The sequence below is a fragment of the Musca vetustissima genome, unplaced genomic scaffold (genome assembly GCF_032173495.1).
Source record: "Musca vetustissima isolate MV318-11 ecotype Yass unplaced genomic scaffold, APGP_CSIRO_Mvet_v1 utg13625, whole genome shotgun sequence".
Classification (NCBI taxonomy): domain Eukaryota; kingdom Metazoa; phylum Arthropoda; class Insecta; order Diptera; family Muscidae; genus Musca; species Musca vetustissima.
Window position 1 is genome coordinate 131,615 of NW_026879600.1, and position 144,179 is coordinate 275,793.

The window sequence follows — 144,179 nt, forward strand, 5'->3', positions numbered from 1 at the left end:
TTTTATTCAATGTTTTACCAGTTTTGTGGGTTGAGGAACGGTTTTCGAGTAAAAAGTTGCGAAACATGTAAAATGAGTAGATTATTTTAGGTTCTGGGTCCCATCTCCGAAACGGATTTGATCCAAAGAAACATGGGGTCTAGAACAAATATTTCGGCTAATGAGGAACCATCCTTATTGTTATTTCCACCAATGGACCGCACCGCAATTTGCTGAAATCTCTATAAAGGTCTACTTCCCTATATTTTCATTTCAAGTAGGGGGGTATCCATCGCATAATTATACAAGGTAGCCTCATGCAGTCATACGTTTCCGATTTTTTCATAAATTTGCCTTTGACAGTATTCACCTTTCAAAAATTAATTGAAAATGTCTTCTTCGAAATGTACGCATATTATTTGTTCAGTGCTAAATAATTAACAGGTTCGTTCCCGTACGTTTTGATAGTAAAGCTAGTAAAAGAGCGAACTATCCAAAATTACTCTCACATACAAGATTTGCGCAAAAAGTAAAGGAACGAAAAATAGTTAAAACATAAAGAAACGTCAAAATCAAAAATTTCATTTGTTAAGGACAAAAAAAGACTACAGAAACCTAATGCACAAAAAATTAAACGGCGTCCATTGCGTGATTTTGATAATATTAATATTTATTGTTTATTTTTTTATTTGTATAATTTAGAGGAAAACATTATCGAAAATTTGGAAGTGGAGTTTCCGACGACTCCGAGTCCGGAAAGGTTTACATGGCTGGACGCTCCCATAACGTTAATGCTATTGAAATTGGCAGATATTTTGATTGGAATGTTTTAGCAAACATGAACAACAAGATATGGAACAAGTCAAGTTTAAGGGCTCCACTCGGATCACAGATATATAAATTTCATGTGGGGAAATGCATACTTCCCGAGATATTGGCCTTGAAATTTCGGAACAACCTTTTCGAAACAACCCTTTTTCTATTGCCACCAAGGCAATATGGGTATCATTAAAAGGTTATATCGGGTACTTTTTAAGGCCCATATCGCGGGAAGTATGCATTTTTCCCTATAAAATTCACTGTAATCAGTTCACCGAGGACTACTTACTGTAAAAATGCCCCTAAAATTGACTTAAGCCCAAGATATTTTGGACCAATGTACACACATTCATCTTCACATCTTCATTCTATAGTATCTTCATCTGTATCTTCTGCCAGTCATTCATCTTCGCTATCCTTCAAAAGATAATAAAAAATCAGTTTGTCCATTTTTAAATTTCCTATTAGTTTTTTTTTTCAAGCAAATGTGTGTGTGTCTGTGCGTGTGTCATTTTTTTTTTTTTTGAAGCGCTAACTTTCATATGCTTTATTTCGGACTGTATATCTCTGGTAATCAAATGTCAAATTCACAATTTACTACATTTACTATTTCGTGCTAGGCCAAATTGGTCTTGCAGAAAATAGGAGAAGAGAACGCCATTTTGGTTTTAACTCTCTTAAATTTAACTTAAATTTTTCCTACTTTTCGACGTAAGGAAACGCTTTTCTAGCAAAAATTGCAAAACTAGTGCAATATAGTACTATATTGCAGGCTTGGGAACACAGCTAATATTTATAAATATTTTGAAGTTCCCTGCCTCTAAAAATATGTTATAAAATTGTAAATATAACAGTACGTTTACACTTAACCGGATTTCGTTAACCCAGTGGGTTTAAATTGTCATTTCCTTTGCATATATGTCAAATAAATCCTCATAAAGTAGGTTAACCCGGTAAAAAGTTCTAATGTACAAGGAGTTTAAGTTGTAACAAACATTGTTAAATCTTGAGAGCAATGTTCTGCTTTAGAAAATATGTTTAGTTTAATTTATTTCAAATTTTATGAAATTTACAGTACGTTTACATTTAACCGGATTTCGTTAACCCAGTGGGTTTCAATTGTCAATTCCTTTGCATATACGTCAAATAAATCCTCATTAAGTAGGTTAACCCGGTTAAAAGTTCTAATGTACAAGCAGTTTTATATTTTATTGCAATTGAAATAGGTATATGAATTCCCAATGAAAAAGAGTTGCCGTCATCAAATTCTCAAATGAGACTACCGTCTGTAATTATGTCATGTGACTATACCAAGAACTTTGATACATAAATTTAATATTTTTCAAAAGGTGGAGTTAAAGCGGATTTAAATATAACATTTAATCATGATTAAAGGCAGAATCAGGGTTTTTTTCCTAATCACGCCGAATTTACCATGATTTATCATACAAATTTAAATCATCGTGCGGCAGGATTTATTTTAAATCATGATGCTACAATAAGGTGATGTATCAAAACAAAAAAAACTTTGTTTTTGTCTCGACCTGTCAAAATTTTCCATATAATATTTCACATGGTTGGGTCACGTTGCACATTGAATCCATTAAGAAATTACACACTTTGACAGTTGAAATCATCGAAATCATGAAACTAATTAGAGTTGTACAGTTCATGAACGAACTAGTTCCAATGAACGATTCACTTAAAAGACCGATTGAACGTAAGTAAAATGACAGCTGAATAAAAGAGTTCCATTGCGAACGTTTGAACTACTGAACTAGATGACCGAACTAGTTCAGTCAAAAGAGTTGAACTAAAAAGAGCGATCAGCTAACTGAACTAGATAGAACAACTCTAATACTAATGAGATACAACGCGTTTTTGTTCGAAAAGATACAACTATCTCACAATGTACCAACATTTGCAACTATTTTCACGTATTGCTTGTATGTTGAAGATTTTTTCTATTTTTAATTCTTTCATCAAACAAGTATAAACCAATTTACTGTTGTACCACTTTGGCATTTGATAGATATCATACATGTTTTTCAATTTTATTTTGAGGATTCGAAAATATTACATTACAAAGTTTTTTTTTAACCTTTTACTTGAAAACCGTTCCTGAACCCACAAAACTTGAAACCAAATTTAAGAATTTGCTTGAATCTGTATTTGAGAAATTTGGGGGAGTAAAAAGTGGAAAAAGGAATGCCAACATCTGATTGGCTGTTGTGTAGCTTTCCGTCCCAGAACTTTTCGTATTATTATATACTTTGTGATCGATTTCGATATTTTCCCCTTTACATATTTATAACTCCTTTAGACAACTATATCCACACGATTTCAAACGTCAATTCCATAGCGTATACGCCACATTAAAGTGTGCTCGAAATCCACTCGACTTCCAATAAAACCCAGTACGTATAATAGTACGTTTACATTGTACCGGATTTCGTTAACCCAGTGGGTTTACATTGTTAATTCCATTGTATATATGTCAAATAAATCCTCATAAAGTAAGTTAACCCGGTAAAAAGTTCTAATGTAAATGCCGTGTAAGTCAAATATTAAGGTGGCGTATGCGCTATGGATTTACATTTGAGATCGAGTGGATTTACAATGTGCAGCAGTCTAAACGAGCTCTTCCTATTCACAAATCCACTGGATTATATTTGACGTATACGCATTACTAGTATGTTTACAGTGTACGGGATTCCGTAAACCCAGTGGGATTCCATTAAAAAATCCATTGTTTATATTCCAAATAAATCCTCATAAAGTGGATTATAATGTAAATGACGTTTAACATTTGAGATCGAGTGGATATCGTAAATCTAAACGCACTTTTACTATTAAAAAGTACGGAAACAGACAAATTGTACTATTGTAATATGGGCCAATCTATTGTTTGAAACTTCCAACCTCTTGCTATTAACTTTATTATAGCATGCTTAAAATCAGCTGTCCGACGTAGGGTGAAAAATGTCATAAACAAGCGTATTATTAACAACGTATTAGCATGTGTTGAATATAACTATTAAAATTTTTAACAGTTAAATTTCAACAAAATATATGAATAATTGTGATAGCCACCGATTACCCGAACTACATATGTATGTATAGTAGATATTATTATTAATTTATGTAAAATATGCCCATCAAATTCCATTTCGATATGGGTTAAATTTGATTTTATGATAGACAACTTAGCGTTTGCAAAATTTCTTGTTTTGATATTCGATTTCTATTTTGCTAAAATTTGTCAACTTTTAAGTATTTTTATTTAGTATCTTCGAAGAATTTACCGCTAAAAGCAACGAAAATTTGTAGAATTGTCTTTGTGAAATAAACATGGATTACATAAGCATTTTTATTTGTGTCGTTCTATCAACTACGCAATCGTACGCAAAAAATATGATTACAAAATATTACGAAGATATAAGTGGCAACGGTGCATTGGACGATGTCACTACTTATAAATCTACAAATTTGAATGCAAATAAAATACTACATACAAATTCGCTTGACGAAGCAAGTCAAGAAGCTCAAATGCTGGACAGTGTATTTCTAAATATAGAAGAAGCTCCCTATCACGTTGCCTTATTCGCTAACAATTACTTCATTTGCGCCGCATCAATAATCAGTTTAGATTGGATTGTAACAGCTGCACATTGTGTATATGGTATTGAAAATTTCGGAATCCGATATGGTACGACAGATTGCAGAAAAGGTGGCAAAATCCGTCAGATTACTACAATTGTGATAAATGGACGTTTCAATATTCGTTCCCTGGACAATGACATATCAATGTTGCGAGTCAATTACCCATTCCAATGGTCGTCTAATGTACTACCACTCAGTTTGCCCAACGAATATTCGAAATTTCCGCTGAAATTATTAATGAGTGGCTGGGGAAGTATTGAAGAAAATAATGTACCGGGATTCTTTTTGTATGGTGTTGATGTAACTGCCATACCACGAAGTGTATGCCGCAAAATCTACGGCAATGCCGTTGTTATTACAACAAACATGATTTGTGGTAATGCTACGGGAACAGGCGCATGTCAAGCCGATTCTGGAAGTCCACTTGTCCATAAAGGCATACTATATGGTATATATACCTTGGATATTGGTTGTAGGGAACCGAGGGCACCTGGTTTATATGTGGATGTTCGTAAACAATGCCAATGGATTCAAGATGTAGTGCAGCGACATGGTGGTCAAATGCCGAATATATTAGAGTAAGAAAAATGTGAATACTTTAAGACAGTTGTATTAATAAACAAAAAATTTTAAAATATATAAAGAATAGAAACCTGAGAAAAAAAAATAAAAATGAATTTGGACGCCGTTCTCCTTTATTCTTTTACAACAAAAGAAGACAATGTAACATGTCAATCCTGAAATCCTCTTATGTGTTTCCCTCATAAAAACGGATTTCAAAGTCGTGTAATGGAATCAATGTAGAAAAGTCACAATATGAGGGAGGATACAAATATTTTAAAAATATATAGAGTATAAAAACCTGAGAATATAATAATTAGTTTCTTCCCGTAACCAAAAATTTGTGAAACTTTTTAAATTTATAAGACGAAAAATAGAATTCTAGATTAAAAAACGTGCACAAAACCATGGTATAAGTCTGGGTTTACACATGCAACTTTTTTTAAGTAACCCTGCTGCTGCTTTCTTCGATTCTATTTGATTTTCTTCCCCTTGCCACTTTTTATGCCACTCTCTTCTAAGAACTCAGCAACTTTGCTTAGTCTAGGTTTATACATGCAATTTTTGTAATCAACTCTGTTGAGTTCTTAGAAGTGAGAGGTATAAAAAGTGACAAGGGGGAAGAAATTCAAAAAAAGAATCGTAGAGAGCAGCAGTATAATTGCTTAAAAAAGTTGCATGTATAAACACAGACTTACTAAAGTTGCCTGCATAAACCCCGAGTAAGGGGGGAAACACATACGAGTATGTCATACGAGGATTCAGGCCTGGCATGTTAAGTTGGCTTTGTGTGAAATGTCAATTTATAAAAGAAACCAACCAATCCATGCCAACCAATCAATCCAATACCATGCCAATCACATAAGAATGTTTCCCTCTTGATAAAAACAGATTTCAAAGTCTTGTAAAGGAATCAATGTGGAGAAGTCACAATAGATGTGTCTGGTTACTTTTCCATTAAATTTTACTAAGTAAGTAAGTAATCCTTTTTTACTCTCTTTTGCGATAAAAAGTAAACAGACAACATTTAGTAAGATTTAGCAAATAAACAGCTGATTCAAGAAAACATTTGATTTGCGCCAAAATAAACAACAAACAAAGGACGAACACAATTATTTGTATTGTATTTAATATTAAACATAAAATAAACTGGAACTTGCCTAAAAATATATCAGGAGTTAGTTTCTAATTTAATGAAACTTTGCATTACTTACGAATTTTCTTCCATTTTTTGTAATTTTTAAACAACTTAAACTCCTTGTACATTAGAACTTTTTACCGGGTTAACCTACTTTATGAAGATTTATTTGACGTATATGCAAAGGAATTGACAATTAAAACCCTCTGGGTTAACGAAATCCGGTTAAATGTAAACTTACTATTAACTTCAAATTGTACTTTGCAAATTAAAAAAATGTTTTGAATAATTTTTGTGTTTGGTCATAAAACAGCTGATCCAAAAATGGCTGCGTTTGCAAAATCTTACTGCATAAAATTCTTTCAGTAAACTCCAGTAAGTTTGTTGTTGTTGAACTGTCAAACTTGCTCTCTCACTTGACTCTCTTTTACTGGATTTTTGGGTAAACAGACAACATTTGGTAACAATTGTTACCAAATATCGAGTAAACAGACAGAGCTAATATGACAGAGGATACGGAAAAGGATAAAATTGCAGAACAAAGAAAAACTGTCGTTTAAAAATAATTATTATCAAATAAAAATGGATTCTAAACAAAGTCTTATTTATCACATACACAATTGTTTTGTTTGTTCCTTCTTCCTTACAGGTGAAATGTCCAATCTGTTACCATGAGAAACTTTTAAGAATGTTGTTTCTTATACGCGAACATACGCACATAAGACATCTTTCTTATATGAATATATAAATGAAAAGCAAAGCATGACATAATTACAGAAGGTAGTCTCATTTGAGAATTTGATGATGGCAACCTTTTTAATTTGGAATTCATCCATGGTATAATAATAAAAGGTAACAGCAAGTGTTGTTGTACAAAAAACGATACAACAACCACATGGAAATTTGTTGTTGTAAGTTATGCTAGTGTCAACTCATTTGACAGAAAAATGTAAACAAACAAACAAATTATCATCAAATTATTTTTATTTTGAAAATGGAATATTTTCGAATCCTCAAAATAAAAATTGAAAAACATGAATGAAAATCTATCAAATTTATATTTCTATCGCTTCCACATCTTTCCTTTAATTGAGCCATTGTCATATATATGTGTAACACATATGCCAATGCTGGGAATAGCGAGTAATTCCTTCAAGAAAGATTTGCTTCCTCAAACTTTCCCAGCAGGCAGATTGAGTAAATTGAATACGGGAGCACATTAATAAAGAACAATTTCAAATTGTATGCGTTCCCAATTTTCCTGTTGGGTGATTTTTAAAAGCATAATTTGTCAAATTCATATTGACACTAGTATTACGTTGGAATCAAATCAGCTGGGATTTGCTGTTACCTTTTATAATTCTACCATGGAATTCATCTATCAATTTTAAATGCATAATATGACAAATAAATACGATAAAATTTTATGTATTTGAATTGGCATATTTTAATAAATTAAACAAAATATATTTTCTAAAACTGAACATTGCTCTCAAGATTTATGTTCAATTGGTATGTTCCCGTACTGTAAGTATCTACTACTTTTTACTACGATAACAAATTTCCCTTTATAATATCGAAAAAATAGTAAAAACTATGACATTCTTGCAGTACGGGAACAGACCAAATTCGTCAAAAATATTTAAAAACATTTGTTGTTTTAAATTACAGCAATTTTCATTATTAATTAAAATTAGATTTTAATTTGGCAGCAACTAATTTGAATGTTAAAGTATTTTGAAGAATACGTTTATTAAATTTGATTTGTATCATGGTACAATAATTACAAGGTAGGGCAGCTTGAGGTGAATAACAAAAAAGCAACTATGCACGTGTGGCCTCTTCTGCCAAAAATAAAATAAATATACGCAACAAGTGTTTGTGTTTATTTGACATTTTTTCTACACAAAACTAAAAACGCGAAAAATGAATGAAAGGTTATGATTTCTTTCTAAAATCCATAAAGTGTTTGTTTCATCCATAACAAAGTAATTACTTCCAGACGAACGTGTTAAAAGCTTTATTTTAATTTCAATTAAAATTGAATATATTTCCATTTATTTTGAATTTATTGACATTGTATTCAAAACAATACACACACATACACAATGTATGTATTTTGATTTGATGGAACAAGCCACCTTGAAAAAATTGTAATCAGTTGGTAGCTGTGCCCTACCTTGTAATTATTATACCATGATTTGTATTTGAAATTATATCGGTTTACGACGCGTTTAGACTATGCATTCTAAATGTTAATTGTTTACGTTTGCCGTGTTCTTTGTTATGGATGAAACAAATATTTCATGGTATTCCCTACACCAAATAGGCATTATCAATTGATTAAAAAAAATCGAAGAATAAAAACAACAGTTTTCTGAAAGAAAGCTAAAATAAATTCACTTTTTTGATTGAATGATTGATGAATCAACTTAATAATAGATACCAAATTAACTGACATGTCTGACCCAATGAATTTCCTACCAACAACCACACTGACCTAATGAACTTCATACCAACAACAACACAGTAGAAAATTAATCAATTCTTAGAATATTTAAATTTCTTTTTTATGTTAACATTTCATAATTAAGACGAAATATTAATTAAGACCAGGAGCTGTTATGATCCGGTGTCATCTGTTTACATGATGGAAAATAAAATTATCTATACACATGAGTGTTCGCATGTATATGGGGGTTAACATTAATCATATTTAATTATTTAGTATTCGGAATGAATGGAAATACCGAAAATGTGCAAAAAAAAAACAAAAGTTTCGGATTAGAATTCTTCAAGTTACTGACCGTGGTTATAGATGTTACACACACCAACAAGATGTGGAGACGTACGTACGTGTTAACCTGTACGCTGTTTGTTCTACACCGATTTGCAGATGGACAAGTGCAAAATAATACCATTTTCGAAGACGAAGATGCCAGTGAAATGTTTTACAATCTTGAATCGAAACTGTACAATAAAGGAAATAACACACGGATAGTTGGAGGCATACCGATTAATATACATCAGACGCCGTGGCAAGTTGCTCTCTACAATAATGGATATTTTATATGTGGTGGATCTATAATAAGCGCTGATTGGGTAATGACCGCGGCACATTGCACCGAGGATGGTGGCAAATTCGCTGTTCGGGCTGGATCACCGTTTCTTGATCGTGGCGGACAAATTCGATTAGCCCGCATTATTCTGGTACATGGCAGATATAATAGTTATACAGCTAATCGGGATATTGCTCTCATTCGGGTACACAAAAAATTTCATATTACCAAATACGTGAGCCCCGTACATATTGCACGATATGGAAGACGTTTGCCCCAGCAATTGTTTGTCAGTGGATGGGGTACAACGAAGGAGAATGGAATGGTGCCCAATCGTTTAAGAGGTGTGCTATTGCGAAAAATGTCCCGCCGAACATGTCGACAAAAATATGCAAAAGACCAAATACCCATAACGAAGTTTATGATATGTGCCAAAAGACCGCAAAAGGATGCATGTCAAGGTGATTCTGGCGGACCATTGGTTCGAGGGCGTATACAATATGGCATTGTGTCCTTTGGTATTGGTTGTGCGCGTCCAAAATATCCTGGTGTTTATACGAATCTTCGGCGTTTGAATAAATGGATCAGAAGGGTGGTGAAACGCTGGGGTGGTAAAATGCCAAAATTTAGATGATGTTGATAATAACTTAAACAAATCATGTTTATAAAGAATTGCAAGTGGAATAAAAAGTTTAAGACTTATTAAAACAGTTTTATGAATAAAACAAATGTTTGATGAAATTTATTTATTAAAAAACACTTGGTGTTATGCATTTTTACTTAATGGAAAGCAATTCCTATCAAAATTATAGAAATATGTATTTCAATTATGAATGGAAATTATGCCATGAAAATTATGAAAATGGTAAGGATTTGGTAACTCCCATGGTACAATTATACAAGGTTGGGTATCTTTTTTCTACAACAGTGTTGAACAGAACTAAATTGAGAGAAAGTGTGCGAGAGCGTAAAGCGGTGTACACACTATCATTTTTGACTGTCAACTATTTTATGGATTACTGACTGTCCAACAACCATAAATATTTTTGTGGTTGCCTGATGAATGACAAACATGTGAGGCCACACTATCAAACAAGCAAAATTTGGGCAAGAGTGCCATTCAAAAATGCTAGTGTGTACACCGCATAAGTGAGAAATAATCATCAAAAAAGGCTGACTAAAAGAGAAAAAAGAGAATATGAGTTTAGCCATCACCGCTATCGTACTAATTTGTGCATTATTGGTCTTACAAAGAAAAAATACACCTCTAACTTGTGGTCAAAATAAATAAAAAGAAATTCAACAAGTTGTTCTGTTCATTTGATATATTATAATATTTTACCGAAAACGTGAAAAATTAATGGAATGTCAAGATTTCTTTTCAAAATCTAATTGAGAATATAGTTTAGATTCATTCATAAATCATAAATTTCTTCTTACCAATATTGTAAAATTCATTTTTAAACAAATGGATTTAGAATACATTTTAATTTATGAATTCACATGGTCTACCTTGAATAATTGTACCATGGCATAGGTATAGTCTTAACCACTAAAAGCTCATTTACATACAACAGAAAATTTAGGATTAAAAGGTCGTTTACATTTAACCGGATTTGGTTAACCCAGTGGGTTTAAATTTTCAATTCCTTTGAATATATGCCAAATAAACCCTCATAAAGTAGGTCAACCCAGTAAAAAGTTATAATGTAAATGCCGTATTAGGGTTGTTGCGTCATTTATTTCCTAAAATCGGCACTATTTTCCGTCATTTACAACACAACACACGAACACACCATACTTATGCTATAAATTCTCCTTTTATTCCAAAAAAATTGCATCTGTTCTCATCCGTCGCTCGGTGCACATAGATTAAAAGTACTTTTACATATACGATTTTAAATCAACTCTATTAACGAAATCCAGAAATACACCCTAATTGTTTACACATACCTTTAATCATGATCTATAACCCGATCAGCTGATGTTTGTTAATATATACAAAATTATTAATTTGCGCCAAAAATATTTGTTTGCAATTGGAAAATGAAATTATTTCCAATGCTGTGATCATTTGGAATGTAAAAAAATCAACTAAAATCAAAAAAAATTCTATAAATAATTTTTGTTTTCCTTTAATTTTGTTTTGTCTCGACCATCTGTCAAATTTTTCCATATAATATTTCTCATTGTTGGTAACATTGGATATCGAGCACGTGTTGTACGTATATCATACAAGGTAGTTCCATGCAGTCATATGTTTCCAATTTTTTCATAAATTTGCCTTTGACAGTATTCAGCTTTCAAAATTTAAATAAAAATATCCTCCTTCGAAATGTACGCATATTATGTGTTCAGTTGCAAATATGTATATTTGGTCTGTTCGTGTACTTTTTTAATAGTAAATCTAGTAAAAGGAAACATTTCAAAATTGCTTTCAGAGTACAAAATAATTTGAAAAGTTCGGGAACGCAAATCTAGTAAATATGCCAAAATTAGATGGCAATACTTCAAAATTAACATAACAGCCAATCAGAAGTAGGCATTCCTGTTTACCATTTTTACTCGACCATATTTCTTGAGTAAAAAGTTTTCAAAGAGATGTTGCGTGGGTGGGATGAATGACTCCTTTTTTCTAGGGCGGCGCTATTCAAAATGTATCGCCTGCAACGGTTGAAACACAGCCACTCGTTTGGGCCAATAAAAGGGATTGGTGGACTCCGCCAAAAATATATATTTTTTTTAAATTAAAAATCACCAATAAATTATTTGACGCGCGCGCTCTGCATGTGAAACCCGGACTGAAGAGACTGAGGAAACGAACAGTGTAGCCACATCAATAAAAAAAATAAGGCTGTGTTCAGTGTACTTATTACTACGTTTTTATCAACCCTGAATTTTAGTGCAACATTCGCCATTAAATGTATTTTCCTAAAAATTATTGGAAAATTTATGAAAATGGAGGAAAATGTAGACTCTATAAATAAGGGTAGGAGCAAGATTATAGCTCCAGTCTAGGATTAACCGTCACAGGTCTGAGTGCACCACAAAACTGTTGAGAAAAATCCAAATAAATACCAAAAAAAGACAACGACAGTCAATATATGTGTAAACGTTTTTATTTAATGATATCTTTTGTTAACCGGTGGAATCAAAAAAGTTACCGTTCCCCAGAAAAACACCAATCTGCTACTGGCCTCCGGTATTCCCAAGAGGAGGTCAGTGATTATTTTTTTTGGATCTCCAACGAGCCTTTTGTGTTGTGTGTGTGGATGTGTGGCCTTTCAGCTGTTTTTGCCAGCAGCAACATAAACCAAATTTTGTGTGGCCGATGGTAATCTAAATCCTCCTTTATTTTTTGGCCGGAACAGAGGTAACGGTGCTACTCAGCTAAGATAGGCGGTTGTCTGGAAGCATATCAAAAGAAAAATAAGAAAGCGATAAATTTTAATACCTACAATGATTTGGGAATAAACCCATGCCTTTAGCCTTAAAGGGATTCCCAAAGAAATATTTTTAAAATTCGTTAATCTTGATAATTATTATAAGACAAATTATTTAAGTGTATCTTGTGTTGTCCTTGTGTATGTCAACTTTTTATTTGAATTTGTAAGGATTTGTGATTTGACTCCAGATTGTTTTTAAGTGTTTAAAGGTCATATAATTCTCTGAAGGAAGACTAGGGATTCGTCGTATATAGTTTTAACGCCGGATTGGCCTATTCAACCATTATAAACGAGCTCCTTTATAATAGGGACTTGATGAGTAGTTTTTAAAGTGTTATTTAAAAAAGAATCTCTAGCGTTTCAAAGAGGAAATTTTAATATCGAATTTGTTTTTGTTTCATTGATATATTGAGTGATCTGGGGGTTGAAGAATCCAAGACAGGTTTTTTAGTTTCAAGGCTTATATTATAAGAATAAATGTAATATGTGTTGATTTTGTTACCATAACTAATATGTTTTAATTGTTCTTTTAGAGAGGATTCTAAGAAGGTGATGAGGTGAGTGTGTGTGTGTTTGCGGGGTTTCCAATAAAATTGATACGTTGGAACGTTTGGAAACCATGGTTGGGAGGGCAACATGTGAGAGTAAAACATCTATACTCTCTTATCAAGGCAGGTGTTGTGTTTGAATGTAGTGTGTTTGTTTGTTTGAATAGTAAAGTTTCATTTTCGTGTTCGCCCTGATGGGCTAGAGATGTGGACGGGTTGAGGACCATAGCCCAGAGACCGCTAACTAGCCGGAAGGTCCCCTCTAGCGCCGCCTAACAGGGAGTCGTAACAGATGGCGCCCAATTCAAAGAAAATAAGTTCAAAACTTGAACAAGAATATTTAAAGTGCAATACCACCTAGTCACTAAATCCATAGAATAATAGGGACTTGATGAGTAGTTTTTAAAGTGTTATTTAAAAGAATCTCTAGCGTTTCAAAGAGGAAATTTTAATATCGAATTTGTTTTTGTTTCATTGATATATTGAGTGATCTGGGGTTGAAGAATCCAAGACAGGTTTTTTAGTTTTAAGGCTTATATTATAAGAATAAATGTAATATGGTTGATTTTGTTACCATAACTAATATGTTTTAATTGTTCTTTTAGAGAGGATTCTAAGAAGGTGATGAGGTGAGTGTGTGTGTGTTTGCGGGGTTTCCAATAATATTGATACGTTGGAACGTTTGGAAACCATGGTAGGGAGGGCAAAATGTGAGAGTAGAACATCTATACTCTCTTATCAAGGCAGGTGTTGTGTTTGAATGTAATGTGTTTGTTTGTTTGAATAGTAAAGTTTTATTTTCGTGTTCGCCCTGATGGGCTAGAGATGTGGACGGGTTGAGGACCATAGCCCAGAGATCGCTAACTAGCCGGAAGGTCCCCTCTAGCGCCGCCTAACAGGGAGTCGTAACAGAGAACGCCATTTTGTTTTGTGCTCTCTTAAATTTGAGTCAATGTTTTACCAGTTTTGTGTGTTGAGGAACGGTTTTCGAGTAAAAAGTTGTAAAATGAGTAGATTCTTTTTAGGTTCTGGAACGGTACTATTATATTATTAAATATAATTATAAATATATATGGTCTGTTCCCGTACTGCAAGAATCTACTATTTTTTACTACGATAACACTTCTTCCCTTTATGATATCGAAAAAATAGTAAAAACTCGTACATTCTTGCAGTACGGGAACAGACCAATAATTTATGAATATTTTAAAGTTCATTGCCTCTAAAATTTTTAAATATAAGATGTAACAACCATGGTTCAATCTTCAAATTTTTTATCGGGATAATCTACTTTATGCGGATTTATTTGACGTATATACAATGGAATTGGCAATTTATACCCACTGGTTTAAATAAAATCCGGTACAATGTAAACGTACTATAACATCAATATTATTTATTTACATAAATATATTTTTGGTTACACAAAAGAGTATCGTTGTATATTATTTATGTCTTAAAATCCCAAAAAAAGATTTGCAAATATAATTTTCTGTTACTTCATTAGAATAATACGGAATACATTAGATATTCATGAGTTCTATTCATTTTGAATAGAACTATTCTAGATGACCCCTGTTCTTTTGATTCATTTTTAATTGTATTATCAAAACGTCGAGATGTGGCTATACTGGTTTCATCTTCTGGTCAGTTTTATATTCGTTCTAAACATCGACAACAGTTCGGCACAATTACGGAATATAACTTTGTTCAAAGACGGAATTGATGATTTGGATTATTTTGATCCAAAAATTTACAACGTCAATGGAACTCGTATAGTGGGTGGCAAGCCCACTAATATTAGACAGGTGCCATGGCAAGTTGCCCTCTACGACAAGGGATATTTCATATGTGGCGGATCCATTATTAGCGCTGATTGGATTTTAACGGCAGCTCACTGTGTTGAAGGTGGTGGTAATTTTGCTGTCCGTGTCGGTTCTTCGTATAACAATAGGGGCGGACAAATTAGACGGGCCCGTGTGGTTATTATGAATGCTGGTTACAATACTCGTACAGCTAATCGTGATATTGCCATGATCCGTGTTAATAGACGTTTTACATTTAACCAATTCGTAAGACCCGTTATATTGGCACGACAAGGTAGGCGATTACCACGACGATTGTTTGTTAGTGGCTGGGGAACACGGAAAGAAGGTGGATCGGCGACAATGCGTTTACGAGGCGTTACAATTCAAAAACTCAATCGACGTCAGTGTCGTCGAAAATATGCTCGAGATAATATACCCATTACAAGCTATATGTTTTGTGCCACGACACCAGGGAAAGATGCGTGTCAAGGCGATTCTGGTGGCCCCTTGGTGCACAGACAAATTCAATATGGTGTTGTGTCCTTTGGTATTGGTTGCGCCCGTCCAAAATATCCCGGAGTCTATACCAACATACGGAAATTAAATAAATGGATTAAAAAAGTTATACGTCGTCGGGGTGGAAAAATGCCTAGATTTGGTTGATAATTGTCATTTAAATATTTCTGAGTGAACAAATAAAGGCTGTGATTGGTTAATTAGACGCACAGAAAACTGATTTTATTTTCAATTTAAGTTTTTGTAAATAAAAAAAAACTTCAGACACTTTGCTTTTACCTTATTATAACACGAGTAAGAGCAAACTAAAACAAAATTCACATACAACATTCTTAACCTGGCATTAATCTATCGATTAGCCAAAATGTGGTCCAGCACAAACGCATAATGAATTTTGAAAATAATTAATTTAAAATATAATTCAAATCAACAACTCTCTTTAAAATACAAAAAAAAAAGAAAATAATTAATTTAAAATATAATTTAAATCAACAGCTAAAAAACTATAAAGTTTAACATACATACAAAACAATGTGAAAAAAATCTGTATATGTTAAATATGCTGATCTTCTGCGAAACCGCAATTCTTAATTGGTTTCTTTTGTTAATATTATATTAGACATTAATTTATGTGTTCTTCTTAATTTATTTATATTCTGTGGGTCAATGGTTTATGGGTCACATCGTCGTAACAGAAATATCACATAACGTTGTTATGCTAACGTTTAAAAGAACATTAAGGTGAGTCGAATGAAAATGCTTGAAATATAACAATGCTGCCTTGATATATGATATTCCTAATAAGTGAAAACAAACATTTAACATGATTTTGAATACATAATTGCAATGTTGGAAATTTAGTTAAGCTCTTATAGAAATCTGTGATTCGAACATTTTTTAGCTCAAGAGTCAAACAATTCGCTTTTCTCAAATATAAAGAAGTTATCTGTTATATATAAAGTTATTCTATATTTTCCACAACAAAAATGTACGTTTGGTTGTAATTACAATCAGTGAGTTTCAATTTGTATTTATTATTTAAGCCGAAAATAATTTTTAAATAAAATAATTCAAAATCGGGTAAAGTGGACCACTATAAAAAACAGGACCTTTTCAGGGGAATAGTTCGTAATTTGGGCACATAATAAAAATATTTCTGCGAGGAGGTATACTACCTCGCCTAAAGAGTTTTCAGAACTCTGTAAGCGAAATTACAGCTGCTTCGGTTGAAAATGAAGCTAGCACCTTCAAAATACCGCAAATGGGGCGGTACTCTTAAATGGGAGCTATTCCTAAACAGGAACCCATATATTTTTGCATTCATTGTTACCCAAGATTGAAATGAATATAAATTTATTACAACCAATCCACAATCTACCTTTTAAATATAAAGTTTTTAAATATAATGCAATAACATTTTTATAGTCAAATATATATAATGTTTGACCTGTATTTAGACGGCAAATCTACTATGTCGTGAAAACAATTTGTTTCCATTTTTACCGTTGGAACGCCCACAATATCGAAAAAAGAAAGATGCACTAATTACTTACTTAGATGGCTTGTGACAGAACTTTCGTTCCATAAGCCGAGATTAAAAAAATTTCCGGGCGAGTCGGTCGTTTGCGCAGTTTTTTTTTTCAATTTAAAAGACCATGTTCGGCAATATTGTTTCCCACTTGATCTTTCCATTTTATTCGCGGCATTCCCCTTCTGCGTGAACTTTCAGTCGGTTCGCTTTTATAGCTAGGGCATCTTCATCCATTCTAACTTAGCCAACGTAGTCGCTGCGGCTCGATACGTTTGGCAATGTCGATGTCCGAGAACAGATGGTACAACTCATGGTTTATTCGACAACGATAATCACCATCAACATAGATCGGCCCATTTAATTCGGAGAATTTATTTTTATATTTTTAAAGGGGGTTATGGTCACATTGATTACTTTCGGGAATGGCAGAGAAGACTGCAGTTTTGGATTTCGCCACAAATCCTCATCAGTTATCTTAGGTTTTTGCTCGGGATATTGTCCCAGGGACTGTCTATATCACTCCACTAAACATCCGACTGCTTGCGCAAGTACCCATGTTTCCGATCCATATAACAGCACGGGTAGTATCAACGTCTTGTAAAGTGTGAGTTTGGTCTGGCGGGAGGTGGCCTTGGTTCTAAACTGCTTACATAGACCGTAGTAGCATCTGTTGGCCTTCGCCGAATTTCAAAACTGATGACTTTTGTTTTATTTAAGGCCTTAAACACCCCTTATGCCTTTAAACACCTCTGAACGGATAGGGCTGTCGGATGCAGCTTTATATTCGACGAATAGGTGGAATGTGTCGATATGTTTTTCGTGGGGATTTCCCAGGTCTGAAGCCGCATTGGTATGGTCCAATAATTGGCTTCAGTCGTTCACACAGACTTATTCTTCTATAATTGGCACATATCGCCTTGTCTCCTTCTTGTGCACGAGACACAGGATACCGTCATCTATTATTGGTTCTGGGGTATCCTCTTCACGCTAATACTTTTTGATACCAGATCCTCCTTCCTCCCAGATCCTTAGCACGCTGTCTGTATCTGTCACCAGGTTTCTTTCTTCATATCTACAGGAGGAGACGAAAAATTACATATATATTTTATATATGAAGAACAAGTAGCAAATTCTAATAATATTTTATGCTCTGACAAAAATGAGATGGGAAAATTACTGAGAAAATTCTCTAGAATTTTTTATTTGAAATCCCCAATAACATCCACTTTTGTTGGAAAATGTGGCTAAGATCTTCAAAATAACTAATATGGAAGGGGATCTGGAAGTCTTCTTAAAGATGAGTAGCAAGTTTTTTTTATAGAAAACCATCTATAAGAACGCATTTAAAGTACTAAATCCACTCGATTTCAAACTTCAATTCCATAGCGTATACGTCACGTTAATCCTGTTTACAAATCCAGTGGCATGGCACAATAAATAGGTAGTCCATTTAGCGCAGCTGATGTCTTGATTAACTGTCAAATTGCGTAATTTCTGCTTGAATTCGATATGCAATGTTGCCAACCATGTGAAATATGATAAGGAAACATTTGACAGATGACCGAGACAAAAACAAAGGTTTTTGTTTTGATACATCACCTTATTATTGCATCATGTCCAGTGATTATATTTGACGTATACGCTTTGAAATTGACATTTGAGATCGAGTTGATTTGATTTGCCAGCGGTTATTTGTTATAAATATATTCATAATTTTAATAGGAATTACCCGCCATTAGATCAAAAATGCATAAAAATATTTGTTGTTTCAATTTATAATAATATTCGCTATAAATTAAACAAACTTCTCAATTTTTCATCAGCTGTTATATTTTTGGTAGGCAACTATTTTGAATGGTAACGGATTTTGTAGCATACTTGAAGGATACGTCATTATTTCTTGAAGCAAAAACAGTAGTATTTGGAATTATCTTAATATAAACCGATTTACGTATAACATTTAATCATGATTAATGGGTGAATTAGGGTTTATTTTCTTAATCAAACCATTGTTACCAAATGCAAAAATGAAAAATCAAAGAAAAACAAAAAGTTATTTATTGAGTTTTTAGTGTTTTAGCTGGTTTTAATTTCTGCAAAAACATTTCTAGTTTTGCAATATTTTTTCATTTTCAAATTACAAACAAATATTTTCGGCGCAAATTAATACACATAAGTCTGTTTTTACACCGTCTTTTTGTACACGGTTGTGATATAACACGGTTTGAAAATTGAATATTTTTAATTTATTTTACACGATTTTATTCCATTTAGCACAATTTGAAATTTTTGGTCTGTTCCCGTACTGCAAGAATCTACTCGATTTTACTATTTTCTTCGATACCATAAAGGAAAATTTGTTATCGTAGAAAAAAGTAGTAGATTCTTGCGTACTTAAAATTTTTTTTGTCAAATTTAATTTTTGCGATGTATGTTCATATTACAAAAAAGTATTTATGAAAGAAAAAAGTCTGAAGCCATCGATAGTATCGATAGTTTGCGAACACTAGCTTAAAGATTTAAATAGAATAGTAAAGAAATTTTTTGCAGGCAAATTTTATTTTCCATTAAATTTAATTTTAACGCATTAAGATAAAAGGTAAGCCAAAAAATATTTTGTATTTATATTACTTTTATGATTAGAGTGTATATATTTTTTATCATTAATTACTATGCTTGTGAAAATAAGCATTATATATTTGATTTAAAAAAATAAACATGAATTCTTGTTCTTAAAAATTCTTGTTTTTCACTAATTTTAATACCTTTTAGAGATTAGGAACAAATCAACCATTTTTGTATAAGATCAATGTTTTTTTTTACACGGCTTCTTCTGGATCCAATCTACCGTGTAAAACAGACATAGGTGTAATTTTGTATGTATACTAACAAACATCAGCTGATTGGCACTTAAGGTACGTTTAGATTTACGAAATCCACTCGATCTCAAATGTTAATTCAATTGCGTATACGTCAAATAAAATCCATTGGAATTGACGTTTGAGATCGGGTGGATTTAGTAGTCTAAACGTAGCCTTACATCATGATTAAAGGTATGTGTAAACAATGAGGGTGTATTTCTGGATTAAGTTAATCAATACGATTTAAAATCGTATATGTAAATATACTTTAAGGTTACCATACGTCCTCTTTTTTAGAGGACAATCATTTATTTTAACTGAATGTCATTTATAAAATATATGCCCTCTATCTGTCACCTCGATCAATAATTATTTTTGTAAAATAAAACATTAATAAATAAATATTATAAAATTTCAGTGAAAAATTTAGAAACGGTGTGCCCACATTTACGGCATTTTCCCACTGAATTATCCTCCTAAAAAATTATTAATTATTATTTTTGTTTTTTGAATTTTCAGGGTTTTTTGACACTTTTTGAAACCAAATGGGCTGTAATTTGATATTTTGGGTTCTATGTTTTTAGGTGTGCCCAATATAAAGAAATCCACGGAAATATGCTTTAAAAAGTGGCTGTAATTTACTATTCCTTGTGACCTATTGGTTGCAAAATGTCCTTGGAGAACATTGTCGACATAGGTCTACTTCTTCTACAGAGATCCCAAGATTATTCGCTTGGAACCAAAAATATTCCCAGTCGTAATTAACTACTTTTTTAACTCATTTTATCAGGGTACTTCTTCTTGTTTTGTGCTCATTTTACGAATGAATTTATGGCGATAAATTTTTTACCAAACGAGCATTCGCCACTGAATGTTCACACACACATAACAAACGAGTGAGAGCACACAAAAAATATCGTTCGTTTCGTTTGGTGGTGGAAATTTTTCTCACATTTTCTCATGAATGAAAACAAACATTCCCGAATTGTCGCGAATGCTCAAAACAGCCACAAGAACAACAACAAACTTTCGTGAACTCAATAGTTGTTGGACATGTGTTTTGTTATTCCACACACTTTCTGCGTGTGTGTTTTTTTATGCTATTATTGTTTCTTGTTGTTTTTAACAGTGCTCGCAAGCATTCGCGAGCATTTGTCTTTTGAGTTTGCAGGGTTTTACACTTATTGGGATTGGTGTTGAGAGTTTTTCTCTCTCTCATTGGTAAATTGAGAGTAATTAGAGTTGCGTTATTTTTAATTTTGTAACAAGCGTACTTTTTGTTCACAAAAGGTACAAATTGACAAAAACTTACCAAAAAAAGTAGATTTTTTATTATTCGTGAATACATTTACGCTTAAATTATAACATATATTATTTATCCAAATAACGGGTATAAATATTGGCCAATATTTCTCGATAATTATGATTTATTATCATTTGAAGTAAAAATGTAGGTATCTTTTCGTACTTTTTTGTTCCTACCTGTGGCAATGTTTTTCAACTATATTAATGAGAGAGAGAAAACTCTCAACACCAATACCAATCCCAATAAGTGTAAAATCCCGCTTTTTCAAAAGAATGTTCATCAGCAACAAATGCTCGCGAATGAACGAACCGACGACGCTTGTAGCGAAATTTTATTGTTTAATTTTATTTTTCGCACAATGCGAATATTTGGGAGAGATTGCAAATGCTTGTTCATTCATTGTAACTTTATTATTCTCGATAAATTGAAAACATTCGAATTCTTGCCGTGAGCATTCGTGAGAAAGAGCTTATTTAAATCATTCTTCGCACCCTGAATTTTATATATTTATAAGTAAATCTAAATGTACGTTTTATGTTTATAAAAAAAATACATTTTTTCTTTTTGTCATCTATCTTCCTTTTTTAGAATCTGGTCGCCTTACTTTAACTAGTTTTGCTATTAGAACAATATTGGTCTGTTCCAAAACCTGCAAGAATGTACATTTTTTACTACGATAACAATTTTTCCTTCATGATATCGAATAAATTAGCAAAAATTAGTAGATTATTGCAGTACGGGAACAGACCATATGTTTTTTATTGAACTACGTGTAAGCATATCATTCAACAGAGTTGTAGTCATGTAGTAATAATACAACTGTGTAAAAACCACTATTGAAAACAGCTGATTTTAAATACCGGTATTGATACCAACAACAAAATACGGGCTAAACAAAAAAATGTTTTTTCTTCTGTAACATAAGTTTTTCGGTTTTATTACGTACTTGTTTAAATTGTTTCTAGACAAATCGCGAAACGATTTAAAAGAAGAAAACAAACAAAAAAAACTGAAACGCGACGTCTGAAAAAATTTTTTTGATGCACCCGGAAAGATAATACTATTCTAATTTATTGAAAATAGTTAACAAAGAAAAAATCTAAATATAAGTGGTGAAATTGACAACGAAGTTAAAGTTCTAATACAGGAAGTGATTGCGAAAGAAACCGATAAAAAAAAACAAAAAAACGGAATAAAACCGCACCGACAAGGCCTTGAAAATGTTTAATGGTTAGCAGTGAATTAATAAAATGCTACCGAATAAAAAAACTAATCATAAATTATAGATTTTTCCAATAATTTCTTTACATCGTTGTTATGCATTGTTGTTATTATCCATTTAATCGTTTGTCATACAATTTTTTTCTTTTTTTGCACATGCCAACACATACTACGCACACACGCACAAACTTTCTAGTCAGCCACAACAGACAGACAGATACGTTCATGCATTCCACAGAGATTGATTGGTTGGGGATTTTTTTATTTTATAAATGAAATTGCACGTAACGTCATTGATTCGTTTCGTGATCTCGTTGTTTCCCTTTAGCCTACGATACACTTAGAAAAACTTATAATTCGTGACTGTAATTGTTATTATTGGTAGATGTGATAACGGTAATGGTGGGAAATAATCCGAACAAACATTTGCGGTTTACGTTGAACAGGGCAAGCTGCAAATATACCGATATATTTTTGGGAATGCAAAATAATAAATTTTATATGTAAGACTTCAAAAATTTCGGAAAGAACTCTAGTTTAGTAAAAACGATCAGAAAATTTTTCCAGAGGTAGGTATTTTTACCTTTCCATTGAGTAGTGATATGATGGGGTTATCTCAAACCGTTTTGGAGATAAAACTCCCTAAAAGTCGAACATGGGTCCATTATAGTCCAAAAGATACAAAACGGCTACGCAACAGAATTTCATTGTTTTTGTAGGGTTCTAAGGTCCATAGCTTTTGATCCACAACAGATACAGCCACATATCGCACAATTTTGGAAATGCCAAATTGTCTATAATTTTTTAATACATGACCGTATCTCCAAAACGGTTTGAGATATAACCGGGTACCCGTACCCTAATTTCCGGTTCAAATAACCGGGTACGTCTCCCATGGAAAAAAATAAAAATGCCTATCTCTGAAAAAAAAATCTGATCGTTTTTACTTAACTAGAGTTAACTCAAATTTTCATATGAAACAAACACAGTTAAAAAAATCAAGAGTACTTAGTGTTTATAAAGACCTAATAAGGACCTAGCAAAAAGTAAATACGTTGTTAAGTTCGGCCATTCCGAATTTTGTTGGAACAACTCTTGTTTGTATACCCTTCTACACATTGTGAGCAGGGTATTATGTTTGTAACGGGCAAAAGGAATATGGATAGACCCATGGTTCCTTTTGAGAATATGCATAGAATCACTTTCTGAGTCGATTTATGCATGTCCGTTCGTCCGTACATGTATTTTTGTGAGCAAAGTACAGTTCACATTTATCATCCGATTTAGATGAAATTTGGCACAGGACACTTATTTGGCCCAATGACGAATCCTATTACAATTGGATTGGAAAATCGTTTCAGATTTAGGTATAGCTCTCATATATAGTTTCATCCGATTTTATGTTCATGGAGCACCATACTGCCAATATTTGTCCGATTGAGAAATAATTTTGTACAGCGTACTGAATTAGGTCCATATTGATGTATGCGAATGGATCGCCATACTGTCAACGTTTGTCTGATTGAGAAAACATTTTTCACAGCGTATAGAAATTACAACAGGTTGACTTTCGTAGAGTTTTGTTGAAATCGGTTCAGCTTTAGAAAATCTGAACCCATATATGGTTTCGCCCGATTAAATTAATACAAATGGAGCACCATAATGTCAATATTTCTCCGATTGAAACCAAATTTTGCATAGAGTACTAAAAGAGATCCTGATTGATGTATGCGAAGTTTTGTTGGAATCGTTTCCGATTTAGATATAGCTACCGTATATAGTTTCCGATTGAGACAACATTTATTTCAATACCTTAGAACAATGACTGCAAATTTCTACGAAGAAAATGTTTACCCGTCAATGTTTACGCGGGTTAGAAAATTCGATTCGATCAAGACTTTTTGGGACTTTCATATCCCCCAAATTATACAAATTTTCCTACAAACTTTTTACAATCCAAACAATTTTTTATATGTCTTAATATTGTTTGAAGCATTTTTGATTTGTCCAGATAATTGGCTACCCCTTAGCATTGTTCTATGGACTTTGCCTTGCTTGTACTCTATCTATGTATTAATGCGCTTAATCATCATTTGGTTATTTGTTGTGTCGTTGCTACCGAGTAATTAGAAAAATGAATATTAAATGGACACAGCAGCAGCATCATCACGCCATTGCTATTCTTAGTGAAGCATTAACAAGTTGGGTTTGCTATTGCTATGTAGACGTATTGTTGCTCTTTTTGATAAGAGCTGTGGCTTCCCTATTACTGTGGCTTCCCTATTATTTGTAGGCAGCAGCGGTAGTAGTGGTAAAACTTATCTCTATAATATATGGCTTATTTACCGTATAATTTGATCCATTTTCGATATCGTCTAGTGAAAAGTACTAAGTCCATTTTATGATAAACAATAATAACAATTTTGACATTTGAAATATTGCCATTTGAAACAAGACAATATGTTTTATTTATAAACAAACGATTTAGTTCCAAACAACATTATTTTTTTTTAATAACATTTAATTGTTATTGAGTTTCCGATTTAGATTTGCGTTTTTTTAGGCTTGTTTTTTAGCTATGTAATATGTTTATATGGGTTTAAAGGTATTTTTATTACAAAAATAAATAAATAAGTAATTATAGAAACATTTCCAATAAGTCAATATGTTGGACAATTAGTGTAAAAAATTAAGATTGTTTAAAAACAAAAAAAAAAAAAAAAAACAGTAATAGAGTATGAATTATGGGGGGACCGTATGGACAGTTTTTTTCTGAATTGTAAATTTGAAATTTAATCTTGTATATCTGAATTTATGTTACTTCATCAAGCAAAAAATCAAATTTTGTGCTAGTGTCGTTTGCGTAGTATGGCTTTTTATAATAACTTTAATGATTCATTTTGCATTTCATACATATAATTTTGTGTCAATTATTTGGATCATGAACTATAAATAACATTACCATCTATATTGTAAAAATATACAAATAAAAATCCTAAAAATCAATATTCATATGTATATGCATATATTTTTAAAAAATCCACATATTTTAAATATCATCATCTTTTCCATTTCATTACTAGATTTAATGATGACTTAAGAGCTAACATTCACCAAATTACTCATGAACTAACTCGTTACTTGCATACCATCTGGTTTTGTTCATATACATATATGTAAATTGGAATGAAAAAGTGCAGCAATTATCATTAATATAATCATCACAATTATTCACAATGTCCTGGATGAATTTCGGTGTGATCGCTAGTGGTTTTGGTATTTAAAATAATATTAATAATAATTTAAATAAGTAGTTTGAAAGCATATTATGTATATATATATATATATATATGTATATTCATTATATTTATGTATATTCATTTATAGAAACATACTACCTTCCATCATAGTATATAAAAATATGACAATAGATTATAATTTTTAAAATGCCCTGGGATTGCGAAAAATGATATCTTCTTTTGACAGAATATAAATGAATATGTTTACAAACAAAGAAGATTATGTCGAATTTAATATACATGTTTATACATTTATTTATTTTTATTCAACAATATGCTTAACAAATTGATTTTTAGACTACGATTTGTTTGGAATTTTTTCAAAATTTATGAAAAGTGATAAAAAAATACTTAGTTTATGGTTTCTGTAAATCACAATAGAAATACGTGTTAAAATACGTCAACATTTTTATGTACAACATTTTCACCTATGGTGGAGGGCTAGGACTCTTCTCTTTTTCTCTTTCTCCGTTTCACATAGAATGGCCAATTAATTTATGTTGCCTTTTGTTTTTTTTTTCTTATATTTAGCTTTACAGCGACTACTGGGTGCCGATTATCCGCCCAATAAAGTATTAGAAATAAAAAGTGAATCTCTGGGATTACTACAGATTTTGGCACGCGATGAAGCCATGGTACTGTATGCACCACCATTTAATTCAAACGATAAGAAGACATATGAAATAGTATTACAAAGACCGCATACCGATTCCAATACTACGTCATTTAGTTTATTTCGTTCGCCATCGCAACAAGAGGCTGAAGATAAATTTAATGCCTTTTTACATCGTTTACCACTCTTTGTGTCTATAGTTAAAGAGGTAAGTCTAAATTTCGCATTTGATTGAATTTAATGGTATGGATATAAGAACAACTTTACAATAAGCCGCATACCATTAGGTTCTTTACCTTTCATGCTCTTACAACCGTTTTGTACTACCTATGTACATACATATTTCTAATAATACATTTATCAAATTTTTCGCACAGTTTTATAATGTCAATGGGCTACAAAAATTATGTGACATTTTATCCGATAATCCATCATGGTCTATAACCCATTTGGTGGCATATTTCAATTTAGTCGACTATATTAGTCATCCCAAAGTATTGCAGTTTATTGACTATGCTGATCATACCAATTATATGTCACCATTTCAAGTAAGTATTATAACATTTTTCACTTCGAAAAATTCACTAATTGTTCTTTTTAGTTGGCAGTTAAAACCGGAAATATTGAAATGGTCAAAGCTCTATTGCCGCTATGTAAAATGGAGCATTTGGATAACAACAGCAATTCAGTGTTTCATTATGCCGCCAGTACAACAAAAGAAATTTTAAATGTAAATCAATTAAAATTCAATTAAAATAATAAGAAACAAAAATAATTCCTTACGCTTATTTTTCCAGATTCTTATTGAAAAGAGCACAGTAAATCTTAATCACATCAATTCGGATGGCTATACACCACTTCATTTGGCTTGCCTTTCGGACAAACCGGAATGTGTCAAAGCTCTATTGCTTGCGGGAGCCGATGTTAATATTGAAGCGAAAAATATTAGCAAGTTATATAAAACATCCACACCAACTTCCGTTGCAGAATTTCTTAAGCAAAATGCAAATAAACTATATACCCAGGATATGAAATTCGGAGGCAGTCCATTGCATTGGTGTTCATCAAGGGAGACATTACATGCTTTAATAATGCAAGGATGTAATGTCAATGCTACCAATTTCGATGGTCGAACAGCCTTACATGTAATGGTGGCCCGGAATCGTTTTGAATGTGTAGTTACGTTATTGGCTCATGATGCTGAAATCGACGTGGTCGACAAGGATGGAAAGACACCATTACACATTGCCATTGAGCAAAAACTGGTGAATATTGTCCAGTGTTTAGTGGTGTTTGGCTGTGATATAAATAAAAAGAATAAAGATGGAGTAACACCACGTCATATGGTGGGTAGTGATGCAACCGGAAGTAAAACTGATGAGATTCTATATATTTTACATTCGGTGGGAGCGAAAAGGTAATTTAACACAATATTCGTTAAAATAGCTAAATGTATATTAACAAATGAATATATTTTTAGATGTACTGATCCCAAAAGTAAATGTCCACCCGGCTGTCATCCCAATGGAACATTTAATGGCATACCGCCAGAAGCCCCTGAATCTGTAGAAAAACGTGAACACATTGAAAATATGTTGGCTTCCACTAGCCGACAGTCAGCTGTGGGAATGTTGGCAAATGCTGCAAATGGTTTCCTCAATGACATGAAAGAGTAATTAGGATCTCATTTGTTTATTGAGATATATAAATTATTTTCATATATGTTTTATTTTATAGGCCACCAGTTGTGGTTAATACTGAAAAAGTTGAAAAAGGACAAAGCATTATGGACGCTTTATTGGCAATGTTTAAAGTTAATGCCGATTCGAAAAAAGGTAAGCAATTTCACACTTCTTTTTGTAATATGATATATTTCAATCAAAACGTGTACTTGTTTCTAGGATCTCCAACGGGTAGTATGGATAATGTGAATTCTATTGAAGGCGATGCTACTTCCATGCGTGGTTCACCCGATGCTACTTCTTCAAATCTTTCCCTACATTCGGCTATTTCACATCAGAAAGGCGATAAACCATACGGTCGCGGACGTCTACTATGTTTGGATGGTGGTGGTATACGTGGCTTGGTACTTGTACAGATCCTATTGGAAATTGAGAAAATTTCCCAAACACCCATTGTCCATTTGTTCGATTGGATAGCTGGAACTAGTACGGGAGGTATATTGGCATTGGGTCTTGGTTGTGGCAAAACAATGCGCCAGTGTATGGGATTATATTTGCGAATGAAGGAACAGTGTTTTGTTGGATCCCGTCCCTATCCAAGTGAAAATTTCGAATCAATCTTAAAAGATAATTTAGGCGAATTTACCGTTATGACCGATATCAAACATCCTAAGGTTATGGTAACCGGTGTAATGGCCGATCGTAAACCAGTAGATCTTCATTTATTCCGCAGCTATCAATCTGCAAGTGATATTTTGGGTATAGTAACACCCATAAGTAAGTTTTAATTTTGTTATATTGTGTTTTCACCTTTGGGATATTTATAAATAATTGAATATTACAGCAAATCGTCGCATTCCACCACCTGATCCCAAAGATCAACTTGTATGGAGGGCAGCTCGTGCTACAGGTGCAGCTCCGTCATATTTTAGGTATGATTCTATAAAATCAATGTGCTAAGCAAATTCTAATCGAATTTCATAATTTATTTATTATAGGGCTTTCGGAAGATTTCTTGATGGCGGTTTAATAGCTAACAATCCCACCTTAGATGCCATGACTGAAATACATGAATATAATATGGCTTTACGTAGTGTTGGCCGTGAAAATGAAGCTGTACCGGTAAGATATGGCCTAATGTGTATATATAATAATATTCAAACGATATAGTTGGACGAGGTCAAACACATTTAGCATATGACTTTAACTCTCCATAGAACCAAATGACGATTAAAATTTTAAACTAGATTTGAACTTATATTGAAGTTCTAATTAGTCATAGAATAATGATCAGTTCCAGCAACTTTAATAATCTTCCATTAATTGAAATTTTCTTCGATTTTCCTTTTATAAATTTAAAAAGTTTTACCACTTTTTGAGAACTAGCGTCGTATATAGAGGAAGTGTGTAAAAATTTGCCTATTCGATGGTTTATATTTAAGTTTAATTTAATATTTTTTTGATATTATAAGTTCATCGACAAAAATAAACTATTATTTTTGTAGAAAGTAAAATATCCATCCAAACTGTTGAATATATGGGTTGAATCGCAATGAATCTTCAAATTCTCTTTTACAACAAATGAAACATCTCCCTAATTATTGTTCTTTGATACATCAACTATTTCTTTTTCTCCTAGGTTTCTGTTGTAGTTTCAATTGGAACAGGCTTAATACCTGTTACTGAATTGAAAGATATTGATGTTTTTCGTCCAGAAAGTATTTGGGATACAGCAAAATTGGCATATGGAATTTCAACAATCGGTAATGCTTTTTATTAAATAAATATTTGTAAGTTGTTGTTGTAATAAAGCATTTGTTTAAATAGGTAATTTGCTTGTCGATCAAGCAACAGCCTCGGATGGAAGAGTCGTCGATCGTGCTCGTGCTTGGTGTAGTACAATTGGTGTTCCATATTACAGGTATTTAATTTTTTAGTTATTTCAATCAAGTGTTTTTTACATTTCTTTGCTGTTTCAGATTTAATCCACAACTTTCGGAAGATATTGCCATGGATGAGAAAAATGATCAGAAATTAATAAATATGCTATGGTGTGCCAAAGCCTATGTACATGCGAATCGAAACAAAATTATTGAAATGATAAATTGTTTGAAATAGCATATACGACGAATTTAGACTGCACATATATCAAACTACGCTTTAATAGCTGTTTCGATATTACAGCGAATATATTTATTTTATTGAAGTAAGATCTATAATAACATAAACGGTAATTTTATCATCCAAAAAAATTCAAATTTATATTACACAAGAGTAATCTAAACTAAGCGTATTTAATGGCAGGATGATGTCGGTCTAAATTCGTATGATTTAAAAGAATGAAATATAACTGAAATCAAGGTATTCCAAAGTTTATTTATCACTTTTCTGTTTATTCTTCTGAGTTCAATAAAAATACATACCATTTTAATTATACACAAGTTCAGTGAAAAGAACATGATTAAACGTATTTAATCTTTATTTTTATTTAAACTTGAATTGTTTCCTTTCAATTTATTTTAAATTGATATTGTTTGGTTTATTATTTTCAGTCCATTGAAATATATACATTTTTGTTTTAATAGTATAGAAATCAAATATATTACTATAAAAACTTCATTGCTAGTATACAACCTCTCTGAAATTCAAAGAACTCATACACTTTCAATAAAGTAGTTTAAGAAGGAATTTGGCCAAAGAAAGTCATTAGTCAACACACGCGTTTCATTATTTTCAAGTAATTGTTTTTTTAATTCATTTTACCCATCATCCTTGCTATTAATAATCATTAGAATTGAATTTATGTGTGGACACCTCAAAAGTACTTTAAAGAATTCTCAATAACTTCATTTAACAGATATTCCATTTGTTACATGCACCCTAAATGTATTATTTTTTTATTTATGACACAAGTTCGTAATATTTCAAGCCATCCTTCGGTTATTGTAGATTAATGTAAAAATCTTAGTTCGTCTAAATTTCAATTTTATTTCTAGTATAGAAATAAATATTTATTTGGTTTTTAAATTAATTTGATTTTTACAAAAAATAAAAAATCATAGTTATTATAAAAAAATAAATTATTTCCACTATACAATGTAATAAAATTTCAGTAGATTTAATATTCATAAAACTACAATAAAATTTGTATGAATTCATAAAAACGTAATTTTGTTTTAATATGGGTTATAACACATTTGAAGAAGAAATTACTCTATTATGGATGAAACAAACATTTAGTAATATTCGCAACAACTCAATTTTGGGAAGAAAACATGACGTTTCATTAAATTTGCGCATTTTGTTACGTATATATATATATATATATATATATTTATATATTCCACGGTGTATACCTTTCGTTATTCCTATCCACAAATCCAGTGGATTATATTTGACGTATACGCTATGGAAATGACATTTTTAGATCAATATATCCAATTCGATTATGCGCACACTATAAATTTCGATTTGCTTATAATTTCCTTAACCCGAGCTGTGCTAGCGTGACCATATGGTCACACTCATGCTATTCCTAAGCCCGTGGGCGTATACTTTTTAAACTTTTTGGTCGCGTCCTTCTTGTCCGCCGTCCGAAGACGAACTGGGTTTATTTTCTTAATCATGCTTTTTCCATGATTTATCATACAAAATTAAATCATCGTAAATCATGATCGAAATTATGATACTACTGCGATGCAACGCAGGTTTTGAACGAAAAAATACAACTCTCGCTTAATGTACTGAAACTTGCAACTGTTTTCACATGTTGTTTGTCTTTAATTTTAACGGTTGCCAAATACAAACATGAAAGATCAAAGGAAAATAAAACCTATTTCTTAGAACTTTTGTGATTTTAGGTGTTTTATTTAAATTTTCAAACAATCAGCATTGCAAAAACATTTCCATTGGTGTAATTCTTCTTTTTATTTTCAAATTGCAAACAAATATTTTGCAGCAAATATCAGCTGATCGGCATTTAGATCATGATTAAAGGTATGTGAAAACAATTAGGGTGTATTTCTGAATTTCGTTAATCGAGTCGATTTAAAATCGTATATGTAAATGTACTTTTATACGCTGTTGAATTGTCATTTAAAATTGAATGGATTTCGTAAATCGAAGTACCCTTTTAGCATACCTAGTCTAAACAAGCTTTAACTTTTTAAATATGGTCTTATGTAAACGTACATATATTCCCACAACGTTACAGCAAAACAACCTTTACGTTTAACTACTTGTGGAGTATGCAATAATATTGCTATCTCTTTCTCTCGTTAACTTCGAAAATAACAAAAGGGCCGACACATTCTTTGTTTACAATACCTACCGCTTGTTTATAAATTAATTAATTTATATATATTGATACATACATATAGACAAAACAAAAAAGTAAAGTACTAACAAAAAAATCGGAGTCTGGGATTTAGTTATTAGTTATCAACGTTAAAGGAAAGGCATTGGCACAATGTCCGGCACAATATTGGAAAATCTAAGCGGCCGTAAACTTTCCATATTGGTGGGTCTGCTACTTGTCTGTCAAGTGATATGTTTCTTGTTGGGTGGTCTGTTTGCTCCGGTACCGGCAGGCCATCAAAATATTTTAGGAATGGTGTGCAAGGACAAACCTCAACGACAAAATGACACTACTTTTTGGCTGTACTCACGCGGCGCCGGACAATGTGCATCCATATCACAGGAAGAAATCGAACAGCACTATACTAAAATGGCCAATGAAATCGTGTATTTATTTCAAATGCCGCTACCAAGAGATGGCAAGCAGCTGGATTATTCGCGTTGGCAACAAAATCTTATTGGCGTCTTACAAGTGGATTTGGCCTATTCCTCTGAAGTGGGATTGGTGGAGCCACCTAAAGAACTTAAATTGACAATTGATGCCCGCTTGGCATATCGAAATAAGCAAGATGCTCCCAACGATTGGAAATTGTACGCACGTTCGATAGAAGAACGCTATCTGGATTGTCATCCTGTTCACACTAGTCAGCAGGAAACATTATATTCTTGTGAAATGATACCCCTCTTTGAATTGGGGGCCCTTCATTACGACTACTATTTGTTGAATTTGCGTTTCCCCATCGATACCGACATGCGTATGAATTTGAATATTGGACATATGCACGATCTTACACTGACGGCTATTTATCAAAACGGAGGCTTCACCAAAGTCTGGTTGTCCCTAAAAACGGTGCTGTTTCCCTTTATCGTTGGCATAATGATTTGGTTCTGGCGTCGTGTTCATATCTTGCAAAGATCCCCAGCTCTGCTGGAATATATGCTAATATATTTGGGCGGTGCTTTGACATTTTTAAATTTACCCTTGGAATATTTAACTCTTGGTATTGAAATGCCCTACATGTTGTTAGTAAGCGACATACGTCAGGGAATATTTTACGCAATGCTATTGTCGTTTTGGTTAGTTTTTGCCGGAGAGCATATGTTGATACAGGAATCGCCCCAGAAGAATTCTATACGCTCACGGTACTGGAAACACTTGTCTGCCGTGGTAAGCTGTTGTTTGTTCCTGTTCATTTTCGATATCTGCGAACGAGGTGTACAATTGCGCAATCCTTTCTATTCGATATGGACCACCCCGATTGGATCGAAAGTTGCACTCAGTTTTATTATACTGGCTGGCATATCTGCTGGTGTTTATTTTATATTTTTGTGCTATATGGTTGGAAAAGTATTTCGTAATATTGGTGCCAAAAGAACCTCATTGCCGTCAATGTCCCAGGCTCGCCGTTTGCATTATGAAGGTGAGTTAAAATCATTTGTAGTTACCACCAAGTTTTCGGTGAAATTGCCAATTTGCAAACTAAAAATTAATTTATTTTCTATTTCAGGACTCATTTACCGTTTCAAGTTTTTAATGCTGGCCACATTGCTATGTGCAGCATTGACAGTTATTGGCTTTATCATGGGACAGGTGGCCGAGGGACACTGGAAATGGGATGAAGACATTGAGATCCAATTGACATCGGCATTTTTGACCGGCGTTTATGGAATGTGGAATATCTACATATTCGCATTGCTTATTCTGTATGCCCCTAGTCACAAGCAATGGCCCTGCGCAAACTCTAATGAAACTTCACAATCGAATGAAAATATTGTAGCAGCTGCTGCTAATGAAGAAATAGAATTTAACAATTTGCCCTCCGATACAAATCCAAGCGAAATATCATCACTTACTTCCTTCACGCGTAAAGTAGCTTTTGATTAAAGAAAATGCTACATGATGCATTTATATGGATATTCATTAAGATATAAAATTGATATTGGGCTATCTTTCTTGAGCTCACACAACATATTTAATATTATAATAGAATTTGTAGTGTGTAACGAATTAAAAGCCGGTTAGCGATATAAATTATTTGTAGATGTTGTAGTTTTATAGGCTAATATCGCTCTAAAAATATAAGTGGATAAAAAGGAACTCATTTCGATATTATTGGGAAAATTTAATTGATTTAATATTTTTTATAGTTATGATCTATAAAATGCAACAACTAAGCTTCCACAAACACAGCTTTTATTTACATGTAATCAATTAAAATTTAAAACTATTTGGTTTTTGCAATGAAGTCCTTTATGAGAACGCAGTCTTTAAATTTCAATTTTTGTGCCAATTTAAATTCTTAAAAATTTTAACATGTATATTTTCATCAGTATTATCAACGAATGTAATTCTATATTACCTTTATTATATAAACACTAAATACTTAATTTTATTGTAGTTTTTCATCTGTGTATGACAACATTTTTGTAATAAATTAAGCATAGAAACTATTGGCTTGTTGTTTTTTAATTTAATATGCAAGAAAAAGGTGATATAAAAGTTTTATGAAATAAATTAAACCGAAGAATGAAGTAACAGAAGAGTGTCGTATTGGAATGCCGAGCCATGTGCAAGTTCAACTTTTTTCTAAAAAAAATGATTTGACCTTCTATGTTTTTAATCTCCTGTTGACGATTATATGTATATTTATTTATTAGAACATCAACATCTATATGAAGCCTTCAGTCCTGTTAAGAGGATAAATCTTCCTTATTAATATTTTTGCTCTTGAGTTAATTAGAAGTAGATATTCAAAACATATCCGACTAAATAAAAAAAGTATTCAAATAATTTTACGAAATGCTTTTAATTGTCTAGTAACTAAAACATATTCAAAACATAATCAACCATCATTAGATAATTTATATGGTCTTGGACAAGATATCACTGGCATTGGAATTAATATTGTTATGAAAAAATTACCATTTTTGGGTACGGGCTGTTCTGTTAGAAATTTGGCTCTATCTGGTAGTTTGGTTAACAGTTCCATAATATTCGATTGTACTTCATTTTCTGTTGTGCCATCTGTTTCAGATTTATCTTTAGGCTAAAAAGAAAATGTAAATGTTTAAAAACTAAACAAAAACCATATGTATATATTTTAATTACTAAAAGTTTTTGGAGTTTTGTTAGAGACACACTAAAATCTTCTGGCAGTATCTTAAATGGTTCCACATCAAAAATATGTATTCCATTTTCTTCGTTATTAAGAAAATATCTTGCAAAACGATTTCTTAATTTCTTTTCTTCAATATTAGTATATGATTTCTTTAATTTGACCAACCATCGAGTAAAAATGTATTTTTCTCGGGTATTATAATTATCCATAAAACTTTTTAATTTCTCGACAATATCATTGAATTCCATATCAAGATCTGAAATATTTTCTAAACTTTCTGACATAGTATATAACAATTTTGGCTTATTTTAAATATTAAACAATAAATTTATAATAATTTTTTAGGGAAGTACAGTTTCGAATTTATGACAGTTAAATTTTGGTAACTACAATTCCGATTAATAGAATATTTTTGTAGCAGAGCAGATAATGGTATATTCCAGTACTTCAAGAATCTACTATTTTCACTTGGATAAAAATTTGTTTCTTTATGATATCGAAAAAATAGTAAAGCTAGTAAAAGTATCAAACTCGCTCTCAGAGTGCAAAATAATTTGAAAAGATCTGGAACGGAAATCTAGTAAATATGTAAATATTATGTGGCAATACTTCAAAATCAATATAACAGTCAATCAGATATAACAGTCCTGTTTACCATTTTTACTCGGACAAATTTTTCGAGTAAAAAGTTTACAAGGAGAATGTCATTTTGTTTTATGTTCTCTTTAATTTGGTTCAAAGTTTTACTAGTTTTGCGAATTAAAGAACGTTTTTCGAGTAAAAAGTTGCAGAACTTGTAAATTTAGTAGATTATTGCTTGTTCAGGAACGGGACTATAGCTACCAACTGATTCAAATTTTTTCACTAGTTGGCTTGTTCCATGGCACAATGAATGGGTAGTCCATTTAGAGCAACTGATGTTTTGATTAATGTCAAAGTGAGTAATTTCTACTTGAATTCGATGTGGAATATTATAAGGAAAATTTTGAAAGAAGGTCGAGACAAAAACAAGGTTTTTTATTTTAATACATCACCTTATTATTGCATCATGGCTTGTTCGATCCAAGGCCTATAAATAAGGTCTTATAGGGAGACGAGCTGGATATCAGCTGCCTCATAATTTAAATTTTTTCAAATTGTGGCTTGTTGTTCCAAAGTGTTATACAAATGGTCTGTTCCCGTACTGTAAGAATCTGCTACTTTTTAAAAGTAGTAAATTCTTATAAAAATGTGTGACTGTGTGTGTAATGTTTTGAAATATATAAAAAATATATTCTAAAATCAATTGGATTACAAATGAATTTTACAACATTATAAGAAAAAATTTATGATTTGCAGATTAATCATATTCCCAACTCGATTTTGAAAAGAAAATTTGTGTTTATCGTAAAATGTTAAAAATGAGTCAAATGATTTTGACACTATAACCCACAATGTAGAGGCGTATTTTGCCTTTGTTTACAAAAGATAACATAGCTTGTATAATTGTACCATGGCACATAAAATACACAAAACTTTGTTCTGGTTATTTTATATTTCCAGCAAACTGAATTTAATTGCATTAATTAGAAATTTAATTTGATAACAAATCACAAAGTCTGCTTTTCCACAGGCAGATTTTTATTTGGCAAATTTTTTGTTTTCTCTTTTGAAATTTTCGCTTGCTTTTCCATTAGCAAATTTTTCTTTGCCAAATTTGCGAATCAAAATACAAAAGAAAGAAAATAAAAGTCAAAAGTGTTTTCATTTTAAAGATTTTTTTTAATATTTTATTTATTTTTTATATATTTTATTATATAAATTGCAAAAATTAAAAATTAAATTTCACTTGCACAAATTAAAGCAACAGGTTTGTAAACAAAAGCCGGCTGTGTGTCAGTAAAGCGAATAGGTTCAAAAGGAAAGCAGAATTTGCGTGTACGGCAAATTCTGAACAGGCAAATTTTTGTTTTTCTTCCTCGCACCGCTCTCGCCTACAAACTCAGTATTTGCCAAATAAAAATTTGCCTGTGGAAAAGCAGACAAATCAGAAATGACGTGTCCTTAGTGCAAAGTGTTTCATGTAAACATAGCCTAAAATATAAACTTGACGGCGTTCATAGCAAAACCCCAACGGCGAATATCAATCAATACGGCGACACGATACTGATGTCAAATAAATAAACGTCATCATCGCTTTATTTTTTATTTTTATTAAGATAATTACTTCAATTCTAAGCATAACTGAGCAAAAATGTTTACTTTGTGGACTTTAGTGGAGGCTTCCTTATTGTGTCTAAATGCCGTATGCGTTCTACACGAAGAACGGTTTTTGGCCAAATGTAAGTATGCTATGAATGAAAGTGAACCTTTATTGCAACTTGTATATTTACCTTTCAGTCGGATGGGGTGGTCAACAACAAAATACCGAGTTCGGACAACCAACTGCTAAAGCCCAAATTCTGAATTTAGTAAGATCTATCCGTACTGTGGCCAAAAGTAAGTATTAGGTGTCTTCTTTTATCAATGATGTATGTCATTAACATGTCTTGTTTTATTTCAGTTCCTTTAATATTTCTCAACATTATAGCAATAATATTTAAGTTATTACTAGGCTAATAATTTGCATTATAAATAGGTCAAATAAAATAATACATGGTTTTTATAATTTACATGTGTGTTTTTCTTTGTAAAACCGATTTAACGCGATTTTCTAAAGCTATTGAATAAGCATCCAGTTTGTAGGCAGCGGCTTCCAATTTGTCTACAGTATCGGAAATTTCGTCAATTTGCTGCATTAATGGGACCTGTATATAATAATAGTAACATTGTAATTATTTCAACAAGTATATTTGAATTGCTTACCAATGCCTGGAATTTTACACTCAAATCTGTTGTGGAAACGGCCAAGTTTTGTGCAATTTGTCGCATATCTGAATATTTCCCGATTGTGGCACGATTCATATTCTCCAACAGTTGGTAGTCTTCAATGGGGGCCTGCAGTTCATTAGTTATATATTCCTCCGTTTTACGGAACATTTTGGTTGCCAGTTTACTCAAATTCGGATCATGAGGGTCCAGAGCTTCGAAACTACTTGTGCTAGTTGATAATGTTGGTCCTCTAATGGGTGAATCCAATTGTGGATTATGTGATGTCTGTTGTTCGGAATGTTGGACTTGCTCTCTGCTATTAGTTCCAGAGTTCGTGGTGGAGGCTTCATTGGACATTTTGATAGGTTTACGGACGTTTACAAATCAACTTTTCAGTATTTTTTCCTTTTTGTTTTTATTTAGATACATTTATCGATGTGGAACTTATCGAAAGAATCTAAATACCGATAAAAAACTGATAGAATCTCTGCAGTCGTTTTTCCCAACGAATACTTTCGCTTATGCCACGTTTGCACGGGATTTTGAATGAGATATAATAATTATCGGAATAGCAAACAAAGTATTAAAAAAAATAAAATTTAAGATTTTGTCACCATTAAACCAAATACCTTGGGATCTTCTATTCATTTGCGATTTCGAAAATGTTTATTTTTGGGACTGGTCGCGAATGGTTTTAAATAGTCTTAATATCCCTGATTACAACGAGATGGTCTGCCAAAGTTTCGTAATCATCCTTATATTTTCCCTGCTTTTAAAAATTCTATAAAACGAAATGGGTAAGAATCATGGCAACTTGAAGTGTATAACAAAGGTAGTGGCTTCTTCTGTCAAAAATACATAACATACGCAACAAATGGTTGTGTTGATTTGTTATTTTTTTAGCACATATCTCAAGGCGTATTTAATAAGGTGTAAGTGACAATCATATGGTTTTAAACTTTTTTCTTTATTGTTTGTAAAGTAAATTGTCAAAAATATTTGCCAACGTTTCATTTCGATTCAAAATATTGTCTTTTGTTTTCGATTATTATTTTTTTTATTAATAAAAGTGCAATAATAATGAATTTATAGGGACGGAATATTTGTTAATGGGCCAAGTGACGACAAGGAAGCGTGAGCTTAAATCAGTTCTAAATCCGGCCGCTGATTTGTTCCACATATTTGCCGCAAGTACAACTTGGGTTCCAGATTGCAAATATACATATGTATATATGTGTTCTTATGATCGATTTAATACCAAAAGGAGATTGTTAAGGAAAAGGAAATCTGCCCCTAAATTCACTGTTTCCCTCAAAATAAAGGAAATTGTGTTATATAGCTTGTATTAGAATTTTTCCATTAGTTTTCTACAAACGCCTGGCTAAATACAATTTTTTTACAATTTAAAATGAGATTATGTTGCGTAGTCTATTGACAGATTGCATACGGGTTTGTGGTGTTTGACCGGGGATTTATGTCCTACAATTTTTCTACCAAGAAGCCACTTCTTCGAAAATTATATTGTAATTTAAAATATAAGCAAAATCCCAAGGAACCAAGGTTTACATGTGGGACACTTTTCAAAATTATTCGACCTGAAGAAATGTATAATTGTTTTTATTTACTTTTGTCAAAACCTATTTGTCAGCATGACAATTTCTATAACAACAATATTGTTTTTGTAAAATGTTTGTTTTGATTTTATAGAACAACCCAGCTAACAATCAGAGTTTTTTTCGAATTCGGAACGAAACTCTTCATAAGTTTCCGATTTTGATGTCCAATTCGTACTGAAATCGGAAAGAAATTGTATGAAGGTGTTCACAAATACGGAAAGTTTTGTCGAAAAAATCGGAAGAAACATTTGAATTTCTTTACTAATTCGTTTAGAATTCCCGGAGAAAAAATGAGAAATTTTGAGGAAATTTTCAATTTTTGGCGCAATTTCGGACAAAATAATAAGATTTTCTCGGGCATTTTTTCAGAAGTTCAAATACGTATGATCCGAAACTTGGAAAATACTACTAATTTGGAAAGTTTTATTCAAAAATCTTAAAAAAAATTCTGGTGATTTTTATGAAATTCTGGCATTTATCGCATGCTTGAATCGAAACTCTGAACAACTAAACAGAAGCCAAAAAGAGAAAAATCAAAACAATCTATATCCGTATACAAACTTTTTTAGATTTCTCCAAAAAAGGGTAGAGAATGTGGAAAATAAAGAGTTAACTCTCTGTTTAAATGTCATTTTTGTAAACAAAACCTAGAATTCTTCAAGATTGTAGTTACTATCATTCCGCTCTATGGATAATAAATCTTTCGCCCACATCTTAAATAAGTACACAACTCTAAAAATTGGATTTAGATATTTTACACACAATAATCACAAAAATTGTCATACTCTTGCAATCCAAAAGTACCTCAAAAAATCCCATTTGAATTTCAAATATCAGATCGTTGAAATTTCTTCTAAGATGTTTTATTGTCATATTCAAAAAATTTGCTGACAATTAAAAAAAAGACATTATTCATTATATTCTTCACAACTACTTTGCCTTGTGTGCAACTCACACAAAGTGAGATATTGCAAACATCACATAAAAATAATTTTATTTTATCTGTCATATAACTAGAACGCCAAACAAATATCATATGGGAAAATAAACCAAAGGCATTCTTTATGAATTGATTACATATGTATACATATGTATGTATGTACACATTTTAAATATGATTTTATATAAAAAAAAAACAAATAAAAAATAAGTATGACCACGATAAGATATGCGATTATGGTATACAATGAAAATAGAGCGTTTAATATTAAACTAATGCGGTATGGTTATAATTATTGCACATTCATTATAAACAGATATTCAACGAAAGCAAAAACACCACAGATAGTACAGTGTATTTCGCATTTCCCACAAAAGTCCCCAACCAATTCAGAGAAATCGTTATTCTTCGGCCTGTTGCATTCATTGGAGTTAGAAAATAGTTCGCTATCAGAAGGAAACCGTATTAACATGTCTTTGCTTAACGAGGAACGAAATTTAACAAATCTGTTCGATGGCACTGATTGGAATGTCTACCAATCGAAATTATTAAATTTGGGTGTTGGAGCCCCTGGTACGGATTTATTACAATATTGTGGAGATATTTTTTGCAAGGCTACGGAACATCGTATGGTTGGTATTGTATACGATTAAAATTAAATTATTCTATAGATAAATCGTTTGTAGAAAATCGACAAGGAAGAAAATTCGTCCATGTTATTTCAATATGGCCCGACTTCTGGTCCCTATGAGGCAAGATTTGAAATTGCGAAATATTTTACAGAAATGTATGGATCAGAAGTGAAGTGGTACGTATAATGCAATAAAATAATTATATATACCTACTGGACTCACACAATGTGCCTATACGGGTTTTCAGTGAAGATTTGATTATTACCAGTGGAGCTTCCCAAGGTCTTCAAGTTATACTATCGACGTTGGTCGATTTAAATGGTTACGTGTTTGTGGACGAATTCACATACATGCTAGCATTAGATACTATGAAACAGTTCCAAACGCTTAATATTGTGCCGTTAAAATTGAACGAAAATGGAGTTGATTTAGTGGAGCTTGAAACTCACGTGAAAGAGAAGCAATTTAAGAGTAACAAAAAAGAATTCTGGGCCATGTATTATACAATACCTACATATCACAATCCAACTGGCATACGTTTCTCCTCTGAAGTATGTCAAGGTTTAGTTCAATTGGCAAGGAAATATGATTTCCTAATAACGTGCGATGATGTCTACAACATTTTAAATTATAAAGGAGTGTGTGCGCCAAAAAGACTATTCGCTTATGACGTGAAAGATGATATCGATTATAAAGGTCATGTCATATCAAATGGTAGTTTTTCAAAAATTTTGGGTCCCGGCGTCCGTTTGGGTTGGATGGAGGTGCCAAGGAGAATGAAAACTTTATTGGATTCCTGGTAAATATGTAAATATGAATATAATTTATTATGTTTATTTACTATTTATTTTTCGTAGTGGAATTATCAATAGTGGCGGATGTTTGAATAATTACACATCTGGCATCGCGGCAAGTTTATTCCATCTTGGACTGGCACAACAACATATTGAGCGCATGTTTAACGCGTACAAGGAACGAATGTTAGCTACATGTGAAGTATTTGAGAAGGAATTGCCGTCAGGTTGTCAAATGATAACTCCTGAAGGTGGTTATTTCATATGGATTTCTATGGGGGAAAATTTCAATGCATCCGATTTTCTTAAAATGTGTATGGAAGAAGAAAAAATCTTTTTCATTGTTGGATCAAGATTTTCCCTGAATCCAGAAAAGGGACAAAATAGCTTCCGGATATCTATAGCATTTCATAGTAAAGAAAAACTTGTTGACGGTGCCAAAAGAATTTGTCGATGCCTTAAGAAATATATGAATAAAGAGAATAATTAATGTTCTATACAGTACAAATAATGTTCTATCCTGTACATAAAATAAGTATAGTAATAAATTAAAATTAGCCAATTATTGGAGTTTCTGGAACAAAGGATGTGTGTATAATGTAATATTTAAACAAAATAAACCTAAACTAATATATGATCTGTTCTCGTACTGCAAGAATAAACATTTAATATTTTCTTCGATATCATAAGGAAAATTCGCATCGTAGGAAAAGGAAGTAGATTCTTGCAGTACGGGAATAGACCAATGTTTTTTTTTACTTTTTGTATCATTTATTATCACAAAACAATGTTCGTAGGTGTTATCAATTTCAATGTCAAGCTCTATATGGGCCGAACACTGTGTTGCTTCTCTCTGTGTCGTCTCATATCTACATTACGCCAAAATTTCTCAGGACATTCCGTACATTTAACCGACTTTCCGGTTGTATGTATGGCCAAATGTTGTTTTAAATGACACAATTGTGTGAACCGCTTTGAACAGACGTGACATATATGCTTACGTTCATTCTGGTGCAGACTAAGCACATGCTTTTTCAAGTGGTCCACTGTTGCAAATTGTTTATCACACAATTGACAAGTGTGTTTTTTAAACGTGGCGTGAATATTACGAATATGTTGTTTTAGGTTCAGTGTCGAAAGGAATTCTTTTTTGCAGTAAGGACAACGTATTGGATTGGCTGCACTGCTTTGTTGGCATTTTATTTTTTTGTGTTCCTGATAATCGTTGAGAGTAGAGAATACTTTTTTGCAACCATGACATACTAATATAGGCAGCTTGTGTATTTCAATCAAATGCTTAAGTAACATGGGCATTTTGTGGAATCTTTCTAAACATTTTGGACAGGAAAACTCTTCTGTTGGATTTTCATTATTAGAGAAGTTACTGGAATTTCCTTGTAGCATATCAGGGAGATGCAGATCTAAAGCTTCCCAACATTCTGAGAATTGAAAAGAGTTTTCATTGGTATGAGCTAATAAAAATTCATCCAAAAACTCCTCGTGCATTTCTAAATCCATATCATCGTCAGGCAGTGTCTCATGGACATCAGTGCCAGCATCAGCGTTACATTTCAATGTGTGACATTCGTCAATATGCGATCTAATATCCTCCTCGGTTGGCAAAACTGTTAATTGTTCACATTCTCCACAATAGAAATGCAGATACTTATGGTTGTGAACGTCATGAATGTGCCTTGATAGGTATCCCTTGGACACAAATGTTTTGTCCTTGCAAATGCAACAAGCGAATTCCTGTCGAGTGTGCTGTAGACTTTTATGGCTACTCAATGATTTAGCTTCTTTATAACACAAATGACAAAATTTGCAAATAAAAATTCCATCAGAAATTTTTTCCTTACAGCATACTTCTTCATGGACACGAAGATATTTGTATGACTTGAATGTTTCCTGACATTTCAGGCACCGGTAAATACGAGAACTTTTACGATTTAGTGGCACATCGGTAATTTTATCTTTTGGTTTCAGCGTCTTTGGTAAAATTGGTTTGAACCTTGGCCTTTTTGGGGTAGTTAATTTTTCATCAGGGTTTTGAGCGGGGTATGATTGCTGTTGTTTCACTTCTTCGTCTGTACTGTTTCGCAATGATACCGTACACCTTTTTATTTGTTGTATAAATTCAAAACATACTTTTAATTGTGCTAAACATTTCCCACATATGGACCAATTGTCATCCGGTAGTATCTTTTAAAAGTGGTATATTTTATAATTGTATCATTCAAAAGTTAAAGGTTTTACTTACTGTTATAATTTCGTTACAGAAAATCTTGATCATATCTCCGATTAGAACCCTTTGACCATTGGAAACTTCAACACATTCACTTTTTTTCATTGTTGTGATACCTTTATTTGTATGGCCGCAAAACGAACAGCAGGACATATTTTGAGTCAAGGAATGTTCATACGGTGACCCAGTAAGCGGGTCCATGTTGGTTGTCTACCTTCGCTGTATATGTTTTGTTGTGAGGAATCTAGCAAAAAAGGATAAGGATAGCTAAATAAAAATAACAAATAAAAGTAGATTCCATAAGGTAAATGCAATTTCAATATCTGCAATTTCTTACAACAAAAGTGCTGTGGAGTTGGACACGTCAAAATGATTATGTAAAACGTATATATAATTTTCATTTAGAAAATTTGAGTTAAGTTTTTCATTCATAATCCTTTTTCGTACTGGCCCGTCTCCTTATTAATAATCTGTTTTTGTTTTGTTTTTTTTTTTTTTTTTTGTAATTTACAACAGCTGCGAACAGCTGACAAATCTGACTTAAGAAGCTTATAGACGATGTTCGAAATATCATCTCAAATTGTCCTACTTTTTGTACAATTTTTTTCAGAAAAAATTGAAATGACTAAAGAAAAGTATAACAATACAAGTAAAATAATACAAGGTAGAGCAGCTTGAGGGAAGCAACAAAAAAGCAACAATGTACGTGTGGCTTCTTCTGCCAAAAATAAAATGAATATTCGCAACAAGTGTTTGTGTTTATTTGACAAAAAAAATTCTAAAATTTACAAATTTTTTCAGAAAAAATGGAGATGACTAAAGAAAAGTATAATAATACAAGTACAATAATACAAGGTCATGCAGCTTAAGGGGAGCAACAAAAAAGCAACTATGTACGTGTGGCTTCTTCTGCCAAAAATAAAATGAATATTCGCAACAAGGGTTTGTGTTTATTTGACAAAAAAAAAAAATTCTAAAATTTACAATTTTTTTCAGAAAAAATGGAAATGACTAAAGAAAAGTATAATAATACAAGGTCGGGCAGCTTGAGGGAAGCAACAAAAAAGCAACTATGTACGTGTGGCTTCGTCTGCCAAAAATAAAATGAATATTCGCAACAAGTTTTGTGTTTATTTGACATTTTTTCAACACAAAACTAAAAACGCGAAAAATGAATGAAAGGTTATGATTTCTTCCAAAAATGCAGTAGGGAATACCTTAAAATGTTTGTTTTATCCCATGGTATAATAATAGAAGGTAACGGCAAGTGTTGTTGTACAACAAACGATACAACAACCACATGGAAATTTGTTTTTGTAAGTAATACTAGTGTTAACGTCATTTGACTGAAAAATGTTAACAAACATACAAATTATCAAAATAATTTTTTTATTTGAAAAATGTAATATTTTCGAATTTATATCAAATTTATATTTCTATCGCTTCCACATCTTTCCTCTAATTGAGCCATTGCCACTTATATGAGTAACACATATGAAAATGCTGGGAATTGCGAGTTATTCCATGAAGAAAGATTTGCTTTATCAAATTTTCCCAGCAGGCAGATTGAGTAAATTGAATATGGGAGGACATTAATAAAGAACAATTTCGAATTTTATGCTAAAAAATTTTCCTGTTGGGTCATTTTTAAAAACATAATTTGTCAAATTCATATTGACACTAGTATAACATTAGAATCAAATCAGCTGGGACTTGCTGTTACCTTTTATAATTGTACCATGGTTTCATCCATAACAAAGTAATTACTTCCAGACGAACGACAATTTATTTTGAATTTATTTGACATTGTATTCAAAACAATACACACATATACACAAAATATGTATTTTGATTTGATTGAACAAGCCACCTTCAGAAAAAAATGTAATCAGTTGGTAGCTGTGCCCCACCTTGAAATAATTATACCATGGTTTTTATACATGTAGGGTGAAGTAAATTTAGTTTCCTACTTATTTCGATATATAGCGTACAAAACAAGAAACAGATGCGGGATAAAAAAATTCTCATGTTTTTTGATATATGACATATGAGTTGAGAAAATATAAACATGTATTAAAAACAACAACATTTTTAGAAAAAAAGGAAAACATGAATGAAAAGTAAATAGCTATGGGTTCTTACTATATTCAAGAGAAAGAGAATAATTTTTTCTATAGATTTCGTTGTAAAAAAAGGAAACAACAAGTTTGATTTCGATGATATGAATTAAGAAAAGTGTTGTATGAACGGGTTAATTCATGTAGGTAATTCTGGAGCGAACTACGTTGTTCGAGTGCTCGTCAGAACATGGTATAATAACAAAAATCAATTATATAGGAAATGGCTTCCAAATCAAAATACATATTTTGTGTATACATATATTAAATTTAATTGAAATTTAAACCATATTCTTTAGCACTCGTCTGGAAAAAATGTCATCGTATTTATGAAACAACTCATGGTACAATTATACGAGGTAACAGCAATACTCAGCTAATTTGATTGTATCGTAATACTCATGTCAAGTTCGATATTTATGTAGAACGACCCAGCAGTAAATTTTTGTACGCACTATATTTTTGAAATAAAAAAGACAATAATACAAATCATGGTACAATTATTAAAAGGTAATAGCAAAACCCAGCTGATTTGATTCTAATGTAATACTATTGTCAATATGAATATGACAAATTATATAAATAAATACGACCCAGCAGGAAAATTTTGTAAGTATAAAATTGGAAATTTTTCTGTATTAAATGTCCTCCCAATTCAATTTACTCAATCTGCCTGCTAGGAAAGTTTAAGAAAGCAAATCTTTCTTCATGGAATAACTCGCAATTTCTAGCATTTTCCTATATGCTACACATATATGTAGCAATAGCTCAATTAGAGGTAAGATGGGGAAGCGATAGAAATATATATTTGATAGATTTTCATTCACGTTTTTCCATTTTACCTTTTATTGTTATACCATGAATATAAATTGAGCTTTACAATATATATAGTCGTAGCTAAACCGAACAATAATAATGAGCTATGGAGGGTAATTTAAGTAGCTTGACTAAAAAGTTCCATGAGAAAAATGTCGAATTAATGTAACGTCGATGTGAAGCAAAAGTTAAGCAACAAAGTATTAATATCCACGATATAATGTATTTTATCTCGTTACAGATGCTAAGTCCTGATTTATATTAGGCTAGTTTACTTGCGGCAATTATTATCGTTCCCTTTTGAACTTGCTCCATGCGTCTATACAAGGCAATTCGGCTTCGAAAATATTTCTTTTTTCATTTGATGTCAATAGTTTTTTTTCACATTTAAATAAATATAAAATGTCAACAAATACGAAATACACAAAACGAATTGCCAGAAAATTGTCGGTACGAGCAATTTTTTTCCACTTCTATTCCCCTTGCCCCTCTCTCCTACAGTCAAACCTAACCTAACCTAACCTTGATATAAGGACCTTAAATGAATTTATGTTATGTATTCATTGCAGCTGCTATTTTTTGACCGACCTCATTTTAAGAATAAATCTCTTTTATAAAATATTTTCAAAAAAATATTTTTTTTGTTCTTATTACATTATTTTGACCGCAGCTGTACAATAACAATTCTCTATGTTGTTGTTGTTGTTGAATTGTATTTTTTGTAGTTTTGCAGTTACCTCGATTTTGGAATCATAACCTTTCATAAATATTTCGCATTTTTAGTTATGTGTTAATAAAATGTCAATTAAATATTAATTTAATTTTTAAACAGAAATTTAATTAATTTAATTTTTGGCAGTGAAAACGATCAGCTATTGTTCCAATAAAGTATTCGTAAAATAGCGATTTAAGCAAAAAGTCTCTTCCAGAACATACAACTTTTTACTACGATAACAATTGGTCTGACCCCGTATTGCAAGAATTTACTATTTTTTGCTACGATAACGCTTTTTTCCTTTATGATATCGAGAAAAAATATTAATAAAAACACGTAGATTCTTGCAGTGCGGGAACATAGCAAATATTTTCTTCACTATATCGAAAAAAAAAATAGTAAAAAATATTCTGTACATTCGCAAGGGAATGATTTCACAAGCGAAACATTTTTCGCTTTAGCCCACTCCCCTTATTTCATAAATCCTAATCAGTTCCCTTAGCTGTTAGAAATATTCTTCCTAGAGTTTATTTGGACGTGACTATGTCAAAACAAAATGCATTGGTATCACAAATAAAAAACCGTCATATCATTTATAGATTAGTTTATTTGTGAATATTTATAAAAAAATGCTTAATATTATTTTAAGTTACTAATGAGAAATGGTGCTGATTCAAACAAAAAAGAACATTACTTTTATGATTAAATTTCATAAGTGATATAGTTATTTTAGGGTTTATCATGATATGCAATACTCAACTCTATTCAACAGTTTAACTTTTTATTGAGATTTTAATTCTTCTTTTTTACGTTGCAATTGACATTTTTGGTAAATCAAATCGCTGTGATCTGTCGACCAAGCAAAGTACATATAAGAAGTCAACATAACGGCCAACAGCAAACGATCTAATGTCATTAGATTTGTGGCCCATAAAATCACTGTCAACCCAACAAAGGACGGATGACGAACATGGGCAAACAGATGTCTCAGTTCGAATGATTTGTATGCCAAAGGCTGAGCATAAGACTTCATATCATAGTAGGCCTATGGAATAAAAAACGTGTGATAAATATTCAACTGAATTCCATTAGAATGAGAAAAACACACAAACCTGTTTAATTCCTATAATTTCTGGCAAATCCATGATCATACTTCCACCACAGATAATCATCCATGCAAATGCATGTAACAAAACGAATGACCACCAAATCCATTTATGAGTGTCAACATCTACTTGCCATAGAATAATTGATGACGCAGTTATCCAATTTTTTATTAAATACTACAACAACAAAAAATCAATATTCATAAATTCAATGAAACAAATAAATACTACCGCTAGTTATACGACCAACATACATGTAAACAAAGCGATGATGTCAAACTATAAATAGACCGCTCAGCCGATGCCAAACCAATCGATTGAAATACATTTTTTATCCAAGAGGATTTCATAAAACTGTGCTGAAATATGAATAGTATCAGATAGAGAGTGTTGAAAACCATGGGTCCATAGGCGGTTTCCAAACGTGATTTATTGTCCAACAAATTAAAGACCCAGGTATAGATTTTGGAAGTTTTTCGGGGCGCTGACAAAAACTGCACCAAATGCGTAACAACATACAAGGTGTACACAAATGATGTAATGGCGATCAACAGAACGATGTATTGTTTAATAGATGCCATTTTTAATCTGCAACTGTTCAGTTATTAATGTTTAAAATTTAATTTTATTTAAAAAACAAAACAATCCGAACAATCCGAGCTTCATTCCTAGAGTTGGGTAGTTCCGGAACGAACTAGTTCATTGGAACTATTCCGAGAAAGGAACGAACGGAACTAGTTCCAGTTCTTTAATTAATATAATTCTTTTCTCTGATCCAGTTCCTTTTTTGAACTATTTGAAGCAAAGGAACTGTATGGAGCAAAGGAACTATAAAGAGCAAAGGAACTATATGGAGCAAAGGAACTATTTGGAGCATAGGAACTATAAAGAGCAAAGGAACTATATGGAGCAAAGGAACTATATATGGAAAAACGAAAAAAAGAATGATGAAAGAGAGAGATTCAAAAGAACTATGTAGGAGTCGGAACTATATGGAGCAAAGAAATTGTATGAACTAAAGGAATTATATGGAGCAAAGGTACTATATGGATCAAAGGAACTATAGAGCAAAGGAACTATATATGGAAAAACGAAAAAAAATAATAAAAGAGAGAGAGATTCAAAAGAACAGTGGGAAGCCTCCAAGACTCCAGCCTTCATAAAATTCGCTTGTTAATCGTCGTTCTGCCAAGACTCAAGCGACGTCGTACGCAAACCTTCGCCAACAAATGGTCTGTTCCAGTACTTTTTATACCCTCCACCATAGTATGGAGGGTATATTAATTTTGTCATTCCGTTTGTAACTCATCGAAATATTCATTTCCGACCCTATAAAGTATATATATTCTTGATCAGGGTAAAATTCTAAGACGATCTAGCCATGTCCGTCCGTCTGTTGTAATCACGCTATCTTCTGAAGGAATTGAGATAGGGTGCTGAAATTTTGCATAGGGTTGTCTTTTGTCTGCAGGCAGGTCAAGTTCGAAGATGGGATATATCGGTCCACGTTTAGGCATAGCTCCCATATAAGGGTACCCCCCAATTTTCGGTATTTTGGGGTTCTTGAGCGCATTTTTCAAGCGAATTTGTAGTAAATGTATCCACAAAAAATTATAAATATAGGTCCACTTTTTCTTGTAGCCCCCATATAACGGTACCTCCTAATTTTCAGTATTTTTTGGGTTTTTATCGTATTTTTCACCGAATTGGCTGTAATTTAGTATTTTGAGTTCTTAGCAGGTACCAAATCTCTCCACAAAAAAATTTAAATATAGGTCAATTTTTTCGGATATCCCCCATATAAGGGTACCCCCCAATTTCGGTATTTTGGGGTTCTTGAGCGCGCTTTTCAACCGAATTCGCTGCAATTTTGTACATTGGGTTCATATTGCGTACCAAATATCTCTACTAAAAATTATAAATATCGGCCCACTTTTTCTGGTAGCCCCCATATAAGGGCACCCCAAATTTTCGGTATTTTGAGGTTCTTAAGCGCGATTTTCAACCGAATTCGCTGAAATTTGGTACAGTGGGTTCATATTGGGTACCAAATATCTCTATTTAAAATTATAAATATCGGTCCACTTTTTCATTTCAAATACCTGTCAGTATACCTGTGGTGGAGGGTATCCAAATTTAACGCTTTTTCACTTGTTTAATAGTAAAGCTAGTAAAATGGAAACATTTCAAGTCTCAGAGTACAAAATAATTTGAAAAGTTCGGGAACGCAAATCTAGTAAATATGCCAAAATTAGATGGCAATACTTCAAAATCAACATAACAAAAAGTTTACAAAGAGAAATCCATTTTGTTTTGTGCTCTCTTAAATTTGATTCAATGCTTTACCAGTTTTATGGGTTCAGGAACGGTTTTCGAGTAAAAAGTTGCAAAACTTGTAAAATTAGTAGATTCTTTTAGGTTCTGGAACGGAGCTAAAATAAAAACGACGACTGAAAAAATTGAAAAACGTTCCACCTGTTAACGAATGGGAGGAGAAGACAAAATGGCCGATAAAGATGAACTCAAAATGGTATAACCGAAAGTTTACGAATGAGGTGGGATGGAGACTAAATGGAAACCGTCTTGTTTACGAATGAGGTTTATGCCATGTACAGACGAGCGTTGTTCGCTCTCTCATTCGTTCGACCCTTAATTATGAAGTAATTACTTAGTTCCCCATACAAAATTGTCTGAGCGAACACCGACTTTTGTACGTTGTTCAATTCGAATCACTCTCTGAATCACCAAGAATTTTGTCCCATCTCTAACAATTGAGAGAATTTATCGAAAATAAATTAATTTTGACAGCAAGAAAAATTTTTTAAATTTTTCAAACTTTTTCAGTAATATTGAAAATGATGAATGAAAAGTAACCAAAATTCTAGTTTTTATATATGCAGAAGAATGTAAATTTTGTTGTCTACATAATGCAATATGCATTTCTTTCCCCTTGGTTCTAATTAGCGTACAAAACAAGAAACAAAAGTGGGGAAACCCAAACAAAAAAATCTCCAAATTTTAGGAGAAGCAAAAAACTGTTTTGAATGAAAACTATAAACATGTCAAAACAAAAAAGTATCCCCGGCAGGGTGATATTGCATATGACGAATAATAGACTATAATTTGTTAAACAAATTTAGTTATTTAGTTTAATGGCAGTCATAACAATTAAGTAAAAACGTGAATTTTTTGTTATTTACGCCTTTTTGCATTTATCAAATAAACCCACTTGTAGTTACGTATTTTTGTTTTTTGTGTAAAACTTTGTCAACACATGTAGTTTATTGACATTCACAATATTCATTCAAAAAGTCAATTTTCAATTTTTTCAAACAAAAAAATCTCCAAATTTTTATTAGTTACGCCTTTTTGCATTTTAGCTAACGATATGTGACATTTGAATTTAGAAAATATAAAAATGTATTGAAAACAACAATATTTTCAGAAAAAATGGAAAACATGAATTAAAAGTAAAGAGATAGGGGTTGATATTATAGTCAGGAGAAAGAGAATTATTTTTTCTATTTAGATCCATATGTGATTCACGCAAATATGTTACAATTTTGGAGTAAAACAAGAAACAAAATATTTGAAATAAAAAAACTCTGATGACATGAATTAAGAATAGTGTTGTATGAACGGGTTAATTCATGTACGTAATTCTGAGAGCGAACTACGTTGTTCGAATGCCCGTCAGAACATGGCATTAGGAAGTAATTACATAGTTCCCCATACAAAATTGTCTGAGCGAACACCGACTTTTGTACGTTGTTCAATTCGAATCACTCTCTGAATAACCAAGAAATTTGTCCCATCCCTAACAATTGAGAGTATTTATCGAAAATAAATTAATTTTGACAGCCTGAAAATATTTATAAAATTTTCAAACTTTGTAGGGTAGATTGGGTAGTTCCGGAACGAACTAGTTCATTGGAACTATTCCGAGAAAGGAACGAACGGAACTAGTTCCAGTTCTTTAATTATTATAATTTTTCTCTGATCCAGTTCCTTTTTTGAACTATTTGAAGCAAAGGAACTGTATGGAGCAAAGGAACTATAAAGAGCAAAGGAACTATATGGAGCAAAGGAACTATTTGGAGCATAGGAACTATAAAGAGCAAAGGAACTATATGGAGCAAAGGAACTATATATGGAAAAACGAAAAAAAGAATGATGAAAGAGAGAGATTCAAAAGAACTATGTAGGAGTCGGAACTATATGGAGCAAAGAAATTGTATGAACTAAAGGAATTATATGGAGCAAAGGTACTATATGGATCAAAGGAACTATATGGAGCAAAGGAACTATATATGGAAAAACGAAAAAAAATAATAAAAGAGAGAGAGAGATTCAAAAGAACAGTGGGAAGCCTCCAAGACTCCAGCCTTCATAAAATTCGCTTGTTAATCGTCGTTCTGCCAAGACTCAAGCGACGTCGTACGCAAACCTTCGCCAACAAATGGTCTGTTCCAGTACTTTTTATACCCTCCACCATAGTATGGAGGGTATATTAATTTTGTCATTCCGTTTGTAACTCATCGAAATATTCATTTCCGACCCTATAAAGTATATATATTCTTGATCAGGGTAAAATTCTAAGACGATCTAGCCATGTCCGTCCGTCTGTTGTAATCACGCTATCTTCTGAAGGAATTGAGATAGGGTGCTGAAATTTTGCATAGGGTTGTCTTTTGTCTGCAGGCAGGTCAAGTTCGAAGATGGGATATATCGGTCCACGTTTAGGCATAGCTCCCATATAAGGGTACCCCCCAATTTTCGGTATTTTCGGGTTCTTGAGCGCATTTTTCAAGCGAATTTGTAGTAAATGTATCCACAAAAAATTATAAATATAGGTCCACTTTTTCTTGTAGCCCCCATATAACGGTACCTCCTAATTTTCAGTATTTTTTGGGTTTTTTATCGTATTTTTCACCGAATTGGCTGTAATTTAGTATTTTGAGTTCTTAGCAGGTACCAAATCTCTCCACAAAAAAATTTAAATATAGGTCAATTTTTTCGGATATCCCCCATATAAGGGTACCCCCCAATTTCGGTATTTTGGGGTTCTTGAGCGCGCTTTTCAACCGAATTCGCTGCAATTTTGTACATTGGGTTCATATTGCGTACCAAATATCTCTACTAAAAATTATAAATATCGGCCCACTTTTTCTGGTAGCCCCCATATAAGGGCACCCCAAATTTTCGGTATTTTGAGGTTCTTAAGCGCGATTTTCAACCGAATTCGCTGAAATTTGGTACAGTGGGTTCATATTGGGTACCAAATATCTCTATTTAAAATTATAAATATCGGTCCACTTTTTCATTTCAAATACCTGTCAGTATACCTGTGGTGGAGGGTATCCAAATTTAACGCTTTTTCACTTGTTTAATAGTAAAGCTAGTAAAATGGAAACATTTCAAGTCTCAGAGTACAAAATAATTTGAAAAGTTCGGGAACGCAAATCTAGTAAATATGCCAAAATTAGATGGCAATACTTCAAAATCAACATAACAAAAAGTTTACAAAGAGAAATCCATTTTGTTTTGTGCTCTCTTAAATTTGATTCAATGCTTTACCAGTTTTATGGGTTCAGGAACGGTTTTCGAGTAAAAAGTTGCAAAACTTGTAAAATTAGTAGATTCTTTTAGGTTCTGGAACGGAGCTAAAATAAAAACGACGACTGAAAAAATTGAAAAACGTTCCACCTGTTAACGAATGGGAGGAGAAGACAAAATGGCCGATAAAGATGAACTCAAAATGGTATAACCGAAAGTTTACGAATGAGGTGGGATGGAGACTAAATGGAAACCGTCTTGTTTACGAATGAGGTTTATGCCATGTACAGACGAGCGTTGTTCGCTCTCTCATTCGTTCGACCCTTAATTATGAAGTAATTACTTAGTTCCCCATACAAAATTGTCTGAGCGAACACCGACTTTTGTACGTTGTTCAATTCGAATCACTCTCTGAATCACCAAGAATTTTGTCCCATCTCTAACAATTGAGAGAATTTATCGAAAATAAATTAATTTTGACAGCAAGAAAAATTTTTTAAATTTTTCAAACTTTTTCAGTAATATTGAAAATGATGAATGAAAAGTAACCAAAATTCTAGTTTTTATATATGCAGAAGAATGTAAATTTTGTTGTCTACATAATGCAATATGCATTTCTTTCCCCTTGGTTCTAATTAGCGTACAAAACAAGAAACAAAAGTGGGGAAACCCAAACAAAAAAATCTCCAAATTTTAGGAGAAGCAAAAAACTGTTTTGAATGAAAACTATAAACATGTCAAAACAAAAAAGTATCCCCGGCAGGGTGATATTGCATATGACGAATAATAGACTATAATTTGTTAAACAAATTTAGTTATTTAGTTTAATGGCAGTCATAACAATTAAGTAAAAACGTGAATTTTTTGTTATTTACGCCTTTTTGCATTTATCAAATAAACCCACTTGTAGTTACGTATTTTTGTTTTTTGTGTAAAACTTTGTCAACACATGTAGTTTATTGACATTCACAATATTCATTCAAAAAGTCAATTTTCAATTTTTTGTTAGTTACGCCTTTTTGCATTTTAGCTAACGATATGTGACATTTGAATTTAGAAAATATAAAAATGTATTGAAAACAACAATATTTTCAGAAAAAATGGAAAACATGAATTAAAAGTAAAGAGATAGGGGTTGATATTATAGTCAGGAGAAAGAGAATTATTTTTTCTATTTAGATCCATATGTGATTCACGCAAATATGTTACAATTTTGGAGTAAAACAAGAAACAAAATATTTGAAATAAAAAAACTCTGATGACATGAATTAAGAATAGTGTTGTATGAACGGGTTAATTCATGTACGTAATTCTGAGAGCGAACTACGTTGTTCGAATGCCCGTCAGAACATGGCATTAGGAAGTAATTACATAGTTCCCCATACAAAATTGTCTGAGCGAACACCGACTTTTGTACGTTGTTCAATTCGAATCACTCTCTGAATAACCAAGAAATTTGTCCCATCCCTAACAATTGAGAGTATTTATCGAAAATAAATTAATTTTGACAGCCTGAAAATATTTATAAAATTTTCAAACTTTGTAGGGTAGATTGGGTAGATCCGGAACGAAAACTAGATCATTGGAACTATTCCGAGAAAGGAACGATCAGAACTAGTTCCAGCTCTTTAATTAATTTAATTAATATAGTTCCTTTTTCTGATCCAGTTCTTTATTTGAAATATTTGAAGCCAAGGAACTATATGGAGCAAAGGAACTATAAAGAGCAAAGGAGCTGTATGGAGTAAAGGAACTATATGGATCAAAGGAACTATTGGAAGCAAAGGAACTATAAAGAGCAAAGGAACCATGGTATAATAATTACAAGGTAGGGCACAGCTACCAACTGATTACATTTTTTTTCTCAATGTGGCTTGTTCCATCAAATCAAAATACATATTTTGTGTATGTGTGTGTATTGTTTTGAATACAATGTCAAATAAATTCAAAATAAATTGAAATATATTCAAATTTAATAAAATGAAAATAAAGTTTTTAACACGTTCTTCTGGAAGTAATTACTTTGTTATGGATGAAACAACCATTTTATGGTTTTCCCTATTGGATTTTGGGAAGAAATCATAACCTTTCATTCATTTTTCGCGTTTTTAGTTTTGTGTTGAAAAAATGTCAAATAAACACAAACACTTGGTGTGTATATTTATTTTTGGCAGAAGAGGCCGCACGTGCATAGTTGCTTTTTTGTTATTCACCCCATGAAAGGAACTGTATAGAGTAAAGGAGCTATAAAGAGCAAAGGACTGTATGGAATAAAGGAACTATATGTGGAGCAAAGGAACTACATTAAGGAACTAGTTCATTTTTAATAAATTTAATAAAGGAACGAGAAAGATCGATCGGGAAACTTACGTCGACTTTTTGTTTCGAATGAAATAGGGATTGGTAAGTTCACTAATCGATAATCGATTTTTGATATTGAAAAGTCTAAAGCGGTGTACACACTATCATTTTTGAATGACACTTTGGCCCAAAATATATTAGGTTGAGGAAAAAGAAATCCATTATTTGAATATAAACTGTAGGACTTCAGTAGTGTTGGCGGTTTATTTTGGATAGCATTTGTATTTTGTTTTTGCAAAATAGTCAGGCTGAATTCCAGTTTGTCGTTTTAATAGAAAACAACTATTTATTAGTGGGAAATGTATGGCATTGTTAGCCGAGGGTAAGGCAGGGAAGACCCGTTTATACAACACTATTCTTTATTCATGTCATCATCATTTTATTTTTAATATTAAATGCAATATAAATAATTGTGTTTGTCCTTTGGTTTGTTTGGCTTACACACCTAATATCCAATAAAATCCAATAAGAAATCAGTTCCGTTCCAGAACCTAAAAGAATCTAAAAATTTTACAAGTTTTTAATTTTTTACTCGAAAACCGTTCCTGAACCCACAAAACTGGTAAAACATGTGTTCTGTTCCCGTACTGCAAGAATCTACTACTTTTTACTACGATAACACACTTTTCTTTATGATATCGGCAAAAATAGTAAAAATTAGTAGATTCTTGCAGTACATGAACAGAATAATGGAATCAAATTTAAGAGGACGCAAAACAAAATGGCGTTTTCTTTGTAAGCATTTTACTCGAAAAATTTGGCCGATTAAAAATGGTAAACAGGAATGCCTGGCGGTTATCATGTTATAATAATAGAAGGTAACAGCAAGTGTTGTTGTACAAAAAACGATACAGCAACCACAATTAAATTTGTTTTTGTAAGTTATACTAGTGTCAACATCAAATTATTTTTATTTTGAAAATGAAATATTTTCGAATCCTCAAAATAAAAATTGAAAAACATGAATGAAAATCTATCAAATTTATATTTCTATCGCCTCCACATCTTTCCTATAATTGAGCTATTGTCACTTATATGTGTAACATATATGAAAATGCAGGGAATTGCGAATTATTCAATGAAGAAAGATTTGCTTCCTCAATCTTGAGTAAAACGAATACGGTAGGACATTTAATAAAGAACAATTTCGAATTTTATGCGTTCCCAATTTTCCTGTTGGGTGATTTTTAAAAAAAATATTTTGTCAAATTCATATTGACACTAGTATTACATTGGAATCAAATCAGCTGGGACTTGCTGTTACCTTTTATAATTGTACCATGGGCTGTTATGTTGATTTTGAAGTATTGCCATCTAATTTTGGCATCATCTTACATCTTACAAGTTTTAGAGGCAGGAAACTTCAAAAAAACTGAATACTGTCAAAGGCAAATTTATGAGAAAATTGCATGAGACTATAGTTATGCCATGGATTTACTATTAAAAAAGTACTGGAACAGACCAATTATTTGTGTCACCATTTGAAGTAGTTAAGAAATCGGACACAAATGGTATGTTCCAGTACTTCATTAATAGTAAAGCTAATAAAAGGGAAAATTTTAAAAATAATTTTAAAAGTTCGGGAACGCAAATCTAGTAAATATGCAAAAATTCCTGGCATTCCTGTTTACCATTTTTACTCAGACAAATTTTTCGAGTAAAACGTTTACAAAGAGAACGCCATTTTGTTTTGTGTTATCTAAAATTTGGTTCAATGTTTTACAAGTTTTGTGGATTCAGGAACGGGTTTCGAGTTCTGGAACAGAGCATATAAATAACAATTCTTAATGAATGAATGCATTTTATATATTTCATGCGAATATACATTGCATATAGCTTAATATATCCAAAAAATGCATTGACGAAAAATATATATATATTTGACAACAAAACATAGATATGAAAATTCTTAGTAAATTTTACCAGTAAGATTTTTTCAATACTTAGTACACAACTGCCAATATTTCTCTCTCAGCTTACTCTCATTTACTGAACTTTTAAGTTATTAAACAGCATTCAGTAACAATTTGTAAAAAATTTTACGAATTATTGAGTATTATGTATCCCAACAAACATTTATGTTGAGAGAAATAAATCAAACACCAATATATCCGATATATAAATTGTATTTTTATTTACTTCAAAATGTTATTATTCACTTTTTGTTGTGTGTCCATATTGTTATTATATTTACTGTTTAATTATTTGTTGTTGTTTTTTATATATATAATCTTGTTTATCTTTGTGTTAATTATTTATATAAGTTATATGTTTCATTTATATAAATGTTTATAATTGTTGTTGTTGTTTGTGTTTTTGGATTTCTTAATGTTTGTGGGAGACTTATGAATTAAAATTCTTATGATTTCATTTCAATTATATATCAATCAGTTACAGATCATTTTTTAGTTTGCATTTTAAAAATTGATTGATCGAGTTTTTTTTTTTTTTGGAAAAGGTGAAAGATCTTTTAAAAAAACAAAAAAAAAAAATATATGAATAATTTATTTTTTTTTAAATAGCTATCACTTAAGTTTTTACAAATGGCGTTAATATTTAAAAAAAAACATTTTTAAGTTTGGTTAGTTAACAGAAACAAAAATTAAAAAAAAAAAGACAAAACATATTTAACTTACGTTTAAACAAGGAAAAATGTGGACAGATTTGGTGACACGTTAATGGAAGTTTAACATAAAACACAATACCAAAGTAGTAATAATAATAATTATAAAAAAATGGGGAGATGCTCGTAGAATAGAGAACTCTACAAATACTTTTAAGTTTTATACAGAAATTCATTTTGAAAGGTAAAGAAAAAAATATATATTTTTTAAAGTTCTTGAGAGTGTTTGATAATAATAACGTTAATAGGGTTAGTTAATAATTGTATAATAAAAAAAATAACTTAATGTTTTTAGCTAAATTTTATGATATATATTTATTAAAAAATATATTGTTTTTTTTTCTTTTTTTAATAATAACTAAAAAATTAAATGCTTTTAGTTTTCTGTTTTTCATTAAACACAATAATAAACATATGGATATAAAATAATTTTAAGAAGATTTTATTATATAAAAAAACCTAAATTTTTCAACTAAAGTTGAACTTTAAAAGAAAAAAACTTATGTTTCTTTAGATATTGTAATTTTTTTTTTTAAAAAAGGAAGTAAAAAACCTAAATAACATACTAGATTTTCTATATATACGATTATGTTTGTATATATAAAGAATAGAATACGGATTGTATTTTTTATTTGCAATGATTTTTTAGATATCTAAGCAGTGAGCGTGAATTTTTGTTACTTTTTTTCTTTGCATCGTAAATATTTATATGAACAAATGAGTGACTTTTTGTGTGTTTTGTATTTATGTATGATACATGGGTTGGGTTGTTTGATGTGAAAAAGTGATTGTAATATTTAAATTTATATATGTGGTGTTAATAATTTTGTTTTTTCTTATTTATTTTATAGGATCATTCTTTTTTCTTTACCTTTATTGACATTATCTGTTTAAGAAGTATTGATAGTTGGTTTGAATTTTGATCAATTCATCATGTGTGTAAAAAAAAATATTTGAAGAGGGGGATCCCAAATCGGTAAATCGATAGCGGCAGATTTTGTTAATAATATTTATTAGAATTCAAGAATATAATTTATGTTTTCGAATGTGTAAAAAAATATTGACTAGACTAGGGAATTTCCCGTTTTAAATAATTAGAATTTGTACCCTTGTTGACGAAATCATTTGGCAGAATTTTTTAAACTCTTCACAAAAATTTGTTTTTTAAAGATACCAATGACTGAACAAGAATTATAAACATTAAATATGTGATTAATTTTTTCAACATTTTTAAAATCTATTGAATTAGAGATACCGAACATAGGCAGGCATGTACATATTTTGTCCTCTTCAATTTAGAAACTGAAACCCTTTCAATAAAATAGCAATATGCGTCAAGAGCCCTTTTTCACATATTATCTTCAAAATGTTCCAATGTATATATACCTAACATTAGATAATATGCCGTAATATTGAATAATGACATTGAGTGGCACATCAACAAAATATGTCCCTAAAATTTTAAGAACGATTTACTATTTTACCATCGATTAAATTTTGTATTTCATTGGAATGATAATTTCAAACAGCCATCCTATATCGATATATGATTTTTATTATTATCAGAAATTAAATAAAAAAGAAACAATTATTTGTCCTCTTCAAATACACAAATGAATGTAGCAAATTTCCTTTATACATACATACCAAAGGTATTACCAACTATCAAGCCTTTTTAAATTATTGCTTTCTGTTTCTTAGTTTTTTTTTTGTTTTTTTTTTTTTTTTTGTTTAGGCTGCTGAATTGGCGAGAGATAGTACAATAAATATTTGCAAAATGAATTTAGTTTTCTAATTAAGAGATGAAGGGCGGGGCGTTTGATTTCTTATTATTTTTTGTTTAATTTATTTGTTAATTTGTTTTTATTTATATATATATTTATAGTTTTATAAACCTGGTTTAAATCTGGGATATATACTCTCTTTTTTTAAATATTATTATAAAAACGTGTTTTTTAATTAATGTATATATATATATATAGACTTCCACGAACCATTGAACCTTTGCACTTGTATTTAATGCTATTCAAATTGGTAATTCAAGTATGCTAGCGTACTTCAAAAATTGTGCATCGGCACTTTTGTTTCGTTTCGTTTCGTTTTTGTTTTGTTTCCTCCTGCTATCTTTCATTTCTTCATTATATATTTATGAATATAAATTGTTGATTTTCTTTTGTTTTTCTTTTTTTCAACTTAAGACTAAGTTTTAATTTCTTAATAAAATTAAAATGATATAAAATATTTAAATGATTTTCTTCATATATCAAAAACATTATTATCCACATTTTGTTATGGTTATAAGTTCTTTTTTCTTTTTTCTCATTGAAAAAATAGTAATAATAAAGGTGAAGAAGAAAATACACACAAAAAATACTTCTTTTTTTTCTACATCATGATCGTATCATTATCCTGTTACCGTTGGCTATTCAGTTCTATGAAAAGTTGTTCCATGTGTGGAAGAGTGTAGTAACGATTCAAAATAACAGTGATACTACAACTAAAAAAGAAACACAAATGACCGACAGACGTCAAATGGTTATAGGTAGTTGGTGTTTTACTGCCTAATTCAGCTATTGTTATTGTTGTTGTTTTTTCATAGTTTGATCTATGGACCATATTTGTTACCAATTCGCCATGCCCGGTTTATTGAGAGTCATGAAGTAGATTTGACACGATGAAGCACCTTTGGCACTGCTGAAGAATACTTTGTCATTGCGTTCGCACAAAAATTTCAAACGTTGTGCTTTTTTATGCATGAAGACACCGTCCAAGTGTCCTGTTTCAACCGAGCGTATCTATTTAATAAAACAATACGACATGGAATATTGATATTACAATCTTTTTTTTGCAAGTAAATTGTGAAGTTTTACCTCTATTGCTTTATTGCCCCAGCCCATAATTTGTCCAGTTCCAATATATGCCACTGATGTTGGCATTTCGCCCCACTGTTTATGAAAAGAAATTGAAAATATAATTTATTTTTATTTATATGAGGATTATGTTACTAACCTGTAGCACAATATTCTTGGACACACGTCCAACTGTATTCACGTAAACACCTTCATTATCGTAGCATAATAATAATTGCATACCATTTGAATTTGGAAGAGCCACAATACAGTGAGGAATGATTGCACCCTGAGTCTGAAAGTTATCAAAGAAATTACATTAATAACAACAAAAAGAACAGTTGAATGCTATAGGAGTTGTCCACAGTTTGCCGATAATAGGAAGCCTAATATATCTCATGAATAACTTCGTATCAAATAAGCAGTCGCATATAGGGTCACGGATGAAATGAGAGTCAATAATCCTTTGGATTGATAAGGCAAATATTAACTCCCCTAAATTGATCAATAGAAAACAGCTTGAGATTGGTAACGTGATTAAACTCGATTAACGACATCTGTATGGAACGAACCTAACAGGTCTTTAAAGAATTAAATTCAAGATACAATTTTTTGTTGTTGTTTTTATACCCTTCACCACATAGAATCACTTTTTGCGTCGATCTGCCCGACTGTTTATGTTAAATTGTAAAATAAATACAGGTCGCAATAATAATCCGAATTGGATGAAATTTGGTACAAGTCCTTTATTTGGACCAAGGACGAACCCTACTGAAATTGGAAAAAAGCGGCTCAGATTTAGATATAGCTCCCATATATATTTTCGTCCGATTTAATGTAAATGGTTCACCAAAGTCCCTATATATCTTTCGATTGTACGAAATTTGGTATAGCGTACTGAATTAAGCCCATAATGATGTGTGTTAAGTTTCGTGAAAATCGGTTGTGATTTAGATAATACTTCCATATATATTTTCATCCGATTTAATGTAAATGGTGCACCAAAGTCCCTATATATCTTTCGATTTGAACGAAATTTGGTATAGGGTACTGAATTAAGCCCAGAATGATGTGTGTTAAGTTTCGTGAAAATCGGTTCTAATTTAGATAATTCTTCCATATATATTTTCATCCGATTTAATGTAAATGGTGCACCAAAGTCCCTTTATATCTTTCGATTTGGACGAAATTTGGTATAGTGTACTGTGTGTTAAGTTTCGTGAAAATCGGTTGTGATTTAGATAATACTTCCATATATATTTTCATTCGATTTAATGTGCACCAAAATCCCTATATATATTTCGATTTGCACGAAATTTGACACATCGTCTTGAATGATGTGAGTTAAGTTTCGTGAAAATCGGTCCAGATTTAGATGTGCACTATAGACCCAAAGTTTGTCCGATTGGCACACAATTTTGTACAATGAAAATGAAATCGGTTCATCTACCGTTGTTTGTTAGGAAGCATATGTAGAATATATCCAAAGTGGTGAAGGGTATCATATAGTCGGCCCAGTTCGACTTTACTACTATCCTTATTGGTTTTTGTTAGGGATATTTTGCACAACACAATCCAAATCCATGTTTTGACATAGCCCCCAAAAAATTTCGGTGCGTTTTTGCTCGCTGTTTACTATTATAACTACAACAATTACAAATACTTACATGCTTAGGAAGATAAATATCGTATACTTCAGCTGAATCCAAATCAACTGCATGAAAGCCCTCAGCTGAGCCATAAATAACCTTCAGTCTAGATTGATCTTCAATTGTAAGATCAACTAACAAGGGACGATGTTCCAATTCACCGAAATTCTAAAAAAAAACACAAAAATGAAAAAAATTCTAAAATATTTCGTACAAATGGAAATGATATTAGCATGGGATATATACCTTAAATGCCATAAATTTATGATATGGTTTGGGAGCCCAGGCATAAATTTCTATTGAGTCTTTTAATGCAATCACTAGGAACTTAATCCTTTCGTATTTAACAATTTTAAAATGTACAGCACCTTGTAAATCGCCAACATTTATCCAACCATTGCGTCGTTCGACTTGCTGCAATGGAAAAAATAGAAGAGAAATATTAGTACATACATATGGTTTTATTCGAAATATTAATTACGAAAACAGGCACCGATATTTCACTTGATAACAAATTTAGTTTGGGGAAAAGTAAACAAATGGAGAGAAATTTCCTTCTTATTCAATGGCTATGGAATGCGATATGAGTTGTTTATTATGAAAGTGGTTTAATAAGTCTAGTTTTTCTTATACCGAAATATTTAAGTAATTGTGCTTGATTTGTTTCAAAAAAAAAAAAAAAATAAAATAAAATAAATAAATAAATGATAAATGGTATTACTATGGTTTGTGGCTATACGCCCTTAAACACGATAGAATATACAACGTAATAGGTTTGCTAGAAAACCAAGATATCAGTATTAGAAACTAAAATGCACCTAAACCACTTTCAAAATAAATCACTCAGACCATGGATTGGAGAAATGAAAAAAACTATTGCCTATATTTTCAATTTTATATGGGATTATACTTACATCAGATAAACCATCGGTTCTCAATATTTTCGATTTGAGCCAGGATAGGTAGTATACACGTACACGATTCTTTTTGCCCGATATGGTTACCAAGATATTTTGACCTTCTAATACTTCCATTTGTTGGAAACGACGACGTGATATCAGTTGATAGACCTAAACGAAATATACAAGGCATTGGATTAGAAACTTTAATTCATTTTTAAATGAATTTTATTTAAATTGTAAATACCTTGCCCTGACCCGAACGATCCAATAACATCAGACCATTTTCTGTGCCTATCAATAGATTAACACCCCATAGGGCAGCACACAGTATTTCCGAATTGAAACGTTTCTTGTATTTGCGTATTTCCGGTGTATCACTCGATGCCTCGTGTGACGTGGGTGTAACATTGACATTAACATGTGATTCGCGTCTCGATGGTCCCGAACCGCCAGCACCAAAACCGAACGTAAGAAAACTGCGCTGTTTCTGTTGTAGGGCATACGGTGGAACAGGCAATGCGGCCGCCGATGTATTAGAGGAAGAAGAAGCAGATTTATGCAACAAATTAGTAATGCTACTGGTGGAGCGAGTTTTGCTAATCGAATTTTTGGGACTGTTTTGTCGCGACGAAGACGAATGCAACGAAATCGTGGATTGGGGTGAGTTATTTGAGCCGCCAATAAACGATTTCGATGGTGTGGAATGCACTGATGAGTTGATGGCCGCTTGATACTACATTTAACAAATAAAGAAAAAGAAAAGAAACAATATAACACATAATTAGTTAGATTGTTATTTACGAGAATGTAAACAAATGTATTTACATATATAAAGGATATGTTTAAAGGATAACCTTTTTTAAATATTAAAAATATCACAATGGAAGGAAGAAGTTTTATTTTATTGAGCATGCCCATGACACCTTAGTACTAGAAACTACACTTAAAAATTAATTTCATTTTTAATACAGCACACTTCAGTAAGGAATATATAAGTTGGGAATACAATTCTGGTTAGTCTGATTTTTTGCTTAATGATTAAGAGAGCAACAACATACATAAATAAGTGTAGACATTAAAATGGATGGATAGTATGAGAAAATGTCAATCTCTCTTTTTTTCTTTTTCTTATTAAACGTTTTGGTGTAAATACAAAATTAATATTAATAATTAAAATAAATGTGATTAGTCTTTCCCAGACGCCATGAAAAACAACATAAAAAATAATAAATTGAAACTTTCTAATTTTACAAAACCAAAAAATAAGTGTAAAAATGAATTAAATATCTGATAATACATTTCATTTTGATGTATAAATATTATTATGCGTGATTTTAATTAATATGAATATGCTTGTCTGTATGAAAAAATGGGTGTGTGTGTATGGTGGTTTGTTGTTTTTTTTCTGTTGTTGATTTGTTGCTAAATTATGAACATAACTTATAACAGGACTTAGTTTTTACATATAACTGTCGATACCGATGATGAGAATAAATTAATTAATTTAAATAAAGCAAGAGATAAAGACGACCTATTAAGATTATACATATTTTTAATAAGGAAAATACATCGAAACTACTTAGTTTTCTAATATTATTTACAATTTAAAAGAAATCGTCTGTGACCCCAACAATATGTATATGTTCTGGAGATGGAGATATTTAAGAATTTCTGTTGGGCAATACTGCAATTTCAATAGAAAATCTTTAGGAGAATTAGAGGCATGGTGCAATGAACTGTATAAAACAGGTATGCGATTTTAATTTGGAACACCGTCCCAGTATTATTTATAAAAATAAAAAAATCGTCTAAGCCATCAACATATAGATATGTTCGCGAGATCGAGACAGTTAAGAATTTCAATTGGTTCATATTGCAATATTAATTTATGTCTTTGTGCATATGTTTGTAACAGGCAAAAGGAAACGAGGAACCACGTGTCTAGTTCCTTTTGAGAATATGCATATAATCACTTTCTAAGTTGATTTATGCATGTGCGTCTGCCCATGTAATCTTGTGAACAAAGTACAGGTCGCCTTTTTGATCCGATTTGGATGAAATTTCGCACAAGTCACTCATTTGCCCTAAGGATGCACTCTATTGTAATTGAAGAAAATCGTTTCAGCTTTAAATATAGCTGCCATATATATTTTCGTCCGATTTTAACTAAATGATGCACCAAACACCAAAAAATATTTCCGATCTAGGCAAAATTTTGCACAGCCTACTTAATTAATTCAAGTTTGATGTTTTTTTGAAGTTTTTTTTTAATCGGTAACTCCCGAATATTTATCCGATTGAGACAGCATTTTGCACAGTGTACTGAGTTCCGTCCAGATTGACGTATGCGAAGTTTTGTTGAAATCATTTCAGGTTTAGATAAAACTCCCAAATATATTTCCTTCTGATTTTATGTGAATGGCTCAACGATAAGCTCACGTCTGTTCCATGCACACCACATAAAATTGTGGACAGCGCACTGTGCTGCAGCATAGCAAATGGTATATGCCACGGTTGCTCAATTAGGTCAAAATTTACATACATACATAATATTGCTTTCATACAAATGGCAATGACATTGAATTTATCATAGATTTCTGAATGGTATGTGTATGGGATTTTTTAATAAGTTCAAATATCTATGAGAATCACACATTTAATTTCGCCCAGTTCCATTTCAAAGGCCCTCTAAAGATTATATGTATGTTCTATCTACAGGATAATGTATATATTAGCATCTCATGTATGTACCCGAAGTGATGAAGGGTATCATATAGTCGGCCCGTCCCACTTTTGCGCTTTTCTTACTGGTTAGTAACAAAATTACACAGCTAAAGTACACAAACTCATTCCCATAACTTTTGTACAAACAGTGGGAGTTTTTGATTTTATTATAAAAATATATATGTAGTATAATTTTACTCAATCTCATATACATTAATTAATTAATAGACTAACACACACTCACACAAACATAATCTATGAAAAATGGTATAAACACTTCAAGATGCCATTTCAAAGAATTTCAGAAGTAAACAACAACATCATGTCATCAAAGATTTATAATTTTTGATAGGGAGATTTTCTACCCAATGAAATTATAAAACATAAAATTACAGCCATTTTCGGAGGCACCATCAGTTATCCTAACAAGTGAACCAATATTGACAATTTTTGGTAGGAAGTTTAAACGCCCAATGAGAACCTAAAATATAAAATTAGAGCCAATTGAGTTGAGGGTTCCAAAAATACAGAAACGTTTTATGGGAGTATACAAACATTTCAATGTTCTATCTTGAATGTTACGAGCTCTATCGTGATTTCAGCAGACGGATGGACATGGCTAAATCGAAACAGATTTTTTTTTGTATTTTATGGTGTCTTTGGTGAACGGAAACACTGTACCCTATGGTGGTATACAAATTGAAAAGTTCACTCACAGTATAAACTTGTGGACTGATCGGTCTATCAGGCAACTATATTTTTATTATACTTTGTAGTATAAACATCTATAACTATTTACCGAACAAAAAAATTGAACTTTGAAATATTCTCAGATCAGATTAAAATAATTTGTAAGAGGAGTGACAATATTGATTTGTTTTATAATTGACAATAATATAAATTTACTTGTAAATTTCGTGTTGGTTAAATAAATAAGTCATACATTTTTTCGAATCATTGGAAATTTAACCAAAACGTTTGTTTCCTATAAAAAAGTTTGTTGCTATCGTTCATTGGAACAATTAACCCTTTCAGTGTCAAATAAAATTTTTGTCGGAATAAAAATCTAAAATTTTGTACTTAAAATCATATAAAGGCATAGAGTTTAGAAAAAAAGGCAATTTTCATTTTAACAAAAACATCAATGTTAACGGTACATTGGATAACCGAAAATTCGCAAAGAAAGAGAGAATTTTTAAATGTCGAATATATTCGACAAAAACACTGAAAAGGGTTAATGAAATTCTTTGAAAAACCTTTGGAAATGTTAAAATTTACAAATATCTGATACCAAATTCAATTCAATATTGTATGTTTCTAAATATAAACAAAATAAAACATACATATTAATAAACCAACAACTGTATATTAATCAATGTAAATAAATAATTATACATTTATAAATAAATAATTACATACTTATGCTTCAACAGATATACGCAAAGAAGTGATGACGAGAAGAGGTGCTCTATACACACACACATTAATTTTTATCATATATACACTGGTGGATTATAACTGTAAATTCAATACATATATGAATAGATTTGTTTATTGCGATTATTAATTAACACATTGAAAAATGCAAATTTCAATTCAATTGTAACAGTTTTCCATTTTCAATGTGTTCATGGTTGGTCTAATTGATCAAAACGAAATGCAATCGATATATGTAGTAGGTGGGTGGGTGAGTGATTGAAAGACAACAGAGAGAAATAAATAAATATGTATAGTACTATAAAGTATGGAATTTACAAGAGAAATGATTTGAGTCTTTATTTTATTTTTATCTGGACTATATATGTATAGTATATAGGAGGAGTCGTTCTTAAGTTAAGCTAATTAAAGTGGTTGTTTTTTTTTAATTTTTAAATTTTAGAATTTTAATTTTTTTTTTTATTTTTCTGGTTGTTTTGTTTAATACTTACAATTTCTTTGTGATTGTTAGGTAAATTTGCCTAATTGAATATTGAAAATTCATACAGTGGCCATCAGCTCACAGAGAAAACAAAACGTCGCGGAAAGACAAAGCACAATATGGATATGAAGAAAAATATTTGTTTTTGGTTTATATATGGTTTGGTAGGTAGTTTTTTGATTTTTTTTGAGTTATTATCATTATTAAGGAAAATACGATAAATACGAAATAATAATTGGTAACAATAAATGCATAATTACTAAGAAAAACTAAATAATTATTAAGATATAAATAAAAAAGAGTGTTTCTAATTTTAAATAAGAATAATAAAACTAATAATTTAATATTTGTGCTAATAGGAGCTCTAAACTACAAATTAGGAGCGAGATTGATACGATTTAAATGAAAAGAATTTAAAACAATAATGTACTACTTTCAAATAAATAAGTTCTCATAAGTTGGCAGGTACTCAGGATGACTACAACATATCAAGGAGCGATTGTGCATTAGGGCGGAGAAATAAGTATGGAAGGTAAAAATCTTTGGGCAAAATTTGGTACTTCGCCATTTTGATTCATGGGATTTAACGAAAAAATTGCACTTTTACAAGGCTAAAAAACTTATTGAAGGAGCGGTGCAATGCTATTGCGATGGACTAGATGGACTAAATAATTCCATTTGAAATTCTTAACATTTGATTTGAAATACATAACATATCATTTGTTTTTCATAACATTTAATTTTAAATTCGAAAAATATTATTGGTAACGCACAAGGAATCTGTATGAATTTGAAATTAATTGTTATGAATCACTACTGAAATTTTATGAATTACAATTGAAATGTTATGAATTTCAAATTGGATTCTTTGAATTTCAAATGAAACTCTACGAAATTCAAAGGAAAAATTCGAATTACAAATGATACGAAAAGTTTAAAATTACAAATGAAACGTTGTGAATTACAAATTACATACTCGAATTACAAGTGAAATGTTATGAATTGCAAATTGAGTTTTCGAATTACAAATGAAATTCTCGAATTACAATTGAAATGTTTTGAATAACATTTGAAAGAGGTGTAGTATCTTGGCTACAATTTTTGTTTTAGCATTGGATAGGAAATATCAAAGGTTTGGCTGTTATATGCCAAAATAAAAACAAAAAACGTGACAAAAGTTTGTGAAGAAGTCAAAATCAGAAGATCGTATGTTCTAGTGGTCTTTTTTTCTCAGTACAAACTCAAGAATAAAAACGCGAAGAACCCAATGCGAAGTGTTATTTTTGTATTCTAAGATTTTTTTTGTTAGCTCCCACATAACGACACCTTCAAAATGTCGATATATTGTGGAGTATTAGGGTAACCCGCCATACAACTAAAAGCAATTCGGTTATAGTATTATGGATTCTCATTGGATGGTAAATATTTCTACCAAATATTATCAATATTGGTACCCTCTTTGAGGTAGCCCCCATAAAAAATGGTTATTTCGTTATTTTGGGAATGGGCTTTAATTTGATATTTTGGGTTCTTATTGGGTAGCAAATTTTCATAACAAAAAATAATCAATAGTATACCCCCTTTTTGACATATCCCACATATGACGGAGTTTCTTCCAACTCCCAGAATTACTTTACATTCTTTGACTCATCGTATTGCCATCTATGATCCAGCCAAGAGACGGTTTTTACAAAACCCGATAACTCGTATTTGATTTGGCCTACACAAAGAAGTTCGAAGAAAACTTTAGCGCCAAGTAATAAATTAACTTTCTGAGTTTTAGTGAAATTAGGATCTCCCAGCCCAATACTTTTAGGAATATTCAAATTAACGGTTTGAGGACTTGTTGTAGAACTCAAAAATTGGTTTGAATTGAGTGTCGACAACACAGACAGTTGAACTTTATTTTTCGAAATGGAAAATTAAATTTAACCTGCCACTTTCTCGTTTTATCTTAAGCCTTTGTACCAAGTCCTCAGTTATCAAATTATGTTGGGAACCGAAATCTAATAAACCTCTAGCCAAAATATATTTTTCTGAGGTATTACGGATCACTTCACCAATGCTGTAGCCAACATCACGCCTTCATTTGACGATGAGAAGTAGAAGTCTGCTCTTGATCGGAAGCATGCGAACCACTGTATACTCTAAACTTCACTCCTGAATTGCATTTAGCAACCGTATGACCTTTTTTTAGGAATTTGCTACCAAAAACTAAATAACACCTCTTAGTAGAAGAACAGCTGTCGTATGTTTTTGTTTTGCAGCTTTTTGATTACAAATTCCTGCAGAATTAACAATCATTTACAAATTCAGGCCTGAAACTAGGTTTGGGACAGATTTTGAATTGAGTAGGATTCTAGGTTAGTGGAAATCCTTCTTGGTTTTACGTATTGATATAATTAAATTGCATTTTTGTTTTCTAATTATTTGATTTTTAAATATTTTCTTAAAGATTATCTGTTTTTATTATCTAAGTTTAATTCTTACGTACGTTGTATTAACTTGTAATTGTAGGTGTTCACAGATGGGTGTGTTTTGTATGTATGTTTGTTTCTATACATATATTAAATTGATACAACCACAACACCGCACAATATGTGTTTGAAGAAATTAGTCACAAAACTCATTTCTAAATCTAAAATTGCCTTAAGTTCCTAAACCATAAGCCAACAATTTCCTGATGTTTTTTGTCTAATTAGAATTTTAGAAAAAATAATGAATTGGTATGGTAGTATATTAAATGATAATTGAATTTGTAATTTGGACAATAATTTGATTTAATAACAAATAAAAAAACACACACAAATAAAGCAACAATAAATATAAGGGAAGTGAAAACATAAAACGTCAGGACACAATTAATTATGAACTAAATTTTACTTTTCTAAATTATGAAAATGATAGTTTCTTTTTTAAGACAGATAAACTGACGTTTGGACAATAGACTCAATGAAAACACTACAACTGGGAATTGTTGTAAAATTGGGGTTAATTTGGTTTTTAATGCAAAAAATAATTAAATGAAATTAAAACTCTCATCAAGAAGCAAGAAAACTTGCGTAAAACAAAAACAATTAAACAAAGTATATTTGTATGTAGCATGTTGTATAAGGCATTGTAACTGGTTGTGTATATATATAAAATAAATTATAAAAATATATATTTAAAAAAAACTAATTGAATATTACGTCAATTAATAAATACTAAAACAAAAAAACTAAAATTTTAGTAGATAATAAGAAGAAACAAAATTATATCATCAAAGGCAACGAATTTACTTACCTCTTCACTGGATGATTTATCGTGACGTGGCGGAGTTGCTGGTGAAGCTTGACTTAGCAAATCGGGTAAAACACTGCTCGTGCGGGTACCAGGTGTACCAAGATTTTCCGTATTGCGATTCTAAATTGTTGTGGGGAAAGTAGAAATATATAGACAATTTGTTACTTTTTTCATAGAAATACTTCAAGCTATCAGACAAAATAGTTTTAATAAAAAAAAAATATACGAGATAATAAGTGAAGATTTTAAAACGCTTTCAATTTATTTCCTATTTTATAAATGCTACATGTGATGGAGGGGATATACATTTGAAATATAATAATATGTTTAAATAGCTTCATAATTAGCTGAAATCTCTTAAATACAGAGTGGTAAAGCTTTGATCAATGCCACATTTTTCCTACTAGTAAATGTATTTAATTTAAAGAAAAAAAAACTGGAATTGAGATTTACAGTTTTGTTAAATAAGAAATTCGAAAGCATGGATTTATCCTGTCCTGGTAGTTAAGCCCATTATAATGAAAATTTGTGCCGTTTTCAGATGCTATGATTGCATAGCTTGTGGATTAAAACACAGTTTTCGGTTAGCTGTTATAATTTTCGAAAACTCAATTTGCAATCCATAACATATCAGTTGTAATCCGAAAATGTAATTGGTAATTTACAACATTTCATTTGTAATTTTTAAATTTTCATATGAAATTCAAAAAAATCAATTTGAAATTTAAATACATTAATTTGTAATTGGTATATTTCCATTTGAAATCCGTAGAGTTTCATTTGAACTTCAAATAAATTAATTTACAATTCAAAGAAATCAATTTGTAATTCATTCATATTTCAGTTGTAATTCGTAACAATTCATTTCAAATTCATATGTCTTCTTTGTGTGTTGCCAATAATATTTGTAAAATTTAAAATTAAATGTTTTGAATAACAAATGAAATGTTATGCAATTCAAATGGAATTCTGTGAATTTCAAATAAAATTTTATGAATTTCAAATGGAATTTTATGAATTTCAAATGCCTTCATTTGAATTTCAAATGGATTTCTATGAATTTCGAAAGGTATTCTATGAATTGCAAATTATATGTTGTGAATGTGGAATTTTCGAATTGCATTTGATATGTTTTGAATAACATGTGAGAAAGGTGTAGTTGGCATTTTTGCCAGGGTTCAACCCATAGGTATTCGGTATTTGCTTCAGTTATTGGCTGTCTTATTTCTAAACAAGTTTTCATTCGCCATTAAAAATATTTTATGATAATTTCTAATTCGTTTGCCTTATTCAGGATAATCGTGACATTTTTATTTTTTAATTAAATAATTATTAAAACAATATTTAGCATTTATAATTAAGATTTTTCATCTGTAGCATTTACGTTGAAATAATTTGAATAGCGTCGTTTATATTTATAAAAATGTTTGTAAATAATTCTTACATCTAAAATGAATGCCAATGAGTTTAACAAAGACCACATTTTTTATGAAAATGTAAATGATATGAAAATAAAAATAACAATAAAATTCACAATAAAAAACACAGACAAATTTCCCAAAAACCTCCCACCAAAATTGTTGTTTTAAAATAGAATTAAATTTGTCTTCAAAAAAATGAACAAAAATGATTTGTATGCAAACAACATTTGTTTATTTTCCTATACAGCAGCAGATATAAACAACAATCGTTTGCTTAGCAGAAGCAAAGGAAAAAAATAGAAAATATAGATGATATATGATGTTACAAAAGGAGAAGAATTTTATAAAATATTTTTTTATTATATAGTATTTACAAGTATATTAGTTGCATAATAATTTAACAAAAAAATATCCTTTTCGTTTTCCACTTTCTTGAATCTTTGTAAAAATTATGGAAATAAGTTTAAGATCAAAATACATATGTAACCAGGTATCTATATTGGATGTTAGAAAAGGCCATGTTTGAAATGAGTGTGTCCTGTGCTGCTCAATACATGACACTTGGGCACATTATGCAATACAGGGAGAATAATAATTCCACATCTAACATCCTCTTTTTCTAAAATAAGGTAAGGTATATTGCACTATTTTGATAGAAATCAATCCATTCCATTCTATAAAGGGCAAAAGTTAAAGCCCAACATAAGAGATTGAATTAAATTTAAATTTAATTTTTGTGATAAAAAGAATAAAAAAAGGCATGGCCGTAGACATAGATTATTAACAAATTTTATCTACATTGGATAAAAAATACGACCAAAGGACATTCATAAATAGAATCACAAAGTGATTTTTTATATACTGGAGGAAATATATAAGAAAATAAAGTTATAGATAAAGTTTTTTTTCAGAAATATATAAGTAATTTATAAATTAAAAAAAATATATATAAACTAAAAATGTATTTTGAAAAAAAAAAATATATTCTATGGAAAACTAAATTGACCCAATTTTTGCATGGTCAAAACTAAAGCAACTTTTTGATTTTTTGTTATAAATAAGCCAAATTTTCTAGTAGTCAAGAGCCTAAACATTTTTTTTTCATTACGGCAGCACACCTACGAGACATTGAATCATTAAAATGCTCAATTTGATCGTTGGGTATACTGTTCCTTGCATCCTGAATCCTTGGGAAGAGGTTATGCCTGTTTGTTTGTGAAACTCTTTTGATTTTGCTAAACATTTTTCTATAGGGTAAAGAACTGATGATTGTGTTGGCCATTATAAAACCGTGATTTTTGAATCCCACACCCAATCTTTGACATGTTTTGGTATATGTTTGGTGGTAATTGTCAAGCTGAAACACCCAAACAAGCGGTATATTTTCTTCAGCAAACATTTGTATAGACAATCCGATCCCTAACTTCATACATCTCGTAAATATATCGAACTCCATAAAAAGAAAAACAGTCTAATTCTGTGGCATGAGCCTTTCATTTTTGGACTTTCGCACGGTAATTTTTTCATGTCAGAGTCTTTAATATTTAACTTCAATTTATTCGAGAGCATAAGATTTCTGCACTGAGTCGAATTCCAATTTCCGATTCTTTTCAGAAGTAAAAGATCTTTCCGGGCATGTAACCTGCTACAATAGCTCGTTCACGCTCTCTTCTTGAGGTTATATCCAACGATATCCGCCTCACAAATTCCGTTGAACTCTTAAATGGGTATTTTTTTTTATCGCTATGACAATTTGTTGATCAGTACGAACTGATGTTCGATACGATATCTCTAGATTATAAAATGTTATGTGACATTTTATAATCTTGCAATTTTAGTTGCTTTAGTTTGGGCCACCAGAGCGTATATATCGAGTGCTACCATGATTTCAATAGCCGGACATTGGTAAATCGACGTAGAATTTAGAGGCTCGCAAAAGTGTTCACATTTTCCAAATATCTTCCAATGCGGTCATTTAATGTTAAAAAAATCGCAAAAGATTAAAAGATGTTTTATCAAATGAGGAGGGTATCAAATAATCAAATACAAATAGCATCGAACTTTTGGAGGCTCACTATAATCAATTAATGACCTTTGAAGAGAATTATGTTAACCACCCAAGTAATGCCAGAGAATTTGCCCTCAAAATAAAATATTTTATTTCAGAATATAAATATTTCATTGAGAAATTTTAAAATTTGGATTAAAATATGATTTCATTCTGAAACAACTACACCCTTTTCACATGTCATTTAAACCATATGAAATGTGATTCGAGAATTTCATTTGTAATCCACAAGATATAAGTTACAATTCGAGAATTCCATTTGAAATTCATAACATATCAGTTGTAATTCGAGAATTTCATTTGTAATTCATAGAATACCTTTCGAAATTCATAAAATTCCATGAATGAATGAATTGCGATTTAAGTCCTTAAAATGCTCGAATTACAAATGAAATGTTATGAATTGCAAATTAAGTTTTGGAATCAAATGTTGTTTTGAATAATATATGAAAAAGTTGTAGTATATTAAAAAGGGCTGTGGGGTCAGATATTTGGGTTACGCCCATATAGATCATATTCGAACTGGATCTGCCAGCAGTCAAAACAGACGGATGGACGCTGATTATTTCCATTAGTTACAAATGAAAAAACGAATTTAATATACCCTCAATAATATAAGCCCTATCTATACATAAAAATAAAAATTCCTTTTTTTGGCAAAATAATGTTCACATCTGTTATTTATATATTTTATATTCTTTACAATAAGTAAATATTTGGTACATGTAAAATCTCATTAGCATCCATATTATAATTATTATAAATTAAATCCAGTATTTAATTAAGATATATAAAAATTTCTGATTTTTAATTTGTTAGCCACAATATGGTGCATGTTGTTAAATATACAACGACAATAGCATAATACAAAAGGAGGAGGACTTTTGTTTGATTCTACCAAATATGGCAGAGGTTCTTTTACAATTTGAAATTAAAAAAAAACAACAGAAAATAAAACATGCTCCCAGGGGGTAAAAAAATAATAATAAAACCAAAAGACCTGTTTGACGATCAATAAAAAAAAATCCAACAACTTAGTTGTCGCTTGAGACAGTTAAACAGGTTTATAAATAAATAATAAAAAAAAACAATAATATATACACAAAAATATATAAAAATCATTGACAAAAATTATTTACAAAAAGGTAACAACAAAAGTGTATGCAACGTGCTTTAACACAAAAAATATATATTTTTAAAATAATTGGTGATTTTTTTGTTTAATTTGATGTGTAAGTGAGTTATGAACAAAATATACAAATGTTTATTTACAGAGATTAATTAAAATTAGTATAACCAAATAAAATATATAAACACAAAACTAATTAATTAATAAATGTAAATAAAGCAACAACAATAACAATGTACATACAATGCATCCAATGGTTATATCAAGAAGAATTGTAATACTCATTTATTAATAATTACGTTTCAAGTATTTTGTGGAAACAGTGTAGAATCGAACAAACGAGGTCGCCTATCTATAAAAAGACCCATCAAAGATCTTTTAAATATAGACGGTCCATAAGATCTGAAGAGATTCTTTCTATCTATAGAAAATCTCCATCCATTCTCTATCTTTAGAAGAACTATCACAGTTATTGCCGTATTCTGTTATAAGGTGTACGTTTGCAAACCAAATTAATTTAGCCTAAAAAGGATCTAAATATCCATTACACTGTTCCCCAAAACAAAACAACTACAAAAATATTCCTAAGTGTTATTTTTTGACCAAGGCAAAGGGGGTTATACGGGGTTATTTCCCATTTCGGTATTAGATATTTAGTGGTGGTTGTGGATGTTGACAAACAATACAAGAGAGCATGTTCAGATGATAGACGCGTTGATGTTCGCCTTTATGTTTACTTCTATAGAGGTTATCGTGTTAATCGGGGAATTGTATTTTTAAAATATAAGCATTAGGGGATATGAAGGCCAGAAATTAAGGGAAATACATTAATCTAAAATGGTGATTTTTTGCCCAATGTATATGGAAATAGGATGAGTTACAGACAGACAAAAAAGAGAGAACAAGAGACAACGAGAGCGATGAAAATCTATGGTTTTTAGTAAAGCTTTCAATTTGAGCCTTAAATAGGAGGTGAGGACATGTGAGTTGTGTAAGAAAGTAAGCGAGAAAGAGAGAGAGAGAGGAGAAAGAAGCAATGTTGTTGTTTACCTGCTGCTGCTGTTGATGTTGCTTTTGTTGCTGTTGCACCAATTGTTGGGCAAACATTTGTTGTCTGGCCGCAGAGTTTTGAAAAACAATAACCGATTCAGTCTTTTCACGACGTGGACGTAAGAAATCTAAATTACTAGTCCAGCTAGTTTTATTTGGGGCATTTGTTGTCGACGTTGCACCAGTGCTTCCCGAGCTTTTGGCATTTTGTTGTGACTTATTCGAGGAATTCGCCGACGCCTCTTTGGAACTCTTATTCAAATCATTTTTATTATTGTTATTACTAAATATACTGTTATTTCTTGGTATCATGGCACTGGCTCTCTGAGCTGCTGAACCAAAGGGCGACGAAGATTGTTGCTGCTGTTGCTGCAATAGATTTGTATTGACCAGCACTGCTGAATGTCGTTTGGTTAGGGGGAAGAAATCCGAGTTTTCGCGTCGGAATCCGCGTATAAAGTTTTGTGGCAATTTTGAGTCAGACTCTTGCCTTTTATGCGTGGCATTATTGTTGGCACTTCTCAAGGCATTGGCAGTATTTGCTGGCGATGAAGACGACGAGGACGTGGATGATGTTGGGGAAGACTTATTATTGTTGTTGCTGTTATTATTATTACTAGTTGAGCCAACTTTTGTTCTACTGGAATTTGACATCATTGAGGCTCTGGTTTGATCTTTGGTCTGCTGTTGCGGCGTAGCACCAGCCTTCAGTGGTTGAAAACCTTTTGGCGTTTGTCTTGAACTTGGCACCTCAGCCATGCTGCATCGTTGCAATTTGGTATCTGCTTTTAGCGTACTACTATTTGAACTGCTAAGCACACGTGAAAGACTACTGGATACACCACCACCACCACTAGCGGTGGTAACCGCTGATAGATTGTCATTTGAGCCCACCCCTCCTCCTCCTGCAGCTGCTGCACTGCTGCTGGCAATTTGTTTTGGAAAAAATTTCTCAATATCCCATTCTCGCAAGAGAGCAACATCACGTAATTCATTTTTCGGTCGATTAGCACAAGATGTCGAAGCGGATTTTTGTAAACGATTTTGATTTTCGAATTTCTATATAGGCGAAGAATTTGATTTTTGAAAAAATTGTAATATGTAGTTTGTTGAGTGTGTGTGGTTTTTTTATTGTTTTGCAATACGTAGAAATTGAGGTGGAAGAGGGTATTCTTTTTCTTATGATTTCTTTTTTTCGATTTGATGAGTTTAGTTTAATTTTTTATTAAGACAATGTTATGATTCCACTGAATGATAATTGTTGTATGTGTGTGTGATATTTGAGGGAAAACTATGACTAGACTAAAACTATCCATCGGGGTTTTTATCGGACTGCCGAAGTTCTATATAAAAATTTTCACGCACGGATCGAATTTATAACCAGTAAGGAAAGTAGTAAAGTCGGACAGGACCGATTGTGTGTGATACCCACTTTGCGTATATTCTACATAAGTATCCTAACAGATGTTGCCTTTTCGAAGGAACATTGGCATGTAATTGAACGAACTTAAACATATGGCTCATATATATATATATATATATGAGCCATATGTAAATCTGAATCTATTTCAACAAAACTTGACACACATAAGGCTATACTAACTGCAGTATATTTTACAACATTGTGTGCCAATCGACCAAATTTTGGGTCTTAAGTGCACAATTTACATTAAATCCTACGGAAAAATATATATGGGAGCTATATCTAAATCTGAACAGATTTTCACGAAACTTAACACACTTCATTCTAGATTCAATTCAGTAGGCTATGCAAAATTTCGTACAAATAGAACTATATCAAAATCTCAACCGATTTTCACGAAACTTAGCATACATCATTCTTGACTCGATTCAGTACGCGGTTTTCGTGAAAACCGAAATTTCATGCAAATCGAAATATATATAGGGACTTTTGTGAACCATTTACATTAAATCGGACGAAATTATATATTGGAGTTATATTTAAATCTGTAATAGAATTCGCCCTTGGGCCAAATAAATGACCTAATTTCATGCAAATCGGTGAGTTTGGTCCAAACTAACTTGGGATCTAAAACTAATATTTTCATGGGGACATTTTCACCGTAGTAAAGTGTATATTCCCCCTTGGCCATAAGGCTGGCTGTGGGCATCAAAATATTGTATAAAGAGCTGCCCGAGTGTGTGTTACTTATGTGGAACATATGCCAACATTTTTCTGTTTTGTTATTTTAGAATTTTCGAAATATGTTCGCGTCTCGTAAATTTATTCCACCTTTTCGATTAAAACTTAACGCATTTAACTCAATTTTTTTGAAGCAATCGGTAATTCCAACATTTGGACACCTTTCTGAATAGTGACTTCCAAAATTGTATATTAACCCATTACACGAATCAAGAGCAGATCTAGTTTTTATAGCTGGTGCAGGAACAGAAACACCTCACATTAAGCTCTAATATCACACATATAAATTCACAACAATTATTTGTTACAGGAATCATAAAATGTCAACAATACTTGAAAGAGGATGAGATGCCTAACTAAATAACTATATTTTGCAAATTTTTCATGAATTTTCATTCAAATTTCATGTATTGTTTACGCATTCGGTATGGAAGAGTTTGAAAATAAATGAATCGAAGATATATGTTTGTTGTTATACTTGTATTCGGACTATATAAAAATATATACATACAAACAGATATGTAAATATTTTTTATTACAAAAACACAAACATTCGGATTTTAATAAATATCTCGTTGTTGGTGTTAAAACAAAAAATGAGTGAGTGTAGTCAATTAAATCGAGTATATATTCACAACAAATGATTGTGCATTTTGGAAAAAAATGCTTTATAAAAATACATAGCAAAGGTGCAGAAGGATATATTAAGATGATATAATTTGTTTGTACATTTTTTGCATTGTAATAGTAAAATTAAAAAAAAATTGTAAAATAAAAAAAATGTATTAAAAAATTCAGGAAAATATTTGCAAAACAAAAAAATAATATTTTTCATATTTATAATAAAAATTATATATAAATATATATAAAAGAACCGCAACCATTTAACATCGCTAGTGGTTGGTTTGTGTTTCCTAATAATAATAATATATTTCAATATATATTTTTTACAAAAACAAAATTAGATGAAATTGGTTTACAATAAAACCTTAAACCCTGTATAAAAAACATGTTTAGAAAATTTAGTTGCATTGAAGAAATTAAACAAATCAAACAATCGGTTAAAGGAAAAATTAAAAAGAATTATAATATTTGCTAATAAAATTGTTATTTGTATTAGAATTTGTATAGTTTCATTAAATATTGTTTGACACATTATAACCACACCTTCGTTTTGTCTACAACAATACATACAAGTTGGACTTTAATGTTTTTTTTTCGTTTTTGTTTAAATAGAAATAGAAAAAAATGTAACTACCTACGAAGAGTTTACTATAAAAAATCACCAATTTCATATACAAAAAAATAAAAACGATAATCAATAAAAAAAACATTTTTTGAAAACATTTGACTTTTGAACAATTTAGAATTTATACAATTTTTATAGGTTTTCAAATCAGTTTTGATACTGATAAAATAAAAATTTCACACTTACCCTTTTCATAATCAATGTACGATCACCGGCTTGGTCGTCATCATCTGGTGTGGGTGGTAGTGGACGATTTGGTGGTCCACCGCTGCCATGGGTAATGGGTGTTGATGATGAATCCTCTGATACTGGCACCAGGCCAGGCCTATATGAAAATTCAGGACTTGTTTTTATAACAAAATCATAATACAACAACAAATAACAAAAAAAATCACAACAACACAAAAACAAAGAGTATGATAATGAAGAAGTAAAATAAAATTAGGAATAGAAATGATGCAGCAAATTAAGAAAAAAACAAATAAAATGGAATTTTTAAATGAAAATGAATAAAAATTCGAATGAAAAAAATATATATTATGAAATAAAGAAAAAAGAAAGAGGAGGACGAAGAGAGTAGTTATGATTTATGATTAGAGAATTTTGTGTGATGATTGGTTCTTCTATATACGATATATGAAAAAGTACTGATTTTAATTTCTAAATCTATATAAAGATGACAAAGGGCAAATATTTCCTTTGAAATCATACGTAGAAACGATGACTGTGAGCATAATTATCGACTGAATCTATTAAAAAAAGAAAATTGATATTCTAAAGCAAGGTGTTTTGTTCGTCTTCGATTTTTATGATATTAATGCTCAGGATATATTATATATCTAGATGTAACTGTCAAGATGTACTTGGAAAAGTTGTACCAGAGACCTAACCTTCCAATTTAAAGTAGGTTTGGTAAGAATATTACGCAGTGCATTCCAATTGGATTCTCCATTCACTTATAAAATGCACAAAATTTTGGAACTTTGTGGACGGTGCATTTGGTATGTTGCAGCACAGTGCGCTGTCCACAATATTATCTCGTGTATATGGAACAGACTTAACCTTCTCGGTGAACCATTTACATAAAATCAAACTGGTCCAAATTCAGAAAGCCGTTCAAAAATGTGTATCAATCGGACTAATATTGGGAGTTTGGTGTACCATTTAGTTAAAATCGAACGAAACCATATATGGGAGCTATATCTAAATCTGAACCGATTTCAACAAACCTTCACAGACATTAAACTGGACCTAATTAAGTACGCTGTGTAAAATGTTGTCTCGATCGAACAAATATTTGGTTTTTGGTGCACCATTTACATAGAATCGGACGAAACTATGTATGGGAGCTATATCTAAATCTGAACCGATTTTAACAAAACTTCGCATATAATAAACTGGTGCTAATTCAGTACGCTGTGTGTTTGATGCACCATTTACATAGAATCGGACGAAACTATACATGGGAGCTATTCTAAATCTGAACCGATTTCAACACACCTTTACAGACATTAAACTGGACCTAATTAAGTACGCTGTGAAAAATTTTGTCTCGATTGAACAAATATTGCAATAAGATTATTTTTATGTTGTATTTTCATTTATGGTGTATCGACATAATCTAAATCTGACACTTAACTTTTACAAGACTATAGAAATATTTGCCCTTTTAAGATTTATTAGGATTTAGATTTAAATATGAAACGTTGAGAATGATAGAGATTGTTGACCACATGATAAATCTGAGAGGATATTAAAACGTTTACCGAGGGTATATTCTTTTCTGACGATCGTGCATTATAATCCAGTAAGGAACATTCTTTGCTTTGCATAATCTGATTTTGCATAAAAAAGTAGATATATCAAAAAAAGAAACGGGGGACCACAGTTAAGTATAGTGTAGTTGATATAAATATTTCTACAGCTATAAAATGTAGCATACTTTAGGGATGACTTTTTAAATAAAGGGGTTTTGATTGAATATATTTCTGGAGTAGTTTTTTTTAATGTGACATTTAAAGATGAATTGTATTTAGTTTTTTTTTTTAAGTTTTTTATTATTCATTGAACTCTCGATAAGGTGACAACTCAAACTGACATAAAAGTATTGTAAAAATCAGGGCATTAGCGGCAAATAAACTGGTCGAATCGAAAATGTGTACAAATTCGAAAATATAACCTACCCCCGATATTAATAATTTCACATTATCGAATGTTCACTGTATTGGATGTTCACATTATCGAGAGTTCACGGTATTTTAGGAGTTGGATTGGAATTCTATTTTACACGAAGGCTTTGAATGGAAATAATGAATTAAAATTGGAAAAATTGCAAATCTGTGTGTCATAAGGAAATGATCGATAGAAATATAAAAATTCTAAAAGGTATTATTTATAATCAAAAAATATAATTTACAAATCGCAGATTTAATTAGGTGACAGCTGATTTATATTTTTTTACATTGGTTCCCTTCTTTTCATTCTAAACGTTTCATAAACATACTAAACAAATCTAAACATATACATATTATTATTTGATATAACATAATATTTAAATAATAAAAACATTAATTGCTTACAGTGGCTTGGGTGGATCACTGGCCAAGAGTGTACCATCGTTACGACCACGATCGTTTGGCTCATCCGGTTCACTGTCCGAATCACTGCTATCCAATGGATCCAAGGGATTTGAAACTGCCACATGATGATGATTATTGCCCGATGTGGGTAATGGTGCTGCTGGTTTGCCCGATCCTGATGGTGGTACGCCGCCCGATTGGCGATTATTACGTGGTGGTGCTTCTGGTTGGGCTGATTGCTGGACAAATGAAGATGATGCAGCCGCTGCTGTCTGTGGTTGAGGCTGTTGAGAGACGCCCAATTCATTTAATTGTGCTGCTATCATATCCAAATCCTAATTTTTTTTTACATTTTATGTTTTGGTTCATGAAGGACATTTAGTGAGCGTTTGCAGAGTTTACACAAGGTTGGTGGTGGTGATGGTGGTCGTGGTGGCGTTGAAAGTTACGGTGATAATGGAGGTGGGTGTGTGGATAATGTGGTTTTGATGATAGTTGAATACAAAATACAAGGTGGCAAGGAAGTAGGAAGATCGTGTGTGTATGTGTGTAGTTGGGAGTAGATTTAAAGGACCATGGTAATAGTGTGTGGGCGGGCGGGCGTCATCACAAACACATTTCATGTATTTCCATGTCATCAATTGATTGATTGTTGTTGTTGTAATAGTGATTGTAAACAAGGACGTTGTGTTATTGTGTTGTTCATTATAATATGCGATTGGTTGTTCGGTTCGGTTTGGTTTTTTTGGATAGGTGGTGTTGTTGGTGGTTGATTGGATTTGTACGTTTAATTTCATTTATTTTGGTTACGCCAATTCATGTTTTGCATAAAACAGTTTGTAGGCCACGGAAAAATAAATAAAAAAACAAAAATACAGAATTTACATCAAATTTGAGAAGAGAGTAAATTTAGGTTTACTAGACCTAGGACTTTTCTTAGTTATTTTTTTTTGTTATAATAAAATTGTATGGCAAATAATTACAAAAAACAACAACATTTAGAAATTTAGAAAGTATTTTTTTTTTCTCAAGCAAGGGATTAGTATATAATTTGGAAAATTTGTTTTTAAGACTTTTTTATTTTCTCAATAGAAATATGATACACAAAACATACAAAGAACTTGTTCATGCAACAGATAATATAGTGATGATTATGTACAAAGAATGAATGAAATTATTGTTTATTTGTGAAAATATGAAATGTGTTAGGCGGGGGAGGAGGGGATAATAGATTTGTTGTTAAATGGTGGTCAGGAGGATTATATTATTTACAAGTTGAAGGAATCTTTGTCATACTTCTTTGCAGGAAGAAATATAGAGCTTGTTTCATTTGTATCAAAACATAAGTCAGGTTTAACTCAGTCGATCTGGCGAAAGCCATTATCTATAAATAGAGCTATTACTTCTTTCCTTTTGGACAACCAATTGTGATTTATTATTTGGCAACCAATTTTGAAGCATTTAAAATGTTTTATGCAAAAAACATGCCAATTGAAAAATCTTCTAATTGACTCATAGACGGCGTTACAAAAATATAAATATAATTATTAGTTGGCAACTAACATTAGTGTATAAATATGATAAGTTCCATTTTCGTGCCTGATCTAGGCCTAGTAAAATAAATATAATATGCTATGTTTGGATGAGCACCCCTTAGGAAGGGGTGCTCTCACAGGGAATGTTATCGAAGTCGTAGATTATGCGGACGACGTGGTGATATTGATTTCCGGAAAATTTCCGTCAACAATACCGGAGCTTATGCAAAGAGCCTTACCGACGCTGTCACGCTGAGCCAAGGCGAACGGCAGCTCTGAACGCAATGCTGAACTTAAGGCCTCTGGTCTGCCTGAACAAAATCTTTGGCGAAGTTGTACCTTTGAGCATGATTGTATCTTGAACGAACATTGGACCAACGCGGAAACCAAACGACTATATAACTTAAGTCCTGAGATTTGACGTTAGAAGGTACAGGGGCTGGCGATCCAAGATGGAAGAAGGTACAGGGGCTGGCGTCTACTATGAAAGGCTAGGCCTACAAGCTGGATAACACTGTAGTGTTTTCCAAGCTGAAATCTTCGCGATTTGGAAGGCAGCGGAATTGATAAAAATGATGCAGAGATGTGCAATGTGTCTGCCTACCAAAAGGACACACTCACTGTTGAACCTGAGCGAAGCAGAAATAAGAGTAATGACAGGAATCATTACTGGTCATTGCAATATCAGGGCCTTTAACAGTAAATGGGACCATGATGCTTCTGACTACTGTAGACTCTGCGTTGGCGAGGAGGTGACGGTGACAATTGAGAATTTCCTGTGCCGCTGCTATAGACTGCACAGACTAGTGGGTGCTCACTTTCCACCGAGTCTTAGTTTCTTCTCAACAACGGAACCTGCTCTAATCTACAGCATCATTAGAAACCTATAGTGGTTGAATAAGTGCAACCTTGACACGTAATATATCTTCTGTCCGATCTTCATAGCCATCGATACTATCTCATACTTATCTTCTCACACTTCCTTGTAAACTTCTCATCTTTTAATGCATCTTACAATGCAATGGTCATGAGACAAATTATTACAGTTCGATTGGCACGTTCTACCTCATCCTCCGTACTCCCCAGACCTTGCTCCTTCCGATTGCTACTTGTTCCTCTATTTAAAACATTCTCTCTGTGGTAAAATTTTCAAATCCATAGGCGAAATAAAAACGCTCACAGATGAATATTTTGCAAGTAAGCCTCAACAATTTTGGAAAGAGGGCATAATGAGGCTTCCTGAGTGATGGAATAAGGTTGCAGTACGGCTTATATATAACACAATAAATCAACCTCAAACAACAAATATCGTGTATTCATTTCGCACCAAAAAAGGAAAGGAACTTATGGGACAACCTAATATTGAGTTGATTTTAATTCAAACTTCATGCTCCCATTAGACAATTTTTGCTAAGCTGCTGCCAGAAACACGAACTTAAAGATACCAAATTTTAGCATAGCACTCAAAATTTCCGAAACGACTTTTTTCTTTACAAAAAATTCTGAAATCGAATTCATTACAGTTCGATTTGTTTTTGTCGGAAATATTTTGTTTTTGTTTGTGCCTTAGAAAGTCCAGACAGACCAATTGATTATGAAACAAATGGCATTTAAAATCCTTTACTAATCCACACATGTATGTATGTATATAAAGAAATGTGTATCAGGAATAAATAGGTACAAAAATGAACAAAAAAAGTGACATGCAAAACATTGTTGGAGCGATGCTTAATGGAACAATTTTTCAGGAGTCTTTTAAGAATACTTGTGTTGGTGGGGTCGAGGTCTGTATACATGTGTGTTGACCGATTTATATATGTATTTGTGGTGAGGTTAGCACAAAGTGTTTTGTCTGTAGGCATGACAAAACAAAAACCTGCTGCTATACTGAGTAGGTGGGTATTTGTGGTAATGCACGTGTGGAAACGTTAGAACCATAGCCGAAGAAACCTGTAGTGTTGTTTTAAATATTGTGTATCAAATTACATTACGGAAGTTAACATTACATAGTAGGTGGACCGATAACTGCTAGGTATGTGGTATTTGAAAAATTCTATAAGGAATGAAATGGTGGTGGGTCTTTTAATACCACATAAAGTAAGTGCAAAAAAAAAAAAAACTTTGAAAAAACAAAATATAGCAACAATTGACTCCAACGTATGGGTTTTCATATTATTATGGTTGCCAAATGCAATTGTTGCCAATGGAAATGTAGAATGCCCCACACACAAGGAAACAAAGAAGGGTGGTACTGGCATTGCAACACGATATTTAAGTGTAAATGATAAGACATAAATTTGATTGGTTAGGGGATTTTTTGGGTAAGATAAGAGATAGTCTACTAGGATTATAGAATATATATATATATATATATAACATTAGGAGAAAAATACCGGAAAGTTGTCTATAGGCGACCAAACATTAGCGCTTTTATAGATATTATGAAAAATTTATTTCAGTTTCGTAATTATAATAGTCTTTGAAAAAGACTTGAGATGGGTCTTCAAAAACCACTTTAATGGACAGAGTGTCTAGTGAATAATAAGCGAGATGAAATATGAAATAAAAAAAAATTTCTCTCAAAACTATTACAACGGATTTTTCGTTTAGCAAAACTTTACAAACGTCCTTCGCATATGCATACATATTAATATTTGTCAATGTAATCTTGTGTTTGCGGGTAGTATATGTTTGTATGTGTAGGTGTTTAAGTGCACAGTATGAATGAGTAAAAGTCAAGGTGGTATAGCAAAATACAACAAATACATAAATATTTAAAAAGGAAACGGATGTAATAATAGTTTTTTTTATATCAAGAACAACATTTAGGAAAGAAAGTGGGAGAATAGTGTAGATGGATGGAAATAAAGAAAAGAAGAAAAAGCTGAAAAGAAACATACCTCAGGTCTCCTTGGTGGTAACTGTTGGTTGTTGGTGATTAAGTGTAGTTTTTAGGGGACAGCACATAATAATGTTGGTGGTAGTGTAGGAGGATAATATTGTAGATGTGTATTGATAGTGTTGTGTATTTTTAAACAAAATTTGTTATTCCACACAATATTTTGATGATCCCATGGTGTCATTTATTAAGACATCGACCGCACACAAAACAAATATGTTTTGTAATTAGGATTTCATATACGATGTTGTGTGTGTGTGTGTGATTTTTATTGTTTTGGATATTCAGGGAGGGTAGAAATACAGATGCCGGACACCAATAATAAACATGAAAATAAACAAAAGAAAAGAAAAAGAAAACTTTAAGAAGGTACACTTACAACAAAAAAACAGAACAAGGGAGCTTTTTAAAATGAAGGGGGAACAAACGGTTGCGGGGAAAGCACCCAAATATAAATTTCAAAACTAATTACTTTATAATAGGGGGTTTTTTATTTTATTCTATAAGTTGGGGTGGTAAATGACTGCTTGTATATATTTACAAAAATATCTATTATTTTATATATATATTTACAGAGACATGTTATGTTGAGTGAGGCAAAAGGCTTGGTTGGGGGTCTTAACACAGATGCAAGGGACATATGCTTTACTGAACACATTGATTTTGGTCACTTTTTATGAGAGGGAAACAGGCGGGGCTTGGTTTCACACAACAAAGATATACACAAAACTTACCGATGGTTTGAAATTATTTTGTGAATTACGTTGCTGTTGCTGTGGAGTTTGTGCGGCGGACGAGGATTCTGAACTTTTCGGTGTGGGTGGCAATGGTCGATTGGCATGGGGAGGATCTGGAACAACAATGAGACGTTGAGGTAATGCAGGACGTGATGGTGGTCCTGGTTCTTCGATTTGTTGACGTTGATCACGCTGCAAAAAAAAAATACATTTAAATATTTAGTAAATAAATTCATACTTTAATGGTTATGTATGTTGTTGTTGGACTTTAAAGAGAAAAGTTTCACAAGAATGTAAGGGAATCTTAAACAACACAACAACACAATATGAGGTGGATAATGGCGTTTATAAAGACATTCAGATTGGTTGTAAATGAGTGAAATTTTGAGGTGCACATGCCTGCAATAGTGAAATGTAAAGAAGCCTTTAAGAATCACAAGAGAGATCTCCTGATATAAACTTCTTTGATGAGGTGGGTGGGTAATAAATTTTTTAAAGACTTTCAGATTGGTCGAACCGAATGGAAGAATTTACAGACGAGCATAAGGTTGTATGTATAGACAATTGCGGTAGTTATATATGAACTGGTTGATTAGTTACTTCAAAATAGGCCGATAGGGATGGTTGCAACACATGCTCAAATATGTAAGCCTGATTAGGTTATGAATGTACAGGGGCTCGGTGTAATTTCTGAAGGGACAAAGTAAAAAGAGGGTTTAAATATATAATTGCCTTGCATGTAAACGAGCTTATAAATCAAGGTGAGTCTACTGATAGAAAGGTGAACAAATAAATTACAAATTATTACAAATAAATTACAAATTATTACAAATAAATTACAAATTATTACAAATAAATTACCAATAAAAATGGAATACCGCTAGGACAGATATTGACAATTTTTGGTAATATTTGATACCAAAATATAAGAAATTTCGTTTGAAATTCGTACCCAAAATCAACAAAATATCAAAATGGATTCGGTAGAAAATATGGGCGCTGAATATGGATGCTATCCTGAAAATGAAACCAATATTGATAATTTTTGGGGGCTACCGTTAAAAGTGAACGAATATGGATCATTTTTGGAAGCTTTGCTATCCAATGAGTACCAACAAAATATCAAATTACTGCCAATTCGACTTCAATACCGAACGAAGGTTCAGACAAGGTCTCTCGTGTGACCTTCTTAATATCCTGTTGGAAAATGTCACACGAGAGGCAAAGGGGCACAGAAATGGCATTCTCTACACCAAACAACATATGTTACTCGCCTACCCCGATTACATTAAAGGAATGAGTCGAACGTTGCGAGAGGTAATAGCCACCTTTGAACAAATTGAGAATCTGTCAAAGTGGGTCCGGCAGAAAATGGTGAAAAGACTGGCAGTGATTGGTGAAATGGTATCAACGCGCAAGACGTCCAGTGGACTCGGACCAACTGGAGTGTTTGAGAGAAAAATGTCCCGAAAGATCTGTCGGTCTATACACGCACATATCGAGCTGCAGCGACTACGTTGGCTAAGCCATGTTGTGCAAATGGATGAAGATGACCCAGCTTAAAAGGCATATAAAAGCGAGCCTACTGATGGTTCATGCCGATGGGGAAGGCCACGAATTTAAATCTTTCGAATTGGAAAAACTGCGCACAAGATCGAGGAGCCTGGAGTTTTATTTTAAGCTCGTCTTTTGAAACAAATGTTCTGTCTCGAGCCAGCTAAGTAAGTAAATAATTCGACTGAAAAACGGGCCGAAACTCTCCGAAAAAAAACTGAATATTGGTGGCGAATATATACACTTTATGGGGTCTTCGTTGAGTTGCACTTTGTTTCCCACCCGCCTTATATTTCTTACCGATGGTGGTTTTTGATTACGATTCGCCTGTGGCTGCTGAGCTTGTGCCTGCTGCTGTTGTTGTTGCTGCTGCTGTTGTGCGGCTTGAGCTTGAGCAGCTGCTGCCTGGGCTGCTGCCACCGCGGCCATTTGTTGCTGCTGCTGTTGTTGTTCGGCGGCAATTCGTCCCTCTTGAATCTGTTGGAAATTGCGACGCAATGTATCACCCGGTGCTTGAATAATTGAACTTGGTTCACCAGCAATCTGCGTATCGTCATCGTCATTGTCGGAGCCCGAGTAACGGTAATCTTCGCGTTCCTTTTCTTGTTTGCGTTTTTTACAGCGATCGATGTGATCCTTCAGTTGGATGCGTACCTGACGGTCTGTCGGTTGATCCTTGATAAAAGCATGCTTAAGCAATTGTTCGGTATAAGGCCGCTGATGATAATCTTTCACTGTAAGTGAAAAAAAGAAACAAATAGTGATTAAAGATTCAAATAATATTGAATTGTATTCCGGCAGTACATACCTAACACTGTATCTATAAAACTTTGAAATTTCTTTGTCCACTTTCGATTCGATTTCAAACGTGGCGGTGAATTACGTGGTATCAAGAAGAGAGCACGCATTGGATGCAGATCGCACAGCGGTGGCTGTGATTCGGCCATTTCCAATGCCGTAATACCCAATGACCATAGATCGGAACGATTGTCATAGGTGGCTTCGGGATTCTCATCGCATGCTATGACCTCGGGTGCCATCCAGTATGGTGTACCAATGAATGTATTCCGTCGGCCTATTGTCCGATCCAATTGTGCCGATACACCGAAATCGACCAATTTCACTTCGGCATTATCGGTTAGCAGCACATTCTGACCTTTGATATCACGATGTATAACCTTGTTCGAGTGCAGATAGGCGAGACCGCGCAGTATTTCGCGGCAAATGTATGCAATCCATTCCTCTTTGAGACTTTGTCCTTTTGTTGACTTAACTAGATCGGTAACTGAACCAGCACCACAGTATTCCATGACCAACCACAGTTGGTCATCTTTACCCGGCGGTGATTTCTTAATGAAAGCACCATAATATGTAGCTATATTCCGATGATTTGAGTATTTCTTTAAGACGTTAATTTCTAATTTGATTTCTTCTTCTTCATCTTCGGTGACATCCATCACCTTTATGGCAGCCAATTGACCAGTTTTTGTATGTCGACCCTGTGGAAAGAAAGGAAAGAAGAAAAACAATTGATTAATAATCGAAGGGTATGCAATAGGGGAAATTGATACGGAATTATTTTAAAGTGTAAATAGTTTTGTAAATATAAATAAATTTTAATTTTTATAGAGGTATAGGTATACGACTTTATAGGTATACTGAAGCAGGGTGTCTTGAACCATAGGGGTACTTATAGACGAAATGAATCATTGTGTTTGAAGGGCGTTCTGAAGCTCAATGAAATTTTTAAGGACTATATGAAGCTTTCGAGCTTTAGTCATTCCCTTAAGAAAGAAATTTTCAAAGACAAGGCTAAAACAGGGTTGCTTTACCAAAAATATCAGGTTTGAGTCTTTTGACACGATATGAAGCAGTCCTTTGAACTTTAGAGACGTGATGTAGCAAGGAATCTTTAGAGAGGTGTTGTTGTAATGAGTCGTCATAGCCATGTGGAGCTGGAAATTGAGCTGGAGCGTTGTGTCGCCAAGAAGCAGGAAGTAATTATAGTTTTCACATTAATTAAAAATTTTATGACACAATGTCAACACTGAGTTACGCCTTTAAGTGGTGGCCTTAAATAAGACACACATACACACTCTAACCGTGCCGATCAAAAGAAAATAAAAATATTATAATTGTCTTTATGGATCTAGTTTAAAGAAGAAAAAGGCTTTGCAGACACAAAAAATAGTTTTGTAGTCTCCTTTTACGTTTTAGTTGTTGTTGTCGTTGTTGTTTGAAGCATCCAACCATTAATTATCGTTCTTCTTTTTTTTCTATAACAAGGTGTTTTTTTTTTTCAAATGTAAAGCAGAAATCTGGTTCAAGTTTCAGTTACCTCTTTCAATAGATAAGAAGTGCAACAAATCGTTAGCTGTTTAGGAAAGTTGTATGTCTCGTCCCCGAAGAAACAGTAGCCGGTTGTCGTTTTGCCTGTAATCTTCAGATAGACACAAAGCACTTGTCTCGGGTAATGAGTGCTACGCAAATGAAGTGGATTGCAGTTCGGCAAATGATGATAGAAAATGTAGTCAATATCAAATAATGATAAAAATTGAATATTTACTTTTAAAAACAGGAAATACTAAGTGTCAGGAGAAGAAGAAGAGAGAAACATCTGAAAAAATCTGTCGTCAAATGTCTATATGAACTTGAAAAAGATGGGTTTTATATGAAATCAAATGAAATGAATTTCAAATGCAATCCTCTGAATTTCAAAGGTATTCTATGAATTACAAATGTAATTCTCGAATTACAACTGATATGCTATGAATTGCAAATGTAATTATCGAGTAGGAAATTATATATTGTGAATTAGAAATGGAATTCTCGAATTTGATATGTTTTGAATAACATGTGAAAAAGGTGAAGTACCAACCGACCCCATTAAAATATATTCTCAATCAGGGTAAATTCAATTAAAGGCGATCTAGCCATGTCCACCTCTCTGTTCGTCCGATGTAATCAGTCTATCCTTCGAAAGAAATTGAGACAGGGAATCGAAATTTTCTTCCGAGTTTTATTTTTTCTGTATCAAGGCCAAGTTCGAAGGATAGGCTGCATCAGTTTTTGACAAGATTTTTAACTGAATGGGCTGTAATTTGATATTTTGTGCTCTCAAAGGGTATCATTTGGAGAAATTTGGACCCGATTATTAACCGATTGGGCTATAATTTTAAAATGTTTCGTGCTCATTGGATTACAAATCTCCTTACCATAAATAATACTGTGAGACAAAATCGAGGTCATGGTCTGAGGTATGGAAAATTCCTATTGTATATGAAAACCTTACTTAGTATCTGAAAACACCGGAAGGTTCATAAAAAATAAAAATAAAAAAAGAGGATGTAAACATGGGACTATCATTTTTTTTTTGTCTTTGAGGGTCCTATATAAATGTTGTATAAGCTACATTTTTGTATAATATTGCGAGGATAAAAAAATCGCATCTCGTGATGTAAACATGCGAATATCTTTATACCCTTCACCACACTGTGGTACAGGGTATTATGTCTTTGTGCATATGTTTGTAACAGGCAAAAATAAACGAGATAGACCCATGGTTCCTTTTGAGAATATGCATAGAATCACTTTCAAAGTCAATTTATGCATGTCCGTCCGTCCGTCCATCCATGTATTTTTGTGAACAAAGTACAGGTCGCATTTGTGATCCGATTTGGATGAAATTTGGTATATGTCACTTATTTGGCCCAAGGACGAACCCTATTGAAATTGGAGAAAATCGGTTCAGATTTAGATATAGCTCCCATATATAGTTTCGACCGATTTAATGTAAATGGTGTACCAAAGTCCCTATGTATCTTTTGATTTGCACGAAATTTGGTATAGCTTTCTGAGTTAGGTCTAGAATGATGTGTGCTAAGTTTCGTGAAAATCGGTTCAGATTTAGCTATAGCTCCCATATATAGTTTCGCCCGATTTAAGGTAAATGGTACACTAAAGTCCCTGAAAATCATTTGATTTGCACGAATTTTGGCATAGTGTATTAAATTAAGTCTAAAATGACGTGTGCTAAGTTTGGTGAAAACGGTTCAGATTTAGATATAGCTCCCATATATAGTTTCGACCGATTTAATGTAAATGGTGTACCAAAGTCCCTATATATCTTTCGATTTGCACGAAATTTGGTACAGCCTATTGAATTAGGTCTTTAATGGTGTGTGCTAAGTTTCGTGAAAATCGATTCAGATTTAGATATAGCTCCCATATATAGTTTCGTCCGATTTTGGGTGAATGGTGTACCAAAGTCCCTGAATTTTGTCTAGAATGACGTGTGCTAAGTTTCGTGGAAATCGGTGCAGATCTAGAAATAGCTCCCATGTGTAGTGTCGCCCGATTTTAGGAAAATGGAGCACCAATGTCCCTGAAAATCATTCGATTTGCACGAATTTCGGCATAGCGTACTCAATTAAGTCTAGAATGACATGTGCTAAGTTTCGTTAAAATGGGTTCAGATCTACATATAGCTCCCATATATAGTTTCACCGGTTCAGATTTAGATATAGCTCCCATATATATTTTCGTCCCATTTTATGTAAATGCCCCCTAATTAATTCGATTAAATTTTAAACAGTGCAGCAGACCGAATAGCGTGTGTCAATTTTGCTTTAAATCGATTTACAAAATTTAACATAGGTTGTAGAATGACATGTGTAGGGATTGATGTTGTCGGTTTAGATATAGATGAAGATCACATATTTAAGTTAGTTCAATATCATGTCAATGTTCCTTCTAAAAGGCGACGTCTGTTAGGATACATATGTATAATATACCCAAAGTGGTGAAGGGTCCATATAGTCGGCCCAGTCCGATTTTACTACTTTCCTTACTGTTTTTTTTTGTCATTGAGGGTCCCATATAAAAGTCTTATAAGCTAAATTTTTGTATAATATTGCGAGGATAAAAAAATGCATCTCGTGATAATCGGTTCAATAAATGATGAACGAAAATGACAGCCAAAAATAGATATAAAAGGAAGAAATGTTTTACAAAAAATTTCTTAGTCGATAGCTACAAATCAAGATATGAAGCTATTTCTTCAGGTATAATAGGGTTGTTAACAAAAATATGACAAACATTCCCTTCTGCGATTTTCACCAATAGAATTTTAAATTGCACCAAAATCTTGTTAAACCGATTTATCAATGTCGGTCTGCTTTTAGGATATAAGGGTACGCCCCGTTTTCCGCATTTTGTACACTTTTCTCAACCGAAGTGGTAGTAATTTGATATTTCATGCTCTCATGGGGTAGCAAGTAAAACTCCCAACCAAAAATTATCAATATTGCGTCATGTTTAGGTAGAGGTAGGCCCCACCCATATGCCGGTACTGCCCATTTTTAGTATTTTCAAGATTTTAAATACATCTGAGCTCTCAGGGGGTAGCAATTCTCTCAATTGTAGAATTTGTGCGATTCTAATAATTCTTGTTCGAACCAGAACCAGCCATGTACCCTTTCGAATGCCGTTGGAATTTTTGGATTCGGACGTTCCACTGGTTGGAAATCATGCCCACCATCGAAAAGAAGGACTTTTCTTTAATTACAAAAAAAAAAAATTAAAAATTAAAAAATTAATTTCTTTTTTTCTTTTCAGTTTTCAAATACATTTATGCAAAGGTACAAGTCTTCAATATAATGCAAGCTTGAAAATCGGCGAAATTCTAAATCGAGAATGGGGGATGGGGTCCCTTAAAATAAAAATTGTAGTTAATCTCATATAATTTAATTTTCGATTTGGTCTAAACTTTGAACATCGTAATATTTTTGTATTTTGGTAGCAATTGATGCATTTTTCTCATAAATACACGGAGATTACGCAAATGAAATTCCAGCCACCTTTTTCACACCTAATTATGGCATAAACATTTCCGAAATGAGAAGATTTCAACAATTGTTTGAAATTTTTGAATTGTTTAAATTACAGCGCGTATATGCGGAAGAAATACAAATATTGGTCCATTCACAATTTGCAGGAAGAAATGCAACTTCTTTAATAAAATTCTTCACTTTATTACTTCGTTATTTTTTCACTCTCAAAGTAACAAACAAAAACAATTTAATTACAATAAATTTTGTATCTTATTTTAGTTTGTTTATATTTCGAAAAGCTTTGCAAACGATACAAACATAAATATGTTTGGTTAATTCCATTGTTTATATGTATATTTTGTTTGGTGTGTGTTTTTTTTTGTTTTGTTTTTTCAACAATACCCTCCTCAACAGGTTATCTACTTTGGCCTACATTTTGTTGGTGTCGTCTGTGGTTAACAGTAAATAAATATATGGGTCAGATTTGTTGCATATATGTAGATACATACATACAAAAAACAAACAGACAACTCACATTCACTCACTATAGGTATTAAGAATTTTTCAGAATATATATTTTGAAAGTTAGTTAGAATATGTTAATTTGTTGTCGTAGTACCTGAGGAACTATTTGTGATTTTCGTCGGTATTAATCACACCTATTATATAAATTGTAAATAAGAATTGTGTGGAAATTCAAATTCACAAAAAATACATTAACCAATTTTTAAAATATTTATAATAGGTGTGAAGAAAGAATTAAATTGAAAATTTTCTGACTTAACTGCCAGGGCAGTATCCGGAAGCACTATGTATATGTAAATACACATATATACCCTGAACCTTAAATATTTTTGAATTCCGTTATATGGAGATTATGTCTAAACATGGACTTATATTGCACAGTTGTTGCAATCATGTTTTTCATCCTCTAAGAAGTCGAAATGCCAAATAACATTCACTTCGGTCGAATTTCTTCCATCTGCAAAGCCTTGGCCAAACGGAATGAGATAGACCCATTTCTTAAACGGATGGTGACTGGAGCTGAGAAATGGATCACATACGATAACCCTGTGCGTAAACGGGTGTGGTCAAAGAGAATTGGCCAACAGAAGAGTTGTCGTGTTCCATCGGGACAACGCTAGGCCGCACACATATACAGTGACCGCCAGAAACTTCGGGAACTTTAATGCATCCGCCATACAGTCCGGACTAGGCACCAAGCGATCTTGTTCTTTTTCTTGCATTGAAAAAGTTCTTTAAGGGAATGGGCTGGTAAATCAATACCAATGCTTATTAAGGTTTGTAACTTTGCACATATATAATTGAAGATTTAAAAGAGAAGAAAAATAATTTACAAAAAATTTTTGTTATTGTTTTGTTGTTGTTCTTTGTAGTTAACGAAAAGTCCTTATTTTTGATGGCAGGCATGATAACTCCTCGCTGGAACATCGGAACCTGAAAATTCCAACGGTGTTAGAAAGAGTACATGTCTGGCTCTTGTATGAACTAGGATTATTGACTTCGCTCTAAAATTAACAAAATGGCGGACCTTGGCACACCAAACAGATTGTGGTGTGCTATTCCGAATTGTCTTTTCTACGTTCTTCAAGCGAATTTAGCTCTTCTTCGATTACTCACTCGTTTGCAATTTTGTTTCTGTCATAGATCCATGCCATTTGAAGTACTATTCGTATATTTTTTTTTTCAAAATGCATCAATCGACACGACCTATGGGTGATTCCACGTAAACTGACCCCAGCTCATTTAAAAATTAATAACAGATTTTAGCAACAAAAATATCAAAACTGATATCACGAACAGTATAATTTTAAATATCCATGAAGAGTTGATAAAATTTAGGACCAGTTTTTTTAGTTTTACATTTCTATGGTGTATCATGAAATTGTTGGCTGCACTACATGTATTGACAAACTCGTAACACTTTTTTTCGATATATTTTTTTCCTTTTAAGATATTCGCAAAATCGTAACTTATTGGAAATATTTATTGCCTGTAAACGTCTTTGTAATACGAAGGTCTCGTTTGTCACACCCGTTACGGTGAATATATAAAAAGTATAATTTTATGTATTTAATGTGAATATTTATATAATAAATTTTGCCCATGTTAGGTCAGAGTTATACTGTATAAAATGAATAAAAAAGTTTCAGAATCGTTTTAATATTTAAGCTAGTAGTTGCATCATAAGAACTGTAACACCCGTTACACAAAAATCGAGGACAATTTTTAATTAATATCAGAATATCAATATCACTATTTCAGCTATGGAATTCAAAAATAGAATGCAGAAATTTCGGTTTGAGTTGAAAAAAGATCCAACTAAATTAAAAAAAAAACATCTGCAAAAAAGAAAGATAAAGAAATAAGAAACGTCGGGATAACAAGAAAAAGGTGATGGATAGTGACGCGTTTGAAGAAAAACGGAATAGAGATAGAGAGCGTCAGAAAAAGTGCAGAGAAAGTAAGAGAAGAATTGATTTGGGAAAAATCTCTTTGTTTACCGCAGAGTTTATCAAAAAAAGAAAGCTGTTTTATTCGAAATTGCTTCTGAAATACTTCCTTCGAAATTACCAAAGCTTTGCATAATACCGAAACAAAGAGTAACGCAATTGCTAAAGAGGTGATATAAAAAATAAAACAGTTTTTCATTAGAGATGATATAAGTCATCAAAGTCCCGGTGTCAAAGATTATAAATCCATAAAAGATCCCATAACTGGAAAATGGACTCAAATTCAAAAACTATATTTAATAAAGAGACTTAGAGAGTCTTATCAGTTAAGACAAGAAAATCCGGACGTTAAAGTTGGAAAGTCCAAGTTTTGTTCATACCGACCAAAAAACATTTGCATTGTTGGTGAAATTCCACATGATGTTTATCTATGCGTATATCACTCAAATTTCAATTTTAAAGTAAAACTTAAGAATAAACATGAATTTGTGAATAAAAATAAATAATTTTTATTTCAAAAAAAATCATCTGAATTTACTGGTTTTACTTATTAATCATCTAGATTGAGACAGTGTCACACCCGTTACATTTGCATGTCACACCCATTACTTATTAATATATTTATATCAGATTAAATAATAATGGAAATGATTTGGAATAATGTTTTTAATAAACAGTATACTATCCATAATCCATGGAAAAAATATTTTGTTAACGGACCATACAAAAAGTTTACAGTATGCAATACAGCAGCTTTGCTGTTCAAGATTTAATGAAAACTTAAGGTCACACCCGTTACGTTGATATTCCAGCCATATCTTTTTTACTTAAAATATTATTAAATTTCCTTTTATGTCCGTTTGTAACAACTAAATATATCTACTTAAATCACTCTTTGGGAATTGATATTATAAATTAAATATCCCAAAATAATGAAGATAGTCAGTAACAATGTTACATCTGTTCCGTTGGAATCACCCCTATGTTTTGAACGATTGTAAAATATTTCGGGATCCAACGAGAAGAAAACTTTTTACGGCCGGGCGTTAAATCCATTTGCTTTTTTAGCAAAGTGATATTTCGAGTCACTGTAAACAACACAACACATGGTCGTACGTACCGTACCGTACTACTTAGTACGTTTATGCTAAAAACAATTCCAAACATTCCAAAATGGAAATGTCAGATGGCGTCCGACAACAATGCTAAATGTTACATCTGACTTTCGATTATGATTTTGAATCAAACTATCACTGTGAACAACACAGCACATGATCGTACGTATAAACACGTACTAAGTACGTTATGCTAAAAAATATCCAAACATTCCAATGCAAATGTCAGATGGCGTTAGACAACTATGCTAAATAATGGATCCGACATTCGTACGATTTTTAATCAAACAATTATAACGTTATTAACGTCAAATAGGCATTTTATACCGTTCCGCCCGTCGGCATGAAGCGCGCATCCATTATACACAATTTCATGCATCAATTAATTGCACATGAAATTGATAAAGAAGACATCACTTTTTAATTTCTTTCAATCCTTTTTGTATCAAAAATTTTCGACTATTTGTTTTTGTTGTTCGTAGGCTATCGTAAATCTGCATTGTCACTATAAACTCTATTTAATTTGCGATATTTATATGTATTGACGTATCAAAACGTACTTTCACTATTCACTATCTGTCGGTTCTCTGTTTGGATTATTACTTTTCATCCAAACATTAATTTAAATATGAAATAATTCCAAATGTAATCGGATTTTAAAATTTATGCAACAGAGGAGTTTGGTGATTCATTTGTAATTCGTTGTTGTTTCTTGGTTAAGTGGAATTTGGCTTTGGAATGGATATCATTTTGGGGTTTTTGCGAACATTTGTTTTTGTTGTTGTTGCTGTTGTACACTTAATAATTAAAATACTACAAAAGCTCTGCTGCTATAGAGCTAAGCATTTGCGTGGGAATTTTGGAATGTTTTAGTTTTATGCTTTCACCATGTGAACTATGAACATATGTATGTATGTATGGTTGTAAAGTTACGAATTACACACCGTTAAATGTATAATGCCACTGGTTTCTCGAAAAAGAAAAAAACATATTGAAATATTATTTAAAGATTTGTTCGAATACTTTAAATGTCCTTCAAACTGAGACTTGTGCAAATTATTCATTTCTAAAAAACAAATGTAATGTAGTGGAATCAAAGCGATATTAGTTCGTGCAACGGACAAATAAATCTTGGTAAATTTCACACCGGATAGGTAGATCTTCGTAAATTCTGCACCGGATAAATCTTTGTAAATTCGCCATACTTTCCTTGGACAATAAAAAAAAAATCAGATATTAAGTACGATTTTTGTATCGGGTTTTATTAACAGGATTTAGTTAAGCAGAATGAGCATATTTTTTCATGTGTTTAGCAATGTCGCTATATTTCAAACAAAATAGAGGTAAAGGTCTGGCTGGAAAATTCCTTATGGGGATGAAAATCCTTGACTAGGGTATTAAGAATCCAAATAAACAAATTCGTGAAATTGGTGTAATTATTGATTATTACTTTTGCTGGTAACTCTAAAAGTCTATGAAGAACCAGTGAGCGAAGCAGTATAGTCGGACGGGGCCGAACATACGATACCCTACACAACTACCCAGGAATTCTAACTTTCTGCGGATGTTTATTCCGAGACTGGGAAATATTTCGTGATATTTGCACCCTTTTGACCGATTAGAGGTCAAGAGCAGACAGCTTGTTCAGATTCTTTTCACCGTGGGTTGTTTTGTTATGTTCGGCATATAATTGTGGTCTCGTAAAAAAAACATCCCAAAATTATTATCTGATCATCACCGAAAATTATAGGCGTTGGTCAAAACTGGAATCTCATGGAAAAGCGATCAGCGCTATATTTCCACCCACTAGGGTGGTAATCGTATAAATCGTATCTCAGTACGTAAGCACATGTAAATATTTAAGTGTAACTCCCACAACTCAGTACATACGACAATATAATTGGTTTCAATTTAATGGTCAACCATCACTCCTCTTGGATAAACTATCAACTTCTCGGGTCTATGTCCTTCAGGGACAAATTTATACGCCATAGAATATAAATTTTGTGATTTTTCACACAAAAGTCAGGGTCCATTTGACACCCTAAATATTGACCAATCTTTATCAAAACATGCATGCTTATTCTTTAGCCCGATCGCGTTCTCCATGTAAAATTTCGGGATGTTCGGGCCATAATTGCGGCCTCTGTAGCGACCAGAAAATCAGACAAAAATAAAGTTTTTGCTCCATTTCATCCCGTAAATATTAACCGATCTTTACCAAAATAAGGGTATTCATTGGCCAGAACACATCCGACATGCAAAATTTCGTGAAGATTGGTCATAAATGTGGCCTGTATCGTGTTTACTAATTATAATGGACAGACGGACGGACACAAATGTCTAGATCTACTCAGCTAGTCGAGATATGACGATCGGTGTACATAAAGGTGGGTCTAGGACCAATATTTCGCGGCGTTACAAACTCTTTTTCTGTTGGGGCTGCACAAAGCCCCAACAACATAGTTGTGTAGGGTATAAAAAGCATTTATATGTTTCTTTGCGTCTATTGCAGGTTATTTTTGAGATCACACATCTTCTGTTGAATCGAATGGGGAACAATTTTGTAATACATATCCTTCTTCTAACTCGACTTCTACTGTGCCTTATTCGTCTTTGATTTTCTTGATCCGTATACACAATATGAATTTTTTGGACCTCCTCCTCCCCTAACTCATTTTAATAGTCTATTTTAACGAAAGTTACTGTAATAAGAATTTTATTTCATGGTCTTGAGAGGTTGAAAAATTTCGTTGCTAAAAATTGGGAGATGTAGGTCACGTTTCCACTATTAAGATTCCGCCCATTGTTGGCGTTTTGCGTGCTATAGCCGCATTTTCCCACCAAATTTCGGCTTTCCCGGTTCATGGATGATGAAACACCTTTTTGAAGAAAATATGTCGGTAAATGAACCTTTCAGTGATATTTTCCCACTGAAGAAGTGGCTGTAATTTGGTATTTCATATTCTTGATGAATGAAAAACAACATTTCAAGAAATATGTAATAAGTTAATGTTTATTCATGTTTATTTATAATCCCATTTTAATAAGTACGAATCCAGTCCGGACATTTCTTGGCCTAGCTCAAAAAGCGCGGTATAAAGAGAAAAAAATAAAATGTTTTGGAAACTTCCATCTCTGTTATGAACACATGTTAAATTTTGTTTCGATCTGGCATCATCTTCATATAGAAAAAGGGGATCATAAAAAAGACGCATCCGCATTTTTTACAATGAAAGCACGCATTTCTAATTTTTCCTTGGTACAAAATCGCTGATGTGTCTCTTTTTTGAACCCTTGGTCTATATGAAGGAGTTCCCAGATCGAAACAAAATTTAGCATGTGTTCATAACAGAGATGGAAGTTTCCAAAACACTTAACTTTTTTCTGTTTAGACCGCGCTTATTGTGCTAGGCTAAGAACTTTCCGTACCTCGTAGGCCGCTCGTCGAAAATATCGATAAAATCGGAGAAATGATCGAAGTTGCCCGGATATTAGCAGTCGTAACATCGTCCAGGAGCTAAACATCTGCCATACAATTGTTTTAAACCACTTACAATTGACCAGAAACGGTCAGAATTGGTTAACAGGAGAGATGTCGTGTTCCACCAGGACAACGCTAGGCCACACACATCTACAGTGACTCGCCACAAACTTCGGGAGCTTGGTTGGGAAGTTTTACAGTCCGAACATGGCACCGAGCGATTATCATATTTTTCATGCATTGCAAAATTTCTTTAATGCAAATAGAGAGCAGGACTTCTATGAGGGAGGCATCATGAGGCATTACCTTTAAAATGGCAAGAAATCATACAACAAAGGATGGGGCAAATCGGACATTGCGAAGCATGTTAAATAAAATCCTATATTTCATATAAAAATTCTGAATTTATTTTTCCCTAATCTAATAATATTCACAGAGTAGAAATAAGCAACTAGCAGAAATTCCTGTGGAATGATTTTCCCAAATACTCGGGCAATGATTTGTGATGTGTGGTCCTGGCTTTAAATTCAATCAATTTTGTCCTAATTAATACGTCTGCTTCGAATTGGACGATTAAGCTATGTGATGTTCATGTCATCACTATGCGCCCCATTATGATCCCCGAATGCAGATACCGATAAGGACTTCTACATTTGTATTATTCATATTTTTAATTTTCCTTATTTGGACAATATGACAACAGACAACAGCTTCCAGCAGAATATGCTGCAGGTCATGCGGGACAAAATGAATTCAAATTATAACCCAAAGGTCAAATGTGTAGGATAACTCTGAATCATAATGCATAAACTTTGTGTGTCATTAAGAAATTTACATTTTCCCTTAGTCCCTCCTTTGTTCCCCACTTATCTCCAAACTCCCCAATTTATAATCGCATTAATTCATTTCACTTTAAAAATGAATTGTGGGTTTCTCTTTCTAGCTTGCTTCTTTTTCTTCTTCTTCTTTGCATTCTTATGTCTGGGTTGTAGTTTGGCGGTGGCGGTGGATGTGGGTGTAAATTTATTTCCTTTTGATTGCTGTTGTTGTTCTTGGTTTCTTGTTATGATCCATTGACCCCATAGAACGAACGAATGACATTTCAATAGTAGTTGTTGTTCGTTATCGTTTCGTCGTTGCAGTTTCATTGACATTAATGACGGGCTGTTGCTGCTGTTCTTGTTCTTGTCATTGTTGTTGTTATCGCTTTCTTTTACAAAAGCTGTTTTTTTTTTTCTTTCTTTCAACAAAAAGTCACAACAATAATCATCGATGTTGTCAAGATGAAGTCAACTATGTTGAATAAATATTGTATTGAAGAGTAAGAATGAAATGGTGGAGAAGAAGAAAAAATTGATAAAAATATGACCCTTTGAAGTAAATCAGAAACTTAAATGAAAATTACCAGGGTAATTCAAATAAAAATTAAGGGAAATTAATGATGTTATAATTAGAATGCCCTTCCATGGCGAACTCAATTGGTTAGAAACTGAAATGAAATTAATTCATGTTATTTACAAAATTAATTCGAATTCTACATTTCAAAATTCGATGTTATTTAAATAAGTGGAAAATAAAGAAAATTTATTTTCTAGGCTAATACAATTGTTAAAAAAAAACTTTTTCGTAAATGCAGAAATTCTCGTCTGTCAAATTAAGAAATTTTTAATGCAAATTAAGGCTGTCGTCTGTCTACTACGCATACTCCCTAAAAAATCTATATGTTTCTGGGAGGACCTATACTGGTAAAAAAAAAATACTTTTACTCTACCTTATAATGAAGGGTATAAAAATTAGAAAATTCTATGTCGATTTATGTATGTCCGTCTGTCAATTGAAAGCACGACAGAGCCGGCAAGATAGAGATTTGAAAGTTTGCACATACAACATTTTTACGACTCATAGGATGTTTGGTATTTAAAAATGGGATATATCGGTTCACGTTTTGGTGCAGCCCCCATATAACGCTACAACCAAATTTTTTGGTATTTTGTAGATTTTTGGCACGTTTTTTCAACCGAAATGGCTGTAATTTGGTATGCCGAGTTTTGATTGGGCGACACATCTTCCTACAAAAGCGTATCAATATTGGTCAACTTTTTACGATAGACCCCATATATAACGCTTCCCTCACATATTAGGAATTTGGGGGATTTTTGATATGTTATTAAAACGAATTGGCTTTAAGTTGATATTATGTTTTTTTTTTCGTTATGTGGCACATCTTCCTACCAAGAGCTATTAATATTCATCCACTTTTTAAGATAGCCCCTATATATGACAGTACCTCCGAAATTTTGGGGGTTTATATGGAGTATGACCAAGTTTTTCAATCGATTTATTGACTGTAATTTGGTAGCAAATAGGGTATCAAATTGGCTCACTTTTTACGATAGCCTCCATATAACCCTATCGACTTTTATTCGATATTTTGAGAATTATGGGCATGTATTTTACGCGAATTTGCCTGTAATTCCATTCTCTTCCTACCAAACATTTACCGTGACACAGCTCACGATATAAATAAAGAAATAAAACCAGTGAGCGGAGCAGTATAGTCGGACGGGGCCGACCATATAATACCCTACACAACTTCTACGAAAATCTAACTTTGCGTTATTTGCACCCTCTTGAAACCTGAGTAAAGGTCAACAAATATTACTAATATTCAGTAGACGAGGGATGTACTTGTACAGATTCTCTTTACCGTGGGTTATGTTGTGATGTTGGGCATTCAAAAAAAAGTTAGGTTTTCGGTCCCCTTCATCCCAAAATTATTATCTGATCATCATCACCGAAAGTTATAGGCGTTGACCTTGAACATAACTGAAATCTCATGGAAAATTTCAAAGCGATCAAGGGCAAATATATACGCAATAGAATCCAAATTTTATAATTTTTCACACAAAAGTCAGGGTCCATTTGACCCGCTAAATATTGACCGATCTTTATCAAAACGGGTATGCTTAATCTTTGGCCCGATCCCCTTCTCCATGCATGCACAGATCTAGATCGACTCAGCTAGTCGAGATATGACGATCGGTATACTTAAAGGTGGGTCTAGGACCAATATTTCGCGGCGTTACAAACTTTTGGGGCTACACAAAGCTATAATACCCTGACAGCATAGTTGTGTAGGGTATAAAAATATTTTTTTTAAGCAGAGAATGGTAGGGTCCACTTAATTGGGTATTGGAGAGACAATATGCAAATGCTGACTTTTGCCAATAAAATTGTCTTCAGTGACGATCCATCCATCTTTTACCGTCTTCATTAGTTGGTAGAATTGTCGCATTTGGTGTGAGGAAAGACCTCGAGTTATTCACGAAAAGCAAATGCATTCTCTGTGTGTCACTGTGTGGTGTGGTTTTTGGGTTGGAGGAATAATTGAACCACTTTTTCTATGAAAATTCTATGGACTATGTCTTCCGGATTTAAGGGAACACGCAATTTTTCAGCAAAATCAACACAAAAAACCACCATCAAGAAACCCATTGTACGATCAGGATTGCTACTGATGTGAAAAACGCAGCGTTACGGCAACCCTGCAGACAGTAACAACACATAATGCAATGGAGAATTATCGGGGGAAAAGGAGAAAGAAGAAACGTAGTTTCAAAAAAAAAAAAAAAGTAAGAAAGAACAAGAAAAACGTGAGCGGTAGCAAATCGAGATGTAAACCTGAAATTTTACCAACGAGATTCTTTGGTGCACGCACATAATCCTGTAGAGATGAAGATGGAAACCTGTTGACAGATACGGAGAGCGTCTTGAGGATCTGGAAGGAGTATTTTGAAAAAGCTTCTGGTATCAAATAGTGGCGGTGAAGAAGATACCCCAGAACCAAAAAGAGATGACGGTATAGAGTGTCTAAAAACCTAGCGAAGATGAGGTCAGAATAGCAATCAATCAGCTGTAGAGTAATAAAGCGGCAGGTGCCGATGGGTTACAAGCCGAACTATTCAAGACTGGTGGTCAGGAGCATGCACCAGCTGATTACTACAATTTGGCTAGAGGAATGCATGCCCAATGATTGGAACCTCAAAATTCTGTGTGCCAACTATAGAGGAATTAGCTTTCGTCCCATCGCATATAAAGTGCTATCCAGCATACTGTGTGAACGACTGAAGCCAATGGTCAATGACATTATTTGACCATGCCAATGCGGCTTCAGACCTAACAAATCCACCATTGACCTGATTTTCAATCCTGGAATAGACACACGAGAAAAACATCGACACATTCCACCTATACGTCAACAGCCCTATCCTTTAAAAGGTATTTAAAGCCATGTCTGCGTTCGCCAATCCTGCGAAATTAATAAGGCTATGCAGGATACTTTTAAGTGGTACAAGGTCAGCAGTTAAAGTCGGAAAGGACCTCTCGGAGCCCTTCAATACCGAACGAGGATTCGAACAAGGTGACAGTTTGTCGTGTGATATTTTTAATATCCTGCTGGAAAAGGTCATACGAGAGGCAAAGGGGAACAGAAATGGCACTATGTACACCAAACAACACATGGTGGTATTCGCCTACGCCTACGCCGACGACATCGATATAATTGTTCGAACATTGCGAGCGAATAAAGCACGAGATTAGCAACCTATACGCGGACATCGACAAAGTCAGTCGTATCGAGCTGCAGCGACTACGCTGGCTAGATCATGTTGTGCGAATGAATGAGAATACCCCACCTCAAAAGCATATAAAAGCGTGCCTACTGATGGTTCACACAAAAGGGAAAGGTCGAGAAAGACAAGAGTAGAAGACATTTCGCTATACCTAAATCTGAACAGATTTTCAGGAAGCTTAACACACATCATTCTAGATCTAATTCATTACGCTATGCCAAATTTCGTGCAAATCGAAAGATCTATAGGGACATTGGACATGGTCTTTCAAATGGGAGGAGATGTGCACAAGACCGACGCGCTTGGAAATCTTTTTTTATGTTCGGCTTATGGAATAACCGTTCTGTAACAAGCCAGCAGCTAAGTAAGTAATTCCCTAAAACGATAGGTTCCTTCCTGTTTCAAACTGTTGTGTAGGGTAAAAAGAGGCTGGAACCACCATTATACTGTGACCATGTCGATAGTGAATTATTTTTTTGAGAAATCAAACACCAAGACGGAAAATAAGGAATGTCTTGGCCGATTACATTTATCCGAGTTCATACGATAGCTATGTAAGACCCGAATAGCGTGTTAAAACTTGAAACGAAGTGAATCATTAGTTTTTGAGTTATCGTGCCCGTGATTCGCAAAAACACTGTTTTGAGAAGCACTCTTGCCGTCACTAGAATCTAACACAAAAAAAATGGCTATATCTCCAAGATTCGGGATAAGTGTATATATGTCATATGTTGAGGGTATATATCTACTTTTTTACTTGATTTTTTGTTAATTTTGTTAAAAAAGAGAACAAAAAAACGAAAAACAAAAACGTTTTAGTTTTCAATGTCAAAATAATTTTTGGGTTAACATCATTAAATAAAACAGCAATAAAAATACGGTCGAATAACCTTAAAAAAATACTACAAAACAATTATTACACAAATCATCAGCAAAAACATCGAAATCATTAACCGTCAAACACGAACAAAATACAATCAAAAGAAAAAAAAAATAAATAATAAAATGCTGAATATTTGAAAAAAAAAACGAAAAAAATAAAACTATTTTAACAAAAACAATTTTTAACAAATACGTATTTTTGTTTTAATTTTTTTTAGAGTTTTTATTGTTGTAAATTATTTTAGAGTTATTTGGCAGTCACACTGTCACAGTTTGCTTCAATTTGAAGTTTATTCACTATTTTCATTATTATTGTTATTGTTGTCAGTATTCCAATCACAACTCAACATCAACAGATCTCAGATGGAAAAAACGCAAAATAGCAACAAAAAAAAAAATCAATTAAGTTTTAGTCTTGTGTAATATATTTATTAAAGTCATTGACATTCCACAGTTAGCTGCCAGTTAAAATAAATAAAGATAAAAAAAATAAATAAAAGTCCGAGGTGATGAGTAGACCTAATTCGGAGCTCAGTAGAGATCCTAGAAGGTTTTGAGGAGCTCAATATATGTCGTAAAATAAATTGCGAGGAGCTCGATAGTGCTCGGAGTAGGTATTGAGGAGATGTACTAAGATCCATCCAGATGGTGAGAGGTTCGATGGAGTGATACTTAAGGGAACCTTAAGAGATTTTTGAAAAAATCGCTATTTTTGTCCACAAACCAAGTTAAAAACCAGTGAGCGTATCAGTATAGCCGGACGGGGCCGACCATACGATACCCTACACAACTACCACGTAACTAAAATTTTGCGAATGTTTATTCCGAGCCTGGCAACATTTCGTGATATTTGCACCGTCTTGCCCGATTAGGGGTAAACAGCACCTCTCCACTTGGATATAATATAAACTTCCCTTCACCGTGGGTTGTGTTGTGATGTTCGGCTTTCATTTGTGGGTAAATATATACACAAAAAATTACACCACTTCATTCCAAAATTATTATCTGATCATCACCGAAAATTATAGGCGTTGTCCTTGACCAAAACTGGAACCTAATGGAACATTACTAAATAATATACGAATACGGAGATACCTGTATATATTTAGGTGTAACTCCCACATCCGAGCACATACAACAATATAATTGGTATTAATTAAAAGGACAACAACTCCTCTTGGATATAATATAAACTTCTCGGTTCTATGTCCTTCAGGGGTAAATATATACGCTATAGAATACACCTTTTGTCATTTTCCACACAAAAGTCAGGGTCAATTTGACCCGCTAAATATTGAACGATTTTTATGAAAACAGGCATGCTTATTCTTTGGCCCGATCCCCTTCTCCACGGAAAATTTCACGATGTTCGGGACATTATTGCGGCCTGTATCGTGTTTACAAATTATAATGGGCAGACGGACGGACGGACACACATGTCTAGATCGACTCAGCTAGTCGAGATATGACGATCGGTATACTTAAAGGTGGGTCTAGGACCAATATTTCGCGGCGTTACAAACTTTTGGGGCTGCACAAAGCTATAATACCCTGACAATATAGTTGTGTCAGGCCATTCGTAATACAAGTTTAAAGTGTAAAGTCCTTGTGGTCATGGAAGGTCCTGGAATAGTTATTCTTTAACAAATACACACTTTTATTGAGTCTTTGAGGTCTAGTAGGTCCTTGATTGAAATTTATTTTTTAATAAAGCCACGCTTCTTTTGAGTCCATGATTTCCTGGGAGGCCTTTGACAAAATATTCTATCATAAATCTATGCTTATGTTGAGTCGTTGGTGTCCAGGGAGGACACTAAAAAATATTCGTCAATAAATACACTGCTCTGTTGAGTCATTATCCTGGGAGGTCTTTGAACAAAATATTTGTCAATAAATTCACCCTTCTGGTGAGTGCTGTAAGATCTGGGAGGTCCTTGAAATGTAATTCTTTAAAAAAAATTCCACCATTCTGTAGAGTGCGTATGGTTTTGGGAGGTCCTGGAAAAAATATTCTTTAATAAATCCACTCTTCGAAGAGATTTCGGAACAATATGATTAATAAGTTCACGCTTCTGTTGAGTCTTTGAGGACCTTGAAACCCTGACTTTGTTGATTACTTGAAGTCCTGGAAGGTAATTGAAAAATTTTGATATCCTGAATTATTCTTTAATAAATAAACGATTTTGATATCCTGAAGGTCCCTAAATAATAATTCTTTATGAAATCCACGTTTCTGAGGTCCTTAAAAAAATATTCTTTTATAAATCCACGTTTCTGAGGTCCTGGAGGATCGGAAAAAATTATTCTTTAATAATTTCACGCCTCTGAGGTCTTGGAGAGTCCTGGAAAAATGTACTTTAATAACTGCACACTTCTTTTGAGTCCTTGAGGTTCAATAATTATTCATCAATAGCTCTGTTGATTACTTTAAATCCTGGGAGGCCATTGAAAAATATTATTTAATAACTCAACGGTCCATAGGTTCTGAATGGTCCTGAAAATTATTCTTTATGAAATCCACGCTTCTGAGTTCCTGCAAAAATTATTCTTTAATAAATTGAGATTTCACTTGCAATTTTATAGGGACCTTCTTCAATTAGTGTAGGTTCGAATTAATTAAAAAAACGTTTTTTTGAAAAAAACCCGAGATGGGGGGTTCCCTTAATACAGATTCAAGATGGTGTTTTTTATATACTTTTATACAACTTTGAGCATACGATCATAGAAGTTAGAATCGTGTTTTAAGGTGTTCTATAGATGACTAGAAGATTTATAGAATTACATGTACGATATTTGGAATTTTCCTCAATTTCGGTCGAAGTTAGTTGTGAAGAGCTTAACAGAAGGCATTCAAGTCCGAGTAGGTTTATAGTAGTTTCCTATAGACCTATTTACCATGTAAAGAGCAGATTATAGCGGATTTCTATAGAGTCAGAATATGTGGTGAAATATTCTATATAGAGATTCGAGAACGTTTCGAGGAATATTTACTAATGTCAAATTTCGTCTTGAAGAGATCTATAGACGTCAGAAAAATTAGTGAGGGCATCCAAAAGGCCGAGTAATTGGCAAGGAGCTAAATAGAGGTTCCAGTAGATAGATAGTGGAGTAAATAAAACTCTGAATATGTGGTCAGGAGATATTTTATGAGGTGGTGAGTAGCAAGTTGTAGTATAAAGAGATTGAATTGTTCATGCGAAGTTCATTGAGGTTCTTAGTAGTTAGTAAGGATCCTTAACAGGATCCCTAGAGGTGATGATACGACGTTTATAATTCCGATGATAAGGATCTCTAACAGGATCCGTAGAGGTGGTGAGTCGACGTTAATGATGCCGATGATAATTCTTGTATAGGATATATAATAGACTGATATGATGGTATGGAGCTTAACACAGGTCCGAGCTCACCGAGGTTCGCGCACATACTGAAAAAGATTAGAGGTCCCAATTGATGCTGAAGAGCTCTAAAGACAAAACCTAAAGATGGCGAAATTTTGATAAACTGGAGATAATCCCCTTAGAAGTCCGCACAAGTCCGAGTAGACGAGTTCATCCATGCATATTCAAATATCTATAGAGCTCTCTTAGAGTTCCAGTAGGGGTGTGGAGTTCTTTAGTGGACGGATTAGAGCCTTAAGAGCATTTATTTCTGATATAGACTTTATGAATTATACAGTAATCGATCCTCAATTTAGCTCCTCCTTTTTTACCTGAAAGTATCTGGTTTTACTGATTCTTCGAAAATTTTCCATCTTCTTTATTTCGCGAAAACATTATTTTATAAGAACCTGAGATATTTGTATAGCTTTGTTGGTCATGGTGTTTACGAGCATATAGAAATAGAAACCGCAGTATTTAGTTAGGAACTCAAAAGCTGCACGTGAAGCATGTAATGACCCCTTTAGAGGTTCTCGAGTTCCGATTAGCTAAAAACGTGTTACAAACAGGCCTTAGAGGATTGTAAGAAGCTACATGTTAGTCCGATTTGAGAGAGTGGAACTCAAGCTGATTATGTAGAGAAAAGCTCTGTAGATGTTCAGGTGGATGGCGGAGAGACCAATTGAAGTCCGATAAGGTGTTGAGAAGAATATCAATTAATGTTGTACATGGTGATGAATTTTTTCTGGAATTTTTTACATGTGATGAGGATTTCAATCGACCTTTAACTAGGTGGTGTTGAGGTCTATAGGTGGAGTTGAGCTCTATGGAGGTCGAAGTATGTGGTTAGAAAGTCAATAGAAATCGAAATAGGAAGTGAGAAGCTCTATAAAGGTTTGAACAGGTAGTAAAGACTAAAAAATGATACAACAATTAGTCAGGGGCCGGAATGATTTTTTTTTACAGTAAATTTATGTTTGCAACATCGAATTTTTATACCCTACACAACTATGTTATCAGGGTATTATAGCTTTGTGCAGCTCCAAAAGTTTGTAACGCCGCGAAATATTGGTCCTAGACCCACCTTTAAGTATACCGATCGTCATATCTCGACTAGCTGAGTCGATCTAGACATGTGTGTCCGTCCGTCCGTATGTCCATTATAATTTGTAAACACGATACAGGCCACAGTTATGGACCAATCTTCACGAAATTTTGCATGTAGGATGGGTTCTGGTCAATGAAGGCCCCTATTGTTTTTGGAAAAGATCTGTTATTATTTAGGGGATGAAATGGACCAAAAACTTTATTTTTGTCGGTTTTTCTGTTCGCTCCAGAGGCCAAACACCGCGAATTTTTGCATATAGAAATGGATCGGGCCGAAGAATAAGTATGCCTGTTTTGATAAAGATCGGTCAATATTTAGCGGGTCAAATGATCCCTGACTTTTGTGTGAAAAATGACAAAATTTGTATTCTATGGCGTATATATTTGCCCCTGAAGGACCAAGGCCCGAGAAGTTTATAGTGTGTTCAAGAGGAGTGGTTGACCATTAAATTGATACCAATTATATGGTCGTATGTACTCAGATGTGGGAGTTACACTTAAATATTTACAGGTGCTTACGTATTCAGACATTATTTAGTAACCCAATACCACACTAGAGGGCGGAAATATAGCGCTGATCGCTTTGAAATGTTCAATGAGGATCCAGGTATGGTCAGGTATATCGGGTATAATTTTTGGTGATGATCAGATCAACATTTTGGGATGAAGTGGACCGAAAACTTAATTCTTTATGTTTTTTTTTTTTCAAGACGATCTATAGGCCACAATTATAATCCGAACATCACAATACAAGGGAATCTGGACAAGTAATTGAAGGGTTATACTCAATATTGGGAATATTCGGAAAATATGTCAGTGTAAGGAAGAGGTGCTGTCGATCTTTAATCGGGCAAGAGGGTGCAACTATCACGAAATATTGCCCACGCTCAGAATAAACGTCGGCAGGAAGTTAAAGTTCCGTGGTAGTTGTGTAGGATATCGTCCCCGTCCGACTATACTGCTCCGCTCACTGGTTTCATTTTGTACTACATTATTACTACTCCTAGGATGTTTGGTATTGAAAGTTGGATATTTCCCCCAAATATTCGGTATTTTAGCAATTTTTGGCACGTTTTTCAACAGAATTGACAGTAAGTTGGTATTTTGAGTTTCAATTGGCTAGTTAATCCCCATATCAAAAAAAAAATCGATGTCGGTCCATATTTAATGAGAGCTTCCATATAACGGCTCTTCCCATTATTTGGTATTATGAAGAGTTTGAAAAGTTTTTCAAACAAATGGTCTATAATTCAGTATTTTTAATTCTTTTTGGATAGCAAATCTCTCTTCCAAAAATTATCGATATCGTTCCACTTATGAGGATAGCCCTCCTTATATAACGCTACCCGCAATTATTCAGCGTCTTGGGGAGTTTGGACACATTTTTAAACCATATTAGCTCTAATTTGGTTTTTATTGGATGTGAAATTGTCCTGCCAAAAATGTGCCATGCCATTTAAAAAATACGATAAGACCGAACTAAATGACCTTTTTTACTAGCTCATTATTAACTTCATTGCCTTTCTCTTTATTATGACTTAAAAATCCGATCATTTATTTCAATTAATTTGGGTGAAACTTTCCTAAATTTTTGGCCAGTTTCTCTTTTTATCCCTTCTATATTCCATGTAATTCAATATGCACTACCTCATTTATTAAAAGCATATATTATAAATATTGAATATATATAAAAAAAAATTATTTGAACATGATTTTATTTTTCAGGTGACTATGAATTGTGTATCCAAGTCAATAGGTTTGCCTCACATATCGACACAAATGTCATGTAACTTCTTGTTTTTTTAGTTTTTTTTTATTTTTTTTTTCATTCAGGATTGCTCATTTGTTACTGGCGCACTTTATTTCTTCACGTGGGAGTAGAAACAAGTTCTCCAGCCACTCGAGTCAACATTATGGGAATTTCACAACCAAATATAATTGTCACACATGCATTCAATACTGTATAAATAAATGTATATATTATAAGGTAGGTATTGGAAGAGATAAACAAATTCAACATTGGTTGGTTGAAAAGAAAACACTGTAGTTTAATTGAAATTTATTTTACAGTTAAAATAATCAATGGGCGCTAATGACGCTGAAAGTCTCGACAACGGTGACGAAATGTGACAACTTGATTTGAATGTGTCACAAATGTCTGCAAAATTTATATTGATTTATTAATATAAAATAAAATTTATATTGATTTATTAATATAAAAAATAATAAGAAAAAATATTGGTCGGTTATGTCGACAGAAATATTTTTATGTTCAGGACAAGATTTTATGTAGCTCAGGCAAAAACTCGAAAAAATAAATTCTATATCTCTTTGATACGATCCTTTGGCAGAGGGCCTGAAATGTCCGCCCCCTCTAAAGAAGTAATCCACACTTCCTGTAAATTTAATTAAATATCTAACCAGTGAGCGGAGCAGTATAGTCGGACGGGCCGACAATACGATAAAACAACTACCACGGAACTCTAAAATTCTGCGGATACTTATTCGTGATATTTGCTCAATCTGGCCTGATTAGAGGTCGACAGCACCTCTTCCTTACACTGACATTTTTTTCGAATATTACTATTCATATTCAGTACAGCCCTTCTAATTACTTGTCCAGATTCCCTTCACCGTGGGCTGTGTTGTGATGTTCGGCCTATTATTAGCATCGACTCAAAAAAACACAAAAAAAAAGTTTTCGGTCCACTTCATTCCAATATTATAATCTGATCATCAACGAAAATTATAAGCGTAGTCATTGACCATAACTGGATCCTCATGGAAAATTTCATTTATTGTGGTAATGGGTTACTAAATAATATATGAATACGTAAGTACCTGCACATATTTAAGTGTAACTCCAACATCCGAGTACATACGACAATATAATTGGTATCGATTTAAAGGCCAACCACTCTAAGGATATACTATCAACTTCTCGGGTCTATGTCCTGCAGGAGTAAATATATACGCTATATAATACAAATTTTGTAATTTTTCACACAAATGTCAGGGTCCATTTGACCCGCTAAAGATTGACCGATCTTTATCAAAACAGCCATGCTTATTCTTTGGCCCAACCACTTTTCCATGTACAAATTCGCGATGTTTGGACCATAATTGCGGCCTCTGGAACGACCAAAAAACCGACAAAAATTAGGTATTTGGTCCATTTCATGCCCTAAACATTATTCGATCTTTACCAAAAATAATAGGTGTCTTCATTGGGCCGAACCCATCCTACATGTAAAATTTCAAGAAGATTGTTCCATAATATTTCGTGGCGTTACAAACTCCTGGGGCTGCACAAAGCTATAATACCCTGACAACATAGTTGTGTAGGGTATAAAAAGTCTGGATTTTTCAGAACCATAACCAAATTTTAGTCTTAAATACAGGGTGCGAAGAATGATTAAAATACGTTCTTTCCCACGAATGCTCACGGGCGAGAATTCGAATGTTTTCAATTTATCGCGAATGATAAAGTTACAATGAATGCACAAGCATTTGCATTCTCTCGCGAATGTTGGCATTGTACGAAAAAATCACGACAAAAAAGGTTCGTCGGTACAAGAATTTCATAATGGTATTGTGAATGTATGTTAGATGAAAGTGATCCTTCATATGCAACTGGATAAAAATTGGGTTACTGAATTTAAACGTGGTCGCACAAGCATTGAAGATAAACCACGTAGTGGACGTCCAAAAACAGCAACAACAACAGAAATTGTATCCAAAGTGCATGACATGCTATTAAATGATCGACGAATAGAAGTGCGTTCTAATATCATCGGCATCTCAAATGATCGAGTCCATTTAATTTAGCATGAAGAACTATTGATGAAAAGGCTTTCTGCAAGATGGGTTCCGCATTTGTTAACAGCCGATCAAAAACGCATAAGATTGAACATTTCTCAAGCTTGTTTGGATCGTTTTCATAGCTGTTGATGAGACATGGATCTACCACATGATCAATCCGAAGAATAGACTGAAGCTGGAGGAAGTGCCCAAAGAAGGCAAAAACCATTCAATCGGCTGGTAAGGTAGGTTAAGCCAACGGGACTTTTGGGACTTCAATGGTATTTTATTGATTGACTATCTGCAAAAGGTTAAAACATTAAATTCACAGTACTATTGCAACCCTTTTGGATCAATTAAATGTACAAATTCGAGAAAAACGTCCGGGCTTACAACACAAAAAAAAACAGTAAGGAAAGTAGTAAAGTCGGGCTGGGCCGACTATATGACACCCTTCACCACTTTGGGTATATTCTACATATGTATCCTAACAGACGACGCGTTTTTGTTATATATCTATATCTGAACCGATTTAGGGGAAACATGCCAGAGACTAATTTATATTACATCAGTACGTTGTGTCAATCGGCCTAGATATGGATCTTTTCACGAAGCTTAGCAACAACATATTGGACATAATTCAGGACTTTGGTGCACCAGTTACATAAAATCGGACGAAAATATATATGGGAGCTATATCTAAATCTGAACCGATGTTCACGAAATTTTGCACACATCATTCCAGACTTAATTCAGTACGCTATGCCAAAATTCGTGCAAATTAAAAGATTTCCAGGGACTTTGGTTCTCCAATTACCTACAACCGGCCGAAACTATATAGGGGAGCTGAATCTAAATCGGAACCGATATTCACGAAACTTTGCACACACCATTCTAGACTTAATTTAGTACGCTGTGCCAATTTGCGTGCAAATCGAAAGATATATAGGGACTTTGGTACACAATTTACCTTAAATCGGACGAAGATATATATGGGAGTTATATCTAAATCTGAACCGATTTTCACGAAACTTGGCAGACATCATTCTAGATCTTATTCATTAATTTCGTGCAAATCAAAAGATTTTCAGGGACTTTCGTGGACTACTTACCGAAAATCGGGGGAAATATATATGGGAACTATATCTAAATCTGAACCGATTTTCACGAAACTTTGCACACATCATTCTAGACCTTATTCATTACGCTGTGCCAAATTTCGTGCAAATCGAAAGATATATAGGGACTTTCGTGCACCATTTACCTTAAATCGGACGAAAATATATATGGGAGCTATATCTAAATCTGAACCGATTTTTCCCAATTTCAATAGGGTTCGTCCTTGGGCCATACAAGTGAGCTGTGCCAAATTTCATCCCATCCGGATCATATATGCGACCTGTACTTTGTTTACAATTTAACACCAACAGACGGACGGACATGCATAAATCGACTCAGAAAGTGATTCTATGCATATTCTCAAAAGGAACCATGGGTCTATCTCGATTATTTTTGCATGTTACAAACATATGCACAAAGACATACTACCCTGTACCACAGGGTGGTGAAGGGTATAATAATTTTTCACCAAGACAACGCACCAGCGCACAAGATTGTTTTAACAATGGCTTAAATCATCGAATTAAAGTACGAGTTGCTTGACCATCCACCTTATTGTCCAGATTTATCTCTCAGTGACTTTTACTTGTTCTCAAATCTAAAACAAATTCCTCGGTGGAATTCCATATGAAAATGCAATTACAGTTGTAAATCACTATTTTGAAGACCTTGATGAAAACTATTTTAACGCTTTGTGTCCGATTTTTTTTCTGTTCACAGATTCAATGCAACTATCCTAAATAGGATATGAACAAAATTTGGCATCGCTACATCCTTGTATTCGGGAGATACAGAGTACATTCTTTCGGAAAAATTAAAGTCCAATATCCAGAAAACCAAATGCAAAATCGACGGAAAAATAATTTTAAATTTAAATAATTTAAATTCTGATGGCAGAATTCGTACAATACGAATACGAAGCGATTTAAATAATTTGGACTGTATACACAATTTAGTACAGTACACATTTTTTGCCATCTTCTCTACATTGTCGTCCATAATCATGTAAAATGTACCAAATATGGTACCCTTTGTATTAGGCGTGAAATAAGGCTGGGTTTTTGGAGATTCGTTCTAGAAGTACGAAAAGTACTAAAATGTACCAAATATGGTACCCTTTGTATAAGGCGAACGGGAAGAGCTAGAATTCTGAAATTTGGAATGTGGGAAAATTTGGAATGTGTGATGGAAAGTTAGAAAGATGTACAAAGGTGTTTTTGGAAATTCGACCTATAAGTGTACCAAAAGTACTAAATTTAGTTCTAATTCTACATATATTGAACATATATAGCTAAAATCTTGAAATTTTATATAGAAATCAGGTTGGGAAGTGGTGCTGATGTATAGAAATGGTTTAAGATTTTCGTACTTATGTTTTTTAAAAAGTACTAAATGGTACTAAATTTGGTACTATTTGCATTTAGTTGAGTGTATATAGATGGAATCCTGAAAATCGGAATTAGGACTACTGTTGGAATACAGGATTGAGGTAGCTTTAAAAAATCGTACCTTTGTGTACGAAAAGTACTTAACGGTACTAAATTTGGTGCAAGTTGGATTTCGGTTCACATATAGAGCTGGAGTTTTGAAATTGGGAATTAAAATGACAGTTGCAGTGCAGAATTGAGGTAATTTTGGAAATTCTCACTTATTGGTACGAAAAGTACTAAATCGTACTAAATATAGTACAATTTGGATTTTGCTTAAACGGATGAGCTTAAAACCTGAAATTTGGAATTCTGATTACTGTTGAAAATTGAGCTATAGAGACATCTGTGGAAATTCGTATTTGTGTGTACGAAAAGTACTAAACGGCACTAGATATGGTACAATTTTGGATTTGGGTGAACGGAGAGGAGAGAATAATGGTTGCTTTTAGAATATAGAATTAAGGTATGGAAGCATAGTACGTATGTGTACTTAATGGTACTATATTTGGTACAACTTGATTAAGTGGATAGAGTTGGACTCCAGAGTTTTGGAATTAAAATTACTTTTGAAGTGTAGGATTGACGTAGTTTAATTATAGAAACCAAACGTACTAAATGGTACCAATGGATAGGGTTGAGATCCTGAAATTTTGATGAAATTAATATTACTGTTGGAGTGCAGGATTGAAATATGTCGGTAGTTTTGAAAATTTGTCATTTCGTGTACTAAATGGTACTAAATTTGGTACAGTTTAGATCAGAGTGAATGGATAGAGATGGAAAACTTAAATTTAGAATGCAAATCACAGAATTAAGGTAGTATTGCAATTTGTACTCTTGGTTACGAGGAACACTAAATGGTACTAAATAGGGTACAATTCGTTTTGTGTGAGCGGGAACCCTAAAATTTGGAATCAAAATTAAGGGTGGAGTGTGGGATTGAGATATGGAGGTAGTTTTGAAAATGAATGATTATGTGTACTAAATGGTACTAAGTTTATTTAGATTGAGATAAAAAAACTTATATTTGAAAATAAAATTACTGTTAGAGTACAGGATTGAGACTGTGTTGAAAATTCAAACTTAAAGTACGAAAAGTACTAAATGGTACTAAATATGCTACAATTTGGATTTATGTGAACGGATAGGGATATGATTAAAGTTACTGTTGGAGTGTTGTGAACGGATAGAGCTGGAATCCTTAAATGTGGACTAAAGGTTATTATTGGAGAAGATGACTGGGGTAGTTTTGAAAATTCGTACTTATGGGTACGAAAAAGCTAGTCAACACCGGCACTTTGAAACTCTAAATTTAAAACTATGGAGAAATTACGAATCAAATAAAAATTCAACAAACTTAATTCAACAAAGGGGTGTACGGCAATTTAGAAATAAGTGCTGCGCGTATGCAAAAGGATCCTGCTGTTACAGAATGAAGGTTGGTGATAATAGAAACAAACTTATTTTATTACAAAAGTACAGAAAAAACAACGAAGAAAAGTATTTCAATAGTTTGCTATTCGAGAAAAAAGTAAAAACCAAAGAAAATAAACATTACAGGGAAAAAACGAGCTAAGACAAAAACAAAAACACCAGCAAGTAATGAACAAAATTTAAGCAAAAAAGTGGGTCATTGGACAACAGGCAAGCTGCAACGACAACAACAACCAACACAACAACACAAAGGTGACCTCATTACCTCCCCCCACCCAATGGAGGAAAAAGAAAGAAAAATCTAATGCAGTAGCTGTGCCACAATTAATGCCAAGTAAACACACACACCAGGTTGTTTTTGTTTTGTTTTTTTTTTTACAAAGTAGGCTACCACTAACTTGGCATAACTAAGGGCTCAAATAAAATGAGCGGCAGTGGAACTATAAACGCATCTATTAAAGATTTCATTTTGTTATGTTTTCTAAACAAAAACTTCGTTTACCTTAAATGCAATCATGTAAAGTAGCCAACAACTCTTGAGTGTTGTTGTTGTCGTTGTTGCGAAAATTGCAATAAATCAAGTCATAAACATTACGAAAGTAAAATGGACTCATAGCTAAACTATTACAACAATTCCCTTTTTAAGGTAATAACAGCAGGGAGTTGTTTCCCGACTAGGTGTCGATTGGAAAGGCGAACGATTTTTTATAGTTTTTAATAATATAATATAATATATCTATACCTGATAATTGATGGGCTGGTCATGTGTTCTTTAAGATAGAAGGTGGAATTCCAAGAGCATGCACAAACTTTTTTATTGATCCTCCGAATGTAGATAATTGTCATAATCTCATAATTTACAATAAAAACATTCGGAAATTCAGAATCAGAAAATTCTTTACTGATATTGATAACTGTGGACACTTATAGTTAGTTATTGAGCCATCTGGTTGTGAGGCTCGAAAAATTGTATCAAAATTGAAAAAAAAGTTGTTATTTATTCAATGTGTAAACTCTTTATTGACATACTGTAAGTGTATGGCCTACTACGTTGATGTAGTGGAGTAATCCACAATTCTTTTTAAACTAACCCAAGCTTTCACATATAGTATTTGGAATTGATTTCCGGGTAGTTTGTGGCAGGATGTGACTTAAGATTAAAATTCGCCCTTTCTCACGAATGTTCGCGAAGAGAATTCGATTGTTTTCAATTGATTGTCAATGATAACGTTACAATAAATGAACAAGCATTTGCAATCTCTCACGAATGTTTGCATTGTACGAAAAATTTATGAACGATAAAACTTCGCTACAAGCGTGGTCGATTCGATCTTCTGCGAACATTTGTCGCTAAAGAGCATTCATTTGAAGAATACAAAAAACAAATGTTCGCGAATGCTTGCGAGCGCTAATAAATACAACAACAAATAAAAATATCATAAAAAAGTAAAACCACCCAGCGCATAAAAGTATTGGGCATGTGTGGAATAACCAAACAAATATTGAATTCATGAACGTTTGTTTTTTTATTGCTGTTTTGCGCGTTCGCGAGCATTCACGAATTTTTGATGTCATTCGTGAGCGAATGTCGAAAAGAATATCAATCACCAAAGCAACGAACGATTGTTGTTATTTGCTCTTACTCGTTTGTTATGTGTGTGCGAATATTTGTTTGGTAAAGAATTTATTGCGAAAATAGCATATTTTGAATCATTCGCTAGCGAATTTTTGTGCACCCTGGTTTTTGGTCATTGAACTTTCGATCTTACAATTTGCCACGCGCTCTCAACTGAATTGCGATCAATATTAGAAAATGCTCATTCAAGAATAAACCTTTGGTTTCATGACATTATATTAGGTTGGGGAAAAGGAAATCCATTATGAAAATGTCGATAAAATCGGAGAAATGATAGAAGTTGACCGTTGTGTTAGCCGTCAATATTAGAAAATGTTCATTCAAGAACTTGCACAGAATTTTTAATAAACCTTTGGTTTAGGTTGGGGAAAAAGAAATCCATTATGAAAATGTCGATAAAATCGGAGAAATGATCGAAGTTGACCGTCATGTTAGCAGTCTTTACATCGACCATTAAACTGTTTTAAACCACTTACAGAAAGCTGGATTCAAAAAGAAACTCGATGGTTGGGTGCCACACCAATTAACCGAAAAAAATAGGATGGATCGAATTTCCATCTGCGAAGCCATGGCCAAACGGAATTAGATCGATCCACTTCTTAAACGGATAGTGACTGGAGATGAGAAATGGAACACATACGATAACCCAGTGCGAAAAAGATCGTGGTCAAAGAGCGGTGAAGCACCTCAAACAGTGGCCAAATCAGAACTAACGGCCAGAATGGTTCTGCTATGCATTTGGTGGGACTGGAAGGGGATTATTTATTATGAGTTGCTTCCAAATGACCAAACGTTAAATTCTGGACCATTTGAAGATAGCAATTGACCAGAAACGGCCAGAATTAACCAACAGTAGAGGTGTCGTGTTCCAGTAGGACACTAAGCGATTATCATATTTCTCTTGCATTGCAAATTTTTTTTAATGATAAATCGACTAGGATTTTGAAAATCGACTACTAGAGTTTTTTTTTTTTGCAAAAAGAGAGCAGGACTTCTATGAGAGAGGCATTATGAAGTTTCCTTTAAAATTGCAACAAATATTAGAATAAAACGGTGCCTATTTGAACATTCCGAAGTATGTTAAATAAAGTCTTATAGTTGATATGAAAAAAGTTTTACAATGTCTACTGATGCAATTCCACAAAACAAAAACCGATCTTTAAATTTAAAATTGTTATATTACTTACAAATGATCAGTATTGACACATGATTATTATTAATATTTAGGAACACGGGCCTTACCTAAAAAAGAGAGAAAAGAAAAAGAGTTAGTAATGACTTTAAATATGAAAAATAGAAATGATATTTGAATAATGGACATTTTAAACCACCAATAAAATACGTTCAACACCTTTTTCCCTGTTATTCCAAACATATCAAATGTGATTCTAGAATTCCATTTGTAATTCACAACATATCAGTTGTAATTCGAGAATTTCATTTGTAATTCATAGAATACTTTTCAAAATTCATAGAATTCCATTTTAATTCCAAGTATTGCATTTGAAATTCATAAAATTTCATTTGAAATTCATAAAATTTCATTTGAAATTCATAAAATTTCATTTGAAATTCATAAAATTTCATTGGAAATTCATAAAATTTCATTTGAAATTCATAAAATTTCATTTGAAATTCAAATAATTTTAAACCCGAAATATTATTGGTAACACACAAAGAATATATATATGAATTTGAAATGAATATTTACGAATTACAACTGAAATATTATGAATTACAAATGAAATGTTATGAATTTTAAATTGATTTTTTGAATTTTTAATGGATTTCTTTGAATTTCAAATGAAACTCAACGAATTTTAAATAAAAATATACCAATTACAAAAGGTTTTTTTGAATTTTTTGAATTTCATACGAAAAGTTTGAAATTACAAATGAAAAGTTGTGACTTATTAATTACATTTTCGAATTACAAGTGTTGTGAATTGCAAATAGATTTTTCGAATTACACACGAAATTCTCGAATTGCAATTAAAATGTTTTGAATAACATTTGAAAAGGGTGTAGTCGAGAATTCGGAGTAGATTGGTCAAGGCTACAACAAAAAATGCCTTTTCAAATAAAGAAGGAATTTCGAACTTGACTTAAAATCGCCTGAGACAGAATGAAGTCTAAACCCTTTTGGCTGAAGATATAAAAATAGCATAAATATGAAAGAAAAAGCACTAATTTTGCCTAAAAAATGTGGTAGGTTGGAGAATTTTCAATTCAATTGTCATATGAGACAAAAATACCGGCTTTTCGGCTCCAACTAAACCAACAAATCGCGTCACATTTTCAATAATTCTATGATTAATATTAGTGTCTTTAAAATATATATTTTTACCCTTCACCCTGAGGCATAGACAAAAGTATCAATAAATTATTTGCTAACGAAGCTATAAATAAATGTTACCAACACTAAATATTTACCGCAAACAAGCAGTAGCATTTGAATGTGTAGTGCAGCAGCTTGTGGTAAGGTAAATATTTAGGAAATTTAATTTCATAATAACACAATAAAAATAAACTTGTCTCGATTTTCAATATTTATAAGGTAAAAATAACAACAAAACTAAACAAACAAATCCAGCAACAACAACTACAAACACAAGCAGCGCAGATGTTTATCGAATTACGCTGATAACCCACCGCTCAAGCAATTGTCTGACTAATGAAATCAATAAAAAAGTGACTAGAGAGGAGAAAAAGTTTCGATTGCATTTGTAATCGGAAGCGTTTTGTAATAGACAGTCAACGAGAAGAAGAAGAAAAAGCGAAGTAAAGAATACATTTATGGTGAAATGTGATTACGTGTGAGTTGAGTTATTAGTACACTGTCGTAATAAAAAAGAAACAAATTTTTTTTTTTTTTTGTTTTAACAACCAAAAATGTAAACAAATTCGGGCAGGCAATTTTATTAAAGGAATTTTTATAAACTCAGGGTTTTTATACCCTACACAACTATGTTGTCAGGGTATTATAGCTTTGTGCAGCCCCAAAAATTTGTAACGCCGCGAAATATTAGTCCTAGACCCACCTTTAAGTATACCGATCGTTATATCTCGACTAGCTGAGTCGATATAGACATGTGTGTCCGTCCGTCCGTCTGTCCATTATAATTTGTAAACACGATACAGGCCACAGTTATGGACCAATCTTCACGAAATTTTGCATGTAGGATGGGTTCTGGTCAATGAAGGCCCCTATTGTTTTTGGAAAAGATCGGTTAATATTTAGGGGATGAAATGGACCAAAAACTTTATTTTTGTCGGTTTTTCTGGTCGCTCTAGAGGCCGCAATTATGACCCAAATACCGCGATTTTTTGCACGGAGAAGGGGATCGGGCCAAAGAATAAGTATGCCTGTTTTGATAAAGATCGGTCAATATTTAGCGGGTCAAATGGACCCTGACTTTTGTGTGAAAAATTACAAAAATTTTATTCTATGGGGTATATATTTGCACCTGAAGGTCCTAGACCCGAGAAGTTGATAGTATGACCTTTAAATTGATACCAATTATATTGTCGTATGTACTCGGATGCGGGACTTACACGTAAATATTTACAGGTGCTTACGTATTCATATATTATTTAGTAACCCATTACCACACTAGAGGGCGGAAATATAGCGTGGATCGCTTAGAATTTTCCATGAGGTTCAAGTTATGGTCACCGACAACTCCTATAATTTTCGGTGATGATCAGATAATAATTTTGGGATGAAGTGGACCGAAAACTTATTTTTTTGGTGTTTTTTTTTACGAGTCGATCTATAGGCCAAAATTGAAAGCCGAACATCACAACACAACCCACGGTGAAGGGAATCTGGACAAGTGATTAGAAGGGCTGTACTGAATATTTGTAATATTTGTTGATCTCTAATCGGTCAAGATGGTGTAAATATCGCGAAATATTGCCCAAGCTCATATAGAACCACAGAAAGTTATAGTTTCGTGGAAGTTGTGTAGGGTATCATATGGTCGGCCCGTCCGACTATACTGATCCGCTCACTGGTTTTATTCTGTTTTTGTCTAAAAATTATCCATGTGAAAACTGATTTTTGACATACTGTATATCGCGAAAAATTATGTTCTGTGTGTTTCTCTTATTTACGTTTACACTTTTGAAGCCACGAAATGGATAACCTTGTCCCAGAACGATTTTGCCGTAATTCCTCATCTTAGGAATTGTGAACCGGATTAACATGCTATGGAATTATCATTTGAAATCGATCGAGTGGATTTAGTAGTCTAAACCGTGCTCTAATATAAACCGTGCACGATATACAGTAGAAGCTCGAAATAACATTAATTATATTATGTTTGATATTTTATTTATTATTTATCACATTTTATTCCGCACTTAATACAGTTTTTGTCAAGCTAATTAAAATTTAGTACAAAAAATTTTTTTTTTATATTTTACCAACAGAAAATTTATTCATGTAACATCACAAGAAGTATTTTCAAAATATTAAGACTAACACTACCGGACTTAGGAATTGTAATGGATTTCTTAAAATTTATCCGTTGACTTTTGACAAATTACAAAAGAAACCAGCTATATGATGATTTTCCGACAGATACAGTATGTCAAGAATGACTTTACACATGGCTTTAAACATTTTTGAAATGTAAAAGCTCGAAATAACACTAATTTTATTATTTTTGATATTTATTTGTGAGTTATCGAAAATTGTGTGCAGCACCTAATACAGTTGGAGCCAACCAAATTAAAATTTAGGTACAAAATAAAAGGTCAGTTCAACCATAAGAAACATGGCTCAATTTCACCAGTGTCAAATAACTCTTTACACATCTCTTGCTTTTTAATTATGGTATCCACTGTACAATAATAAAGCTGCTCTGCCCTTAGTTTTAATGTGGTCTACTCTTTTTTCATCATAATGGGTATCATTTGATGACAAATTACACGGGCAGTTCGAAAAGTTCTTAGCCCAAAAAAAAAAAATATTAAGTGTTTTGTAAACATCTATCTCTGTTATGAACTCATGTTAAATTTTGTTTCGATCTGGCAACTCCTTAATATAGAAATAGGTGTTCAATAAAGACGCATCCGCAATTTTTTACAATGGAAAAATTAGATCGAAACAATCCGAACTGCCTGATATAATTCAGTTCATATATTGCTTAACCGCCAGTTGGAGAAAAGAATGATCGAATTGTCGGTAATATTTTCAGTTTCGAACAGAAAGCGAGAAAAGATTGGAGTTAAAGCGATGACCAAAATTATAAAGCGTATTGAGCGCATAATTATTAGAAAAATTATGTAAAACCCTCAAATTTCCACAAGGAAGCTTGAGAGGGAGTACGAGGAAGAGTGTGGTGTTAAAGTTTGTCACGAAACAATTCGACAGCCTATATTAACCCTTTGTGGCCCAATGTTGCCCACAGGCGACATAATGTTTTAGAGGTTATATTTAATAGGTGGATACTAAATGTATATTTTTTGGACTATGTTAAGAGCTGATTAACCCTTTGAGCCCCGAATTTTTTTCCGTAATCATAGAACAATTTTCTGTTCACAGATTTTATGCAACTATTCTAGATAGGATATGGACAAATTTTGACATCGCTACATCCTTGCTTTCGGGAAATACAGTACATTCTTTCTGAAAAATAAAAGCCCAATATCAAGAAACCCAAATGCAAAATCGACGAAAAAATTATTTTAAGTTATTCTCTATATTCTGTTTTACAAGAATCAAAAATAATTCTGACGGCAGAGTTCGTATATTTCAAATAATAAGCGATTTCAATAATTTTGACTGTATACACAAATTAGTACTGTACATATTTTTGCCCTCTTCTCCATATTAAAAAGCTCATAACTTTACCAAAAATTTGAATTTTTTAGATTTTTCTTGTGATATGTGTCGTCCATAAATAGGCCTTGACGTATGCAATCCAAAGAATATATATCTACTAGCAGTATATTAAATATTGGCTCTAAAACATTTTGTTGCCTCTGGGCAACATTGGGCCACAAAGGGTTAAGGACGGCACATATCAAAAGAAAAATCTAAAAAATTTTTGGTAAAGTTATACGCTTTTCAAATACATAGATGAGTGCTAAAATATGTACGGTACGAATTTGTGTGTACAGTCCAAATTATTTAAAACGCTTCGTATTCGAAATGTGCGAATTGTACCCTCCAAATTGGTGTTGAGTCTTGTAAAAAAGAACCTAAAGAATAATTAAAAGTGATTTTTTCGTCGATATTGGATTTGCTTTTGTTGATATTGGACTTTTATTTTTCGGAAAGAAGGTACTGTATCTCTCGAATGCAGGGATGCAGCGACGTCAAATTTTGTTATTATTCTATTTGGGATAGTTACATTAAATCTGTGCACAGAAAATAGTTCTATTGCCACGGAACAAAATTCGGGGCTCAAAGGGTTAAAAAAAATTAATACTCATCAGAATAGCACGCAAAAACCACTACTATCTGCAGCAAATAAAGACAAGAGGTTTTCAATCGCCAATATGAAAGATTTACACCCAACGGAGTATTGTGACGACGTTATATTTTGCGATGAAACCAAAATAATGTTGAGCCAACCAGAGTTTAACGCAAGCCTTTAAAAGCCCTAGAACGGCAGAACATCATCCCAACAGTTAAATTTGGAAATATTTCAATAAGGATTTGGGGGATACATATCAAACAAAGGCGTGGGAAATCCTAAGCAAAAGTCACATATAGTGCGGTGCAAAGTCCCGACCTTAAGCCTCTAGAAAATTTGTGGGTCTATTTGAAAAAAAAGTGGCTAAACGGCAACCAAAAAATATAAAACTATTAAAAACTGCAATATTGGATAAGTGGATTAATATTCGGAACAATTATGACTTGCAAAAGATGGTTCACTCGATGAAAAAACGTCTGCTATGTGTGTGTGTGGTAGATGCCAAGGGTGGCCATACAAAATATTCAAACTATGAACATAAGTGTTCAATATTATTTTTTATTAAACTATAAACTTAACATTTACGTCATGCGAAAAGAGTTAAATTTAATATTTTATATTTTTAAAACTGAAATTGTTATTTCTTTCGCATTTCACCTTCGTATATATATATGGGTATCGTATGGTCGGACGGGGCCGACCATACGATACCCTACACAACTACCACGGAAATCTATTCCGAACCTGGCGATATTCCGTGATAGATGCCTATATCCTTACACTAACATATTTCCCGAATATTTCTAATATTCACTACAGTCCTTCTAATTACTTGACCAGATTCCATTCACCGCGGGTTGTGTTTTGTTGTTCGGCTTATAATTGTGGGCTATAGATCGACCAGAAAAAATACAAAAAAGTAAGTTTTCGGTCAACTTTATCCCAAAATAATTATCTGATCAACACCGAAAATTCTAGGTGTTGTTCTTGACCATAACTGGAACCTTATGGAACATTTCACATCGATCGGGGCTATATTTCCGTCCTCTAGTGTGGTAATGGGTTAATAAATAATATCGGAATACGTAAGCACCTGTAAATATTTAAGTGTAACTCCAACATCCGAGAACATGCAACAATATAATTGGTATCATTTTAAAGGTCAGCCACTCCTCTTGGATATACTATCAACTTCTCGGTTCTATGTCCTTTAGAAGTAAATATATACGCCATAGAATACAAATTTTGTAATTTTTCACACAAAAGTCAGGGTCCATTTGACCCGCTAAATATTGACCGATCTTTATCAGGCATGCTTGCTTATTCGTTGGCCCGATCCCCTTCTCCATGGAAAAATCCGCGATGTTTGGACCATAATTGCGGCCTCTGGAGCGACTAGAAAATCAGACAAAAATAAAGTTTTTGGTCCATTTCATCCCTTAAATATTAACCGATCTTTACCAAAAACAATAGGGGTCTTCATTGGCCAGAACCCATCCTACATGCAAAATTTCGTGAAGATTGGTCCATAACTGTGGGCTATATCGTGTTTACAAATTATAATGGATAGACGGACGGACGGACACACATGTCTAGATCAACTCAGCTAGTCGAGATATGACAATCGGTATACTTAAAGGTGGGTCTAGGACCAATATTTCGCGGCGTTACAAACTTTTGGGGCTGCACAAAGCTATAATACCCTGACAACATAGTTGTGTAGGGTATACAAACTTTAATAAAGAAAAATTTATGTTTATGGCCAACAAAATTGAAAAAAAAAATTGTTTTTTATTCAATGTGTAAACTGATTCTTGACATACTGTATTTTAAAACATAAAACGTATGGAGTATCAAAAAAAAAAACTTTATAAAGAAACATTTATGTTTATTACTAACAAAATTGAAAAAAAAGTTTTTATTTATTCAATGTATAAACTCATTCTTGACATACTGTATTCTATAACATAATGCTAATGGAGTATTCGACTTGGTCTAAACATTGCAGAACTTAATAACCAATCTAGTATCATGTTTGAATATGGGGCTTATCGGTACTGCTTCTCCTTTGATTTCAAGTGGAGTTGCCCGGTAATTTTTTTACCAAACCTTGATCAACTCCTCTAGCTACATTCCCCATAAAATATTTTAAAATTGTTATGTCCAATTTTCCAATATATTGAAAAGAAAATTCGACATTTTTACCAAGTCAAGATCAAAATCACTGGTACCTATGATCCGAATGCGACATACTGCACATTGTAATATTTGTATCAGACCTATATTAAATTTAAAGATGGAGTCTACAGAACAACTTCTTCTGGTGCCAGCGATGCTGATCAAAGTCATTGAATTCTTCTCTCACATTTTCTTTTCACTGTGTAAAATTTGCAAATAAAAGGTCCCCCTATAATAGTCATCGCCCATTATGTATGGCTTTACATATTTCCGATAGTACATGTTGATTGAAAAGAATGTGTCAGTCATATTCTTATTATTATCGCTGTTGTTGTGGTTTTACCACTAAAACTAGGAAGAATTATTATTAATTACTTTCATTGTAATTAGAAAGAGAGGTGGTGGTGGTGGTGGTTTATGACATCTTAATTCCGTATTGTATTTAGTAGAGAATGTAAATTGTTAATTACTACACTCACTGATGCATTATTCATCGTACGATGTTAACGAAAATGCGGGTTAATTATAAAAATTCAATTACAAACGAAAAAGAAGAACAATGCGTAATTGAAATTAAAACAAAGTACATGGAGGACATATTGTACAGAGACACAACACCAAGCACCATATTCATATTCATGTATAAACAACACACATTAATGTAGATAAGCGGGTGGAATGTTTTAAAAGGGGTCATCCGTCTAATTTATGAATAATTATTTCTTATGGATTGAAAATCATATTTTATAATAGCAGCACAATTAGGAAAGAAATAAAGAAAAAATGTTTCCAAATATGTATTTTCATTTAAAAATGACAAAAATATCTATACATATATCATTATGTCCATCTCATAAATTGATATGGCAGACTGTAAAATTGCTCTTAATTCCACATTAATGGGCTATAATTAATGATTATCCAATTAAAGAAGAAAAAATGAAAAACAAAAACAATGTAAACGACGACGACATTGTCGCAAAGAAAATTTATTGTATTCGTACAATAAAAAGCAAATTCAAGACCGCTGAATATTTTCATAAGTCTTTTCTTTTCAGTATTATGTGGGGGTATTTTAAAAATATGATCGAGTAATGATTTAAGTTTATCGTATGAAAATGTACACAGATTGTTTAAGGGAACCCCCCCCCCATTCTCGATTTTAATTTTTCAAGATTTTCAATGGGCTGGTAAATGAATACAAATGCTTGTTAAGGTTAAAGAAAAGTCCTTATTTTTGATGGCGGGCATGCACTGGAACATCGGAATCCGAAAATTCCAACGGTGTTAGAAAGAGTACATGTCTGACTCTCGTATTGACTTCGCTCTAAAATTGACAAAATGGTGGGCCTTTGAAAAAATATTTTTGGAAAATCGCCGATTTTTTACAAAAAACTATGTTAAAAAATAAGGAAGATCTTCACCGATTGACTTTATCCTAGTTCATACGAGAGCTATATACTCTCAGAGAAACGTTGCAAAATTTGGAACCGATTGGATTATTAGTTTTTAAGTTATCGTGCCCGCCATTCGCAAAAAAATGTTTAGAGAAAAACGCGTTTAAAGTTTGAGAAGCCCTTCAGCCGTCACTTGATGCTGACACAATAAATCGGCTATATATTCAAGAGTTCTTGAGATTTTCACTTGAAATTTTGCAGAGACATTCTTTAATCAGTGTAGATTCGAATTATATCAACAAAAATTTTGACTCCGAGAATGCAAATTTATATTTTAAGTCACTGCAACCAACACAGCACATGCTAGCACATACAATTTTATACAGTACGTTTATACACGTGGAATTATGAAAACATTTTTCGCATGAAAATGTTCACAGATTAATTTCATTTTTTGACAAATTTAAATTTAAAAAACACAACACATTGTAGTACGTAAAATTTTATTGAGGACATTTATGCAAAAAAAAAAATCCAATCTCACCAATAGGAATGTCATTCTTTAGTATATATATTTTAAATTCCTATTGGAAAATTTGATTTCTTTGCATTAAAAATAATCTGTACGATTTAACGATCTACCATGTGTTGTATTGTTTACAGTAATTTGAAAAATAAATTTTCAGAAACAAAATGGAATTAACCTGTAAACATTTTGTTGGGGTCATTTTTACATATTTCGACGTAGATTAACCCAAAAAGAATGTATCGAAAACTTAAATTGTTGTATGTCAATGAAGCATTATCTCAATCGGGAAAATTACAATGTCTGATATTATTTTTGCTTGCAAGGACTACATATTAACCCTACGGTCAATAACCGGGTAAATTTGTACCTTTTTTTATACCCTTCACCACACTGTGGTACAGGGTATTATGTCTTTGTGCATATGTTTGTAACAGGCAAAAATAATCGAGATAGACCCATGGTCCCTTTTGACAATATGCATAGAATAACTTTCTGAGTCGATTTATGCATGTCCGTCTGTCCATGATAAATTATAAACGAAGTGCAGGTCGCATTTATTATCCAAATTCGGTGAAATTTGGCACAGTTTATTTATATGGGCCAGGGACCAACCCTATTGAAATTGCGAAAAATCGGTTCAGATTTAGATATAGCTCCCATATATATTTTCGTCCGATTTTGGGCATTGGTGCACCAAAGTCTCTGGATTTTGACATAGCGTAATGAATAAGGTCTAGAATGATGTCTGCCAAGTTTCGTGAAAATCGGTCCAGATTTAGATATAGCTCCCATATATATTTTCGCCCGATTTTAGGTAAATAGTCCACGCTAAAGTCCCTGGAAATCTTTTGATTTGCACGAAATGTGGCACAGCGTACTGAATATCGTCTATAATAATGTGTGCTAAGTTTCATGAAAATCGGTTCAGATTTAGATATAGCTCCCATATATAGTTTCGTCCGATTTTATGTAATTAGTGCACCAAAGTCCCTATATATCTTTCGATTTAAACGAATTTTGGTATAGGTTACTACATTAAGTCTAGAATGATGTTGATAAAAGATCCAAAGCTAGGCCGATTGGCACAACGTACTGATGTAGTATAAATTAGTCTCTGGCAAGTTTCCCTGAAATCGGTTAAGATATAGATATATAACAAAAACGCATCGTCTGTTAGGATACATATGTAGAATATACCCAAAGTGGTGAAGGGTATCATATAGTCGTCCCAGACCGACTTTACAACTTTCCTTACTGGTTTTCGAATAAAAATGCTGTAAATCTTTTAATAATGGAGATATTTAGATCAAATTTGAGGAATCATTCTTGAGGTTTTTTCACACATAATCGAAGAAAAAAATTATAAATATTTTCCATATATATAATTTTTAAAAAAAAATTTTAAATTATTACCTACGTAGATCAATAACCGTGGTACATTTGTACCCATCCAAAGATAGCTCTGTAACTCATTAAAAAATTGGACTATCGTGAGATTTTTTATTTTAAATTAGTCTGATCTAGATGTAGGAACTCAAAATTATATATACATTAAAATAATATATATTTAAATCCATGCTTAAATGATAATCTATCTAAAACAATTATAGTAAATTCGTTATAGCTTTCGAATGGGTTAAGCTGTTTTAGTTATTTTTTTTTATTGGGATCTTATTTAGGTGTTCCTTAACCCCTCTGCATATTTTTGTGGCCCTAGACAACATGGGACCATCAGGGCGACTCGTGGAAATCAGAAACTACCTTGGTTTTCCTTGGTATACAGGGGCAAAAACAATGATTATTGTCCGTAATTATCCAATTATTCTTCATAGATCAGATACGTATAGACTAATTTAAAATAAAAAACCTCTCGATAGTCCACTTTTTTTAATGAGTTACAGAGCTATCTTTGGATGGGTACAAATGTACCACGGTTATTGATCTACGTATACTTTTTTGGTTATTGACCATAGGGTTAAAAAATTACTCCTTTCATTGTCATGCCTCGACCGGTCGACTGATATACAGGGTAAGATGAAAAAAACAACTGCAACCAACTTCAGACTGCTGTCATTTCAAAGTCACTCGTCCGACAGCTGTTAAAATTATTTCAGTGACAGATCATTGTTTACAAACGTACAAAAACATTTTATTGAGAATTTTCCAGAAAAAAAGTTATTCGCGAAGGAATTCAAGCCTCATAATGTGATTTCTTTATATTTGAAAGTGGTCGGAGGAAAATAGCAACATCAACAGAAATGGTTCGACCCGCGTCGCAGTGGCCTAACAAAATGGCTCATGAGTTAAAAACATCTCGCAATACTCCATTCGGCAAATATTGAAAAATGAGCTCGGGGTAAATCCATTGAAATTCGAAAAAGTGCAAGAACTTACACCACAACAGAAAGAAAATAGACTCAAAAGAGCTAAAGAGTTGCGTCGCTTGGCCGAAAGTGGTGAACTGACGAATTTCATTTTCTCCTATGAAAAAACATTCGTTGTCCAGCAGTTTGTAAAAAAAAGAAATGATCGTGTTTACTTGTCAAAGAGGTCAGCTGAAAATGTGCACCTTCGGTTGACCACCAGAACTCGAGCGCCGACCATGGTAATGGTGTGGGCCGCCATAACAGCCGATGGTCGCTCTCCGCTCATATTAATCCATCGTGGCATCAGCATAAATACCGAATATTGTCGCGAAAATATTCTGGAGGACATTCCAACAGGACTCAGCAACATCGCAATCAGCACGCGCCACCCAAGAATGGTTAAAAAATGAGGTTCCTCGCTTCATTTCCAGCGCACAAAGCAAGGTTGGCACTACCAAAAAAATACCAAAGTGTCGCTCACCTCAAGCAAGCGCTTCGCCGGGAATGGGCCAAAATACCGCAGAGCAAGATTACTGCAGCGTGTGACGATTTCTTTGGCCGGTTTGAAGGCCATAATTCGTGTCAAACGTGGCCAATTCGAAGAAATCTAAACCTATTCAAAAATTTGATACTATTTCCGACATTTTTACTTTCATTTAATAAAATTAAAATATATATAATATATATATATATATATATAAACCAGTGAGCGGAGCAGCATAGTCGGACGGGGCCGACCATATGATACCCTACACAACTTCCACGAAAATCTAACTTTCTATGGTTCTATATTCTGAGCATGGGCAATATTTCGATATATTTCCACACTCTTGACCGATTAGAGGTCAACCAATATTACTAACATTCAGAACAACCCTTCTAATTTCTTGGCCATATTCCCTTCACCGTTCACCGTTCATACCAAAATTATTATCTGATCATCAGCGAAAATTATAGGTGTTGTCCTCGACCATACATGGATCCTCATGGAAAATGGTACCAATTTAAAGGTCAACCACTCCTCTTGAATATACTATTAACTTCTTGGGTCTATGTCCTTCGGGAGTTAATATATACGCCATAGAATACACATTTTGTAATTTTTCACACAAAAGTCAGGGTCCATTTGACCCGCTAAATACTGAACGATCTTTATCAAAAGAGGCATGCTCATTCTTTGGCCCGATCCCCTACTCCATGTAAAATTTCACGATGTTCGGGCCATAATTGCGGCCTTTGGAGCGACCAGAAAAACTGACAAAAATTTAGTATTTGGTCCATTTCATCCCCTAAATATTACCCGATCTTTGCCTGAACCCATCCTTCATGCAAAATTTTGTGAAGATTGGTCCATAACTGTGGCCTGTATCGTGTTTACAAATTATAATGGACAGACGGTCGGACGGACGGACACACATGTCTATATCGACTCAGCTAGTCGAGATATGACGATCGGTATACTTAAAGGTGGGTCTAGGACCAATATTTCGCGGCGTTACAAAATCTTGGGGCTGCACAAAGCTATAATACCGTGACAACATAGTTGTGTAGGGTATAATTATGGTATTTGACTTTGTTGCAGTTTTTTATTTCACCCTGTGTCTATAAGAAAAAAATCAAAAAGTTGCTTTAGTCTTGACATTGCAAAAAATAGGTCAATTTAATTCTGTATAGATATATTTTATTTCAAAATAAATTGTGCCTTTATATTTTGTGTTTTTTTTTTATGAATAAAATGAAAATTTACTGGAAAATATTTGGTTTAGGATTTCTCGAAATTCTTGCATTTTAGGTATAGGGCATCTTTGGCAATATTACTGATATAAATGTAAGGAGTACTTTTGTCTTTTTTTGAAGGGATCTTTTAGGTCCCTTTTTCCAGAAATATTTGAAAACTCATTTAAGACGTGGTTATACCAAGTCAAAATATTCTATAAAATTGTTCGCCCTATAGTTGTACTATTATAGGTATCAGAATAGACCTAAAAAAATCGATTGCAATCTATGCGATTTTTTTTAACCCTAAAAAGTGAATATTCCTCAATAATACGCATAAGTCATAATAATTTTATATTTATAAATATAAATGAATAGTAGTACATTCCAAGTACTGTACATACATATTTATAATTAAGCGATAACTTAAATAAATAAAAAAATACATACACAAAAAAATTATGAATTAAAAAAAAACTGCAATAAAAAAACTGTTTTTTGTTTTTATATTTACTGGAAATTTACAATATTTTCTTTTTTTTTTTTTTTGATTGAATTTCTCATTGTTTTAATACTCCTCTTTGTTGTGATTAAATTACGGTGTTTTTTATATTTATATCTAACAATAGAACACCTCTCCATTTAATGTCCCCCCTTCTCCACCCACCACTTTCAAACCAATTGTCAATACAATTTTACCTCATTGGGGGGAATTTTTTATTTCGTGTGTTTCGTTTCGATTTTTTTGTTGCTTGGCATCTGACTTTATTTGTTTTGAAGATAAGAACCAGTATTGAGTAATGTTGAATAAGTAACCGGTTTGATTTTTTTATTTATATTCCGGCAACTGTCAGGTAGTTAGTAATTGATTCTCTTTTGTCAGTGTTGCCGTTTAAAAACAAAATTTAGCAACAATTTCGAGAATTTTTTTATTTGAGAAACTCAAAACAGCTGCCTAAATAGTTCCGAAATCTCCTTCCCAATTTTCGGAATTCTCTTCACCTCTTTCATTATGATCGATGATAATTAGAATCAGTATGGGAGCTCCAATTAGCAAATTAGGGGTTTCCAATTAGCAAAATTGAAATTATATTCGCATTTATTAATCCGAATCATCAATATTTACACTTCCTTGACATATTTCATGTGACACAACACGACAATTCTTCTTGAATTTCTTTAGAATTTCTCATGAAATTCGTCACTCAATTACTTCAGTTTTATTCGAAAGTTGTAAAAACAATGAATCGCATGGAAAAAAATACCGGTTTCTTTACATTTTTTTATTGAGAAATTGAATTGAAAACATTTTTTCTATTATTAGTCATCTGGTTGTATTATACACACATATACATACGTATGTATGTATGTATTACCGTTAAAGTTCGTTATTATTATGAATTCTAGTTTGACGATAAATCATATCCCCATATCAGGTGTAGCGATGTACCGACGAAACATGAAAAAGGAGTTGACAGGATTTGTTAACTCCATTTTAATTGATCGTTAATAACGATGCGGAGAAAATTGACTAGCCAGCCAGTGGAAAACCGTTTCAGAGCGGAGACAGTAGTTTTGCGAAGAAAAAAAAAGAAGTGGTACAACAATATTATAAATAAAGGCCCCAAAGTCTTCTATTTTTTTATCGTTGCATGAGTTCTGAGCTAGAAGCGTTGGAATAAAAAAAAATAATAATAACATTTCACAATGGCATTATAAAAATTTGAACGATGTGTAATCCGTAATATTAAGAAGACACACATACAATATATGTCAGACTTTTTACATCGATAATTATTAGAAGTACCAAGTCTTATATGGAAAATACCCTGGTTCTCCTTGAATAAAATACCCCAGACTTGTGTCTTCTATCCATAGAACATCCAAGTCTCCAATAAAAGGAAGAGCCAAGACTTCTCTGGACCAAAGGGAATTGAAAAAAGTTTTTACTTGTTCAATGTGTAAACTCATTGCTGTCACACTGTACATAAAAGGTGGATAGATTACTCAAGTCTTCTATTGACTCTAAACGCTATTCTTCTATATATAAAAAGAATCTAGTCTTCAATGGATAGAAGATTGCAGTATGCTATGGACAGAAGACGCAAGTCTTCTATAAATAGAATAATCCAGTCTTTTTGGATAGAAGTCCTAAGTCTTCTATGAATAGAGTACCCCAGTTCTCCATAAAGTAAATACCCAAGTTTTGTGTCTTCTATCCATAAAAGACCCAACTCTGCTATAAATGGATGAACCAATTCTTCTTTAGATGGAAGTCTTATGCCGTATATGGACAAAAGGTTCTGTGGATAGAAGACCAGACTTCTGTGGATAGAAGACTTCTATGGATAGAATGTCAGGCTTCTACGGATAGAAATCCAGGCTTCGATGGATAGAATTCCAGGGTTCTATGGATAGAGGACCAGACTTCTATGGATAGAGGACCAGGCTTCTATGGATAGAAGACGAGTCGTCTAAGGATACGTGATTATACTTTCATTGACTAATACAAGGTATCTGTGGATAAAAGTTCGGACTTTTATGGTTCGAAAAGCAGGCTTCTATTTATAGAAGACCAGACTTCTATGGACAGAAGACCAGTTGTCTATGGATAGAAGACCAGGTTTGGATAGATCAGGCGTCTATGAATAAAAGACCAGGCGTCTGTGAGTAAAAGTCCAGGCTTTTATGGATAGAAGACCAGGATCAGGGTTCAATGGATAGAAGACCAGTCGTCTATACATAAAATATCAATTTTCTATGTATAAAAGACCATGCATAGAAGACCAGGCTTCTATTTATAAAAGTTCCGACTTCTATGGATAGAGTACCCCAGTCCTCCATAAAGTAAATACCCAAGTTTTGTGTCTTCTATCGATAAAAGACCCAACTCTCCTATAAATAGTTGAACCAATTCTTCTTTAGATGGAAGTCTTATGTCGTATATGGATAGAAGGTCCCAGACTTCTGTGGATAGAAGACCAGACTTCTGTGGATAGAAGACTTCTATGGATAGAATGTCAGACTTTTATGCATAGAAGGCCAGGATTCAATGTATAAGGCTTCTATGGATTGAATCACAAGCTTCTACGAAGATCAAGCTTCTACGATAGCAGACCATTCTTCTAAGGATAGAAGGTTTCTATGGATAAAAGACCCGACTTCTGTGGATGGAAGACCAGTCTTCTAAGGATAGAAAGTCAGGCTTCTATGGATAGAAGATAAGGATTCCATGGATAGAAGACCAGATTTCTGTGGATAGACTTACATAAATATTTAATCTCTTGTGTATTCACTGTTTCACACACCTCAGGTAAATTATAAAAAAAATAAGAATAAATAAATGATAAAACACTTAACAAGAAGTTCCGACGATGAAGATGACAAACATTTTATAATAAGAACGAACAGCAACAACAACAGCAGCATTGAAATAAATCCGGTTTTTAGTTGGCACTTAACGTATTTGCCAATCTGTGTAAATTTATTCCAAGAGTTTTTTTTGTTTTGGTTCATATTCAGATCCAACAGAAAAAGGCAATCAGTCGGGAGAATCCAACCACAACACATACACACACTCACATACATATTTAGTGAGTTTTGGCCGTTGTATTCAAATACTTGGAATTTATTTACAATTCATAATTCCGCAAACCGGGTATTGAAAAATCGCGGTTGATTGCCTGTCTGTGTTTTGTATTTGCTGTCTTTGATTTGATTTTGTTTGTTTTCTTTCTTTCGTTTTTTTTTTTCATATCTAAATTCGGAATTTATGAGTTAAACATTAACGGTGTTAGTCACCACAACAAAACGACCAATGTCAACGCCAACCAACCAAACAACCAACAAGTCCGTCCGTCACTTAGTCAGTCAGTTAATACCGCAGAAAGCCATCTGGGGTTTTTGTTTGGTTGTCAGTTTGTATCGCTCATAACGATTTAACTTTAAATGTGGCGGTTGGCACATCAAAAAACTGAAATTGTTAACATCGAATGAAATTTAACAAGTTCAGATGGTGGTGCCAAAAAATACACTTTAAAAAAATCGAAAGAAATAATAAATCACGCTTGTGTATTCATCACAAATTCCGCCGACCGGAGTACTTTAGGTTGTCGGAATTATTTCCAAACGAAAATAGATAAATTATTTTGTTTTGTTTTATTCGAAAAACAAGTTGTATGACAATCTCATCAGGGTACAGAATTCACCACACGTCGTTAATACCACGTGTTGTTGGCTGTTGCTGTTGGTTTGCTTTTTGCAATGACGTATTTCATTTTGTTTCGTTTCTTTGTTTTGTGTTTCAATTCTATCAACAATTATTGATTTTATTTATAGAAATAATCTACAATTCAAATTTATAGCAGTTATTTTCATTTTAAAATTTAAAAAAAAATCAATTATCGAAGAAGAGGAAGAAAACTGCGTTGAATTTCAATTCAATTGAAATTGAATTAAAAAAAAAAAACATTTTCAGTGTTGAGTCATCAATATTCTGCTGTTAAAGTCAGATACCAGCATGTTTATATGTCTTACAGAGATGTCAGACATTATGAAGGTTTTATATGGATATGCATGTTCTACAATCTGTAAGATAGACAACAAAGACAAGTCTTCTATGGTCAAGACCTATAGAATTTTTTTCATGAATCGCCATGTCTTCCAAGGGTAGAAAACAAAGCTTCTATAGATGGAAGTGCCGAATTCTATGGGTAGAACACGGAGTTCTACAATCTATAAGATTGGTATTCTACAATCTATAAGACAGGTCTTCTGTAGATAAGAGAAAACTTATCTATGGGTAAAAGACCAAGCTTCTATGGATAGAAGACCACGGTTCTATAGATAGAGGACCAGGCTTCTATGGATAGAAGACCAGGCTTCATTGGATAGAAGACCAGTCTTCTATGGATAGAAGACGAGCCGTTAAAGGATAAGTGATTAGACTTTCATTGATTAACACAAGGTATCTGTGGATAAAAGATCGGGCTTTTATGGTTCGAAAAGCAGGCTTCTGTGGATAGAAGTCCGCGGTTCTATAGATAGAGGACCAGGCTTCTATGGATTGAAGACCAGGCTTCATTGGGTAGAAGACCAGTCTTCTATGGATAGAAGACCAGGCTTCATTGGATAGAAGACCAGTCTTCTATGGATAGAAGACGAGCCGTTAAATGATAAGTGATTAGACTTTCATTGATTAATACAAGGTATCTGTGGATAAAAGATCGGGCTTTTATGGCAGGCTTCTATGGATAGAAGTCCAGGCTTCTATGGATAGAAGTCCACGGTTCTATAGATAGAGGACCAGGCTTCTATGGATAGAGGACTAGGCTTCTATGGATAGATGACCAGGATTTTATGGATAGAAGACCAGGCTTATATGGATAAAAGATCAGGCTTCTATGGATAGAAGACCAGACTCCTATGGATGGAAGACCAGGCTTTTATGAACAGAATACAAGGCTTTTATGGATAGAAGACCAGTCGTCTATGGATAAAAGACCAAGCTTCTATGAATATAGGACCAATCTTCTATGCAAAGAGGACCAGGTTTCTATCGATAGAAGACCAGGTTTCTATGGATAGGAGACCAGGCTTCTATGGTTAGGACGCAGGACCAGGGTTCTATGGATAGA

The 144,179-nt window shown here is 32.8% G+C and overlaps 9 protein-coding genes across 9 annotated transcripts; 5 read left to right on the forward strand and 4 right to left on the reverse strand.

The window, feature by feature from the left end:
• The first annotated feature begins 4,212 nt into the window (after positions 1-4,212).
• Positions 4,213-15,684, forward strand: LOC133324600 (serine protease 53-like). Its single transcript, XM_061533436.1, has 3 exons — positions 4,213-4,909; positions 9,057-9,830; positions 14,930-15,684. Exons 1-3 carry the CDS (start codon positions 4,213-4,215, stop codon positions 15,682-15,684), a joined length of 2,226 nt encoding a protein of 741 aa, XP_061389420.1.
• A 6,740-nt stretch (positions 15,685-22,424) lies between these two features.
• Positions 22,425-30,247, forward strand: LOC133324596 (85/88 kDa calcium-independent phospholipase A2). The gene is made up of 13 exons (XM_061533433.1): positions 22,425-22,465; positions 26,287-26,576; positions 26,746-26,916; positions 26,970-27,098; positions 27,166-27,785; positions 27,849-28,040; positions 28,106-28,203; positions 28,270-28,827; positions 28,895-28,982; positions 29,049-29,172; positions 29,690-29,813; positions 29,878-29,971; positions 30,030-30,247. The coding sequence occupies exons 1-13, from the start codon at positions 22,456-22,458 to the stop codon at positions 30,166-30,168; spliced, it is 2,637 nt and encodes an 878-aa protein (XP_061389417.1). The 5' UTR covers positions 22,425-22,455; the 3' UTR covers positions 30,169-30,247.
• Positions 30,248-32,518: 2,271 nt separating this feature from the next.
• Positions 32,519-34,294, forward strand: LOC133324591 (protein wntless). The gene is made up of 2 exons (XM_061533428.1): positions 32,519-33,827; positions 33,915-34,294. Exons 1-2 carry the CDS (start codon positions 32,519-32,521, stop codon positions 34,289-34,291), a joined length of 1,686 nt encoding a protein of 561 aa, XP_061389412.1. The 3' UTR covers positions 34,292-34,294.
• Positions 34,295-37,758: 3,464 nt separating this feature from the next.
• Positions 37,759-38,135, forward strand: LOC133324595 (immediate early response 3-interacting protein 1). Its single transcript, XM_061533432.1, has 3 exons — positions 37,759-37,846; positions 37,905-38,003; positions 38,068-38,135. Exons 1-3 carry the CDS (start codon positions 37,759-37,761, stop codon positions 38,121-38,123), a joined length of 243 nt encoding a protein of 80 aa, XP_061389416.1. The 3' UTR covers positions 38,124-38,135.
• A 30-nt stretch (positions 38,136-38,165) lies between these two features.
• Positions 38,166-38,679, reverse strand: LOC133324593 (biogenesis of lysosome-related organelles complex 1 subunit 2). The gene is made up of 2 exons (XM_061533430.1): positions 38,370-38,679; positions 38,166-38,311 (listed from the first exon to the last, which is right to left on the reverse strand). The coding sequence occupies exons 1-2, from the start codon at positions 38,541-38,543 to the stop codon at positions 38,174-38,176; spliced, it is 312 nt and encodes a 103-aa protein (XP_061389414.1). The 5' UTR covers positions 38,544-38,679; the 3' UTR covers positions 38,166-38,173.
• Positions 38,680-41,401: 2,722 nt separating this feature from the next.
• On the forward strand, positions 41,402-42,847 carry LOC133324601 (uncharacterized). Its single transcript, XM_061533438.1, has 4 exons — positions 41,402-41,563; positions 41,618-41,739; positions 41,811-42,362; positions 42,421-42,847. Exons 1-4 carry the CDS (start codon positions 41,402-41,404, stop codon positions 42,845-42,847), a joined length of 1,263 nt encoding a protein of 420 aa, XP_061389422.1.
• Positions 42,848-43,179: 332 nt separating this feature from the next.
• On the reverse strand, positions 43,180-44,803 carry LOC133324602 (zinc finger protein 184). The gene is made up of 3 exons (XM_061533439.1): positions 44,618-44,803; positions 44,217-44,559; positions 43,180-44,153 (listed from the first exon to the last, which is right to left on the reverse strand). Exons 1-3 carry the CDS (start codon positions 44,801-44,803, stop codon positions 43,180-43,182), a joined length of 1,503 nt encoding a protein of 500 aa, XP_061389423.1.
• A 4,228-nt stretch (positions 44,804-49,031) lies between these two features.
• LOC133324592 (nurim homolog) lies at positions 49,032-49,937 on the reverse strand. The gene is made up of 3 exons (XM_061533429.1): positions 49,611-49,937; positions 49,363-49,533; positions 49,032-49,295 (listed from the first exon to the last, which is right to left on the reverse strand). The coding sequence occupies exons 1-3, from the start codon at positions 49,935-49,937 to the stop codon at positions 49,032-49,034; spliced, it is 762 nt and encodes a 253-aa protein (XP_061389413.1).
• A 12,573-nt stretch (positions 49,938-62,510) lies between these two features.
• On the reverse strand, positions 62,511-93,103 carry LOC133324594 (serine/threonine-protein kinase mig-15). Its single transcript, XM_061533431.1, has 15 exons — positions 92,417-93,103; positions 91,909-92,342; positions 90,052-90,246; positions 89,319-89,339; positions 84,884-85,218; positions 82,491-82,629; positions 73,224-73,343; positions 69,949-69,978; positions 65,541-66,029; positions 65,309-65,464; positions 64,641-64,808; positions 64,413-64,562; positions 62,906-63,040; positions 62,767-62,841; positions 62,511-62,691 (listed from the first exon to the last, which is right to left on the reverse strand). The coding sequence occupies exons 1-15, from the start codon at positions 93,063-93,065 to the stop codon at positions 62,518-62,520; spliced, it is 3,270 nt and encodes a 1,089-aa protein (XP_061389415.1). The 5' UTR covers positions 93,066-93,103; the 3' UTR covers positions 62,511-62,517.
• Between the last annotated feature and the right edge of the window lie 51,076 nt (positions 93,104-144,179).

Excerpts from the sequence above, each read along its gene's own strand:
- LOC133324600 (XM_061533436.1), top strand. The coding sequence starts at position 4,213 with ATGATTACAAAATATTACGAAGATATAAGTGGCAACGGTGCATTGGAC. Across the intron at positions 4,910-9,056 it reads CCATAAAGGCATACTATATG|ATGGACAAGTGCAAAATAAT; the intron begins GTATATATACCT and ends ACCGATTTGCAG. Across the intron at positions 9,831-14,929 it reads GGTGGTGAAACGCTGGGGTG|ACGGAATTGATGATTTGGAT; the intron begins GTAAAATGCCAA and ends CTTTGTTCAAAG.
- LOC133324592 (XM_061533429.1), bottom strand. The coding sequence starts at position 49,937 with ATGGCATCTATTAAACAATACATCGTTCTGTTGATCGCCATTACATCA. Across the intron at positions 49,534-49,610 it reads CATCATCGCTTTGTTTACAT|TATTTAATAAAAAATTGGAT; the intron begins GTATGTTGGTCG and ends TTGTTGTTGTAG. Across the intron at positions 49,296-49,362 it reads AAATTATAGGAATTAAACAG|GCCTACTATGATATGAAGTC; the intron begins GTTTGTGTGTTT and ends TTTATTCCATAG.
- LOC133324601 (XM_061533438.1), top strand. The coding sequence starts at position 41,402 with ATGTCTTTGCTTAACGAGGAACGAAATTTAACAAATCTGTTCGATGGC. Across the intron at positions 41,564-41,617 it reads AGGCTACGGAACATCGTATG|AAAATCGACAAGGAAGAAAA; the intron begins GTTGGTATTGTA and ends AATCGTTTGTAG. Across the intron at positions 42,363-42,420 it reads AAAACTTTATTGGATTCCTG|TGGAATTATCAATAGTGGCG; the intron begins GTAAATATGTAA and ends TATTTTTCGTAG.
- LOC133324596 (XM_061533433.1), top strand. Across the intron at positions 26,577-26,745 it reads TTGTGTCTATAGTTAAAGAG|TTTTATAATGTCAATGGGCT; the intron begins GTAAGTCTAAAT and ends TTTTTCGCACAG. Across the intron at positions 27,099-27,165 it reads CAACAAAAGAAATTTTAAAT|ATTCTTATTGAAAAGAGCAC; the intron begins GTAAATCAATTA and ends TTATTTTTCCAG.
- LOC133324602 (XM_061533439.1), bottom strand. The coding sequence starts at position 44,803 with ATGGACCCGCTTACTGGGTCACCGTATGAACATTCCTTGACTCAAAAT. Across the intron at positions 44,560-44,617 it reads TCTGTAACGAAATTATAACA|ATACTACCGGATGACAATTG; the intron begins GTAAGTAAAACC and ends CACTTTTAAAAG. Across the intron at positions 44,154-44,216 it reads TGTCCATGAAGAAGTATGCT|CTAAATCATTGAGTAGCCAT; the intron begins GTAAGGAAAAAA and ends GTTATAAAGAAG.
- LOC133324595 (XM_061533432.1), top strand. The coding sequence starts at position 37,759 with ATGTTTACTTTGTGGACTTTAGTGGAGGCTTCCTTATTGTGTCTAAAT. Across the intron at positions 37,847-37,904 it reads AGAACGGTTTTTGGCCAAAT|TCGGATGGGGTGGTCAACAA; the intron begins GTAAGTATGCTA and ends TTTACCTTTCAG. Across the intron at positions 38,004-38,067 it reads TATCCGTACTGTGGCCAAAA|TTCCTTTAATATTTCTCAAC; the intron begins GTAAGTATTAGG and ends GTTTTATTTCAG.
- LOC133324591 (XM_061533428.1), top strand. The coding sequence starts at position 32,519 with ATGTCCGGCACAATATTGGAAAATCTAAGCGGCCGTAAACTTTCCATA. Across the intron at positions 33,828-33,914 it reads TCGCCGTTTGCATTATGAAG|GACTCATTTACCGTTTCAAG; the intron begins GTGAGTTAAAAT and ends TTTCTATTTCAG.
- LOC133324593 (XM_061533430.1), bottom strand. The coding sequence starts at position 38,543 with ATGTTCCGTAAAACGGAGGAATATATAACTAATGAACTGCAGGCCCCC. Across the intron at positions 38,312-38,369 it reads GTGTAAAATTCCAGGCATTG|GTCCCATTAATGCAGCAAAT; the intron begins GTAAGCAATTCA and ends TATTATATACAG.
- LOC133324594 (XM_061533431.1), bottom strand. The coding sequence starts at position 93,065 with ATGGATGTCACCGAAGATGAAGAAGAAGAAATCAAATTAGAAATTAAC. Across the intron at positions 73,344-82,490 it reads GTACATTGATTATGAAAAGG|AATCGCAATACGGAAAATCT; the intron begins GTAAGTGTGAAA and ends ACAACAATTTAG. Across the intron at positions 65,465-65,540 it reads ATCGTTCGGGTCAGGGCAAG|GTCTATCAACTGATATCACG; the intron begins GTATTTACAATT and ends TATTTCGTTTAG.